The sequence below is a fragment of the Pezoporus flaviventris genome, unplaced genomic scaffold, assembly GCF_033815535.1.
Source record: "Pezoporus flaviventris isolate CSIRO_AGI_PZ_B2104156 unplaced genomic scaffold, CSIRO_AGI_Pfla_v1 ptg000090l, whole genome shotgun sequence".
NCBI classification, from domain to species: domain Eukaryota; kingdom Metazoa; phylum Chordata; class Aves; order Psittaciformes; family Psittacidae; genus Pezoporus; species Pezoporus flaviventris.
The window spans coordinates 822,395-966,573 of NW_026892638.1; the positions used below are offsets into that span (position 1 = coordinate 822,395).

At 38.8% G+C, this 144,179-nt stretch overlaps 3 protein-coding genes across 6 annotated transcripts; all 3 read left to right on the forward strand.

Annotated features, from left to right (window-relative positions):
- The first annotated feature begins 3,784 nt into the window (after positions 1 to 3,784).
- FCHO2 (FCH and mu domain containing endocytic adaptor 2) lies at positions 3,785 to 89,355 on the forward strand. The gene is made up of 26 exons (XM_061475866.1): positions 3,785 to 3,976; positions 13,731 to 13,822; positions 18,120 to 18,194; positions 19,068 to 19,209; positions 19,293 to 19,445; positions 22,612 to 22,716; positions 28,610 to 28,708; positions 29,734 to 29,830; positions 47,375 to 47,419; positions 49,207 to 49,279; positions 53,091 to 53,115; positions 59,153 to 59,207; positions 62,316 to 62,494; positions 63,069 to 63,080; positions 63,488 to 63,512; positions 64,432 to 64,474; positions 65,143 to 65,237; positions 69,519 to 69,622; positions 71,752 to 71,881; positions 76,416 to 76,527; positions 77,144 to 77,299; positions 79,439 to 79,571; positions 82,541 to 82,740; positions 84,850 to 84,914; positions 86,713 to 86,877; positions 87,110 to 89,355. The coding sequence occupies exons 1-26, from the start codon at positions 3,947 to 3,949 to the stop codon at positions 87,130 to 87,132; spliced, it is 2,433 nt and encodes an 810-aa protein (XP_061331850.1). The 5' UTR covers positions 3,785 to 3,946; the 3' UTR covers positions 87,133 to 89,355.
- A 13,295-nt stretch (positions 89,356 to 102,650) lies between these two features.
- TMEM171 (transmembrane protein 171) lies at positions 102,651 to 116,374 on the forward strand. Of its 4 annotated transcripts, none has more exons than XM_061475760.1 (5): positions 102,651 to 102,766; positions 108,635 to 108,757; positions 109,230 to 109,951; positions 111,572 to 111,713; positions 116,061 to 116,374. In XM_061475760.1, the coding sequence occupies exons 3-5, from the start codon at positions 109,321 to 109,323 to the stop codon at positions 116,275 to 116,277; spliced, it is 990 nt and encodes a 329-aa protein (XP_061331744.1). In that variant the 5' UTR covers positions 102,651 to 102,766; positions 108,635 to 108,757; positions 109,230 to 109,320; the 3' UTR covers positions 116,278 to 116,374. The 4 variants fall into 4 exon arrangements, with proteins under 4 accessions (XP_061331744.1, XP_061331743.1, XP_061331746.1 ...); XM_061475759.1 differs by lacking the exon at positions 102,651 to 102,766 and adding an exon at positions 103,937 to 104,197; XM_061475762.1 differs by lacking the exon at positions 102,651 to 102,766 and adding an exon at positions 103,946 to 104,197 and having other exon boundaries at positions 109,680 to 109,951.
- Positions 116,375 to 122,785: 6,411 nt separating this feature from the next.
- TMEM174 (transmembrane protein 174) lies at positions 122,786 to 125,418 on the forward strand. Its single transcript, XM_061475750.1, has 2 exons — positions 122,786 to 123,836; positions 124,820 to 125,418. The coding sequence occupies exons 1-2, from the start codon at positions 123,205 to 123,207 to the stop codon at positions 124,920 to 124,922; spliced, it is 735 nt and encodes a 244-aa protein (XP_061331734.1). The 5' UTR covers positions 122,786 to 123,204; the 3' UTR covers positions 124,923 to 125,418.
- The last annotated feature ends 18,761 nt before the right edge of the window (positions 125,419 to 144,179 follow it).

The following is a 144,179-nucleotide window of genomic DNA, read 5'->3' on the forward strand; positions in this document are numbered from 1 at the left end:
TTGTAAAAAACTCTGGATTTTTTAATTTCCTTTTGGTGCTCATAATCTTCAGAACATACCTCAACTGGCAGTAAAAATTCCTGTTTACCAATCAAGCTTCTTTGGGTAGTTAGTTTAACAAGGACAGTAAAGAAAGAAAATGCATTTTCCACGACATCCTCAATCCGATATATGAAATACATATATGGTGTATAAAATGGCCCCACCTCCATTTGCTTCTTTAGGTTCTCTTTAAAAATAAAGTGCAATGTTAAATTATCTATCTTACTTGAATCAGTTTCTTACTCAAGTTTAATTAATTAAGAGCTTTAAATATCAACTGGCTTTTTGGCAGTTCATTATAACATTAAGTAATGTCATTATCTAAATTCTTTTTGGCAATTATTTGGATTCTTTATTCTTTTGTTCACCTTAAAATATTTAGTGTATTGAGTTGTAGGCTCATGTATCAAGTGCTTTACTAATAACTAAATTCAGTTCTTTTACCTAGAGTTCATAATAGATTTTTGAATGTCTAAGACAGAAGGAAAATTGACTTAGCTACTACAAGTAAAAATAAAATATACAATCTTTATTTGTCAATCATATTAATGCCTGTAGTCTAGACGCAATGTAGACTACATATATTTCATAGCATAAGCATCATATTTGTCAGTGTACATATAGCCTCATATTTGTCACACAACAACTTAGTGTACATATAGCCTCATATTTGTCAAGTTAACAACTTAGTGTATATAACACCACATCTCAGATGATCTACACTCTTTAAAAGAACTTAACTTTTAAAGAACACCCTTTTGAAGACTGCTGAAAATAAGTTAATATTAACACTTATAAAACCAGAAGCTGGAAACATGGGAGGATGGATACATTGAGGAATAAGGAACGCTTTTCTGAAAGGGAAACCCTGAACTGAATAACTCCTTTCACATGTATGCAACCCACACTAATGACAATTGGCATAATTTTTCAAAAATTAGGATAGTATTTGTGAAATATAACTGTTAACCTGAATGGCCAAAAAGTCTCTTAAGTTCTTCAAACCCTTCTGGTGAGGTTTGTTGTTGTGATTCTTCATCTACAGCCATGTAGATGACGAAAACAGGAGAGGAATTGCTTTTTCTTAACTCTCCACTAAAAAAAAATCAGTAATCCAGAAACTACATGGGTCTTCCATGAACACTGCAGAAAATATTCAATGGTAATGCTTGTTCTATTATACAGGATTAAATGTGAGGTTATGGCTATCAAAATACTGTTCCTTTCTGTTCACCCCCATTGCACCAGGAGAACAATGGAACAATTGTACTAAGACAAACAGTCTACCTAACCCAGTGTCCTGTCCTTGGCAGCCAATACCCAAGAAAGAGGATAAGCTTAAAGTATATAAATGATACTATTGCAAAGTATTCTCACAGGCTTCACTAACTTGCAGACCAAGGGGCTTCCAGAATGAGTGCTATTCCATTGATTTTGTATTTAGTGATCCTTTAACAATTTCTAGGGAAGCCTAGAAAATTTGTCCAGTTTCCCCTTTGTTCTAGCTTGACTGAATTCTCAGCTTGGGCTTTCGCTAGGAGGTATTTTTCATTTTTAACTCACCTCTTCTAGTCTTACTTGTGAGCTCGCTACCTCATATTCTTTCTCAGTCATCTTTCCAGGCTGAAGAATTCTGGTTTACTTGGAGGCTGTTAGTTCCTACATCTTGGATTCTTTTTTGTGGCTTTTATCTCAGTCTTCTGAGGGGCTTGGTTTTTATTGGTGGTGTTGAGCCTTTTTTGTGCTGTTGGGGTTTTGTTTGGTTTGTGGTTTTGGTTTGGTTTGGGGTGCTGGATTTGGTTTGGTTTTTTTTTTTTGGTGGGGGGATGTTGGGGATTTTGGGGGGTTTGTTTGGGGTTCTTGTTTGTGTGTTTGTTTTAGATAAGGGGTACCAGCACTGTGCGCAGCATTCATGGTACAGATGCCCATACACACAGGTTTACACACTGGATGCAGTTCTCTCTTCCTTTCCTAATATGTGTAACAATTTGTTTTGAATATGACTGAGCTTCAATCCCTGCCTTTAATTACTGTATATAGCTGGTCCCATAACCTCAAGACCTCATGTGAATGTTGCTTAGAGTATGTCAGCTTCTAGAATAAACTGGCTCAATATTGACACAGCATACAAAATCACCTCCTCATCACAACTCCATGTACTTACACTGAATTTTAAATTAAAACGTGAGATGCTGTGTGCTGGTATCTGCTAAAAGCTGCTGCTGGGTATTATGCAAGAAACATGACTAAAAATCTGTGGAAACACTGACTTGATGTTGCCATGGCACTGGCAAAGTGCATGGACTGATTCATTCTTCATTCATGCTCATTACATAATATCCAGCAGCACAAGATGATCAGTAATCTAGGATTTTCTTACCAAGGCCAGTTTCCAAAGAAGAATGGGTTAACAGAGCTGCCCTTGGTAAGGATTTTGCAGTATATGCTACTTTGGTGGGTAAGAGACAAGATTGCCATGAAGCAGGATAGGAAAGTTTAAAAACAGTCCTTCGGTGCTGGTAGTGCTCATTTTATGACAGCATGTGGAGTTAAAGTTCACTCCTTAGAAGTTAATTCTGTTGTGGGGAATTCCAGTGTGCCTTAAGAACACAGCTACTGATCCTGATCATCATCCTTATCAAAGTGGATTTCTATATAACTGTACCTATGCTGCACGATGCCGTGTTCTGCTCTATGCCTTCCCAGTGTCTTAGAGAATGAAGGCCAAAGGACATTGGTATTAAGGCAGGCAAGATTTTTCAAATCAGAAATGATAGGGTTTCAATGAGTGGGAAGGGAAGACCTTGAACATCCAGAACAGAACATCAGCTTCTTACTTTTTGTATCTTGGATAAAGCTTTGTGCTGACAAAGCCATGATAAAGTGCTTACCACATGTTTGCAAAGGATGACAAGCTGCAGTCCTTCACATCACTGCTGAAACCTGGCCCTCTGGTTTTAGTCCATTATGAAAACCTAACTACTGTGCTGTGTTGGCCAACAAATCATCCCACCAAGGTAGAACAGGAACTCTTGGGGAGCCCAGAAAGAGCCCAGTGGTGCCAACTCTGCCATGAGGAGTATATGGAGATCCTGTCACTGAAAAGCAGCACGTCAGGTACAAACTGGCCATAGACGGCACTTGAGCAGCTCTGTGTTCTGGTCCAGCCATCAGAATCATCCCAAAGGCTAATACATCAAGCAAATGAGGGTCTGGAAACTGAACTTCAACTGAAGAGGAACGCTTGAAGCAAAGAGTTTCTCCAGGCTCTCTGGCTTCAGGTGAAGAGCATCGTTTTTTTAGGAGCACGCCACAGGGACTGTAAAGCCCTGTGAGAGGAGGCAGCTGGGAGGATACGATGCAGTTTATCCACAAGGCTCCCAGCAGGACTGTTCTGAAGGACTACCTGCTCTGAACGACCCTGGCTGGAACGGCGCTTGGCCCCTTCCAAAAGCACGAATCTCTCCCCTGTGCTCTGCTGCACCCCGGGTCACCGAACACGATTTTACTACAGGTCCTTGGCCCAACGACGGCCGTGCTCCTGCAAGAGCGCGGGGTCCCCCCCTCAGCGGGTCACACCCCGCCCTTCGCAGCGGGCCGGCGGCGCCGGACACCACCCGCCGCCCGCGCCGCCACCACAGCGCCTCAATGCGCATGCGCTTGTGTGTGTTTGGGCGCTCACACACGCGTTCACACGCGCACACACACGCCGTGCGCCTGCGCAGGCGGCTGGGGCCCGGCGGCGGTTGTGCGCAGGCGCGAGCCGCGGGTGGCGGTCCCGTGTAGAAGGCGGTGGCTGCCCCGTCACGGGAAGGGCGGCGCGCCGCGGAGGCGCCCCTTTCCTCCGTCGCGTTTCCGCGCCTGCGGCGGCCGGGGCTGGACCGGGCTCACCGGCTGCGGGCTGATGATGGCGTACTTCGTGGAGAGCTTCTGGGTAGGGAAGCGCTGCGGGATGTTCCGCCGCGGGTGGAACGGGCAGGGCACTGCTCGGTTTGGTGCAGCTGGGGTGTCCGCCTGCGGGAGCAGCCTCGGCTCTTACGCCACCCCCGGGCCTGGGCCGGGGCCTTGCCGCGGGGCGTGCGGCGGGGAGCGGTGGCCGCCAGGGCTCGCTTCGGGCGGGTTGACCCGTGGGTGAAGCGGGGTACCTGTCTGCGCCGGCGCTGACCTCCCCCGAGTAGCTCGCGCGGGGGGACCGCCGCCCCCTGGCCCTGGCCGGGCCCAGCTCCGGTGCTCGGTGTGCGCGGGGGAGGGCCGGCGGGGGCCGCGAGGAGCCGGGCAGGGGATGCTCGGGGTCTCGCCCTCGCAGCAGCGCGGTGCGCAGATGTGGCTTGGGCTGCGGTCCGGTCTCTCCCCGTTAAGCCTCCCGAACAATGCGGTTGTCTAGGGGAACAGCATCGACTGTAGCAACTTAACAGTGGTATCACGCAAACTCCAAGCTGCGGCTCGGAGCTCTGTGCTTTTGTACCGGTGGGCTTGTCTGTATGTCAGAAGGTACAGCCTGAACTGGAGCCAGCTAGGGAAACAACAGGCGTTACAGTCTGCTTTAGAAACACAGTCTGTCAATCATTTCTGCACACAGAGATGTTTTTCCAGTGGGCAGAGATATATGGAGAAAATAGAAAATACGGATTTGGATTATTATTAACACTGACGTGGAATGGCAACTTGTTTTCATTGTTACTGTAGCTTGTCTGACACGTTAAAGTAAGCGTTCTTGTAATCATCGGGCTGTTTACAGTGTTGCTATTTCTTTGCGTATTTAAGCTTCAGCGTGCATCTCTACCAATAGGTGAAACACCAACATGGGTATTTGTTGAGCCTGAAACAAAATGGAAGCAACAGTTGTCCTTAATGCTTCAGGAAAACTAATTTCGTGAATACAGCGTACTATTCTTGACTTTAAAGCATAGCTCAAGCCGGGTTTCATGTTCTGTTTGCAGCGTTGTGTTTAATTTTGACTGAGTTTTGCTTTCAACAATATTAAAAGCTAATGAAACAAGATATTAGATTTGCTCTTTTGGCATAGAGATCCACTTAATTTGAAGCCCCAGGGTGGGAGATCACTATTAAATTAATATATGGAATTTTTTTATCTTTCATAAAAATAAAATGGAAATTAATCCTAAAGATTAAAGCAGAACTGAAGGTTTTTATTCAACTGCCACAACTGAATTCAAAGACTTTTCTGAGAAAAAGTTAATATGGAAGTCAGAAGATTGCTGTTAAAACGTATTGAATGCATAATAACTAAAAATAATGAAAAGAAGTCCATAAGGAGAAAGAAAGGCAATATTGTGTGAAACTTTGGAATAATTATCTTCTATTTCTTGATTTTTGCCTTGCCCTTCTACATAACATCAGTCATAATATATTTATCACCTGTGGGATGGGATGCTCATACTTTCTATGATGTGAAAATTATTCCAAAGCATAACTAATAGTGAATAATTTGAGGTACGTGCTTCCACCAATTTGCCTCTGAAATTGTGCATTGGAAATGGAAGTCTGTATCTTTAGCTCTAAGATGCTCCCTTGGTTTGATTATTTGCTGTAATTGATAAGACATCCAAAACTTGAAAGACTTAACTGATTTCTTTAGAAGAGGGGAGTGACATGTGAATGTGTATCAATTTCTTGCACACTATTGGGGCTTAAGGACTTCACAAAAGTGTGTAAACAAGACAAATCTTAGCTTCTTTGTTGTAATAGTCTTCAAGCTTATACTTCAAGCTTACAATGAGACCTTCATCTTTTACTGCTTTTAGAAGTGTATTAGTAGTTGCAGTTTGTTGTCGTTGTTGTTAGATGTAAGGAATCTAGATGCTTTATGGACCTGCCATTTGTTGGCTGCTTGTAAGAGGTCACAAACAAGACTGATTTCAGGATTTGTAAATTTGAAGTACAGAGACCTGTCACTCAAAATTTTTTTTCTGTTGCTTTAAAACGGTAGAGGCCTGCTAATAGAGCACAGCAATCTAGAGCGGTAATTTGCAAAGTTGGTAGAATACAGTTAATTTTTTGTGGTATCAAAAATTGTGAATTAGTAGCACAGCCTATAAATGGCTTTGATTCTTGTGGCTGAGTTTTAGGCTGTCAAGTCAGGTGGCCAAACATTCCTAACTCCTACTTAGGATGTTGTCATAAAACATTGGGTGCTTGCTGCTATGTATGTGCTACATCAAAACAGTGATGCAATTGAAAGGGAGCACTGACTGGTGCAGGTAATACATTTGTTCATTGCAAGTCTGTTAAAACTATGTCAAGTGAACAAAAAATAGCCCCTTCTAAGCCAGTCAGCATTAACTCATTGAGTGTTTTAAATTAATTTGATTAAACTATTGGAAATTTCATGTCTAGCTGGAGCTGGTCTCTCTGTAATCCTGTGCTTGGTAACTCTGGTAGTCCTGGCGTATAAAAATATGTGTTTAAATTTGCTTGGTGAATTCCTCTTATTTTATCTTTTTAATTGCTTGTGTTACAGCTTTTGAGATAGGAATCCTCCTCACAGCCAGTCTTTTCATGAGCTTTTGTAACATGTAAAGGCTGGTGATATCTAGGATTAATAATATTAGTTTTGTGAAAGGCTTTCTCTAGTAAGTGTAAGACGTATTGTGTTATGCACTTACATGGTATGAGTGACACTGAGACTTGTCAAGCATCCATCTGGAGTTCCATTCATGTTTACAAAGTGCTATTTTTCTGCTTGGCATAGAGGTGGATGTTCAGTTTCTGGGAGCTGTTGTGCAGTATTTATTTAATCTCCTCCCTGTGCCTGTGTGCATCTAGCATGAGTTGGCGACTTTCCATCTTTATGTTCAAAAAATATTTTTAATTATCTAGACATAGAGGAAAATATGTGCCCTTCATATATGTACAGCTTTCCTGGAGCTGATATTTGTTTAATTTATTGAAGCTGGAAGAAGGAAATTGAAATTGCTGCATTCTTTTGTGTTCAAAAATTGCAAAACTTCCAGTACTGAAGAAGATACTGTGTAAACATTAGGTGACTGTATTTTCCCATGTTTCAATACTCTCAATATTCAGTAGCTCTTTCAGACACACGGAAATTGAAATTTAGTAATAGCTAGCTTTCAAAAATATAACAATATAATATTAATCACAGAAGTACTTTCATGGGTATGGGCCCATAAAATTAAATAATTGCCTAAGTGGAATGGATGAAGCACATGCTGTTTATTTGAAACTGCATTACAGAACAGCAGTACAAAGAATGTTTTTCAGAGCATTGAAAATGAGTTTATACATCTGTCTTGGTTTCACCTGTAACCGTAATTTTTCTCCTTCCTAGTAGCTGGTGCAGTGCTGTGTTTCAGCTTTAGTCTGAGAACAGTGCTGGTAACACACCAATATTTTAGTTGTTGCTAGGCAATGCTTACCCTGATCAAGAACTTTTCAGTCTCTCATGCTCTGCCAGTAAGGAGGGACATGTTAAGCCAGGAGGCAGCAGACACAGGACACCTGACCCAAACTAGCCAAAGGAGTGTTCCATACCACAGCACATCATGCCCAGTATATAAATGGGAGTGTCACCCGGAAGGCCCAGTTCGCTGCTGGTATCAGTTGATAGGTGGGGAAATTGTATTGTGCTTGTGTTTATTGATTTTTTTATTCCTTTCACCTTTTAGTTTTATATCTCTCCCCTTGTTATTTCCCTTATCATTATTATTAATAGTAGTGGGTTTATATTATACTTCAGTTACTGGGCTGTTCTTATCTCAACCCATGGGGTTTACATTCTTTCGATTCTCCTCCTCATCCTGCCTGGAGGTGGGAGGTGGGAAGGTTGAAGGGAAGAAAGGGGTGAGCAAGTGGTTGTGTGGTGCTAAGTTAGCAGCTGGGCTTAAACGATGACCAGCATCCCTGGATTTAGGAGAATTCCTAGTGCTTCATTTCTTTAAAGTGCTGTTCTCTTGAGTGAATGAAAAGATGTTGACAGTACAGATGGACAAGCCATAACGAAGAGTGCACATCTTCCTAAGTTTGTGAGGATTTGTTTTGGTTAATATTTGGAACTTACATTTTTAGAGTTGCAGGAATGAACAGTCTCTTCTTGTTCTGTTGCACTAATATCTGTGCATTAATTGTTAAAATAGGGTATCTTTCAAGCTGCATAAATCTTGCAGTTGCTGAACAGTTATACCTAGTTTCAGCAAATACTGAATCTTACCTGTATGAGGAAATTGTGCTCCCCTGGCTCACCTTGATGGATTGTCTACAGTTATTACCTGGCATATTGCTGCAACAGTAATTAAAGGGTAAAACTAGCTATAGGACAACTTCTCTGGACCTGACCAAAACAAGAGGCAAAGGATACAGTTTTTTTCTATTCTTATGCAAAAAATTTAAGCAATTTGATCTCCCACATTTATTATTTTCTAGGCTTTTCTATTTAGCATTTATCTAACCAGATGGGAGGGGTGTTGGTCATATTTCATTGATACATCATGTTTGCCAAAGGTAGTTCTGAGGTTTAACTAGGATTTGGAAATTTAATTTGGAGATTTTCCAGTTTTCATTTTATGACAATTTGAAGTAAATTAGGAACCTAAATTTTCTTATAATTAAAAAGAAACCCTGTGATTAAGTTGCAGTACCACTTCCAAATACTTCAGTTTGAATATACGTCTGCCTGTTTCCTGGAGAAAAAGTTGTGGTTTGGTAGGTGATATGGTCATGTTTAAAGGGTTGAAGGAATGCTTGTGCATGCTTAACCACTGCTAATACGTATTCTAAAAGCATAGTTTGAAATGCCAGTAATTCACTTATTGTCAATGTTTCTTTACTTGCTGAATTTAGACAACATCAAACTTCTTTCATCAAACTTAAACATTTGACCAAAACAAGAATGTATTAAGATCTGCGTGTGCCTTTTATTGTGTCATATACTTAATTTTGCTGTGAAAACAGTATTTGCAGCTGTCCTTTTCTTGCTTCTAATGCTCTTGAAACAAGTAGTACATATCTGACCAATAATGGGAACTTTAGAATCACTTTAAAATTGAGAAACATTTGTTTATACTGGGTAAAAAGGCACTGCTATAATAGAGGCTATTCACTTTTTACACTGTTAGACACAAATTTTGAATGGTTTTAGTTCAAAGTGACAGAGCTGGCACTCATACATTTTGGCAGAAACATAGGAAGTACGTACTCCTTCTGATTGCCTGGAAGTTGCTACTTTACCAAATGTAGCCTTTAAATTCAGAATCATCTCTATATACAACACACAAATTTATTTTTAAGATTTTTCAAGGTCTGTTAAGTAGCTCAATGAAACAGGGTTCCTGTAATCTGCTTCCTGTTATGCACAAGTCATGGAAATGCTGAATTCTGACTTCACATTTGCTGACATTGTTACTTTCATTTCCATGAGGAGATCATTGCAGTTAGTTCTTATGAAGGGAAATGGACTGTCTGCCCATGCTTTCTGTGATTTTATTTTGTATTCAAGGTTGGCCAGTAATGCCTCACTATAGAGTTATTTAGTGAAGTGTTTACTTGTATTTGAAGTCCTGTTTCCTCTTATGACTTGCTGTCAGGGTCATAGACAAAATATCTCTCTTATGGCAGTACAAAATGGGAAAACTCAGCAAGAACACCAGCTTCTGAAGAGAGAGTTTTGTTAGCTTTAGGGCAAAAGGAGAAAACTGCTAATGAGCTTAAGTAATTAAATTGAGCCTATCTGGAGACGTGACCACTTATGTTTCGCGTTCTCCTGCACAGTTTTACAGGTTTTTTTCTGTGGAGTGGTAACAGGATCATCCTTAACAGTGTTTTACCTGCAAAATGACATTCATAATAGCCTTTCAAGCTTACCTGGAAGTCTTTTGCATAGAACCTGATGTTACGCATCACAACAGAGGTTCCACTTTCTCAAAGATGCAACTTCTAGAAGAATCTGCATCTGACTTCACTATCTGTCATAGCAGTGCTTCTGAATTGGAGTGGAAGGTCTTATCAATTCCCTCTGCCACATGCAGCATTTATTTGTTTTTGAGTGGGCTGGTACTGGGCTTTTAGTGATCCCAGTTGTTACTGTTGCCACCAGGAAGGAGCAGGTAAAAACACTTCATGAAGAAAAATTGGCTTGACACACAATTTCCATGTATAGAATTTTATACAATGTGTGGGGGAGGGGCAGTGTAGAGGAAAAGCAATCAAAACACAAATAAAATAGTGTTGATGGCCTATGTGTATATAAGAGAATACATACTTATTTTGTAAATTGAGCTACTTTTTCTCTTAGCCGCAGCATACATTTCTGTGTTTATCCTAAATACAGAGCCTTAACTTTGGAGCTTATTACATGAACTTTTTGAGCTACTCTTCAGGAACGTAACTATTGAATGAAGGGGTTGTGGACAGAACATACAGCTTTCCTAAGAAGAAAAACGTCTGCTCTCTGCACTGAGATTTCGTACTTAATTTGACATGAATATGCATACGTATCCAAACACAAGTAGAAAATAACATAATTTATAGAATTCAAATCAGGTTAATCATCAGAACTCTTGATCATGTAAATTATTGAACGGTTTTGAAGTCTAGATATTTGTTCTTATAGGTAGAGCCTGATATTGGTAAGAGAAGCTACATTTGACAATATATTCACAAGTGAAAAAATGCCTTTTACTTCTGCCAGGCTTAAACCATATAGGCCCTCCAATCTCAGAGCCTGCTTTGGACTTGCTGTTTTGCTTAAACCTAAATATTTTTCTTACATGGCCTCTTAGCCTCTGATAACTACTGAAAATGTATAAAAGATGTGGCTTTCAGGGGACTTTTTTTTAATTGAGAAAAGTATTTGTTCTGTTTTTCTGTTGTGCTTTCTGCTTTTCAGTGTGAAGTCAGGAAGAAGAGTAGGGCTGATTAATTTTTCCACTTAATTTAAGTTTTCTAGTTCATTTTCAGTAACCTTCAGTTACAGATAGGGAACAAGGTCACAATGGGAATTCGTTGTTCTGGCTCATTTCATTCTCCAAAGGTCTGCAAAGTTACATTTCTGACAGATTATCAGCTATCAGGAAGGCAGCAGCCAGAGGCTGGGTCATGCTATGCTGCTCTTCCTGTGTTTCTAAAGTGACAGGAAATTTATGGAGCTCTGGTATAGAAAAGTCCTCATTAAAGCTCCCATTATGAAAAGTTCAGAAGCAATCTGTGTTCAGCACATTTTGATAGATGTGTTGATTTAGCTAGAAGAAGCACCTGAAGGGAAAGAACATTTCTTAAAGGAGAGTTCTATTAGTTATCTGGAAGAAGAACCTAATACTTGTAAATGTTTATCTCCAAATTTCGGTCCTGTAAGAACTTTGGAGTAGTTAAATAGGAACTTTTTTTTTATTCAGTATTCTTATTGAAAATATTAGTGAAGTCTTAATTACAGATTATCCTGGTGTTTTTGTAATGTGGTGGCATTCAGGTTTTATACGGAATAAATACAGGAAGATAATAAGCTACTTATTAGTGCACCAATGGGTAAAATTATTGTGGGTTTCAGACTACAAGGAAAAATAGATGGGAATTAAACTGTTTAAACTGGTTCTTGAAAGTGTAAGACAACATTAAAAAAAATTACATTTCTTACTGATTGGTGTTCTTATCCTTCTATTTTTCTAATTTATAAAAGATTTGTTCAGTAGGCGGTCCTCTTAGTTTGCTGTACTTTCATGTATTCAATTTAGTTCTGCTTGTAGTTTTAGGAGACCTTTCTGTAATTGCATTTATGCCAAACTGATCTGCATTTTGATGAACTTTTTCAGGTTAGAATTTGCTGCAGCCTTAGGAACTGTGATTTTATAGGTGTTTTTTCTTTTTGCTTGTTTGGGTTTGTGTTCCCTGATGCTTGAAAGAAGTAAAACGATTAATCTTGGCTAGTAATGTGAATCAGATTGCCTTCCATTATCTGTTATTTGTAAATTCATGTGTCTGTGCATGGTGCCTTTTAAGGCAACTTGCTGTATTATTGGCTGTTGTATTATCTAGTGCTGTTAACACTTCAAAGAAGTGTGCCTGCTACTGTGGCTCCTACGAAGTTCTTCTGTCCACCCATGGCTGCTTCCACTTAAATAAACTGGCATATCACTGCCTGCCGCCTGCTCTTTGCTCCCACCTCTTCTGCTAAGCAATGCAGCTGTTTGTGTCCTCATAGTGATCTGGATCACCGATCTTTGTTCTTATTTGCCTTTCTTATACAGCTTTATTTTTCAGCTGTATAATTTCTCTAATCAGGTACACCTCATGGCTGCACAAATTTTTCTGGAAAAGAAAGGACAGAAATACTTCGAGGGGTGTGTGAGCAAATTCTCAGGCTTCTCTCACTGGAGGTGTAGAACTGCTCCTGTGAGAAGTCCAGGATTTTAAGAAGTATGTGAAGGTCCTTGCGTGCATCCAGAGGAAGGCAACAAAGCTGGTGAAAGGGCTGGAAGATATGTTCTGTGAGGAATGGCTGAGGGCTCTGATCTTGTCTAGTTTGGAGAAGGGAGGCTGAGGGGTAACCTCATTGATCTTTGCAGTTTCCTGCGGAGGGCAAGTGGAGAGAGGTGCTGAGCTCTTCTCCTGAGATCCAGTGGCAGGAGGAAGTTTAGGCTGCACATTAGGGAGCATTTGTTTACCAGGAAGATGATCAAACACTGGAACAGGCTTCCTAGAGAGGTGGTTGATGCCTAAAGCCTGTCAAGCGTTTAATGGGCATTTGGACAATGCCCTTAACAACATGCTTTAACTTTTGGTCTGCCCTGAGGTGGTCAGGCAGTCGGACTAGATGACCATTGTAGGTTCCTTCCACTGAACTATTCTATCCTATTCCCTCTTCTTTCCCTTGTACTCTGAACATGCATGCAGTTTTCCTGAGGGCATGCTTCTGTGTTTTTTGTAGCAGCTAGGTGGAGGGAAATGGATAGCTTGACAGGAAGACTTTTCTAGGAGCAGTGCTGTGTGCTGTGCCATGCCTTGCTTTCCTTTAATTTCTATTGTTGGTTTCTTATGCCTGGAAGAAGTTCACCACAGTGCCAGAGGTGATAAGATGGCTGAATTTATCAGTGATGAGGGCAATGTCTCCGTTTTAATGGTGAGGCACACCTTACTGAAAAATACTTGTTTTAAAACTGGCCTCAAGAATGCACAAAGGGAAGATACTTGTGAGAAGGATGAGATTATTTTGGGGGGTTTTTGTTGTTGGGTTTTCTGTTTTGTTTTTTTTTTTGACCAATTTTCGAAAAACAGAAGATGATACATGAAGTGTGAGGAACTGGGGAAGTGGGATATCCAGTGATCTCAAAGTATGAATACTAATTGATGGAAAATAATGAAAGATATGACAGAATGAAGAGAGAGTACAATATTTAGTATGTGTTAAATAACATGGGAAGTTGAAGAATACAAGAACTGTAGAAATCTAAAAAAGAAATGGGTTTGAATATAGCCTAGAAATATGTAGTAGAAGAGTTGTCACTGAAAGGGTAGTGGTAGCTGCTGAGATGGTTTTATTTTGTTTTACATATAGAGGATTGAAGTGAACTAATGGCATCTGGTAAAGTGGTGAAGCATTAGAAATCACTCAGGTCATATAAGTTGATCAATTATTGAAGTGCATAGCTTCTATATTTTGTTTTGTAATTGCTTTGGCATGTTGTGTTTCTTAGTTATACTTCCTTTTTATTTATCTTTAGGGGGAAAGGAACAATGGCTTTGATGTCCTCTATCACAACATGAAACATGGACATTTGTCAACAAAAGACTTAGCAGACTTTATAAGAGAAAGGTGAGCATTCATCCTTGGTAATCTTGGCTCTTTAATATGCTGGTTTTGTTTTTTATCTAAGTTTATTATCATATTTAGCAGTAACATGCAAAATACATAAAAATCAATGAGCATTTTAAAATATGTCTTACATCCTATAAGAATATGTAGGTTTATTACATTCACTTTGAACTGAACAGTGACTCTTACGGATCAATTAATAACAAACTTCTGATTTTTCAGGTTTGAATTAAAAACCAAGTAAAAGCCTAGAATTGTCACATAGGTGTCCAACACTTTATTTAAATGAATCCCAAGTTTTCTTCATGTTTGGAAGAAAAGCTGTAATTCAAAGAGGCAGACTTTAGCAGGCTTTTTAGCAGTTTCTGTCTGTAGATGTAAAATAAAGGTGTTAGCAAGTGCTAGTATGATCTTAAAAATTATACTGTAAGATGATGAGAAACTACGTTTTTGAAAGAAAAAGGAGTGATACACAGGGACAAGAAAATAATATGCAGAAAATAATACAAGTTCTTCTCTATGGGATTGAAAAGACAGAACCAAAATCTGCAAATGTCACAACTTCCAAAACAGATGACTTAGTGCTGGGTTTAGTTGTTTTGTGGAAGAAGACTGCTCTTGCTGCTACATTGAACAAAACAATTTTCATTCTGGACAAAATCAGTTGTATGTCTGCTTCAGAATTTTGTCTTAATTCAGTTACTCTCACCAGATGACACAAGGAGAGGTCTTGCAAGAGACTGATTGAAGACCTATTTCAGTGAAGGTTTCTTGCAGTAAAAGCTGTCCCACAAACCAGCTTTTTTTTCCTGGAATTTTTCATCAAATTTTAGTTTTGGTCTCAAATAGATCTTAAGAGAGTTTATTTTAAGTTTCCACAAAATTTAACAACCACAACAGGTACTCTGTTGCACTGACATTTGCACAGTTTCAAAGTGAATTGGAGAAAATGACAAATCTTTCAACTAAGCCAGAAACAGGTGAGTTCGAGTGCATGTGTGATGGACAGTCTTCTGTTAGAAGGACTACACAACACAAGGAATTTTGTGTTTCAAGAATTCCTGATTCCAGAGAGCACATTATGATGCTATATCTGGCTTGGATTCTTTGCTTGATTATAGTGAATAAATAAAACTTAACAGTTAATTCTACACAAAATTCCTAGCAAAAAATAATGTGGTATTCTAGGTTTTTTTCACTCTGTAATTTTTTCCAAATGAAATTTTAAATGAGATGTGCCTTTGCAATCAATATATAAAATATTTAGACCTTTCCCCACATATTAAAAGTGTTTTAGCTGAAGTTTCTGCTAAGTAATTCTAGTGGTTTGTAAATGAGACCTTTATTTTTCACCAGCTAAACAAGTTTAAATAACATTTAAGACGAAAGATACTCAAGACTAAAGACATGAGGATCCATATGGGCACGTTATCCTCAGTGAGAGATCAAGAAATTTCTTTTCTGTTCTTGTGCACGAATAGGATGTGCCAAAGATAGATGCAGCCTTTTAACAGCATTTTTGGTAAAATATGTGGAAAATTTCATTTCTCATTAACAGACTGAAATTCACTAGACTCTTGGTGCTAAATTTTAATTTATTTGACAAGGCTTCAGTGTTGTTCCTTAAAAGTGGCTTGCCCTGAGTGAAAACTGAAAACTGCTGGATAGGTAGAGACAGGTCTGAGTGGGTGATAATACTTTCAACAAGTTAGAGTGCTCAATCTTTTATGTACTGTTTGACAGTAGTCACCTGGTTGGTCAGGATTGCTGGATCTCCAGACAAGGCACAGAATCTGGTTTTTTTTTTTGTGGAGCAATCTGAGAGAGAAAGGGAAGGTGGTGGAGTGTATCTGGATGTGCAGATTGCATAGGGCACAAAAGACACATGTCTGTATGAAGCCAGTCTCTGTCACTTGCAGTGTTGAGAGTAGTGTTTTGGTTGTGTGCAGCCTATTTGGGGAAAAGTCTATTGTTCTCTTTTCTCCAGCCTTAGAAATAGTAATGAAAACAGAAAAACTGCATAGAATGTGGGAAAACTTTATTATAGTCAGCCTGAGAATTTTTTTAAATATTTTTCTTTCAAATCTTCTGTAAGAACCGTCTGAAATTGCAGAATTTTCCATCTAAAAAAAAAAAGTTTGAAATGTGTTTGTAATAATATATTATTTCTATAGTATATCTGCGGTTCCAACTGGATATCCTTAGAAGGAGCAGAAGTTTTCCTTCTTGGCTGTGTCCATTTAGTTGATACCAATTCAATTTTCAACAGTGTTGTTTCACTTTTCATTTTGAGTATCTCTTAATGGTCAAGTACTAAAAGAACTGAGACGGTTGCGTCTGTGGTTCAGAAATATGTTGTCTGAAAGAGTGAATTTTGTGGCAGACAATCTGCTCAGTATTGGTAAGTCTTGAATGGAGCATGTTATCTGCTGTAAGATAGGTATCTTTGTTATGTTCTTGATAAAGCATGTAGGTTTGTTTTTTTTAACAGCTATAGAAAATATAAGAAGTCTGGGCTGCCCCCTTTTATTGTTATATTTATTTAAATACTGGGAAGTTAGTGTCTTAATACTGTCAACTACTTTGAGGTGTTAAATACACGCAAACAATTCTTTACGTGTAAGAAACCACTCTTCACAGGTGGGAAGTTAATAGGTATTGTGTTGGCTTTTCTCCACAGGTTTTTCAAATGTTTTTCCGCACCACTCATCTGAAAGTGTCATAGAAAGAATGTCCTTGATCAGAAGAAACTGTCAATGCATATATAGTGCCATTTAACTAAATGGGGGATGGCGAAGCACAGACCTTTGAAATGTAGAACACATTGATAGAAGTTACTGATAATTAACCAAAATACATTTTTCATCATAATAATTAAAAAAAATCACTGTGTCTTCTGGGTGTCTGTGCATATATGTGAGTTCCTATGTAGTGAGCAAGAATTCCAAATCTTGGAAACTTGAACTTATTATTAAAATATATACAAATATAGAAGGAGGATAAAGTTAATTGACTTTTTTGTGGCAAATAACTTCACAGTTATTTGTAGATGACCTTTAAAATGTAATTCAGTTGCTGCATTTTACAGTTTAATCTCCAAGTTGATTGTCCAACTGACTGGATAGTTATTTTCAAATTTCAGTAGGTTTAAATACATCTCCTTCTGCTTCAGGTGACTACTGCTGCTTTGTTTCATATTTTCATGAGAAAACTCTTTTTGGTTGCAAAATGTTGCTGTGAAGGAAAAATAAAAACTCCTGCCTTAGCCATAAGTGGTCAAGTTAGAACTTGAGAAAGGCATGAATTCTTAATCTCCCTTTCTTTTCCTCTCTCTTTTTCCCTCAAATAGAGTAATTGCATAGCAGGAAAGAAACTGCTGCAAGCTTTTGCATTTTCAGGAAAAAGCAATTACAGTATTCGTTCAAATCCAGGATGCTTCTAAATCTAAGTTGACACTACATATTGAATGTTGATTAAGGATAGAAAATTAAAAAAGTGTGTGTCTTTACTTCAGCAATAGCAGAATAAGCAAGATTGATGGGGGAAGAACTTGCAGGGAGTCACTCCTGTAGCACTTTGTGTGTGACTGCTATTCCGTGGTGCTTGCCCCAGCAGAGGTTCTAAGGAAGACATATATGCTGATCTTTGGATTTTGAATCTGCAAAGAGACAAGTAAAATTGTGGGTTTGAGTGCAGGAAAATATCATAAAACTTTATGGAGGAAGAGGTTTTCCAGAATAGATTGGAATGTATTGAGACAACCCTCTTTAAAAATTAATATAAACAGTAGAACACAGTATTTTATACTGCATGTTAATTTCAGTTTTACAGACTCAAATACCTTTATGCAAAGAACTTTAGTAAACAAAAAACCATTCAGTTTGTTTATTTAAATTGTTTGTTTATGTAAATGTTTTAGTTACAAATGTATTTGATTTTGTTGTTCTGTGTATCTCTGGTGTTTAAACAGTGCTAGGCAGTTAATTGTTATGTCACTTTATTCTGACTGTTACTAAATAGTGTTAAAGGCAGAGAGGAAGAGCAAAGAGTATAGGAAGGAAGGAATCATCTTTTTCAAGTCTTGAGTTCCTGGGTTTTACTTGTTTCTGTTCCCTGCAATATTTTATCACTGGGTTCTTAGATTTCTTTTTATTTTAATATACTTCTGATTTTGTATATAGTTTTTGAGGGGTCATTAAGTAAAAAGTCCTTTGTTTTGCACCTTTATGATACATATTTATCTGTCTTCAAATATCTTCAAAATTTTGATTATGCTTTTAATGTTTTTCTTTGACAGAGCTACAATAGAAGAGGCATATTCAAGGTCAATGGCAAAACTAGCCAAATCAGCAAGCAATTACACACAGCTTGGGTGAGTAGGTGTACATAAGAGATAAATAAATAACTGCATACATGTTATCAATCAAGTTTGATTCTGAGTATTTTATTAATGAAGTTGAAGGTAGTACAACCTTACCACCTTTAACAATATTTGTTAGTTCTTCAGTAACCATGCAAGTATTGTATAACTATATACACAACAAAGAGTGCAGTTCTTTATTCAGAGTTCAAAACAAAAACCAACAAAGCCCAAACATGGAGGAACTGTTTCTCTGTCAAAGGTTGAGTTCCTTTCAGCATAATAAAGGACATGACTTTCTGTTCTATCCTTCCAAGCCTATGATAGAGAGAACGTATGGTCTGCAAATGTGGCAGTAAATTTATTTATTTCTATTATTTCTGCTTTCTGGAGAGTTATTTCTGTCCTCAAAGATACTGAGAATGAGACTTCTCAATAGATTTATTCCACAGTTTAATGAAAGTCTTACCCATGGGGTCATGTTTTTAAAAACTGGAATGATTAGTGAGTGTTTTTTCATTAGAAAGATTATACCAATAAGAACTCGGACTTCTTAGATAAGATTTTTTTATTTGTAGCCATAGCAGCTAGAATTGTGGGCAGCTTTTGTCAGTGGATAATTTGATACCAGTTGTTGCTGCTCTTCAGAGGTTATCTATCAGTATCACTGATGTTAGTTTGAACATCAGTGCTTTAAAGTTTTAAACATGGAAAAAATCAGTAGGTAAGATTCTAAGTACATCTGAAACATGAAATAAGGTTTTATAGCAGTTGTTAGGGGTTTTGTTTGTTTCTGGTTTAGGAGCAGACGTGAACTTGTGGAAACTTATCAATTATACTTTACCACTATTAAAAAAAAATATATTTCATATTTTTTCAATCTAGGACATTTGCACCGGTTTGGGATGTTTTCAAAACTTCAACAGAAAAACTAGCAAGCTGCCACTTGGATCTTGTGCGGAGATTACAAGAGCTAATAAAAGAAGTTCACAAATATGGTGATGAACAAATCAAAGCTTATAAAAAGGTTATTAGTTTTTTCTTATGCATGTCCAATGACTTGTTAACGTTAAAATGGTTTGATTTTGACAACCATGTGATATTTGGCAGACTAAAGAAGACGTTTCAGGAACACTGGAAGCAGTGCAAAATATTCAAAGTATCACTCAGGCCTTACAGAAATCAAAGGAGAACTACAATGCCAAGTGTGTTGAACATGAACGTTTGAAAAAGGAAGGAGCAACACAGAGAGAAGTTGATAAGGTAGTGCTGTGGCATCTTAATTTAATTCATTGTGTTGTCAATCAGTAACACATTCACTACCTCATATTAGCTCACAGAGGGCTGAAAATAGTTAAAAGTAGTAGTTGTGGCTATTTTATAATGTGCATGATGTTTCGTTTTTTTCACAGTTCCTTATCTGTTCAAACTGCTCTGCAGTTTTAATTATTTTGTATATAACTGCATCATATGGTAATTTTGTTTATTGGCTTTTACAGAAGTTGTGTGTAATTGTTTCAGCATCTGTTATGGTTTTGGATAAATTTCCTTGGGTAAATATGGAAGTACTCAGTCCTCTTCTTATTGAATTAAAGAGTAGAGGGATGTTCTCCCTTCAGTGAGACATAGTAGCTAATTATACAGTATCTGAAGTCTGTCCCATTAAGAAGAAAACCAAATTAACATTGCTTCCGGTGCTAATTTAAAAGATTCCAATTTCATGGGCTAGAAACCTAAGGATGAGTATCTTACTGTTGTATTTAGTGCTGTGCTGGCTTATCAGGGAATTTGATCTATTCACAGAATCACAAAATTGTTCGAGGTTGGAAGGCACCTCTGGTCCAACCCTGCTGCTCAAGCAGGGCCACCTACAGCCAGTTGCCCACATCCAGATGACTTTTGAGTATCTTCAAGAATGGAGAGTTTACCACCCCTCTGGGCAACCTATTCCATTGCTCACTCACCCTCACAGGAAAAAAATGTTTCCTGATGTTCAGAGGGAACCTTCTGTGTTTCTGTTTGTGCCCATTGCCTCTGGTCCTGTCACTGAAAAAAGCCAGTCTCTGTCTTCTATGTACCCTCGGTTCTTTGTTCTACTGATAAGATCCCCTGTGAGCCTTCCCTTCTCCAGCCTGAACAGTTCCAGCTGTCTCAGCCTTCTTCATAGGAGGGGTGCTCTAGCCTCTTTATCATCTTAGCGGCCTTTTACTGAACATTCTCAAGTATGTCCATGCCTTTCTTGCAATGGACCACCCAGAACTGGACACAGTACTCCAGGTGTGGCCTCACCAGTGCAGAGTAGAAGGGAAGGATCACTTCCCTTGACCTTTCCTATTTCCAGGAGACTAGTAGAGGAAATAGGTCATGTTTCCCTGTCTCTGTGTCTTCTCATTTTAAATCTTGGTGCCTCTGCCTGTTCCCATTTCAATTACATGATTTTTGTAGGACTCTGTTCATGTGAGAATGATCGTGGTGCCTTTTATAATCCTATCTTGAAGGACCAGATAGAGCTGTTTATTGTCTTCACTGATAAAAAAAGTGATCTTGTTGACCATGTTCCGATTGTTTTATTTTTGATGTAAAGCTAGATTATTTTTTTTCTAGCTTCTGTCTCCAGTGACAGTCAATGTTGGATTCTAGACATGAATCAGAAATATGTGGGTTGGCAGAAGTTTTCCTGCCAGTATGTTCGAAGTATAATTTTTCTGAATTCTTGTAAATAGAATGAAAGTTTTCAGTAGGAAAAGTTGACTTGATGGCAGGCATGTTATTAAGATCTAACATTATCCTTATTCAGCTGGATAAAAAAAAAGTTTCAGTCTGATGTCTGTGTGAGAAGGGAGAAAGAGGAAGCACTGGTGGGTGAAGGCCATTTTTTTCTATATTATGTCTTCCCTAGTGTGAACGATTAGTCCATATTTGAATGTTCTGAAAGTACTTGACCAATGTTTCCAGCGGGAGCAAGTAACCATGACCGTCACCTCTTTCAATCTGAATCTTTCAATTCAGATTTACACTTGTAATTTCAGAAATGTGGTGGCAAAGTTTGTATTCATTTATTGTAACTTTGGCAGAGAATAGATTTGTTAATTTTTTTATCAAAATAACAGAATAATTATCAAAAAGCAGGGAATCTGCACCGATATGCTAAGAGCTGATCATAAGGCGAAATATGTAGTGAAATACTTCATTGAAGAATCTGAGGAGGTATCTGAGTCCTTGCAATTTTCATTGCAACGGAAAGGTAGTGTTAACCTGTAATAATTTCCTGTTGTTCTTTTACATGTGAACTTCTCTATTTATAGTGACTTGACAAAAAATTGTTGACTGATCCTTATGTTCTCTTACAGTAAATTGCTAGAGTTCTAGCAATTGCTGCATCCAATTGAGAATAAACACATCCTGCTTTCAGAAGAGATTAGTAGTTAATCATACAATGTTCATGTGTTTCATCATTTTGTCTGGTCTGCTGTGTAGTTGTTTTTTGTAGATGCTCTTCAGCACATAACACTCACATTTTGCTTATCTTAAACATCATAAGAGACAGAATTTTTTTTTGGTTTTTTTTTTTTTTCAAAATCCATGCATTTGGGGTTAAGTAATGGTTTATGAAGAAACTTACTTTTGAAGTCTTTTAACTGGTCATTTCCTTCCTTTTTAATGTTTAAGGTTGGAATCATTTTATTGTAAAACAGATTCAATTATTTTAATTATTTTTTAAAAACAGGTGTTCAGAGAACGCCTTGTAATTTCAGCATACTAAATGGCATTTGGGAAACTAATTATGACTGTTTTCTTCTCAGTAATTCCCTTGTGTGAATGCGCAAGAGTGAGAATCATGAAGTAAAATTCAGGAAAAGTAACTGATGGGAGTAATACAACCTGTCATGCTCTCCTTTTTTAATGCCTGAAGGATCCATATTCTTCAAACAGTGAAGCACTTTCAGGCTCTGTTATTCTGGGTGTATTTTTAAGAGAACTGTGCCTTCCTGATTTTTTATTTATTTATTTTTTTTAACCACTGACTCTCTCAGAATTCCACAAATAACTCTGCTCTGTATTCTGGTCTGGCTTTCTTCCTGTTTTCTGTTGCAGATCTAAATACTTGAAAAGAACTAGTTAGTTAACGTCAGCAGTACAGTTTTGATTTCAAAATAAGTATACTATAAATTCATTATTTCTGATAAGGGGAGGTGATTTAAATCAGGTAGTTGCCTTGTTACCGTTTTATGTGGTTTATGTATAGCTTGAATAGAAATCTATAATGGCTTGAATCTGAGTTATTTGGTGGTGAAATTTTGTTACAACATTTCACTGTTTTGATATGCCCCTTGTAGATCACCCTAGGCTTTCTTTTAATGGTGTCTTTAAAAACCTTGGATCAGATTATATGTGTGACATTTGACACTTTTTTTGCACTGATCTGCAGGCAGCAGTTAAATCAAAAAAAGCTACAGATACCTATAAACTGTATGTGGAGAAATATGCTGCATTTAAATCTGATTTTGAACAAAAAATGACAGAAACTGCACAGGTAAGTGCTATGTTAAATGAGTTACTTTTAAAATAACAGATGCTATTTTATGTCTGACCCCTTGATATCAAAGCTTTTGAAAAATTGATTCAAGATAGAATGATCTCCTTTGGAAACCAATATGAACAATAACATTAGAAGTAATACATTTGAAGGTAGACATTGACTGTGTATGTTGTGATGGCACTCTCCTTGAATGACACAATTGAATACTTAGATTTTAATTATTTTTTTTTTTAAGAAATTTTTGGGAAGACAACAAAGTGAACTTCTGGAAGTGTTGTAGGTGCATTGATGCACCTGCATACTTGATTATGTGGGAAGTCTTGTATCACTTAAGTGTTCTAATATTGGGATCCATCATGGATTTCTTAGTGTCCTTCCAGCAAAACACTTCAGTTACAGCTTGTTAGAATGTCTTCCTTGGGTTTACTTGAGATTGTGAAAAGCACTTGCATCTGTTCAAATTTCTGGGGTTTGTTTGGCTTTTTGAAGACTTTTAGTCTGTGTTCCAGAGGATACCAAGTTCTCTGTATCATTGCATATGCTGCTTCTTGTTATGTTGTAAAGTTTCTTTTTCAAATCTGTTGATAACAGACTTTTTACCACTGCTCCAGATTTCAAAAAGGAAACTTTATCATTTCTGTTTTTAGTAGTAATAGTTGAGAACTGTTTGGCATATTTATTTTTAGTTCTTGGTTTAGTAAAGCTTTTACAAGGTAGGAACTTTCTTTTTGTCTGAAAATTCTTTTGATCTTTCCATTAGTGTCAAAGATTAATTTTCAGGTGGAGATGGAATTATTGGGGAGATTCATTCATACTCATGTTTTTAACATTTAAGTGGGAAAGTGTTAGGGTTTTCAGTAACTCCTTAGAAACTGAGATTTCACAGCTTGGAGATGTGTAGGCTGACATGTAAAAAGCTTGCCTGTCCTCCACTGTAAACTACTTTATTACTTTGAGACCTTCATTAGAATTTGATCTAGTTAATCTCCAAATAGATACTCAACACAGCTGTTAGAGAAAGGATACCACATATATCACATACCAGAACTTTTCCCTCCCACTGCCCAGTCCAGGCATTTGCAACAAAGAAGTGCTCTACTGCAAAATTCTGATTGTAACACAACTGTTACTTTAGGAATCTTGACAACCTTTCCATGAACAGTTGCAAAAAGCATGTTTTTGTGCACATCCTGACTTGGTTCTCATTGAAGAAGCTGTGCTCCCTATGCTTTATACTGAGTTAAATTTGATTATGTACATTATGTTTCTCTCCTTTCTTTCAACAAGAAAATTCATGGGTACTGGTCTGTACCCATGCCCTGTTGTACTTCTCAGCTGAACCCAGGACACGTGGAAATAGGACAACTGATAATTTTGGCAGCAAGCTAACTTGAAACATATGTTGAAAACACAGCTTCACACATCAGAGATGGAGAAGTACATGCTTCTTCCTTTGTCAAGTAATTGTGCAAGGAGTACGTTGTAGAACTAATCCAGCTAAAACTTTAAACCAGAAGAGACCTACAGGCTGGTTTGTTAAGAGATCACATAAGCATTTTTGCTGGCACAAAGGCAGTCAGTGTGGTACCAAGCTAGTTTAAACTGGTTTAACATGCGACACTGGCCTGGGCTCACTTGCATGTATGTCCACCATACACATTTACATCTGTTGCCTTAGCATTGTATGTCCCTTACTGTAACTTAAAATATTTGCATATCAGTTATCCCCAGGCAATTTGAGTGGGATAAGGATCGGAATTGGTATGCGTGATTACAATCGTTTGAGAATTTTGGGACTAGGCAACCTTTTTAAACTTTAAACTAGTATGTATCTTAATACAGTTCTTGGAAACAAGTATAATAAAAGGGTAACAAAAGAATCATTGAAGTGTACCATTACTCCTGGGGAGACAGGCATGGGACACATACTGCTGCTACTCAAAATGGTAACTTTTTTATACTGTTCCTGTTAATGTAATTATTATATTTCCTTAGTAAGCATTCCAGTAACTCCATTTTTGTGTGGTTTTGTATAAATTGCAATGCTCCCTGACTTTTTGCTGTAGACCTCACCTTCTGCTACAAAACAATCAAGTAATACCGGAAAAAAATACCGAACTGTTCCATTTATTTGTCTCAAATCGTATGCAAATGTGGCTTTTCTGGATCAAGAAGTTCATACCCTGTTTGTTATTTAGCTTGCTTTGGAAGTTACTGAACCCCCCACCAAAACAGATCTTGTGAATGCTTTTAATCCACTGCACAGCAAGTTCGGGCAGGTTCATTTAAATCTTTATTTAGTCTCACAAAAACTTCATGCTGCCCATTCCTTACCTTACAAGAAAGAGACTATGTTTATAGTAATTGTCTTGTTACTCTCTGAAACAATAAGAAAAAGCTTAAGTATGACTTCAATAAGCCAGCTTTGCTAAACTGCTTTAAAAACTTGTCCCCAGTGAGTAAAAATGTTGTGAATAATGAAAACGAGTTCTTTAAAATTGACAGAAGGTAAACATGAAATGGATTTTATCATCAGTGAATTAGTGAAGAAAAATGTAAGGGCTTTCAGCAAGCAATTTTGTTGGGCTTTTCATCATGTACTAAAAAAATTCCATTTAAATAATCCACTACAACAAAAGAATGAGAAAACTGACAGCTTATTTTTGTATTTAGAGACAGAATATGAAGATGCTCTTTGTTAATCTTTATTTGTATTATTGGGTAGGTATTGCATGTCTAAACCAGGCTGAGATGTAGAGAGGTGGGGGAACAAAAAAACCTTCCACCACACATTTTTGCGATAAGGGATGTTACAGCTGGGAAAATCTCACCATGATTTTGGGCTGCTTTGTATTTCTGTGTTTGGGGGTGGGAGGGCTGGAGATTTAGGATCATTTGGTTCATTCAGTTTTTTTTCCCCAATACAAAAATGGTACAAAGTTACCTCTCACCACAAACCACACTTGTTTAAATGTCCTTGGTTTCTTAATAGCAACTACCTTTTTGATTAATATTTAAATTTTTACTTTATGTGATAATAGACACCTGGAAATTCTCCTTTATGTGATATTCTCACTTTATGTGATAATAGACACCTGGACACATGACCACTCTAGAAATACTGGCATTCTGCCAGTATGTCATATTTTGGAAATTTGTTTTTAGTGTAGTAGTGTAGCTGCATCTACAATTTGGGTGCAGAAGACCTACTTTAAAGATGACCTGATAGGAAAAATAACATGTACGAATATGTGGAAGCCTACTTTTATATGAAGCACACCCTGTATTATCTTAATTTAGAGTACATTTCACTTGAAATATATTCATTTGGAAAACAGTCAATGGGGAGTGTAAGCATTCTCAACTGTTTCAGTGCAAAATCAGTTGTCTTAGCTTAAATATATTTTATACTGTTTGCATACTATTTTTCTGAGGATAAACATTTTTAATTGCTGTGGTATTCAAGGTACTAATGTAATAATGTAATTACCTACATTACTAATGTAGTAACGTGAGTAACGTACTCACTTAGCTGTACTTTTTTCTTAGTCAGACTCCACTGAGGTTTTTTTACCTGTTTTTCCTCTTTTGTCATTTTACCTGCAGTTATCAAAGTGACTTGTGATACGTGATTTTGAGAGGCTGAATTTTAAAACATAGAGTCTTTCTAATCTTGAATTGCAAGTTACGGTTTTTGCTGTGATAAACACGGAAGGTTTCATTTTGATTAAAGAAGCAGGAAAATACAGTTCACTGTTGTTTAGAAATGGGATTTAATAGAAATTCCTCATTGATTTTTCTGAGTAAAGCTGGTTTTTTAGCAATTGCATAGCGATTTCATAGTACAACATGATGTCTTATTTGCCAGATTTTTACCTTGTGAGAAGCTTTTTTTTTTATTATTATTTTTGACTGCACAGCACAGTTAATTATTGGAACCCATGAAATAGCTGAAAGTGCTAAATTATTATTTCAAAGTTAGAACTGAGTAGAGTTGCGTTGATTTTGCGTTTGAGCAGCCTGCATATAAATAATGTTCAGGAATGAATAATAGTTCATTTTAAAAAAAAAATTAAAACTTACAGGAAAATACATGTTTATAAAAAGGAGTAATGTTTTTCTTAAACTCTGTATACCAAGTTGGACAGCTAATGATCCTGTCTAGTGATTTTTCATCATTATTTTAGCTTAAAATGCTAAAAAGTGGCTTGCAATTGTTGGGTCATTAACATTACAGATTCATTTCAGTAAATCTTTTAAAAATGGACTGATCTTTCAAAACGGAAAGTAAACAAGTTGGTTAATGATTATGTCTGTGATATGAACTATGTGGTTGTATCATAGTACCTAGCTTTATTCTTTGATCAGAACCTCTTTGTATTATGTACTGTACAAGGCCAAGAGAGCTCTACTTCAAAGGCTTCACATCTTATGTATAAAACAATAAAAAAACAAGGAAACAATTGGAGGAGGGGAATGCTTTCCACTGAGTTAAAAAAAAAAAAAAAGTCTCTAAATGGCAAACTTTTTGATAGTCATTGTAGAGCAGAGTTTAAAGGAGACTGGTACCTTTGTTTTGCGGAGTTTTACGGGGATCTCAAACCAAACATGAGGGAAACATTGGCATAATTTCAAAAGTTGACTTTGTGTTTAGGTTAAAATTAGGTAGTGGAAAAAGGCACGCATTGGAAGGACACATTGTGCACGTGTGTTGACACCCTGATAGCAAGTGACTGTAGAGATGGGACATAGATAGTTTTGAAAGCAGATAATGTAGTTTATATAATAAGGCAACGAATACAAGAAGTAATGTCATAGAGTACGCTACAGAGGATGACCATATCCTTTGTAATTAAAGAGTAAGGCTGCTGGAAAAAAAAAAGTAAAATCTGATTGATGGCTGCAGAGTTATATCAGTATGGCAAAAGAAAAACTGAGATTTTTAGAAGTTAGATACTTGTCTGTATGGAGATGTTTTTGGGAATCAGAGTAGCAGGAGGTGTGAAATGTGAAGGTATGATCTTCAGAGAACCTTGTACAAATTGAAGAGAGGATTAAGTGGTGCTCTAAAGTTTGGACGCACTTGAAAGGACAGTTACAGAAATAGGAAGAGACGTAAGAGCAGGAGTGAACAAATATTTCAAGACAATTATGGTTGATTGTTGGGGAGGGTGGAACATTCTGATCTCTGGCTAGGGAAGGGTCATTAAAAACATTGGAAGTGCTTTTAAAATGGCTGTTACCTGGAAGTGTAAAGTGGAGCAAACCTGAAAGATTATAATGCAGTGAGTTTAAAGATCAAAGAAATTAATCATGATTGAAGAATCAAAGGATATAGGTTTAGCTAGAAAAAGAGAAAGCATGTGTATATTTTGACCAGAAGGAGAGAGTGCTAAGAAGGAAGTGCAAAACAGATTAAGAAATAAGATTTCTGGGTTTAGATGGAAAAACGAAGCTTCAGTAATGGAGAAAAGAGGGTTTGGGTTTGTTTTTTTTTAACACTTTCTAACACTATTTGGTAGAAATACTGAAGATACATGAAAATTTAAAGAGCAAGTAAAAAAATTTGTAGTGATTCTAAAAGAATATATTGTAATTTAATGTACATTATTTCATAACTGAATTCTGCACCTTTCTTTCATTAACATTGTAATTACCCAAATCAAAACCAAGCAAGCAAGCAAACAAGAAAATAAATGGGTGGGTTTTTTGGGGGTGGGAGGGTATTTTTGCTTGTTTTGAGGTTTTTTAGTTTGGTTGGTTTGGTTTTGTTTTTTTCCTTAATTATGTAATTCTTAATTATGTGTACTTATTAAAATTTAAGGTTTAGTCTTTCAAGAAATCTTTTCAGTATGATTTCATTACAGTTTCTTGTATTTGTTTACAGAAATTTCAAGACATTGAGGAAACACATCTTCTTCGTATGAAAGAGATTATAGAATCATTGTCAAACACCATAAAAGAAGTTCATTTACAAATAGGAGAGGTAAAATGTTTTTGGGGTTTTTTTTATGCTATATATTTTTTTTAACTATTAAGTGGAAGATTTCTTACTGTGTTTATGGTAATTACAAGATCACAGCTTTCAAATGATGGTAAATTGAACATAAGGTCAAATCTGTATGGCTTCCCATTGCATTTATAAGTTTAGCATCACAGAATTTACAGAATAAGCCTAAAAAAATTTAGTCTCAACAGAACAAAATATTTTGACAATATGAAGAATTTTTAGGATCTTTCAAAGTTCTGTTCTCTAGGTATTATATTAGCACTCATTTCACACATAATTGTGCTATTCTTTGTTTAAAACTTGAAACTATCAGTCTGAAGTTTCCAGGTTTTTGTCAGTAATAGAAGATTTTGTTATTTCTTTAGTTGGTTTAATTAATAATCCTTAGAAATAGTTCTTAATTTTTGGATGTTTTGAAATGGAGTTTTTATTTGCATGCTGTTAGAGTCATTATATTTGTCAGTTTAGAGGTTTTCTGCTAGTGAATAGTGGTCACAAGGGTCATACTATTTATTTCTAAAGCATATACATATAGTGTTGTTGGAAAAGCTTCTTAAGAGTAGGTGGTTGTTCCTTTGTCATACCAAAAACGTTACAACAGTAACGCTTTCACTCAAGCAGGTGGGAGTTGTGATAATACAGTAGTAGGAGTTCACGCCCTTAACTTGTACTGGCTTAGGAGACTACTTGTCTTGCTGACATTGTAATGGGTCATGTTGCTGACAAATTCAGAAAGTTATGCACACAAGTCATTTTAGATGGAGGAAACTGAAGTAAATTCTAGACCCTTCATCAAACTCTATTCTTTCATTCTTAATTTGTATCTGCATTGTACAAACACTTGCTAATACTGAAATGCCTCTTCATTTCTCGAAGCTCTGTAATATATTTTAGAGGCAAGTATTTTGAACTCCAGCTCTAGAGAAAACTACTTCTTACTTACATTTCTTCAATTACTGTTTTTTTTAATTCCTTTTGTGTGTGGTGTGGTTTTTCTGAAGGTGCATGAAGAGTTTATCATTAACATGACAAATACTACAGTTGAGAGTTTGATCCAGAAATTTGCTGAGTCAAAAGGAACTGGCAAGGAAAGACCTGGTAAGAGATTAAAAATAACAGAGTAGGAAATGTTAATTTTAAAACTTTAGGTTTCCACTCTTAATAAAAGGTCAAACCCCTGTTTGTTAGTGTGCTGTATTTTTAAGGTACTTAGACAAAATCATGTGTTATCAAGTTCTATGAATAATTTTATATCAAAACTAGTGAATTCTGAGAAATTGAAATTGTATGTGTAGTATTTGTGTTCATAAAGCATGGCATTTTTTTTAGGTCCGAGTTCCTCTATGTTGATCTTCAAGGAAACTTTTCAACTATGTTGTTCCTTAGTACATCAGTGAAATTTGTCAAGAAACGAAGTTCCTTGCACAAACTATTGTTGTTTTCTGTGTGTTTCTGCATAAATTATATTTCAGAACTCAAATATAGATTTATAAAAAAATTTATATTCAGAACAGATGTCTATAAAGCTGCTTATCAAATTTTTGTAAGAGTTGCATCAGTTTATTTGATTAGTTTACAAAACTGTCCAGTTGAATAAATTGTATATAGATTGTTTCTTCACTAAGCAGCAAACTGACTAGTGCTTGCTGAATTTACTGTTTGTTGGGTGTGGTGTATAGGAGTTCCTTAAAAAAAACCATCTCACAGTACTGTTTTTCTACCATTATAGGAAGAATGTTTAGTATTTGGGCATGAATACGCAGTCGCTAGGTGTATGAATACAGGAATTCGGTAGTATTGTTTTCTGTTTTCTTCAGCACTGAGAGTCCTGACTAGCATCTCTCTCCTCCAGTATAGAAACACAAATGTCTTTTTGAGACCAAGCATGTGCATAACACAGTAGATCTTAAGAATTTGTATTGAATTATAAAATATTACTATTAGGTATCTGTTAGGTGTTTTTAATATAACATTGTTTCATATTCTCTCTGTGATTCCCCCAGATCAGACGGTATATGGAACAATTTTCAAATCTTTCCTGCGTATTTTGCAATTTTTCAATAAACGAAGAAAAAGTATGAACTTAACAGATTGAAGTTACATGAGTCTGAAATCTGGAAATTTAGTGGGTTTGCCTGTGTTTAGACTAGCTATCGTGAGCTGTCAGTCACTAGGGATCTCCATCTTGCATTTACGATTCTGATTACCTGGGTTACAAAGACACTTCTTAATGTATGCTAGAGCACTCTGTACTTCAAGTCATCCATGTTGTGACGGTAGGTTTTTTTGCTAGAAAACCCAATAATAGCACGAAAGGTTAATACTTCACTTTTTAATGGGAGAAGTTATACATGGTCTGTACCCACTTGCTGCTTTAAGGAGTTCTTCGAAAGGCATTTGTATTCTCTGGGGCCAAATAAAAGTTTTGGCAAATTACATTTCTTCCTTTTATAAGCAAAGTATTCTAAGGAAAGATAGCATGTTTAGTCTGGAGATGTATGCATTCTGAATTTTCAGTGTTAAATTATTTTATTGATACCAACTTTCTAAAGCAGTCACAGTGCAGAGGGAAAGCACATGCAAATTCAGCAGTATAAGAATACAAATTCACAAGAAGTTGTGAAGTGTCAAAGACTAGAAACACCAACTGCCCAACTGCCAGTGATGTTAATTATGGTTACTGTTTCTATTATATTTGTGTATCAAGTTATAATCATGCAGCTTTGACAGTTACAAAGATTTGGAAGTCAAAGTGAGGTATCAGCCATCGAAGAATGAAGTGGAAGCATTCAGTGTCATAAGGTCTGCTTTTTCTTGATTAAAAATATTCTGCCTTTGAGGATTGTTCTTAATGGAAAGGTACCTTGTGCACCAAATGTTGGAAGTTCTTGTGCATGATATATTTGTTAATTAGACTGGAGAAAGAGATGCCTTCTCAGATAAATCTAAATATTCAATGTAAAAATTCTACTGACTTGGCATACAAAACAAATGTAAAAAAGATGTCTTACATACTTAACTGTTGCTTAAGATTCCAGTCCTAAATCTGTTTGAGGAAAATGCATAAAAACCCCTTAGGACTATGTAGGCCTTCTCCCATACTGTTTATGGGCTACTATACCAAGATAGATGATGAGCTGCTTTCTGAAATACTGAATTTTGAGAACAAAGTAAACTAAAAAGGTAATGCATAACAAAGTATGTTGATTTACTTCAGTATATTCTAGCTTTAGTTGCAGTTCTTCATAGTAGAGTTCACTTGCTTTTCCTTATATCTATAAAAATAAGAATTAATCTGAAATGAAGTACTGAAGAGGACTGTTTTATTGCGTGTACTATAAAAAGTTTCAGTAAAGTTTTCTAGATATAGGCAATTATTTTCTTAAACTTTGACCTGCCTATCTAAATTTTCCCTTTGTACATTGGTGTCTTTTGGACTAGATTACGTGGGCTCCCTCTGGCGGCTAATTTCTGTCACCTGTAATCATAACATATAGGGACTTCTAGAGTTATAATGCCGGTTTGGCTAATACAGGCAACATTTCTTTCAAGCTATAATGCTTTGTGAGACTTTTAAATTGACCTGTGGATTTCTTTTAAATGGCTGTTCGTTAACTGCTACCTAAATAACTTACCTGGTCAGCTGTATCACCTGCTTCTTACTGAATTTATTTTAAATATTTATTTAAATTTTAGTTTAGCTTTTAGTTTATAATTTTTAGTAATACAGTATTTGAAGAAATTGTATTCATTATTTGTTTCTTCCATTCAGTGTAATTAATACAGCCATGTCCACTTGCAGGTATTTTAACTGATCTAAAAAAAAACAAATAATAAAAAAAAAAAATCACTATAAAATAATGAAAAACAGAAAGAGAGCTGGCAGGACTTGCAATAAGCAATGAAGCTTCAGGTCAGAATTTAGTGTGCTCTGAACAGTTTCTAAAACCCAGAGGGACCTGAACAAGCTTGAGAAGTGGGCCTCTGCAAACCTTATGAGGTTCAGCAAGACCAAGTGCACCTGGGTTGGTGAACATGAGCCAGCAGTGTGTGATTCTAGCCCAGAAAACCACATCCTCACTCCAAAGACAGAGTGACCAGCAGGTCGAAGGAGGTGATTCTGCCCCTCTGCTGTGCTCTGGTGAGAGCCCACTTGGAGTGCTGCATTTAGCTGTGGGGCCCCAGCATAGGAAGGACATGGACCTGTTGGAGCAGGTCCAGAGGAGGTCATGAAGGATGATCAGAGGGCTGGAGCACTTCTCCTATGAAGGCAGGCTGAGAGAGCTGGGGTTGTTCCACCTGGAGAAGGCTCCAGGAAGACCTTATTATGTCTTTTCAGTACTTAGAGATAAAAGTATAAAATATGTATGATAAAAATATAAGAAAGATGGGGACAGACTTTTTATCAGGGCTTATAGTGACAGAACAAGGGTCAATGGTTTTAACTGAAAGCAGATAGTTTTAGGTTAGGTGTTAGTAAGAAATACGTTACAATGAGGGTAGTGAAACACTGGATGGAAGAGGTTCCCAGAGAACTTATGGGTGCCCATCTCTGGAAACATCCAAGATAGGCTGGACAGGGCTCTCAGCAGCCTGATCTACTTGAACATGGCCTTGCTTATTGTAGGAGGGATTGGAACTAGGTGACTTTTAAAAATCCCTTCCAACTCAAGCTGTTATATCATTCTATGATATGTTCCTGCTGTTAGGTCTAATAGCAGGTTTGATACCATCAGTGGAAGATGCTTTTATGATTCACATGATCCTGCAGTGTTCATCAAAACTTGTTGGCCACTTCTGATGAATCAGTTTTCTGTTTGTGATAGGCTATTGCTCCTTGTTCCTCAGAAAATTAATTTACTGCATGGCAGAAAATGTCCTTTTCTTCCACGTAAAGCATAGGTTAAATCAATAACTGAAATGATGTCTATTCAAGGTTAATGACTTATCAATAAGTTCTAGCTATATTTACTTAATCTTCTAATAATCTATTAAAAATTAGTTTGTTCCAGTATGTGTTTGCCCACTACACAGTTTACCAAGAAGGTACCTTGAAGGCCAAATAAGACTCAGCTGTGATGCATTGTCCAAAAAAAGAAAAAGCAACCCAGTAACAAAATCAAATCTAGATGATTTGGTTTCATTAATTTGCTCTGGTATCAGTGTTAGTGGTTGTTGGTAATTAAGTTCTTCCTCTTGTTTTTGCATGTTTTTCTTAAAAATCTAGTGAAGAAAAAAACAAAACTTTTTGTAATGCAGACAAAAAAATGAAAAGACGTAATCTTTGCTGGCTCCTCGGGCATCCAATAAAACAGTGATCTGCAGATGGCTATTATTATATATCCTGTGCCATTAATCAGTGTGAGAGAGGCACTGGGTCATCTATTCACTATAATTAAAAATAATTCATTGGTTTGTGGAAGATGGATCAAGCAAGCACAAATCTGAATAAGCCAGAACATGATTTGAAGTTGCAACACACTAGTAGGCAGTGGAAAGAATAGACACGTACAACTTGTGTGTACCAGTAAAAACGTCTAGAATTTGAGCTGTGGAAAACACAAGCCTGTAAAAATACTTCTTGTCTCCTGTCATTAACTGTCCAACAAATCTGAACTTTATGGAGGGACTAGAAGTAGTTTGCATATTTTAAAATGTTGTAAAATTAGTTACTGCAATACATCAGCTCTTTGGATTAAATATTAACATTACTTTACAGTATTTATTGTCCATGATTGCTGTCAATCAGCCATCAGTGGCTCTTGCACGTATAGTAAGGTGTTTGACTGCTGTTCCTTTTATCCTTTTAGATATTAGGAATAATAGTGTAAGTCTTTTTAAGCAAATGGTGTGTCCACAGATAACAAGATTCAGAACAGGGCAGATGTAAGATTCCTACTCTGTTTCTTCTTTCACCAAATCCAGAAATTAGTAATTTTGTCACTAATTAAGCAGTAATGCTGGTTAAAAAACGGTTTGGCCTGTTGCTTTTGGAACTGCTGAAACCTATTTCTTTGCCCCTACCGAAAAAATTATCTCGAGGCTCCTGGTAACTCCAGCCATCAGAAAGTTTAAGGTCATGGTTGTCAAATGGAGACATTAATTCAGGACTTTTGTTTTCTTTAATCATTCTGAAATTCTTTCTGGCGAGACTATCAAACAGTCTAGAGTTAGTAGGTATATCAGTGGCTTAGGACAGCTATAATCATAGAAACAACTCAGTTGGAAAAGACCTTTAAGATCATCAAAGTCCAACCTCTACCCCAGGAGTGCCAAGACCACCACTAAACCATGTCACTGAGGGCCTCATCTACACAGTTTTTGAACACTTCCAGGGACGGTGGCTCCACCACTTCCCTGGGCTGCCTGTTCCTATGTCTGAGCACCCTCTCTGTGAAGAAATTCTTCCTAATATCCAGTCTAAACCTCCTGTGGTGCAGCTTGAGGCTGTTACCTCTTGTCCTGTCACTTGTTACTTGAGAGAAGAGACTGACCCACATCTCACTCCATCTTCTTTTCAGGTAGTTGTAGAGAGCAGTATGGTTTCCCCTGAGCCTTCTCTTCTATAGACTAAACAAACCCAGTTCCCTCAGCAGTTCCTCATCACACTTGTGCTCCAGACCCTTCACCACCTTTATTGCTCTCTCTGAACCTGCTCCAGTGACTGAATATCACTGTAGTTAGGGACCCAGAACTGAACACAGTATTTGAGGTGCAGCCTTACCTGTGCCCAGTACAGGGGGGTGATCACTTCCCTGTCCCTGCTGGACACATTATTTCTGATACAGGCCAGGATGCCATTGGCCTGGTTGGCTGCCAGTTTTTAATTCAGAGAAGTACATGCCTTTCCAGGCCATGACCAGCCAGTTTCTCCAGGAGTATGCTGTGGGAGATAGTTACAATTGCATTATAAGGTTCAGATAGACAATGTCCACAGCCTTTCATCAACCAGGTGGGTCACCTTGTCATATAGAATGAGATCAGATTGTTCGAGCCCTTCATGAACCCATGCTGACTGGTCCTGATATCTCTTTTTTTCCCCGCACTTGCTGTGTGATCTCATTCAGGATGATCTGCTCCATGACTTTCCCAAGCACTGAGATCATGCTGACAGGCCTGTAGTTTCTGGGGTCAAGATGTCCACTACCTCACAAAGTAGCATGTAACAAAAAAATACCCTGGCATCCTTGTCAGTGTGCTAGTGATCCTTGTCTGTTCTGAGTGAACACATTTAAGAGCTCAGTTCCTGAGAAGCAAACACATGTATTTTGAAGTCTTAAAAAATAACGGTTATTTAGCAATGTGGACTTTTCACAGGCTTCAGAACTGACCGTGATGTTTACTATTTGAATGGCAAGCAAAGCAGTTTAATCTGGATTATTTACAAATTCATTAATGCTGCTGACATTGAGTATTACCAGAATCGTAAATCATGAAAGCTTCAATTTAGTAAATATTTTAAAAATTAGCTTTACATAGGCTTTAATTCAACTGATTTCTGATTCTGTGAATTCAACTGAGTTATTATTCGATTAGAATAATGTTTCATGTTGCTGTTTGGCAGTGGTGGGGGCTTAGTGCAAAGTTTGGTGTGAATTTATGACTTACTATCCGGTCTTTTCTAATTGTTTATGTGGGCATTTTAGTCCTAAAGCATACTGCTTATGTTTTTTCCAAAGTGAATACAAAGGCATTAAAGTGAACTGCACCACAGTTGGGAAGCTAATGCAAATACTGTAAGTGCACAGTCTTATTCCATGTTAATATTCCTATTTAGTTAGTGTGTTGTGTTAAACTACATGTTTTCTATCTAATGCAGAAATACACAAGATGAACAGGATAAATTAAAAAAATAATAATTAAAAAAGGTTTTAGATAACTGTATTAATAACTCCTAAGAAATTTTAGAAACAAATTAGTCCTTTGCAGAGATTGAGATGCCAAACAAGGGCCATAGAGTATTGAAGCTTGCTTTGATTCAAGCTACTAGCTTTTTATGTGCGTAAATAATGAACTCTGGTTTGAAAGAAAAGATTTGAAACAGTGCTGGGTGTGGCATTTATTTTTTTGAAGGGTTTGGAAACCTATTTATGAGCATCTGTACATGTAGTTTATTTGTCGTAGACTGCAGTGTTAGAGAAGAGCAATGGCCTGAGTCCTGTAACCCAAGCTTTTTGAGGAAAACTGTACCTTAGAAAGGCAAACACAGGAAGCTAAAGTTGAACTTAAAAGAAAACCCGAAACCACCTATCTTACCTACTTTTCTAATAAAATTGAAATAAATCCTAAACTGTACTTATAATAGTCTATCTAGTATTAGTGGTCACTAAGTTGTGTTGCACAGCATCCCGCTTCTAATTCATTCATAATTTAGTAAACAATGATAGCAACATGATATTACACTATACCACCACAAGCTACCACTGGAAAATTCTGTGTCAGATTGACTGTCTGGTCAACTAGGTCTCTACGCCATACTCTCTTGAACACAAATATTTATTCTGGCATTTAAAAGCGACTTCTCACTTGGCTTGTATTTGACCTTGTGTGTTCATAGTGGTTCACAGGAAGTTGAAAATCTCTTCTGCTTTGTCTTCATTATCATTTTTATTATTGTCCTAATTGTTACAGATCACCTGGGTGGCCTTCTGTGTCAGTAATTCATTTTTAGATTATGGATATTGATTTGTCTTCATTTTGACAGTGTAAGATACAGTGGGGTACCCTTTGACCTGTTGTCTGAGTAGTATGAGGGTAGGAAAAAGGAAGGTGTCCAAGCACTAGCTAATCCAGCTAGCTGTGCAGACCTAAGCCCAGGTTTAGCCATAACAATGAAATTTCAAGTTTGTATCTTTTTTAATAGTGTCTATAATTTTAATTATTTATTTAATAATGAAATTTTGTTTTGAAGATTTGCTCTCTCAGGGGAAAGGGGATATCTAGATAAACAGTATAAGGAATGCTGTTACTGTCATTAAACTTCTTCCTCAGCCTTGGATATTTAGCTTCAGGAAGTCCCTCTCTGTTTCACTATCATAGTGGATACAATCCTTCAGAGGATTGTGTAGTTCTGCATAATTTTGGATAGCCTGGTTCAGGAAGAACAGACAGGAGTAGAAAGTTGGGGTCTTGTCACATGCGTTTCTCCTCTTTGCAAGCAGTGATTTGCAAATTATCCATATTTTATGGACAATATTGGATAATAGTATGCATATTTTGTGTCTTTAAATGCTGAGATATATTTCAAGGTCAGAGCTACCCTGTTTTGGGCTCCAAGTAGCTCTTTGGGCATAACTAGGAAAGGTAGATTTTTATAGTAATCTTTAATAACACGTGTCTCAATGTTTTCCTGTAGTTTCAGTTTTTTTCCCCCACAAAGAAGTGTCTCAAACTCACCATAAGCTGCAGAAAAAGCTCACCATGAAGAAGTTCACATTGACTTTATTTGCTTATTGATGGTACCTGTGTGGAAACTGTTACAAGCTGATTAATACTTCCCATTTTACAGCTGGGGTGAAGAGATGGTTGAGCATGTATACTTTTTCTTTCTTTCCCCACAGAATATATTTTCTGTACAAATAAGTAGGAAAGTCACTTTAAAAGCACTACTAAGCAGGAAAATGTTCCCATGGAAAGGATTTTATCTTACTGAAAAAGACTTTTCTATCTGAAAAAAAAAAGAAAAGAAGTCCGAATATTGAAAAATGCATTATCCACTTCTTTCTCTTTAGGAAACAGTCCCATTAAATGCCTTAACCTCTGATGATTTCATGGGCTTAAGTTTAGTAAGAATCCATACCCATCTTGGATTACAGGGACAGTAGGTGATTTACAGAGATGTGATTCTTTGAAGCAATCGTTAAAGATGAGGCCTAGAATTTAATAGGTTCATGATATCTCGTAGTGATAGACTTGATAAAAATGAGGAGTCAGAGAAGGACCCAACCTAGTCATGCTATATAAGGAAAAAGCTGTCTTAACAATTATAAATTTGGAGAGTCAGCAGAGAGCTGTGTGTATTTGTATCTATGTGTTATCCAGTCAGTTAACCTGTGTATAGTTCAAAGCTAGCCGCAGCTCACATCCTGTTGTTTATGCAGCCAGAGAGGAAATATGGGGTGAATATATATATTTTTATAAATATATATAATGTGAAAAGCAGGAGAAGAGTAGAAAAGGATAAAAAAATGTGGATGACAAGAGTTGGGGAATGTAGTGTTCTGCAGATTGATGTCTTAGCTGACATTAATTTTGCTGCTCACAGATACCATGCTTTCATAAATTGTGGCTGAAACTTCCAGCATTTATTTTCATATTTCGGTGCCTGTAAGCTAGTTGGATTTCTAAGTTGAAATGTTGCCTTGGGTATGTGTTCAGTGTGTCTTGCTGAAAATTTTGTGTTGTCTGAGCAATAAGCATTACTTTCTTTTGTAATTAAAGATGTTTGCCAACTTTTTGCTTAGAAAAAAAAAATCTCTCCTGATAAACATAGTAATTGATAGTAACTATTTTAAAGCTACTCAGATAACGATCCTCTTCTGCTTTGATTTTGCTCTGTAAGCCACGTAGGAAATCTTGCCTCTTGAGAGTAGTGCTTGCTGTATTCATGAGCTTGTACCCATAGAACCAGAAGAGCCTGAGATGAATGTTTCCTTTGATCCCGTGAACTGACTGCAGGGCTGGAAGCCTAGTAGCAGAATGAGGGTTAGAACTGATTGCTTGTTTAGTAGATACTCTCCTTGTATGTAACATCTTCATCTAAAAAAGAGACTTTGCTTGGCAGATCTACACATGTTACTAGCTAAGCTGATATATATGCTCTGTATTTGTAGAAGTAGATTAAAGCATACAGTTTTACCAGGATTGTTTCAGTATTTTCCCTCAGATTGTTAATAGGCCAGTTATGTTTTCTGCCCTTTAGCCTCTTTTTGGCAAAGTAGGCCTGACCAAATACACAAACTGACATTTGCTGTGACAGTCTGGTACTAGCATGATAAATATATCACAAATATGTTTTTTACCTCAAAGATGGTAACAGCCATTCATCTTTAGTCTTTATTCCTACAAATAAGATACACCAGAATAAGAAGTACTTTTGCAGGGAAAAATGAAATTCTCCTTACTTTTTATAAAATCAGTTCTCTGCTTTGGACAGGCAATAAAAAGAAGTTAGTGTTAAAAAAAAGTAGTGTTCAGAAAATGTATTTTGTCTTCCTGGCTTCTAAATCTGAAAGCCTGAAATCTTTTGATAAACGTGTCACAGGATAAGTTGATAGCAAGAAAGATTGCTTATATGTTTGTGTACATATAAAATTGACCTTTGTGATGCAGCTTGACATCTAAACACTAAAAGCAGTCATTTGTTTTGACAGCAGAATTAATTGAGGCTAAAATATCGAAATTCCACTTGTATCAAGCTGTTCATTAGGAGTTGCTGTCTGGCTTTAGCGCTGTCAGAAAAATAACCTATTCTGCTATGATTAAATAGCAGAATGATGGTCGGTCCACTGAATTTGAGAGAGAGGTTGAATAAACTTTCTACTGCGGAAACAATTCAGAAGTGACACGCTGCAAGGGGGGTCAGAATGTGCATTGATATCCAGCTGAGCTGTCAGCTGGCACTGAGCCAGGCACGCAAAGCTTTACCATTTGAACCAGCATGTGAAGCATATGCGGTTAAAAAAAATTGTCCTCCTTTCATGCATGATTTACTCTGAGACAAACTTTTGTTTTTATCAAAACCAAGAATATGTTTTGTTATCATATTTGTGACTACAAGTACAGATTTACAGAGTCCTTTTTGAAAGCTTTTGCTTGGAACAGATATGTTAATGTTTCCAGTTACTTGGGAATTAAGTGTAGCTAATAAAAATTTATGTTTGGGAGGGATAAAGTTTCTTTCTGTCATGCATATTCCCCTTAAACTAGAAAGGAGACAGTCTGCAAAAGCAGATGCATTCTTAGTTGATTTGTTGACTTCTTGATTTGTTTACCTTTTTAGCTCTGCAGGACTTTCCAATTAATTGACACACTTACTGGGGACTCTTTTACAGCTTGTGATATATTATTATGTTGTTTTCCTTCCTAGTAATAGTAGTTGGCTTTTGTATTTGCCTCGTTTGTTTAAGAATACAAACAGAAAAATTCTGGTCCCCCTCCAGCACACACACACACACACACACACACACATTGAGGAAAGTGTGAATTATTTTATTATTTTTACCTTAGCAAAAGTTTCTCCCAACGTCTTCCTCACAGAGATTTTGTGTAAGAGATACACAGATAGCTTAGAAAACGTAGCTCTAGGATTTTGTGGAGGTAGGTTTTATAACTCTTTTCAAGGCTGTTGACAACATGCTTAACTGTCTTCAAGATAATTAGTGTCACTGTAGATGAATTAAGTAGCAGGTGTAAGATTGCCATTTATAAACTCTTTTTCTGTAGTTGCTTTGTGTATGCTCTGAAAATGCTGTTCCGATAGATGTGAGCCAAATATGTAGTGGATACTACTATAGCAGTAGATAAATATGTAGTAACATAATTTACAGTGTAATTACATTTTCTTCATTTCATATTTCATCTTTAGAGAAGATCAGTATCTCCTTAGCCATCCACTTTACCTCTTAGTGTATGAAAGCCCACATATTCACATGCATCTTGTATCAAGCAAAACAGTACTTGAGTTTTCCGAACAGCCTGGGAGGTGCATCCCAAGCTGCAGACTTGCTGGTGCTTAATTTATGCCTGTGCCACTTATTGTAAGTTATTAAATTAATTAAAATATTTCCATTTATTCAAATTATTTGAATAACTTGGCTTTTCTGTTCTAGCAAACCAAAACTTTCTCATTTTCAAGAGTAAGAACTTACCTGTTCTTGATTTATTTGCTTAAGTCTCATGTCAAATACCAGATACCTGCTTGCATGTGTCTGTAAAACCACCATCCATTTGCTTTTCTTCATGTTCGTATCTGTCCTGACTGGTAGAATTCTGTGAGCTGCAGCAGCTTGCCTTGGAAAATGCTTTAGGATGATGCTTGGTGGGAATGTTTACATACAATTAGAGGAGCTTACCGATTTTTGCAGAATGCTAAGTTCTCATTATGTATGTATCCTTAAGTGACTGAAACACCACTTGATATTCATATCTTTTTCTGCTATAAAGGCTAACTTCTATAAAGGTCATTTCATTTATGCACTGTATTATTTTTGTCTGTTCTGTGTGTGTACAGTAACAAATACTTTCAAGTCAATGTATGGCTATTTGTGATGCCTAAGCCACAGTTACCATTCTGTGGATCAATGTAGTAATAGGCAGACAAGACTGTAAAAATGCTATCTTGAGCCTGAAGCTATCCGTGCTTAAACCAACAGAACACTAATTCAGAGAGTTTCGCAAGGGTTGAACTAGATCTCAGCTATAGCTTTTCACTTACTCTGGCAGGTGTCTTAAAATGCCTTTTTTTTTTTCTTATATGATGCTGCTTTAGTTCTAATATTTTATTTTGTATCCATATGAATGCTTGAGAATAGGCTTCCTTCTTGGTTCGCATTGTTGTCTTGTCATAAGAGCAAAGGAAACCTTGATGCTTTGACTGTAATACTGCAGACTATCATTATGATCATCATTACTGCAGTATGGCAACATCTAGATGGTCCTTTTCAGTGCTTTGGGCTACCATTTGGCGGGGCTCTGGAGACTGCTTCAAGGATTACTTCCGTCCCCAACATTCACAACATTTCTTAAATGTGAAACAGCTGCTTTTCTCACCTTGGATGTTGCAACAAACAGTGAATCTGTGTGTACTTGCTTCAGAAATTTTGGCCATGATAATCTTCCAGATTTTGAGCTGAAATCCTTGTTGGTATTAAGCCTTTGTCTATAATTCAATTATTGGGCACAAGTCTGTTAGAAAAAACTTTCCTGCCTTGCACAGGCCTGTTTAAAAAGCTTTTCTGTCTCATAGAGAAGAGGTAATGCATTCACCTTAAAATCTTTGTGTAGCTATTACAAAAGTGATACCCGAACATGAACATGAGTTAGTATTCTTTGACTGCATGTCTATATTAATACCTGCCTGGCAGTCTCCATTAACACCAACACACTGGGAGTTTGGGAATTGGAAAGATAGCTGTTAATGGTAGTTCAGAGAAGAAACATTTTGAGGATTTTTTTGCAGTGATAGTGCGGATGCTTTTGTTTCCATATACAGAAATACAACGGACAATGCAGGGGAACTAGTTCAGAAAGCATCCAAATTCCATATAGATGCTGTGCTTCCACAGCAGTATGTGGTCACAGTACACACTTCTGGCTTGAATAGAGTAGTATTACCTCTTGGGCACAGACATCTGCCCACAGGAGACTCCAGCTGTTACGTAGGCTACCAAAAGCTCGTCACAGCTATCCTATTTTCTAAATTGGTTCACCACACAATGCCACAAAAAATGTCTATTTCTGTAATGTTATTTTTATTTTAAAATACTACTCCCCAGGCAAAACATGGTATTCTTTAGAGCAAGCATGTAGAGAACATATGTCACAAAACAAAAGTGTAAGAAAATTAAAAACTGCTACAAATGTCAATGTACTTCCACTCAAAAAGGCAAAATGTATGAATTTGCCTTTGCTGCAAGCAAATAATGCAACATGTGTTATATTGGTGGGGGTGAGTTATGTGCAAATTTTACAAAACCAGCAAACATCTTCAGGCTTTGGAGGAAAATGCTGAACTTGATTTTTTTTTTCTTTTTTTTTTTAATGTTTCCAGATTCATTAGGGACAGCCACTGGTGTCTTGAACTTCTGAGATTCCAAACGGTGAAGGGCCTTATAGAAATATGAGCTAAGTTAGGAAAAAACAAGATAGGATCAAGTGATGCTTTTAAACTACAACAGATTCGCAAAATTTATTGTAAGAAAATGCTGTTTTCATGATTGTAGTTTATCTTTCTTGCTGTAAAGCAGCTAATAGATGTTGGGGGAGAAAAAGGTGTATTGTGGGAGGAGAAAGTACTCCAATGATAACTGCTCTTTTTGGTGAAGGATAAAATAAGCTACTAGGTATCATTAAGAAGAAAGTGTATTTAACATTTCCAAGTCAACTTCATATACCTTAGTGAAAAGTGGAACCTGGCTTACTGAAATTTTTGCATGGCTTCCACCACATTACTATCTCAGGTAATTCTTGAGTAACTGAGATTTTTCAGATTGCATTTTATAGTCTTCCCTATGAAAAAGAATAGATTGTTGCCACAGTGAAGTAAACCCTTTTGGAGGCAAACAAGCCTTTGTTAAACCTAATTGATAATGCTAATCTGATCTTCATGTCTCTGTATCTCTTTCCTAAGCATGAATGTTTGTATCTTCAAATAGAAAGCTTACCAAGCTGTTTAAAAAAAAAAAAAAAAGGACCTTCAAAGACAAGTTAGAGTGTTAGAGAAACTTGGATGTGGTGTTAAAATCTCTGCTTTCTGATTGTGTTAGACTTGAAAGTTGAAGATACTGATCTGAAATGAGGAGGAATATTTATTTTAATCATTAATATAAAAGTTTTAAAAGTCTGAGGATCAGTCTTAGTAGCTGGAAAGGGTAAAAAACCCATTGTATTCTGCAAAAGCTTGAGTGTTGTTTTTCTCTAAAAATATGTTTAAGTCTCTTGTTTATAATTTTTTCCTCCTGTTTTTGTTTTGGAGATGACTACTTGTGGTTGGTTTGGCTTTTGTGTTTTTTTCTTGCCCAAATGGGAATATGTATAGAAGCAAGAAACAGAAGTAGTTGAATCCTCAGCAAAGTGATGAAAAATGTATTGTCCTGAAGTGTAGTGATGAAGAGGTAATGGATTTGTTCTTCAGCTTCTGTGTTTTATGGTGATTTTCTTGCTCAATGTATTTTGAACAATAGACTTTAAATTCCTAAAACATTGAGGAAATCAGTGTGGGGATATAGACATACACAGTTCTCTAAATCCATTTTTCTGGATTCTTTGTGCTGGTTTGTGTTTCGTGAGTTAGCAAAATTTGCTGATCTTTTTTGGACCATCCTGACTTTATTTTACTGTGAATTTAGTGGAGAGCAAAGAAGAAAGGATTTTAAGACCAGCTTAAAACACCCATGTATTGACAGTATTTAGTAGCGTGCGTAACTTGTTAGGAATTTGTATTTCGTCTTTTTATAGTGAATAATTAGACTTGGTTTTGGAAAGCAGTTTTTACTAGCAGGTGTGTTTGGGTGCATGAATGAAAGCAATTTCTGCATTTGAGGTTTGCACAATTGCTTTGCTTCCAGTTTATTTTAATTGAAGTTTTCAAGATTTTAAACTCTCACCTGAAGTAGCTGCATAAGGGGCGGAAGGACAGATTTTGGCTGCCTTGGAGTATTTTTTTTCCCGCTATCTGTAATGTGCTTATATATAACTCCCTAAAAATGATTATGGAAACCATGCTAAGACACATGAAAAACAATGAGGTGGCTGATGGCAGCCAGCATGGCTTCACTAAGGGCAAACCATGCCTGATGAATTTGGTGGCCTTCGATGATGGGGCTACAGAATCGATGGACAGGGGCAGAGCAGTTGACATCATTACCTGGCCTTGTGCAAAGCCTTTGACACTGTCCCACACAACATTCTTGTCTCTAAATTGGAGAGACATCAATTTGATGGATGGACCACTCAGTGGATAAAGAATTGGCTGGATGGCCACACGCAAAGAGTCGTAGTCAATGGCTCAGTGTCCAACTGGAGATCAGTAACGAGTGGTGTCTCTTAGGGCTCAGTGTTGGGGTCGACCCTGTTCAGCATCTTCATTGGTGACATTGACGGTGGGATTGATGTGCCCTCAGCAAGTTTGCTGATGACACCAAGCTGTGTGATTTGGTTGATACGCTGGAGGGAAAGAATGCCATCCAGAGGGACCTTGACATGCTTGTGAGGTGGGCTGATGCCAACCTTATGAAGTTTAACCATGCCAAGTGCAAGGTCCTACACCTGGGTCAGAGCAATCCCAGGCACAGCTGCAGGTTGGGCAGAAGTGATTCAGAGCAGCCCTGCGGAGAAGAACTTGGGGTGTCAGTCAATGAGAAACTTAACATGAGCCAATTTCAGTGTGCGCTCGCAGCCAAGAAAACCAACCATATCCTGGGCTGCATCAAAAGGAGCATGACCAGCAGGTCAAAGGAGGTGATCCTGCCCTTCTACTCTGCTCTCATGACACCCCACTTGGAGTGCCATGTATAGAGTTCTGGTGTCCTTAATGTAACGACATGGAGCAAGTCCAGAGGAGCGCCGTGAGGATGATCAGGGGTCTGGAGCACCTTCCGTATGAAGACAGGCTGAGGAAGTTGGGGCTGTTCAGCCTGGAGAAGAGATGCTGTGTGGAGACCTTCCAGTATCTGAAGGGGGCCTATAGGGATGCTGGAGAGGGACTCTTCATTAGGGACTATAGCAACAGGACAAGGGGTAATGGGTTTACATTTAAACAGGGGAAGTTTAGGTGAGATACAAGGAAGAAGTTCTTTTCTGTGAGACTGGTGAAACACTGGAACAGGTTGCCCAAAGTGGTAAATGCCCCACCCCTGGCAGTGTTCAAGGCCAGATTGGACAGAGCCTTGGGTGACATGGACTAGTGTGAGGTGTCCCTGCCGATGGCAGGGGGGTTGGAGCTAGATGATCTTCAGGTCCTTTCCGATGCTAAGCATTCCATGAATCTATGAGTAATAAGTGCTGTGTCACAGTGGTGGCATGCTAAACTTTGGTTTTTGTTCTGTGGATACTGTTGCAAGCAAACAGGGCAAAATGGTTATTCTTTTAGTGTGGGCTGAAGTAATGGCACCTGCATGCATGTGCTCTCAGTTTTCTTTGTATTTGCACAAGTGCTGGTCTGATTCTGCCATTGCCTGAACAAGGTTGTACAGAAAATAATTGTTTTCTGCAAGTTTGCTCCTTAAAATGGCTCATAATGGCTTAAACAAATTCTAGGCCTGGGCAGATTGAAGAAAGATTAGAACTTCACTTTGCAATGACCATTGACTGTCATCTTCTGTAAACTGTAGTGGGAAGCTGTAATAATGCATTTATTTAGATACAGTACTTAACTATTGTTCTCTGTTTGTTTGTTCTGTTTAGTCTTAATGATTTCTTAAGATTTTTTTCTTTTAACCTTCATATTGCTGTGTTAAAGATTCTGCATGCCACTTTTAAATGGCTCTGAAGAAGAAACAGAAGAACTGACAATAAAGTTAGCGAAAGTGCGGATCTGAAAGTTAGGGCCATAGCTGTGCTTTTTTCCTTTTTTATTTTTTCTTTATATAGCTCTTGTTCATAAAAAGATAAGTTGAAAGCTTTAATTTAAAGATACTATACAATGTTTGCAATTTTGAATGAGGACACCAATTAGGTGTTTCGTGTGGTTACAGTAACATAGGTAACTGAGTAGTATTTGGACAGTGTGCACTAGTACTTTGTTTTTTCAGTATGAAAGAATGAAAATATTTAATGATTTGTTGTACATGTATGATTTTGCAATCTGTTTTACCATTGGCAGGGTTAATTGTGCCGTTCAGATACCACCTAAAGATTTATAATTACGTTATCTAGTATTTTCAAGAAATATTGATAGCTTATCTTCATTGTAATTTCTTTAAGGCCCTATTGAATTTGAAGAATGTGACACATCCAGTGCTGTTGAAGGTGAGTTGTTGTAGCATAGTTATTTATGTAAGAATGCTGTGGGTAAGGACCTAAAACTGTGGAATGAGGGGCATTGAGTGTTTTTTAAAGTAGAACTTTAAAGTACTCCAGTAGACTAAAAAAGCAGTTTTCCTTTTGAGAAACTTCAACAAAAATAAGACTTTATGCTCAATAAGCCTAATGGAAAAGGTCAGGAAATTTCAATGTTTCTTACAGAATATACTTTGGCTAGGACCCTGTCTTTGCAGAGGTTTGGATTTGATTCACTTACGACTGTACTGTAACTTAATTTACAAGTGTCTAAACATGGCCTAGTCTCTTTCCATTGTTACCATGTTTTTATACCAAGTTTAATGCAGTGTTATGGTCACAGAGCCTTTCTTTCCTGGCATAGCTTATTTTGCTTAGGGATTGTTTTAAGTGGTTAAGAACTGCTCTATATGCATAAGCTATGTATTTACTTTTAGGACAGAGGAGCTGACAATATAGCTATAGCAGCCGACAACTGTTGTCAACATTGCATCTTAGACGTAAAATTTTCTTTGACTGAAGCAGAGAGGATCCATTTTCAGAAACTATTTTTGTACTCCATTTGTCATTGTTTTGGGCTACATAAGTCCCAGAAAGAAAATAAATCCCAGACTAGCATTTAAAAATAATTTTAGAATATTATTTAGACAATATAATATATGGATGAGTTTAAAAATACCTGTTTTGAAAAGTTTTCAGTTATTTAATATGTAAGAGTGTGCTGCATAATGTATTTCTGTAAAGGGGAATATAATTATTTTTATTTTTTAATGATGTGCTTGAATTGTCAACTTCAGGTTGTTAAATTTTTGAAACCAAATTATTTCCACTATTTTGCTTGAAAGCATGCTGTCAGGAGTATCATGCATCAAAATGAAATTGTAGACTAGTTGGATCAGTCACTTGCACTTAGTCATTTTAGTCTGGCAGTCTACTTTGCTTCAGCAAAAAGATAGGGATAGAAGCAGACGTGAGTGCAACTCTGATACAATCGTTAAATGTATTTTAACTTTAGTACATTAAACGGGTATAAGAGCAACATTTTTCTTTCTTTTTTCTGCACTATAGTTATGTGTCCGGTGCTAAAAATGGGGAAGCAATAATAGAGTTGAGGCATGGTTCCAAACTCAGTAAGAGGAGCTAGCCTGCAAGCTGGCTAGAGCGCTGAGAAATCATAAACTTTGTATCAGCTGGAAAGCAAAGAGACATTCTCTTTCTTTACATGACCAAGACCCTGCTTCTTAAGAAAGACAGGAGCTTGCAACTGCCATAAACATGCAGGGAAATAACAGGGTGTTGAACTGTAGTAGCTGTGGGAGACAGGGTTCAGCTTCTGGTCCAAGTACATAGGCTATTCAGAATTAGCTGGAGCAATAGCTCCTGTTAAGTTTCTGTGAGCAGAGTACCTGTCCTCAAAATTGGTAGTACAGCATTTTTTTTTTTTTTTTTTTTTTTTTTTTTGTAGGGGTGAAGTGACAGTCTGCATACCCAACTTGGAGAGTTGGATGTAAAGTGCAAATTAGTTTTATAAGGAGTTGTTAATGTGTTGAACCATACTTTAATTTACTTTTTGATGGGTGCTACTTAACAAATTGAAATAATTCCCTTAGTTTGGCTCCATATGTGTATGCACTGTTAGATTTTTCTATCGCTTGTGGCAGCATTTGAAATGTATGCTCTTTGGTATGTACCCATGTTTGACACTGCTAAATACACACATATCTCTGATATTTAAATGAAAGCTCTTTGTTCCATAGGGGTAAAACCACGGAAGAGGAAGCCTTTTGGTTTATCAGGAATAATGAAAAAAGAAAAAGATACTGAATCTGTGTAAGTATATTTCCATCCTGAAGCCTTATCCTGTACTTTACTGTACTGGTAAAAGTATAGGTATAAACATTAGTTGTTGCTTAAAAAAAAAAAAAAAAGGGTTTATAGTAGAAGTTTACAATGCTATAAATGTGAAAACATCAGTTATTAAGACTTCTGTAACTAAGGATTTTAAAGAAATAACATAAATGTATTCTCAGTAGTCTGCTAATGTTTCATCCTTTCCTGAGCATAGATTAGTAGTTCTGCCTTGTATTACAGATGTACAGTATAGATGTGCAGATGAACAGTGTGGATAATGTGATCCTCATGTGTGCTCCTAATAAAATAATAACTCCATACATGGAAAAAGTGCTGGGTGCCTGTGTTTGCAGAATTGAAACTTCAGTTATTCTTTTATTAGAAAAAACTTTTGTGTACAGTTTTGAAGGACAGAAAAATACTTCAATGTTTTTTCAGTACATCATGTGCACACTCATTTTTGAAAGTCCATCTCTCTAAGTGATGTTTCAGCTATACCCTTTGCCATATTCATTGCATGTGGTCAGCCTCCCATGAGTTAAAACTCTCCAAAAAGTGACTTTGAATCAAAGTTCTTATAAGATGGACTTATTGCTGTCTGTGTATTAGTAGTTGTGACCACTATGTTCCAGTGTATTTTTTTCGCAATTTCTAGATGTATTATCTCAATAGAAGCATTTGATTTAACATAAAAATAGCCTACAATTTCACAAAGTTAGCAGTACAGAAATATTCTGAGAGGCAATATCTGTTTACATACTTTTAAAAATTACTTTAAAAAAATCTGTTACCAGTTTTATTTTCTAATATAATGCTGAAAAAATAATGACCTAAGAACTGCAGGTGCTAATTATTTGCACATATAAAGTGCCTCGTAACTATTTTTTCTTTTAATGTTTAATTTTGAGAGTGATGCACTTCTAAACCGTGCTTTTTCTTCTCCGTTATGATGCCTTTAGGGCTCTAAACTGTTGGTTTTTAAGTCATTCCTCTCTGTTTCTGCCCTTTCTGTGATTTAGTCTTTCCCCCACCCTCTCTTCCGTACGTTATTAAGCTGGAGTAATTGGTGAGAGAAGAGTTGTATATAGTGTGATTTTGATCAGCAGTAATATGAGAATACTATTTTGTTACAAAGAATTGTTTTTTCTGATGAATGTTTAATTTAAAATAATAAAATACTATAAATATTTTAAGACATCCATGTTTTAAACAGCTTTAGTGCTCTTTCTTAAAGTAATTAATTCTCTCTGGAAAGTTATTTACTATACTTTTTCTGTGATGCTAAACAGCTGTAGTATCAAACAGCAGCAAAAACATACCTTTGATTATTTACCTTTTGTGTATTTTATTTAGTAAATTGCAAAGGAGTGATTTTGATAGTACTGAGTACTATTATATGATTGAACTCTGTAGCTGTCAGCTTCTCTTCAACGAAATAATTGAGTTGCCACCATATGGGTTATTACTTAGGATAATCTCATGTTATGTATGCTATAAGTCTTTTTACAAACCAGGCATCTCTTTCATCCCAGGTCTGTGACTCAATATATCCTTACTCAGAGATCATGTTTTTCTTTGACTTACAACACAAAGAAAATTTTGTTATGCACTGAGGGTGAAAACTGGCTTGTACACAATGTGAAATAGTTTCAGTCTTTATATGCTTACCTATCGTAGGACCTGAATGCTTTTCTTAAATACATTTACAGTTCTAAAATACATTTACAAATACATCTTATTTAACGTTGAAAGGTGGTATTACTGTTTCTCCTCCAAAAATTTGGTTTTCATGGCACAGTGATGTCATGAGAAAATATAAATCAGCTCAGATACTCTGAAATAGAAAAAAAAAATTGCCTTGCTTTCAACCAGTTGGACTGAAATTTGATTTATACTGTTTTGTTTATATATATACAAACAATACAAAAATTAGTAGGTTCTTAGGTCAGAAAGAAAGAAGTATGACAGCATGATATTGACCTGAGATATTGGTCATTTGTGGTGAGACATTTGAACAGATTGCCCAGAGGGAAAATGACATCTTAAGTAACACATGCCACAGGCTTTTATAAAGATTCTTGCATTAATCCATAACTTGTGAATGAACTAAAATATCACAAAGAAACAACAGAGGATTCATTATGTTGCTGGAATGTTACTGTGTCCTAAAATGCATGACCTATTTTTTCAGTCTTAAAAGAAAGATCATACATCTAGTGATGTAAAAGCACATCTGTCTAATACCTGATGTCCTCATTCTCCATTTCACCAGCATCTGCAGTCTATTGAGTTTTCCTTTGTATCTCAAGGATGGATTCTGGGAGGTTCTGTTGGTGCTCTTCTGTATGATACTAGATCTGCCATTACTTTTTGAGATCGATTAGCTCACTAATGTTGAAAATCTTCATTATGGGTTAAATTACTTCCATTGTGGTTTGCCTCACATCTTTCAAATTTCTTTACCTTTATGGACTTCAGACTGTCTTGTCTGCATACACTTTTTTAAACCACATGTCAAGAAATCAGTTTGTTATCTTTTGCGAGAAGTCTAATACTTTCTCTTGGAGCTGTAAAATAGCTTTTAAAGTAGCTTTTTCTGTTGCTGTGAGTTCAGTTTAGCCAGCAGAGGGAGGTAAGATGTAAGTCAGTTATAAACTTGGTTACGTATATTTTCTTTAGTGTGAGGCCTTTTAGAGGATATGGGATCCTTCACCTCACTGTCAATTCCTTAACAGGCAATACTGAATTTCGTATTAATGCTGCCATGGTAGCAAATTTTTGTATATTTTTTTAAATGACGCTGGAGTTTTTATATTTAATATGCTTAGGCTTTCAGAGAAGATGAATTAGATTTAAATACATTTTGGGGGAGAGGTGTCCTCTCTTCTCTATAAGTGCAGGTTTTAGTATATAAAGTCTCTGTTGTTCAGTTACACTGGCATTTCTGACTTTGTCAGGTTGCAAATTAGAGGACTTGTATGCCACTCAAGATTCCCACATTCTGTAAGTGTAATTGCTTCTGCTTTTTGCAGACATCGGGGAGAATCAGTGTTGTTTGTTTGGGTTTTTGTGTTGTTTTTTTTTTAAATACTGCTGCTAAAATCAAAGTTATAGTGGAAAAATATAGTACTTCTGAGTAATGTGCTTGTAATCGCTGCCTTTAAGCTGATGAGGTTTTTGTTTGTTTTAAAAAGTGCTTATTAGGAGGGTACTATTACTGTTTTTTTCATCATCTTCTAGTGCTTAACTGCAACTGTGCTTGACAAACATGGACTAAGAATGAAATTCAAAAAAAGGGAAGCTCCAAATTCCTCTAAGAATAGTCGTAATTTCTTTGGAAACCGGCTATTGCCCAGAATGTTTTGCAGTTGCATGTGGACCATTTCATTAGGATTGGTGACTTCTACTTAATGTGCTCATCTGCCACAGTGTTAATATATATTGATTTAGAATACAGTGGGGCACTCCTGGCTTTGCTTGGTTGGAGTCTTTTAGGTTGGGTTTGGGTTTTTTTCACTGTGACATGAGCTTGAGTTTTTCACCATTTCTTTTGAGTTTTTCTTCTGCAGTGTTTTGAGCATAAACTTTCAGCTTTTATTTAAATCTCACTCAGTTGAATGTGGATTATTTATAGTGAAAATATTAACGGACTCTGACAAGCAAAACAGTCAATTGCAATGTTTCAGATTAATTGAAAATACTAAAGGAAGTACCAGAACTGTATGAATAAAATAATTTGTGCATTTTATAATTGTATATTTTCCTTTTTGTTTGTTTGTTTGTTTCCTAGGGAGTGTCCAGATGCAGACTCAGTTGTAAGTAGACTTCTTTCCAAAACAAATGCGTATGCTAATATTATCAAGCATGGCAATCTGATTAAACTTATGTACTGTCCCTGCAATGCATTATTTATCTGATAGAGGATTTATTGTTTTGATAACATAGCTGAAGTGTTCATTTTGCTCAGTACATAATCTTTAGCAATATATACAAATGTGTCAGTAATACACCTATCCTTCCTAACATTTTAGGTTTTAAACAAGGTGTTTTTACTGCAAGTACTTGCTACTTCATTTTCCAAGTTAATGGTTGGCTAATAGGTTCTAAAAAAAAAAAAGCTTCAGTTTAATGTGCACCCAAATTTGCATTATGATATTCATTTGCTTACTACTGTTTCCTTTGAGAAATCCTTCTAATATCAATGGAGTTCTGCTTTATCACTGGAAATAAGAGTATAGGAATATACTTTTTAAAATATGGCCTTAAATGCAGTATTTCTAGATGCACTTCATTAATGGCCTGGTTTTCCTTGCTGTCAATTTGACCTGTGATACATCTTACAATTTTATTTATTAAATTCAAATAAGTGACAGCTGCAAATTAAATTGGAATGTTAATACTTTACTTTCTCAACTGGGCCTTTTCTTTTTATTTAAACCTGTATGTTGTCTTAAATTAAACCTATCTATAGGAAGATTGCATCTACCTATAGCTATATTAGCTAGTGATTTGTAGAATAATTTCATTGACTTTCTGTAGACTGTTTTTCAGTTCACTTATTTAGATGCCAATTATATTAAACAATATAAGTTTTCATGTTCACCTATTGTGGGGATTTTCTTCTTTACATTTAATACCTGGGAGTTTCGGTACCTAATATTAAATTTTCTTTTAAGAAGTATGGTTTGAATAATCTAGTAGAACCATTTTTCTAAATAAGGAAAATTAAGTTTGGCACAAAATAGAACTACGTGTGTAAGAACAGCCTGTAAGCATCATCAGGAGAGTTATTTTGTCTTGTGCAGAGTCATCTTGACTTGGAGCAAATTTCATTTCTTGGGTGTATTTAAGGTAAAGTAACTTTAGAAATAGGCCTGTAATTATCAGGCTTTTCATGGAAACAGTGTCTTTTGATAGTTCAAGTTGAATCACTGGAGTGAACCACAACTGAGATTGGCTTGCAATGTTTATTTTCCTCTTTGCTTATTTTGGTTTCTACATTTTGTAAAAATAATTAGTTCAAAAAATTTGACTGTAAATGTATTTGACATTCTTTCTGGCCGCATGGGGCAGACCGTATGATCTTCTAAGTTAATTGTTCTGCCTAGATGTAATTTATATTTTGTTAAAAAAAAAAATCAACTTGCATAGTGTTCAGCAACAAAATTAATACTTTTATTGTATTTTTTTTATGCCAAATTTTTTATGACTGCATTTGAATTTAAAATTAGGTCTATCATTTCTTCTTGCTTTTTACAAGTAACAGTATTATTCTGAATGGTACAGTGCTTTTAATAGCAGAAGCCATTAGTTATTCTTGTGAAAAAAACTATGTAGCATGCCATAAATAAGATTCATTTCAAAACTTACAAACAAGCACCCCAGAGTGCTTTATATTTTAAATTTGGTGTCCTCTTTTGGAAGATCCTCTTTCAGATGCTTTTCATTTGGGTCTTATTTTGAGATTCCCTTTCTCTTTAGTTTTCCAAACTTTGTCTAAATAGTTATAGACATCGATATTGTTATTTCTGAGAATTTGGTTTTTATGAATCTTTGCAATAAATTACAAATTTCAGGAAATTAAACTTAGAAAATTGTTACTGAAAAAAAAAATTGAAAGAAGTTATCATTTGTGGTTGATTGATAGAAAGTTATGAGGACCAGTCCTTAGAAAATTCAGGTTGTTTAAAGTTGCTATGATTTTCGCGAGCTTTGGTCACTCACAGAAAAAGTGTCTGGCTTTTGTATTATTAACATGATCTTTTTTTTTAAAGGTGGCTTTTGTTTATTTGTCAAGAATTCTAATTGTGTGAAAGGAATGTAAAAGATAACCACTCTAGAATTATTTATAATGATAAGCACTGATGTAAATATTGAAATTTTAGAATTTAAGGATCCGATAAGAACTGAGTTCAATACTTTTATCTACCAGTTCTACATAATATTATGGATCTTTGAACATGCCGTGTGTAGTCAGTATTATTAGGGCCTTCTCACTAGTCCAAAATGTATAATGCAGTGTGTTCAAACTTGTATTCTCTGTTTCCAGAAGACAAAACAGTGAGATGGCCCTTAAAAATGTCTTTTGTAACAAAATGGATGTTCTCAAATTGATTTGTGGCAAGCCATCTGCTTACGCTCATCCTTTCTGTAACTGCCAGATTGTATACATTGAAAAATGTAATGCATTTGAATCAGTTGTTAATATCTGTCAAATTCTGTAACTGCTGTAAGAGGTTTTTATGTGTAGGAATGCAGCTGTGAACTGAGAACTGGTATTTGTTAAAAAGGTTAACCACTTCAGTAAGCAGTCTCTGTTTAAATATAGATGACAGTATGTGTCTTTAAGTTTTAAAATTCCTGTGTTGCTGTATGTCAGTCTACACATGTAATGTCGATTAAATGAAGCCTTCATAATTAAGAAAAGTAGAAAGTTAACTGTGTGTACACTAGAAAAAAATAGCAACTGAAGTCTAGCTTAGTGTGTTTATTACCTAGAAAGCTTTTCTAAAGGCAGAACCCACTGTCGTTTCCCGCGGGTGTGCCCTGTCTCTATGGCCCATAGGAACATACGAGCCCTATAGAAACTTTTCCTCTAAGGAAGCATTTACAAGGTTCCTCTTATGTCCAGTAAGATCTGAATTTGGATTGCAGCCCTGACCTTGGCTGGGATACTTTTAGATCTGCTTACTTAAAAGATGCACTGCTATACACAACATAGTATATAATTTGGTAACTAGGAGTTTGGAGAAGGGAATAAGAATTAGTCAAATAAATGTAAATGCCTTCGTTAACAACAGATTCATGAATATGTCTGTCTCTCAAAATGATATGTCCTCTATCGTTGTTATAAAGTGTAAATTAGTAAATAAAATTCTGATGTTTCAGAAAACTGAACCATTAATCAGTTCAACTGTTCAAAATATTGAAAACATTATTCTAAAATTACTACTTAACCTGTAACATTTTGGGATACCTTTTTGCTTGCCTTTGACACAATCTATCTTTGTAGATACAAAGGTAAATTCAATATCTCTTCCAGACTATTCTTCTATTGGTTTACACAAAAATATAAATTGATGAAAGCAGAAGGTGTTTTAAGAATTATTATAAATTGATACAAAATTAATCTGAATCATTGACAAAAGTGGAAATACAAAGAGGATGATTTCCGACTCTGTATACACTGTGTAGTCAGGTGTTTTAAATAACACCTATTTAAACTTTAGAAGTGGGGGGAAGTATAAATTTAGTATAAATTAGTATACATTTCTGCACCTTGTTAGAAAAAAAGCCTGCTGAAAAAAAAGGCAAGGAATTTTTCAGTTTCTGTGTTCATAACTTCAGCTGTAAAGCATCCATCTCTGTTAACATGTACATAACTTTGACTTTTAGTCTGAGTTTATGAATACAGGCTACATGGTAAATTGCTATTTCTGTAGAATAGATGAGCCAAATATTTTTTTCAAGATCAGAAATAATTAACATGAAAATATTAAGAAATAAACTTAGTATTTTAAGAACTTTAAGATTTTAGTACTTTCTAAGTATTTACTTTATCCAAGAGATTAGTTAGTAAATTAAAATAATGCAATGAAAATAACTTCTGCAAAGTTCTTTCACAATTTTATGTCAAAATAGTCAAATTTTCCATCTATGTTGTGCATGCTATGTGTGCCCAGTAATAATATCCTTTACGTATATGGCTCAGCTGGAGGAAAAACTAAATGTTGTATATTTAAAGATTTTTGTTGGTTTTCAATTCATCTTAACCATGAATGATCCTGATCTATTTAAAATTGCCCAGTATGACAATTAAAATAATTTCAGAATTCAGAAGTTACAGTATTGTAGGAAAATGTACCTACCCTCTAGCTATGTTTTTGTTCTGTTTACTTTGATGTCAAGTTTCATTAGTGTTTTTTGGTATATAAACAAGGTCAGCCTGAGGTCAAGCATAGCTAAAAACTCTGATTTGAGCAAGTAGAGCTACGATACTGGACCTACTCTTATGATTTTTTCTTTTTTTTTTTAAATTAAAAAACCAAATCAAATAACTGTGCAGTCCGGATCTTACAGCTATTTCAGGAAATTGCATCTGTATGTTCCGTATTTTAAGGTTTGTGCTAAAAAATCAGATCTGGCCTTAGTTTGATGTGCTATTTAGTAGCGTACAGTATTACATCTCCTGTACGGGATTGTATTTCTTACTCTTTTTACTAAAAATATTTGTTTAAATTCATTCTGTTTAATTCAGTAAAATATCAGACGTCTCATTTATGATATTTGCAAAGGAAATAGAGGGAAAAATACCTTTTTTGTTTGTATTTTCTTCTGTAATTCAAAAGCTCTTCAAAGTGACTATCTCTTTAAATTTAATTTCATATTTCAGCTGAAGTGGTTCCTTTCTAGTCCACTTGAAGTTTCAAGTGGAAGTTATTGTATCTTGTGTCCCTAGCACAAGAGGGATGTATACCTGCTCAAGTGGGTCCAGAGGAGGGCCATGAGGGTGCTCATGGCTGTGGGAGTTGGACTTGTTCAGCCTGGAGAAGAGAAGGATTTGGGGAGACCTTAGAGCAGTCTTTCAGTACCTAAAGGGGGCCTACAAGGAATCTGGAGAGGGACTTTTTTCAAGCGCATATAGTAACAGGACAATAGGGAATGGCTTTAAACTGCAAGGGGGTAGATCTAGATTAGACATTGGGAAAAAATTCTTTACTATGAGGTGAGGCACTGACACAGGTTGCCCAGAGAAGTTGTGGCTGCCCCGTTCCTGAAAGTGGTTAAAACCAGGTTGGATGGATCTTTGCGCAACCAGGTCTAGAGAAAGGTGTCCTTGCCTGTGGCAGGGATTAGAACTGCATGATCTTTAAAGTCCCTTTCAACCCAAACCATTCTATGATCTTGTGCCTTATAACAGCAAAGTATACTTTGGTCCTACTGTATATATAATCTCTATTAGCTAAACTACTTCCCAGTACCCAAATTCTAGAACAATAACCTGATTGGTACACTAAAACAAATCACTTTTTTATATGAATCTTGTAACTTTTATGAGAAACTTATAACTGGTGAAATCACTGCATCTTTCAGCCACTTGAGTTGTGAATTTTTGTAATAAACTTACACGGCGTCTGAGCAGTCCCTATGGACTAACTCTGGATACACAGTAATGTGTGGATTTTTCTGTCCTTATTAGCTTAGAAAATCCAGGATGGGTGTAGGAGATATGTAAAAGAAGCTTTAGAATCCAATTTTGAGCACTTGCCATGTAAGTTTCAACCATGCCTTTTAATTATTGTGGATATTCTTTGCTAAAGCAACAGTGCTTACTGTCTTTTCAAGAGGAGAGGAAGTTGCAACTTGTATAATCTAGAATGCTTTTACTCGCGTATTAAAGTGTTGACTAGTACTTAGAAGAGGTTTTGCTCCTGCATTATCAGAGACTAAAGTAACTTAGCTGAGAGAATTAAAAGTAGAAACTGGGAAAATATTTGGTGCAAGAGAATTGTAGGCTTATTTAACACTCGGCGGTAAAGCTAAAATGTTGCTGTTGGTTCCTTTTCATGGAATACCAGTATAAGCAGATGCATTCAAACTTGCCAGTTCTTATGGTAAATTTGGAGGTTGTTTTGTTCTATTCTATTCCTGAAGTATCTTGTGACACTAATTTTGAACTACTTATCATAACTTGAGATAACTATAATAATGAATGGTTAAGAACAATTACTTTAATGAGCTGTTGTAATCAAATTTTAGTTTATCAATCATGTAAATCCAGTCTGATGTAAGAACAACTTGAAGGGTTTTTTCGTTATTTGTCATGATAATATTTTCTGTTCTTGTTTTTAGAACATTCCTGATGTAGATGATGAAGGATACAGCATTAAACCAGAAGCAACCCACGATATCCTTTTTACTGTTATTGTGCTAAGTTATTTGTTATTGCAATTTTTTGGAGACAGGAAACACTGACTAAAGTATTAAGTAAAGGAAGATGAATGACACTTACGCTTATATTCCAACATAAGAAATTTTCATAGTTTTTTCAAAATGTGCAGTTTTCTTAGATTTTGTATGTATGCAGATGTTAAATATTAGATCAGCTGCCTTGAGAACTTTAAGAGAATGGCTTTTGTATGATAGTAGAAAAAAAAATGAACAAAAGCTTTAATGTGAAAATCTTTCTCCCTGAAAAGTTCTGTGACAGTTTATAAAGTAAAGATTGTAAACTTTTTTTAAGTAGAGTGGTTATCTGTTCTATACCTGCACCTTCCCACTTCTTTATAGCACCATTAAAAAGACTGGGAGCTCCAGCAGTCAACAAATAAAATTTCTTTTCCTTAATAAAGTAATTACACCACATGCTGTTTCTAATTGGTGCTTCTAGCTTTTACTGTGTTTTTATTAATGGCTTTGATATGCTGAATAGATTTTTCTCACGAGTTATTATTTATGGAGGCTCATGATTCTTCTTTGCTCTTCCTTCGAAGGAAAAAATTCTTTATATTCTTCTTTTTTCCTCCCATCAGAAACAGAGAGAAGCCCTACCTAAGAGCTGGGAATAATTTCTGTAGATCTAAGCAAGCCTAATATATCAGTAAGATAGCTCATCTTTGAAAATCTGTTCACTGAATTCTGTGGGTACTGCAAATAAAAGGTAAACTTACGCTTTGCAATTACCATAAATTTTGAAAACTTTTAAGCAGTAAACAGCACCTTAAAGTGAACAAGTCCATCATCATAGCTTCTCTGTTTTCATCAGCTTTGCAGAATATGCATCTATTGCCCCCAGTAAAGATACCTGTACCAATAAAAGCAGCTCCTTTTTACAAAATTGATATAAAAGTGACAGAGAAAATGAACAAGAGCCAGCTGCAGTGTGCTCTTGCAGCCCAGGAAGCCAACCGGGCTGCATCAGAAGGAGCGTGACCAGCAGGTCGAAGGAGGTGATCCTGCCCCTCTACTCTGCTCTTGTGAGACCTCACTTGGAGTATTGTGTGCAGTTCTGGTGTCCTCAACATAAAAAGGACATGGAACTGTTGGAACAAGTCCAGAGAAGGGCCACGAGGATGATCGGGGGACTGGAGCACCTCCCGTATGAAGATAGGCTGAGGAAGTTGGGGCTGTTCAGCCTGGAGAAGAGAAGGCTGCGTGGAGACCTCATAGCAGCCTTCCAGAATCTGAAAGGAGCCTATAGGGATGCTGGGGTGGGACTCTTCATCAGGGACTGTAGTGATAGGACAAGGGATAACGGGTTAGAACTTAAAACAGAGGAAGTTTGGATTGGATATAAGGAGGAAATTCTTTCCTGTTAGGGTGGTGAGGCACTGGAATAGGTTGCCAAGGGGTGTTGTGAGTGCTCCATCCCTGGCAGTGTTCAGGACCAGGTTGGATGAAGCCTTGGGTGAGATGGTTTAGTGTGAAGTGTCCCTGCCCATGGCAGGGGGGGTTGGAACTTGATGATCTTAAGGTCCTTTCCAACCCTAACTATTCTACGATTCTATGACTTTTATCTGGTTCTGAGAGGGACATTATTTCATGCTTTGCATATATTTAGGAGAGGGAGAGAGGAGTGAATAAAATTCATGCTTTGTAAGTTATTGATCTGGGCATCCTTTTCTACATTATGCTTTCTGTTGTGAAACAGTAGGAAAAGCGATACACTCGGTGAAAAAGCTTAGTGATTTGCAATCCCTGTCAGCCAGGTACTTCAGCTTCTGAAAATCTTTACCAGATTCAGGAATTCATCAATTCTCTTCCTATTTTTTTCCCTCAGCTTCCAAGAGTGAATATTTGTTCTATTGATTGGAATTCTTCAGATGATTTATTGGAGGAAATTATTTAACCATAATGGAAGTTAGTCTTAATAAGTCCAGTCTTAAGTGTTGGAAGAGCATTTTACAAGAGCTGTCTGATTCATAGGAAATAAATCTTGAAACTTGGTGATAATTTCCAAGACCAGAAATGTTTTGATGAAATGAAAAGTGACTTGTCTTTGAAGCTTACTTTTCTAGGTATGATCCATTTTGGGAGACAGATAAGCTGTAAGATGAAGACATTTGACTTTAGGGTTTCTTTCAGCTGAAATGGATTTGGAATGTCTTTAGGGTTCAGGTTTAATTTTTGTCAGGCAATAGTTTGAAGATATTTAATACAAATGGCTGGTATATTTCCAAGTGAAAATAGCAGAAGCAAGTTTTGGAATGTGTGTGCTTCTCCTAGGTGATACAAGACTTTTAAGTAAAGGAACATTTTCAAATTCTTTTTTGTCAAAACAACTGTATCTTTTAAGACTCAGCATAGGTCTTTCAGAACTTTTCTTCAGTGCAGCTCTTGTGCATATAAAGAACTAAGGCTAAATTCATCTGCATATTTTGATTGAGGGCTGAGTTATCTCAGGTTTGTTTTTTTTTTTTTTTTCAAAGATGATAGTTTTAAGGAACTGACATTCAGTTTGCTGTGCAGCCTTCTGTGTAACTTGCATCCTTTCTTGCAGAAATTTTAGTGTCAGTTTACAGAAGAGGCGAGTAAGCGAGTAATGCTGGCTGCCATTTCCTCTGTTGTTAATGCTTTGTACAGGTACTGTGGGCATTTCACTGCTAACTGAAAAGGCTAGGACTTTCCTTCACATGGTTTAAAAGGATTATTGCATTTTTAGTATGTGTGTTAGAGTCCCTGGTTTTGTCTTAAAAGTCATAAATTTAACATGAAGAACCGTTGCTACTGTAGTTATCTAATTTATACTGATGCCTTCAAATATGCTGATAATTCAGTTTTGAACATAGTTACCTTTTAGAACAGAATACCATTATGAAGATGAATGAAAATTTTAACTCTTGAGTTACGAATTTTGGACATTGGGTGTATTTGAAGTGTCTGTATAACCACAGAAAGAGGTTAGGCAGCATCATTTATCTGTGGTGTTGACATAATATGAGCATTTTGTTGAGTGTAATTATGAAGTGGATTAAGCAGATGAACTTGAAGTATTTCTACCTTAACTGAGAAAAACATTCCAAAGAGAACCATTTCTATTCAAGCAGTGATTCTGATTCTGAAGATGATGAACCCAGAAGGTTCCATGTAGAAATAAAACCTGTCCAGCCAAATAATAGCTCTCAATATACTGTGCCTTCTTTGGATGAATTAAAAGTATCTATAGGGAACATCACTCTTTCTCCAGCAATATCTGTAAGTGGCTTTGTTCCTGGTATTTTTAATGTGCAGAACAGTGGTAAAGAGTCTGTACTATAAACGTATGTCTTACTGTTCAAAATTTATTCTAGGTTAAAGTTCAGTGATTCTGTTTTTTCTTGTGTACTAGGTCATCTTTGGTACACTTTATTGCAGTGTAACATTGAGTAATTCTCCCTTCTGAGATTTTAACTTTCCTTTGAGTCTTGGGTGTGCTCAGTCCTTGTCTTTTTGCTGTTGCCACCCCAAGACATTTGACTACATTGTGGAGTTAGCTGAGCATACTTTTAACATAGTCTACTTATTAGTATTCAGTAATATACAGAACTTTAAAACAGAACATATAATAGAGATACATGTAACATTTACAGTGCAGTTTTATTGATGTATTCTGCCAGTCTACAGAATGATTACCCTTTATATCATGAGATGGTATTACAAATAAATAGTAGTAAAGTATGGTAGTGCAATGTTCAGATCAAGGTAAGAATGGTTCTGATATTAAGAAAATATTGTGCATAATATATATAAATAATAATGATTTTTTTTTTTCCTCACATTTTGAAAGCAGAGACACAGTCCTGTAAGTACAGTATGACTCTTTATTCACGTTTTTAAATTAAACCCAAGTAGGTGTAATATGTGAGGGGAGTCACTGGGAGAACGTTAGGAATGTTTCTTTTCATATATACCATGTGATATATAAGCTGTTTAATTTTACTGTCCCAGCCTGTAAAGGGATTTAGTAATACAGCTCCCTTTGGCAGCTCCCCAGTGTTAATTCCTGGCTTGCCTTACTGGTGTGGCAGGTGTGCACTGGTTGCTCTGTCTTGACTTATGTTCTGGTCCTCTGCAAGCTGAGAATGTTTTGCCTGGCACTGAAAGCAAAGTGTCTCATAGAAAGTTAGTGGAAATAAGAACCCTGGGACAATAGACTATTTGATTTGACAGTAAAAGAATTTATTCCTAATTTTTTTTTTCCTGTTTCAGGCACAAATGAATCAAAATTTATCCAGTAAGTATGAATCTTTAACTTTTAGTCTATTTATGTTAGTTTTTTAACATAACATCAAAATAGATTTTTTAATTGTTGAAGAAATAAACTTCTTAAATATCTGTGTATTAAATAAAAAGAAGTCTCATGTCAGTTCTAGATACCTGTTCTTTTCCAATATACTTGGGTGTTCCCTATTCTGATAAACAGGTGAGTTTGGCTGTGACAGTGATAGGGGACATATCCAAGAGCCAAAGGGAGGACTCTGTGGAAAAGGCTACTGTGGAAGTTCTTAAAACCCTTCTACCCACTCAAGTTTAGTATGATCCAAAAACTAGCAAAGCACTCTCTCTCTGTTTTATAGTCAAACACATAAAAGGTGGCTCTGGAGACAGAGGACAGAGCATTAGTCTCTATGCTGTAGGGTTTCTTCCAGTGGGAAATCAAGCCAGATTTGCTGAAGAATTATATTGAAGTAAGCGGTATAATTCAAGAAAGACATTTCAAGTGAAAAACACTTCCTCCAGAAATGCATTGCTTTGTGTAGTCCTCTCTTATTGGAATGTATTTCAGGACTACCTGAATTTGTATTATGAAAAAAAAACGCATTTTCTCTTTGTCACTTTAAAAATTCATAATTAGTTTTGAACTGCAACTGTTAATTATAGAATTAACTAGGTTGTAAAAGACATTTAAGATCAAGTCCAACTGTTACACCAGGACTTCCAAGTCCACAACTAAGCCATGTCACTGAGGGCATCTACACTGTTTTTGAACATTTCCAGAGATTCCACCACTTCCCTGGGAGGCCTGTTCCAATGCCTTACCACCCTTCCAGTGAAGAAGTCTTTTTAATGGTTATATTCTCTATCTTCTTACCATGAAACTGTTTGTTTTAGATTGTCACAGCTTTGGCAATAATACTGTGTCTTTTGTTTAGGTGAAGAATTAACAAAATCAAAGCTTTCTGCTCCAACTAATGAGTAAGTTCACATTTAAAATTCTGTCAGAAACAGTTTCATGAGAATTTGGTCTTATTTTGATACAATACTCAGAAATTCATTGGAAATATCCTCTGACTGCTGTTTTAATTCAGGCATCTGTTGCATCAGAAGGAGTAAATTATGTAACAGTGGAGGTTTCTATTAATTTGTTTCCCCTTTCTAATGTACTTGCTTCATTGTCATCCGTCTGAATTGTTACTTATAATGACATGATTGCAAAATACTGGGTTTTATTAAAATCTTAGGTTTTAAATAAGACAGCTTTAGTTTTTATCCTATAGTATTCCATGGTAAAGTGTTTAAGATTACAAGCCCCATATTTGGACAGGTCTGTATACATTGTTTATAAATGTATATACAGAAATACTTGAATGTCTCTTTAAAAATTATAATCCTTTAACGGACATTATTAAGTACGTCCACACACAAAATTGCATCAAGGTGTCAGTTCAGTTAGTCTCCTTATCAGTTCCTCGACCTGCCGTTTGTAAGTACGTCTTATTTTTGTATGCAAAGACTAACTGATGATGAAGAATTTGTCACATTTATCATGTTTATTATATTATCAAACTACTAGCAAAGTTGTATTTGATATTTATTAATATCTACATCTTTCATTTATATTCCAATTGTAACTCCTAATATAGAAAGATGAACAGTGACCTCCTGGCATGGGACCCACTTTTCAGCAGTTCTCTTGAATCTTCCTCTTCAGCTTCCTTGGCATCCTCATCCTCCTCAGGTAAAATATTTTATAGTAGAAAACATTTTGTCTATATACATCAAGGTGTTCTGTTGTTGCTTTTTTAGTTATTGCAAGGGGACATGCTTAGACTATTGAAAGAATTTTGTAAAGCAGTATACTTTTATTTTCAGTCTACCTTCTGTGTGTCTGTTTTCCAGCCTTTCCTGTCTTAATGTAGAGACTCCTCCCACATGCCTGAGAAAGGAATTGTTCACTGTTTCTTTTAACTGTGTGTTTATATACCAAAAATTATAATAGACCTCCCTTTGTTCACAGTCATGGCTTTCTAGCTGTTTTCCTCTATACATGTATCAATAGGGGAATTCTGCAAAACTAAAGTTAATTCTTCTCAGCCTTAGTAATGTCCTTTTAGCAGCAAACAGTATTGCTGTGTAACCCTTCAGATTTTAAGTAGAACTTACTCGTTCATTATAAATTTGTGTTCCTTTAAATTTTTATTTTTAACAAATCTAGCTTTTGAAAATCATCAGATTTAGGTAACCAGTCATTTCCAATCTATAGCATATTTAAGGATAAATTATACAGAAACTTGTATTACTTGAATATGCTGAAAAGAAGTTGTACTTTCCCAAAAGCTGTTTTACTAGCTTTTGGTCTCATGTTAAGAGTCTGCAGAACAAGGCCAATGACACAATTTGGCCTTGTGTCATTGGCCAAATTGTGGTTGTTACTGTATCCAGTTGTTCGTGGCCGGAAATTCAAAGCAGGAAAAAATTAGGAGATGCTGGTACAGTCCTTCCTCTGCACAGTTCTGCTGCCTTCCTACCAGCAGAACTGTGGAGAAAGTGGTCTCTAGTTTATGAGTAATGACAGGTAATTGGGATCTGTAACACTCTGAAGCCACATCTTGGGGGAGTCACCTACCCAAGCCATCATATGTGAAAAAGGCTTATGCACAGACCCCTACATTTACTTGAAATTGGTGGAATATATCCTGTGAGAAAGCTGGTATCAGGCATCTGTGCTTTGGCAAACTTTATCTGCTAAATAATTATTTAAAGGATTGTTGTTCTAGGAGTTAACTAAGATATTTACACTTGTGAAATGATCCATGGAGTTAAGTAGAAAGTAAGTGTCCAAACGTATAACAAATTACTAATATGTTCTGGGGGGAAAAAAATACTGGATTGATGTAGTTTATATTGTTGTTTAAATCAAGTTCTGATGCTCACTAACCTGCACCTTATTTCTAAAAAATTGAAAAAAAATGCTTTGATCTGATTGTATTTTCTAGAAATCAGTGTTTTATCTTCAACTTGAAGGTTAATATAGATAAATTGATGCTTAAAGCTTTGAAAAATCTCCATCAAAATTTTAAATTACATGAATTAGTTGTTCTGTATGCAGCCTATCTGTGTATCCTGGTGTAGCATGTCTCACAGATTATTGTTCTCTTTTTACTGTTGAAACATTTCTTTAGCTATTCTTTTGTAACTCTGTGTTAATCATTGAACACTTAAACTGCCCCATGGTATTTGAGCAGACAGTGGTTTATGCAGCGCAGAAGTAAACTTTGGTCATCCATGAATAGTCCTGCTTTATTAGAAGTTTAAGCTAACTTTGTTATCTTGAACAAACAAAACAGACATTTTTTTAGCCAGCTATTGATATGGTAAGATTGGTTCTTTTTATTTATCTTCCTCATTTTCATCCATATGTATTTTTAAAATAGTTTTGAACATTTTCACATTGGTTTTGGAATAGGTTTTTTAGTAGTACTTTAAAGCCCTTGAGTAATATTTAAAATATTTATTAGAAGAGGAAAGCCGTGTTTATGTTGGCTTAGATTATGCACTTGTTCATAGCAAAAGGGCCACTGTAAAGAGGACACCTATACTTTTTATCTGAACTTCTAAACATGTTGCTGGTTTTTGATTCTGTATGTCACTCTGCCATTGCTCCTAGCTTTGCCAATCTGCAAGATGTTGAGAACTGACTAACCTTTGCTTTTTATGCTTCTTTTGTCATCTACTGCGACAGGCAACAGCCAAATGCAGGGAATACTTGTGGAAAACTCCTGTTTTCCAACAGCCTGAAGACTATAGGATGAGAGAGGAAATAAACTGGTGTGGATCATGCCTTATACATATAGTAACTCACTAGATACAGGTTGATACAGATAGAATATCAAACAGGATCTCATGACTGCATTGTCTGCACTCATTCACTGGACAGCCATTTATGTTGGGCCTTCACATTACAAATATTAAGGGTAAGAAGATAATGTTTTGAAGGAACAGGATAAAATAGTTTTGATTAAATAACTTTGAAATAAATGAAAAGAAGAAAGCTAGAGTAGGACACCAGAACAAAAACACAAAGATGAGTGGAAGTTAAAGCATGACAGGGATGAAGTTGGAGGAATAAGGAAAGTAGGGACTTAAGTGCAGAGAAACACATATTACTTTTTGGCTCACTTAAAAAATGGGAAGTGACGTGGTTGGCAGTATGAATGAAGTACATGTGGTATGTGGCTGGGGTTTTTTTCTTTTATTTGTTAAGTGGGATTTTTAGCCTAGTAGAGCAGTTATTTTTTGTGCTGGCTAGTCTCATGCAGTGGATGTTGAATACTTTTTTGAATATTGACATTTTTATCTTTTCAATGTTGGTCCTAGTTTCAATTCTTCCCTTTTCCTTCAGCTACACTAAGAGAGCACAGTAGGAGCTCCTCCTCATCTACCACTGATTTGCCTGGGTGTAGAGTATGTCAGTCTTTGCTTGGACACCAGACAGATTCTGGGTCTGCAACCCCATCCTCACCAGACTTTAGCATTGGCATTTTGTGCAAATCTGGTGTTACAGCAGCGCCATCAGAGAGTACCAGTACTTCATGGTCTCAGAGTCAGTGGATTTCCTTTGCTGATGAACTTCTTACAATTAGACACACAAATGCAGACAAGAAGGAACCCCAAAGATTGCATTTTAAAACTGAAAGTGCCTGCGTTGCCTCTTCTGCTTTGCTTGGGACTTCTTCCAACAGCTGTGCTTCTGAGGATCAAAGTGACCTTTTCAATAATGCTCTATGCCGTGAACAATTATTCATTGAAGAAACTGTCACTGCTGCTGAAATTTCTTCCACATCATCTTCAGCACTACTGGACTGTAGTTTAGTGTCTTCTTGTGGTCATACAAATAAGGGTATGGCAAGCATGCATCGTGTACTGCTCTTTGCTAATAACTGACTCCAGAAAGCAAGCTTTGGACTCATTTTTCTTTTTGTTATTATTGTTAACCTGACGTTAAAATTAACTCATCTTCTTACTTAGAATGTACTAAACTGCTTGTTAGCACCAGCATCTGTGATAGTTAGAACAATGAAGTAAATATTCAGCTTGAAATAAGAAGATTTCAAATTATTCAATTAAAGGCATTGCTTTCTCTTAACTATGCAGAGCTTTACTTTTCTAGAAATAGGAATGTATTTTTGTGGGATGTCAGACAGCAGATCTCAAAGATTAAGTGATTGATTTTGCAAAAACAATTCCATTCCTAAGTAGCTTTGTATAGATTAGATTTCAGATTAAATAAGTTGAATTTAAAACTGTTCCTTTTCAACACCCCATATTTTGAAGTGTGGATGGTATCATGGTAATGCTACGTACTAAGAGGGCAAAGGAAAAGCGCATATGGGCAAGTGTGCCATGACTCACTGAATACACCTGTAGTAATGCAGCAGACTACTTAGTGTTTAGCATGCACTGTCATCTTGGAGCATAATAAGAATTTTAAAGGAATTATGGGTATTTTAGAAATTACTTATTTTGGGAACATTTGAGTTTGCAACGCTTAAGATGAATGAGATCAGTATTAGCCTAAGTTCTTTCTTCCCAAGTAAGTGATGAAACTCCCATATTTAAGTGAAAAACCTCCATATTTAAAGTTGTATTTTAAATATCATTAACTGATTTAATTAAGTGTCATCCAGAATAATCTGAGGAAGATAGTAGAATGTGCTGCAACAGCATAGTTGTACATACATTAACATTTCAGTCTATTTTGAAGTTAATTTTACATCTGGCATATTTATTGGATGGCATCTAACATTTTGAAATATAATTCTATTCAGAAAAGTGACTTTGTAAAAGTGGCATCTTTGTACTGCTGCCACCATCTGTGAGTTGTTTCTGTTAGGTTTAGAAGAACATGGGACAGCTTCTACTAGAAACATAACTTCCAGTTATTCAATTCAAATGAGTACATATTAATGTTCAGTGTGATCTTTCTAATATTTATTTCCTTAAATTTGCTTTCTTTCAGCAAGGCCCACAACTCCTCTTTCTATAGGCACCATTGTACCCCCTCCAAGGCCAGCTTCAAGACCAAAGCTGTCTACCGGGAAACTTAGTGGGATTAATGAAATAGTATGTATTAATTGGGATTTTTTAACTTTCCATTGTAACTTGATGTCAGAGATACCATTCATTTATGCCGTTACAGTGGAGCTGTTTTGCGGCTAATGTTCAAGTATTCAAGCAGATTTTCAGCATTGCCAGACAGGCATGGATGTTGTTTGTCATAATAACGTTACTGTAACAAAATAATTCTTAAAAGAACTACAGAGGTCTAAAACATAATTTTTGCATCAGCTGAATGTTTTTAATTGAATAAATCAGTAATTTAATGAAAGGCTAGCGTGCGTGTAAAATGGAAGTTCTCAAAATGTTAAATACTATTGAAGTTATTAACAATGCTCCATTGATTTAGGGATATACCCAAAGCTTTGGGGAATGAATGGTATTAAATGGATCTTTATCAAGTCATGTGTTGACACAAGTAACCCTGCTGTGACTTCTCCCTACCCTTTGTGTTGGTTGGTAGAGAAGGTAGGTGCAGCAGCTGCCCATCAGGGATAGCGAGAGGTTGCACACTGCTCACTGCCTGCAGTGTGGGTCCACCTGCTGATAAGGAACGTGGCAAAGACTGCAAACAACCAGACAACGTATCACACTAAGCCACACTTAATCTTCTCTGTGGATTCTTTAAGTTTCATTTGACTTCAAGACCAGGTTGGATGAGGGCTTGGGTGATACGGTTTAGTGTGAGGTGTCCCTGCCCATGGCAGGGGGGTTGGAACTAGATGATCTTAAGGTCCTTTCCAACCCTAACTGTTCTATGATTCTATGACTTACTGACTTGGAAAAAGGTTACCGTGGTTAAGATCCTCTTACTGTCTTTCAAAGTAGCAAGTATTTTCATCATACTCTTGTTATGGGCAAAATTATGGTCTTATGCTTTGACAAAACTAAGATATTTTTGAACTGTTTTGCATTTCTGTAAAGTCAGAATAGGATTAATTTTGACATTCTTATACCAATATAAAACTGTAGTAATTGCTCTTAGACTGAGTACTCTGTTCTTTATGTTGTAATTAAATAGAAGAATTCAGCTACTACTGTTCTACTATGAAGTATGATTCTGCACAAAGCTACATTCTTTTTATATTGCTGTTTTAGAAATTGGCATTATCTGGATACAGGTGGAAGATTGTCAGTTCTTTTCATTATATATAAACTCCTTTTACAATTTCCATAATCTGCATAAAAGTCACATAACCAGCAACAACTGTGATAGAACTAAAAAATAAACAGCCAAAATAGATGCTTCAAGGGTTCCAGTACCTTCTAGATAGGTTAATCCCAAAATAATCATTAATTAGCTTAATACCTTAACAGTTAACCAAGTCATAAAAACTTCTACAGATTAAGGATGGAAGGAACGTTTTAAGATCTCTAGGCCAGCCTCCTGCATAAAAAAGGGCTGACTTCAAAATTGCATCATGTTGCTCAGGGACATGCTGAGTTTTGAAAATCTCTGGAAAGGAAAATTTTACAATCTCTTTGGGCAAGCCTGTCCCAGGGTTTAACCATGAGGGTACAAGAAGAAATGTTTTTGCCAAGTTCAGCTGAAATTTCCTTTGCTGTAGCTCTTGCATCTCTGAGAAGAACCTGATGCCGCCTTCTTTGTAAACCCTTTTAGCAAGTGAAAGACTGCTTCTAGATCTCTCCTTAGGCTTCTGTGCTCCAGGCTGAACAAACCCAGGTTCTTCAGCTTATCTCCCTCTCATGTACTTCAGTTCCAGCTATTTTATTTGGCTTCTGCTGGACTCACTTCCAGTATGTTAGTAGCTCTCCTTCAGCTCTATAAATCCACATTTGCTGCACACATACACAAGGCTGTAGGTTTAGGTTCTGCTACTGTGTTACTGCACAATTATTGACAGGCTTCTACATAATCAAATGTATTAGGTTTAACTACCCAGGCAAAAACTTCATAATGGTAATCTATGAAATAATGGAATTGATTATAATGGGAAATGTGGTTTCTCGGATTTACACAAAATATTAGGGTAGATAAAGCATTAAAGAAGCTATGCTGTGAAACACTGTGAAACTGATTGGGGAATGAAATGAAGACCTCTTCTATTTACAGTCTTTTCTTTCATCATTTTAGAATCACTTTGTGTAATGCTCTTGTAATCTCTTTTCTTCAGCCTAGGCCATTCAGCCCTCCACTGACCTCTAACTCCAGTCCACCTCCTGCAGCTCCCTTGGCACGTGCTGAAAGCATTTCCTCCATATCCTCTTCTGCTTCTCTCAGTGCAGCAAACACACCTACAGTTGGTAAGTTAAATTAACGATTTTAACTTATTTTAGAAATAGCATAATTCTGCCACTAGGTTCCATCTGTTAGGAAAGCCACTCATTGGAGTTAGGTGTTCCGTATGTGAGTCCAGTCCAGGTACTTCAAGCATCCTTGCAATGCCTGCATCTAAATGGCACTGACAGGGGATTTAATTGGATTAGACCATACATCCAATTACGGCATGTTCTTTAAGGAAATATTTTTCAAAATTAATATTCTGAGTTCTTATTTTGTATGCTTATACATTCATTCATCCAGCACAACATGTTATCATATATTTGTTCAGAAGATTATATGTAAGTTATGTAAGTACATAAGAAGATGATTATATAAGTGCAGACATATTTTGGGAACTGAAAAGTTTGAATGAACATAAATGTTTACAAAATTTAGTTATGTTCTTTTGTTGTTGTTATCCTGTAATTGCATTTTCCAAATAATGAAAGTAATGCGTCTTTTTCTTCAAGTTAGTGAAGTATGTAAGCTAAAGAGGTGTTTAGTAAAAGCAAAAAATCCAGAAAAAGATGACGATGAAAAGCAAATTAGTTTTCATGTGTTGCCACTAATTTCAGAAGGTTTTCTCATATTTTTAAATGAAAGTCCTTTAGATTTGATATTTGGGTATAACAAATGAAACGGAGGCTTATTAGGGGATAGTTTTTGTGTGGTCGGTTTCGCTTTTTTAAAGACATTTGTTTCTGTAGCAGAATTGAAATGTTTTAGTCCTGATTATATTACCACTTCAGTCCCAAGCCAAATCAGATTTTTGAGTTAGCAGTTATCTGTGAATGTTACTGGTGCCAAGGATTCCTCACCCCCAGGCTCAGCAGCTCAGGAGAGCACCTCACAGCTTCTAGTGGGAGTCGTGCCAGTTCTGCGCTGAAAATAGTGCAACTGTTTCCAACTGTGCAAGGCAAAAGCTAATAAGGTTTGCTTAGCCTTAGCTGCTACAATTTAGTGTCCACCAGTTTCCCAAATGCTGAGAAGCATCATAGAAACATAGGTTGCCAAAGTTCATCCAGGCTCACATCCTTAGGCCTCAGCACCAAGGAACCCAAAGTTGGTGGCAGCAGCATCAATAGCCCCAGCTGTGAGTGTGTGTGTTATTGGAGACAGTGACAGAGTGACCTTCATGAGGTGAAGGAGAAGGTAAGGAGGTGTGTGCTGACACTGAGGTTTGACAGGTTTATTCACTGGGCCTAGAAAAAGTAAACAAGGACAGTTCTGTCTGCATTGACTGTAATAACTAGTCCTGAAGAGCTGGGAAGGACAGTGCAGATAGCTGAAAGACTATGGGCATGAGAATATACTCTGCACTAGTGTCTATATTCTTTTGACTTTTGCACAATACAGTGTTTCTGTTACCCCATTTCTTCAAAATAATAGAGCTGACTCTAATGATCTTTTTCCAAGTTAACTTTAAGGCATGCATAATGGAATGTTTCTTTTATGCTTTAGCCTTAATTTGCAAATTATTTATGTATATATTAATTTTTAACATTATTTTTGCTTGAAATACTTTGTTTTCTTGCAATGTTTTGTTTTATTTAAATGTAATAGAGGATGATCTTTTGATTGGAAATCTTCCTACAATTGAAAAGCTTTGTGAGACACCACCAGGTATTGTATTCAAAGCAGATTTACATGTTAACTAATCATCCTAATATACTGCACCTAATAAAGTTGTACTTTTGAAACAAGTTTGTCCAGCTATAGTATCTGGCAGATACAAGTAGCCTGAAAGCTCAACTACATAGCAAGTTATATGTTGCTGAAATCACCAAAACTTGATGTAACTGCTTTTATATAACATAATCTTCTGTCTATCCCTTCTTCTCTGTCCCAAACAAACTGGAACTTGCTCTTGCTTCTTTGGTTTGTCAATACTACTTTCTTTCAAGTAGAGTGAATACTTTCATACTTTGACAATCATAAGACAAGTAGTAAAAATGTTTCTATACATACATGTAATACAGTTCTTTGAAAATACAGATGACAAAGGTAACTGTTGTAAAATATCTTTTTTTCATGACAGCCTTTTAGCCAGTATTAAAATTGTCTGAGTCATTGCTCCTAAACTGAACTAAAACTATTTGATGAGGTTTGTTTTCCCTTTTTATGACCAACAATGCAGTCTTTTATTCTACAGCTTGGCAACCTCCCTGAGTGTGTCACTGCAACTGTTTACATGTTCGTGTCAGTAGGTCTTGTGTCAGCACAGCTCAGGGGCTGTTAATGGTGGCTGGGGCAGAGACAGGTGGCAGGGTGTAGAAGTCAGCTTTGCTGTCACTGCTGAAGGTGCTATAACTGGAGCCTTGGGCTGAGCTGCAGCCTGAGATGCAGCAAGGCTCCCTTGACACAGCCTCCCTCTTGAGATCTCACAGCAGATGTGGAAGGCCCTGAAGCTGGATATTACTGCATTGCTTTGTCTCTTCAGCAGCAAGGCAACAAAACAATGGCTTACAGAATTAGGCAGTTATGTTTGTTTCAGTTTACTAGGTTTTACAGAAACACATAGATTTTGATGAATCAATGGGTGATAAACAGTGAGGGCAGAGCAAATTTGGGAGAAAAGCTGTCTTATTTGTAGTCCCTCAAATACATCTCAGAGAAATTTATATACTTATATTTGTTTGCTTTGGTGTTTCCAAAAAAAACCCTGAAAATAGTGTTGTTAATAAAATTCACTCTTCAGTCAAGAAATCAGTATTTGTCTTTTATGCATAAGAGTATCATTTATATATTTGCATAACTCTGCACTGCAGTTATCAATATAAACATATACACAAAGACATGATAAGTAAAAGATTTTAAAATATGCATCTGTAAACAATCTGACATAACACACGGTAATCACCTCCTGTCTGCTTGCAACTGTTTGTTCGTCCTTCGTAAATTGGGAGAAAAAGAAGGTAAAACACCCAGGCAACCATAGTGCCAAAACCATTGAGTGCATATTTTCACTTTAGGTGGAAAATACTTCTGGAATTCAATATTTCACCAAACAATTTCTGGCTACTGTTAACTCATTATTTTATTGCACATTTACTTCTTGAAATCGTGATTTCTAGATTCCTGAGATTATTGAGAATCACAACTTTTATTGGTAGGCTTCAGGGAGAAAAGGAAAACTTTGGAATCATGACCTGTGTATTGTCTGAAAGAATAAATAAACCCAACCTACTGTTCATACTGAGAAAATAAATACAGCAGTGTTTTGGAGTGAGCATCATAATATTTCATTCAGCTAAGAATTTCTGAACACCTGTGACTAGAGTATCACTTTCAATCTAAGGAGGACTCAGTGTTGCACTAAATGTTTTTCTTTCATGATGCTGAGAGTATTTAGAGCATTTTACTACCTTAGGCAAGAAACCACGATGAAGAGTAAGGTATAAGGTAGCAGAGTAAGACCAACTCCTGTCTTTCACTCTCTTGTTGTTACTACTTCTTTCACTTATCTCTGGATTTTAAGGTCTAGTATCTCATATTAGTCGCTGTGACTAACAGGACCTGAAGAACAAGGTCCTAGCTTCATTTTTGCTTCTGAAAGAGCTCACAAGGCACAGCCACTGTTTTAGAGTAAACAGAATTAGTTTGCTATGAGAAATATTATATTGAAGTATTTTGTTTCTGCCTTTTGGTATAAGAGAAAAATTCTCATTTTGCTCATGAAAAAGAAAGATTGTGCTTCCTTTGTGATAGTTAATATTATGTGATACAGGACATTTCAGCAGTGATATAAGCAGTGTAAGATGCCCTACACTGCTGTACTAATAAAAATATAGAACTTCCAGTATTGTCTTTTATATTTGGTACACATATAGAGAATTGGTGAAATGTAAAATCCTATGACAGCGGTTTCATTATTTGTACACATGCATTTCAGAAAGTCTTACCATGAGATCTGAGTTCATTTTTCTAGCTTTGCATTGGAACTGTGTTGTGTTGGCCAAGCATCTGTAAAGGCTTCTCCAACAACTTCTGCTTGGGAACCTTTGTTGTCGGAAATAATTAGAAGAATGTTTAACAGATAACTTATAATGCATAATATTAATGTATCTGCATTTAAGCTCATGCATACAGTAAGTGAATTCTTTGCATTTCCATAACCATTTTATCATACATTTTTCCATACAGTAAGCATACAGTAGGGATTTTTTTAAGTATTCTAGTCAATGTCTGATTCCCTTTGGATCTGTTTATTTCACTTTCACCAATAGCTATTCTAATGATGTGTTCCTTTGTCTCACGTATTTTCTTGTGTCTGTCCATTTACATAATGTCATACTGATAGTCCTGTTTCCTTAGGCTGCGAAGCAGTGTTTTGATGGTATGATTGTATTGTACTATGTCTGTATTTTTTTCTACACACTTTTCAAGTAATACTTCAGATGCTACTGTAACCTTGATAGCAAAAACCTCTTGTGAAAATTACAGATGTAGTCAACTGTTCTGAAATCTATTGTTAAGCTTTTTGAAAATTAAACCTATACACTGTATGTATTCTAGGTGTTTCAGGTGGTCCCAGCCCTGTCAGCCTTGGAAACCAGGACACCTTGCCTGTTGCAGTAGCCCTTACTGAATCTGTAAACGCCTACTTTAAAGGAGCAGATCCCACAAAGTTAGTTAAATAGTGAATTGTTTTGAATAATAAGTGACAGTAAGAAAACACACTGGGTTTACTTGTAATATTTTGGGAAAAACTTTTAGAAGGGGAATTCAGACGGTTAGTTGTTGGGTTTGGTTTTGGTTTTTTTTTCCCTGATATAAGTGACAGTAGTGACTTACTGCTCTGTATTGGCTGGCATCCCACTAGGAGTTCGTATATCCTTGCTTTACAAAACTGTGTTCAATGAGAAAACTGAAAATGAGAAGGGTTTTTATCATAGTCAGGTAGGCGCTAGAAGTAAATTTGGCCAGCTGAAAGCCTCTCATTCCATCACATCCCTTGCTATGCTACTTAGGCCTTGCCTAAGCATAGCAGTGCCATGTTTACAAAGCCTAAAAAACATCTGCAAAGACTACTGTATGCTTTAACCAGCTAAAGTTTTTTCTTATTTCATCTAACTTTCAAGCTGAAAGTGACGCTATGCTGTCACATTACCCTCATTTGAAATTGATTTTCTGTTTTTAGTTTAGATCATCAGATTTTGAAAGTACAGTGATTGCTTTAAAATTAGTATTAAAGCTAGGCAGAACTGAGTTGCAATGAAACTGATGTTTTCATTGTTTTCTAGATGTATTGTGAAGATTACTGGTGATATGACGGTATCATTCCCAAGTGGGATTGTTAAGGTATTCACCAGCAACCCATCTCCAGCTGTGCTCTGCTTCAGGATGAAGAACACAAGCAAACTAGAGCAGATACTTCCAAATGCACAACTTGTATACAGGTTTTGTATACTTTTAATAAAAAAGTAAACTACATGATTTGTAAAATGTCAGTTATCTATGTAAATTGGAATTCTCTACAGTCTTGTTGATTTGCTTATACATGGTTTCATTTCCTGAATTAATCGTATTCACCTCAGTTCTCTCCAATGCCACCATTAAAAAAATCTTAGTGAGTATTTGACTTGAAACTTGTGCTGAGTGTAACAGGAGCTGTAAAAAAAATAGTTTGTAAATGCTGCTGGGTTTACATGCATTTTATAAATTTTTCTTTACACAGTAGTAACAGTGGTAGGATTAAATGATGAAACAGTAGCCTTACATGGAAGACAAGTAGTAAGAGCTACACCTAATCTCAGTCATCATCTACTTGCGTATTTTTAGAGATGTATAATTTCTACACTAGATTGGATGCATTATATAGCTGTATTTCTCAAGTGTTTAGCAGCACACTTGGGAGAATTCTTAAGAAAAAAGGGTGCTGATTGTATAGGATAATTGTTGAAATCACAGCACTCAGAGCTCTTAAAAAATTATAAAAGTTCAAATTATTTAGCAGAGATCTGTTTCAGCTAAGCAGTATCTAATTTATTGAAGAAAATATTTGAAAAAGTTAAATGCTTTTTGATGTTACATTTTTTAAATTACTAAAAGAATCAAACTGTACGCTTCCATTCTTTTGCATTTAATTTCATTTTTATCATTCATATGTAATGAATGATCCATACAAAATTAATCACTCTTTGACATGCTAGTTTATAACTGAAATGGTAGCACAGCTGTATCAGACAGAGTGAGATATACAGGAAAAGTAGATTTTAAAAAAAGTGAAAGTGTCTAGTATTATTTAAGTGCTGTAACACTTCGCCTCTAATTAGAAAGGATACATATAATGGATATTTACAAAGTTAAACTCATATAGTAATATTTTGACTTTTTATCGTATACTGCAAAGGATTTAATTTGCTTGGTATTTATGGAGATTAAAGTTTTTAATGAGAGTGATATTTCTATTTCTAGTGATGTCAGAATTTCTCGTTTGAATTGCACTTGTTTGTGGAGCAACAGAAACGTTTTACTACTAGTTTCATTTATTTAAATGTGGAAGGCCTCTTTAGTGATAAGTGTTCATATTTTTTACTGAAAATGGAAATTTCATTAATCGCAGTAGTGTATCAAGAAGCAATATCTGAGTAAATTGGACAGACTACTGGTACGTAAGTCACAGTTCTAAGACATTCAACCCACTGCAGTCATATTTACTATGTTGTAGATACTCATTGTCAGCTATCACTCTGCAGACACACTGCATTCCTTAGGAATGGATGCAGTTCTTCACTGTATCCACAGACAATCAGAAGAGGTCTTTGGTTCTTAAGTGATTTAAATCTGGGGTTTTGAATCAGTTTTCTTAAATGCTTCATCCTTATTCAAAATCAAACTGATGCAACCAGAGCTGAAAATATTCTTGATCTGCAGAACACCATGTTCCAGTAGCTTCCAAACAGCTTCTGCAATCATGTGCACTCTTACCTACATATAGAAATGATACAATAAAATATTAGTAAGATTGAATGCAGCTATAATTATCTAAGAAACAACTGATTATAAGAATTTGAAAATCACTTTTAATTAAAAAAAAACTTTGAAAGCTTACATTCTCTAGAAATATATGAAAGTATGGTAAGAGACACGGCACAAATCTTAATTCGGTACATTAGTGAAGCTATGTCATATCCCAGACCAGTTATAATTTTAGGATTTATTCCAAATTGGATAACATTCCTTTTCAAATATCACTTTCACCCCCACGCCCCACACATCCTCACAGCACCTAGTTGTATTAAAATCGTGGTTTATTAGAAGTAAAATCCAAATTCAGCATGAGCTCCATCTTGTGATGTCGATCATCAGTGGAGAAAACTCACACTGCACCACACACTTAAAGGAGAATTTTTCTATAACAAGCAGTTAATTTGTCTTAATATTTAGAAAGATACAGTTATGTATTAGAAAGCATTAGAGCAAATTCTTGCTTAAATAACAAAGAAAGGGAAGGATCTAATCTCCCATTTTTTTAGACGTACAAATAATAAAACTCAGTGTTGCCTTCTGACTCCTACCTTTCTTTTTCATTGTAGTGATCAGTCACAAAGTGACTCCAGTACTATGGATTTCTGGATGAACATGCAAGCTATAACTTTCTACCTCAAGAAATTATCAGATCAGAATCCATCTGCATCCTATTACAATGTGGATGTTTTAAAGTATCAGGTAAACGCTTTTTTTCCTTGGGAATTTTTTAAGGAATTCTGGTAGATTTGATAATACACAGGAATTAAAAGAATCATTCTTTGCCTGCTAGCATGCTGATGAACTGTCATCCTTCATCTAGACAAATTCTGAGTATACCACTGTGTAGAGTGCATAGGCTCTGTCCAGTCTTAGTGCATTCCTTCCTGCTTTGTGTCATTCCCTTGGATTTGTGAGCTGTTTCAGCTTGCTCTCACATCACTCTCAATTCATGTGTGCAAGGGTCTAAGACTGCTTTTGTATATATTTGTTGGCAAAGTCAAATTCTCCTTGAATTTAGGGTTTTGATGGGGAGTTATCTGAGTTTGTAGTTGTACTGCCTTTGATTTTTGTAATTTCATAAGTTTTGGGTGCTATAGTTGATGAATCGTAATATATGAGAACATACAACTTTCCGATCTCTCACAATATAATGGAACATTTCATCCTGGAAAGCATTTACAGGCACACAAAGGACAAGAAGGACTTCAGGGGTATTCAGCATGAATTTAGCAAGGGAAAGTCATGCTTGACCAGCTTGATAAACTTCTATGATGACATGACTGTGATGAGGGGAGGGCGGTTGATACTGTCTGCTTCAGGAAGGTGTTTGACAATGTCTCCCATAGCATCCTCATAGAAAAGTTGGTGAAGTGTGCACTGAATGAGCAGATGTTGAGGTGGATTGAAAACTGGCTGAACAGCCAGGCCCAGGGAGTGACTGTCACTGTTGTGAAGTCCATCTGGAGACCAGTAACTAGCAGTATGCCCCGGGGGTCAGTACTGAATTTACAATCCTGCTTAACAGCTTCATTGATAATCTGGATGGTAGAGCAGAGTATACCCTCAGCAAGGCTTCTGATGACACAGAACTGGGAGGATGACCTGGATACTCTGGAGGTCATTCTGCCCTCCAGAGGGACATCAGCTGGCTGGAGAAATGAACTGACAGGAACCTGATGAAGTTCAACAAGAAGTACACCTGGGGAGGAGCAACCCCATGCACTGATATATGCTGGGGCCCACCCAGCTGGAAATCAGCTTGGAAGTAAAAAGACCTGTGGGATACCATATTGAACATGAGCTAACAATGTGCCCTTGCTGTAAAGGTGGCAAATGGTCTCTTGGGCTGCATTAGGCAAAGTACTGCTAGTAGGTCAAGGGAGGTGATCCTTCCCCTGTACTGAGCACTGATAAGGTCACACCTGGATTACTGTGTCCAGTTTGGGTTGTCCATTGCAAGAAAGGCATGGACATACTGGAGAGAGTTCAGTAAAGGGCCACTAAGATGATGAAGGGTGTGGAGCACCCCTCCTATGAGAAAAGGCTGAGAAAGCTGGGACTGTTCAGCCTGGAGAAGGCTCACAGGGGATCTTATCAGTAGTACAAAGAACTGACATGAGGGTACATAGAAAACAGACACGCGCTTTTCACTGGTGCCCAGTGACAGGACCAGAGGCAACAGGCACAAAGAGAAACACAGGAGGTTCCCTCTGAACATCAGGAAATATTTTTTTCCTGTGAGGGTGACTGAGCAATGGAATGGGTTGCCAGAGGGGTGGTGGAGTCTCCATCCTTGGAGATACTTAAAGGCATTTGGACATGGTCCTGGGCAGCTGGCTGTAGGTTGCCCTGCTTCAGCAGGAGGGTTGGACCAGATGACCTTTCGAACCTCAGCTGTTCTGAATCTGTGAGATGTTCTGGCTGTCAGTAAAAAATCTTTGTGAAAATTCAAAATAGACACCTCAAAGGAAGAGAGATTTGCTAGGCCTGCACTAAAATGGTTGAACATCTGGGGCAACTGTCCACATCAAAAACCAAAATAACCTGTCAGTCCAGCTATTAATACCATTATGGTTTCCAAATTCTCCCAATATAGTTTAAAATCTTGGCATACTGAATCTATAAAAAGCATGTTAGACACACAGAATTCCTGAGAAGAAAAATGGAAGGAACAAAACTTTTCTTCAGATAGCAGAAATGAGTACTGTGGAAGAATACTATGACTTTAAGATCTTTACTGTCAGGGGAATATGATGCATTGGCATGCGGAAGCCGTGGCAGATAGAAAAGTTTCTGGGCTGCCAAGGAAAGGTGAGAGGGGACACCAGGACAGAGAAAGGTCCTCATGTAGATTAGGGAGATGATGGAGATGCAGCAGGGGAGTAGCACAAGCTCAGCTAAAGAAGCAGCATCCAACCCTTCTACTGCAGGAAAATAATGCTTTCAATACTTAAGAACTGTTTTGCTGGCTCCCTATCCCATAATGACAGGTATTGATAGCCCTGTGCTGCTGGCTGCTTGGACATTGAATTGGTATGGCACACAAGTGCTAAGGATGAAGTCATTTTGCCACAAGCATGCTTCACATGTGAGGCAGAACACAAGACTAAAACAAAACTATTTTGACTTAGAATAGCCAGGAAGGAGCCTCACAGACCAGAAAGCATTTAAACCTTTTCTTTAAATATTCATAGGATCATAGAATGGTTTGGGTTGGAAAGGACCTTAAGATCATCAAGTTGCAACCCCCACTGTCATGGGCAGGGATGCCTCACCCTAGACTGTGTCACCCAAGGCTCTGTCCAACCTGGCCTTTAACACCGACAGGGATGGAGCATTTAACACTTCTTTAGGCAACCTGTTCCAGCACCTCACCCCCTTCACAGTAAAGAACTTCTTTCATATGTCTTACCTGAAATTCCTCTTCAAGCTTAAACCCATCACCCCTTGTCATACCACTACAGTCCTCTTTGAAGAGTCTCTTCTCATTTTAATTTAAAAGAACAAGAATTAACTTTAGGCTGCAAGTCTTAAGAATTGTGCAATTAAGGACTCAGAGATCAGTTGTTCTCTTGATCTTTTGCCGGATTTATTACTATCATTCCTTAATTATGCCAAAGAGGAGAATTCCTTAATTAAGCTACTTTCAATGGTTTATTCTTTCACAGGTATCTTCAAATGGCATCCAGTCCACTCCCTTGAATCTTGCAACTTACTGGAAATGTAATGCTAGCACTACTGATGTTAGAGTTGACTATAAATACAATCCAGAGTCCATGAATATGCCTAGCATGCTGTCTAACGTCCAGGTTGTGGTACCAGTAGATGGAGGAGTAACAAACATGCAATCACTTCCACCTGCAAAATGGTAATATTAACACTTTTCAGTATTACTTCAGATTCATTTCAGTGTATTCATTAATGTCAGTCTGAAAATTTTCATTGAAACAGCTATTTTTTTTTCTCTTGATAAAATGTGTAATATCAGATGCTTACAGATCATGTGCAGCCAATTCACATAAACTGAGCCAATATGCACCTGTTCTAACCATGTAATACAAGCCTTTATGAAATCTCCAATGTTTGCTTTCTTTTGGCTAATAGAACAGACATTTTTAATACAGTAATTTGAAACCAAAATATCTTAATGCTTAAAAAGCATTGTGTGTGTGTATAAATATATCCATATATTTGGATTATATAAGGAGATTAGGAAAAAAAAAGCATTTCTTAAAAAGATTACTTGATTGTTCTGGCTTAAAAATCAGCTTTTAATTGAAATGGTTTTAAAACAAACCTCAGTAACTGAGGAGCAATTCATAAGCCAGGTAGCATTCTCTTTCAGTTCAAGCAGCATACAGATTATTGTCTGACTAGCAACTATCTGCCATTGCCTTCTAAGCCTGCATACACAGTAGCCCCTGAAAGTGAGACACAGATCTCAGGTAATTATGCTTCTACAAGTCTGTGAAAAGAAGAGGGTGGGACTAGGCAGGGCAGTACAGCTGTGGAGCAAAAGATGAGCAGAATTCAAGCACTGCACCTGCAGCTTAGCAGCATATAGGTACTTGCCCAGCTGTAATGTAATTCCTGGGCTGTGTATTTCCAAGAGGGTCTTTTTAACATGAAGAAGGTAAAGAATACCAGGTTGAAGGCATTTCACTTTGACTGCAAGGCCTTGTTAACCTTGTTACTTACAGATCAGTTTACCTTATAAAGCAAGGTTCAGAAGGAAAATAAACCTGATCCATTTGTTAAATGGGTTATGATACTTCTGGAGGCAATACATTTAAATGTATTAATTGAACAAAGCAGTAATCCAATATCACTTTAAGTCAAAAATATCCTGGCCAGACTGAATCTTTCTTGACTTGGTATTTTAAGGGAGCAATACTTTAAATCAAATCACTGTTAAAGATTATTCTGAGTAAGGGCAGGTTCAGTATCCTGCCTGAACAACATGACTAGAACATCTGGTGAAGCCAATCTCCCTGCCCAGGCTTCTTCCACAAAACCTTCTGTAAGGAAGCCTGAGTGAGAGCAGGAGCACCCACCTAGAACACCTAGCGTTAGCTAGGAAGACTCAATGACAGTTTCATTACAGATTCATCAGATGAAGGCACATGAACTCAGATTCTCTGTTTTGCACAGGCAACTCCCCAAGGGTAGAATTTTGAGCCTGGCAAGCTGACCAGGAAAAAAATTAGTTATGTCCCAGCAGCTCCAGTGTTGTGTTGGGCTGCGTGTTTGAGGGAGTGAATTGGTAAGGTTTGCGGGGGGGGGTGTTATAACTGGAGCATGTGCAAGTAACCACTATAATCTGTGCTACTTGCGTGAGCATTTCATTCCTGCTGCACCAATGCCAAAAGCAATTTCAAGCCTATCAGCACTTCATGCTGCTTGCAGTTTTAAGTTGTTGACTTTTTCTTTGGCGGAACTGCAGCAAAATGCACCAGGAATTAAAATGCTGTGTGCTTGGTGCCCTTTTCTGCCCCTTTACAGCATCAGGAGTTAGCTTAAACCCTGTTACACCAACCAGTTTTACTAGAATGGAAATGGTATAAAATTAATGCTGCCAGGAGTCTTACATAGAGAAAGGCAACCAGCATGGCTTCCCCTCATAGCGTCATCATGAAGCATAAAGACATAGCTTTCAAATTACTTCAGTGGGTTTTGGCCTGTCCTTACCCTTTGAGGTTACAGAGGGTTTTGAGTTGTCAAGCCATAGATGGGGCACTAGGCAGTCTTAACTATGTAAAAAAGTGGTGTGTACTTCTGAGTGCTGCTGCTCTGGGGTAGTAGAAACACACCTTTCTTTTTTCCTGATTGCATTATATAGTTTTCCACAAACTTATCTAAAAATTATTAAGCATTTTTGTAAATATCCATTTAATGATATCTGTAAGATACCAGTGTAAATCTAGAGAAATAACTTACTAAAACTGGTGCTTATAACTAACATACTGTTCTTCTACAGGAATGCAGACCAGATGAAAGCATATTGGAAAATATCTAGCATTTCAGAGAAGTCTGAGAACGGAGGCAAGTAGAACTCTTGTTTTGCTTTCTTGTACGGGAAAGTTACAACAGGAAAAAGTTGATCAGCTTTAGCTTCTACACCCTCATGCCTGTTCACACATCTTTTCATGCTGTATGCTGTTTACCAGTTCACCTTCTCAATCAATCTAACAGTGAGATATCAAAATGTGAATTTATTAATTAGTTGTAAAGGAAAACAAAAAGATACAAAAGTCCTGTCCTGAGATAACAACAGATGATTCTTGATCAGCATTTTGAGGGTCTTTGTTTTGACCATATATGACTCCAAGAAAAAAAATGAATCTATGCACATCTGCTCAGAGTGGTAATTTATGTAGCATTTTGTAAGGTATCAAGAGTTGTCCTCTGCCCAGCTGCCTTTCCCTGAGGTCCAGTTGATGTTACAGCCCTTGCAGCCTCTTCAGATGCATTTTTTTTCTGAATCAGAAAAACAGGAGCTAAAAGGAGGTATCTCATCCCCAAGGCCTCTGTGGAGAAACGAATTCAGGGTGTAAAGGAAAGGCTTTCAGCCCTGTTAAGAATTTAATGAAGGCCATTATGAAATCATAGATTTGCTTTTAAGTATGACTGGTTTCATACAGAAATCATCACAAACCTGGAAAGGGAGGACTTCTATGCCTGCAAAGGCTGCAAAGTTGTGGTCAATGATTCAAACTAAATCAAGAGAGAATTATTGCTGTAGCCTGGTGTCTTTTGTCCTTCAGTGACCTTGCAGTTCTGTCTTCCACTATGGTTACACATGGGTAGTCCTCTTTTTCTCCCTTTTCCAAACTGTGGAGCTTCTTTTAAAATAAGTCATACTAAAACACAAATGCAGCCCGAGGAAGAGCTATTGTGCACCTGCAGAGCAACATAGAATGTGCCGCTTAGCGATGCGGATTGCACCTTGCATATGTTCAGTAGATCTGCACCCCAGTGCTCCTGCTATATTCCCTTCTCTTGACACCATCTTTCTTTTCCTTTTCCTTGAATATAAACACATAGTACTCACAATTCAGAGTTGAAGAGGAAGTAATACTGTGCTGGTCTTAGAGAAACAAAGGGAGAAGTTGCACAAACATTTTTAATATTAGGGCAAATATCTTGAAGTCATCTTTATTCTGGTATACAGGGTGGTATGATGTTTTGGGATTTTTTTATGGTCCAACACATTATGTGAGCTCTCAAGTGGAGATGGAGATAAAAACAAACTTTCAAATCACTTGAATATATCAGTTTCTATACTTCAAGTGGAAAGATGAGCCAATTTATCCAAACTATGACCTACTGAAAAAATAAAGTGGACCTTAAGCCAAATTTATCAACAAGTCATGGCATAAAACAATTCCATTCATTAATTCCCACTTTTAAACCAGTAATACCTCAGTTACTAACTTTACTCATCATTTAGCAGTTTCTGTTGCCTGCAAATAGCAAGTTGTTTTAAAGAAGCAAAAATAGTTTATTTTTGTTATTCCATTGTTAATTATTTAAATAAATATAATTTTTGCCCAGCAGATATTTCAAGTAATAAGTGATTAGCAGGCTGATACACACATCATATATATATAATCTTGCAGATGTGTGTCATTTCTCTGTAAATTATTCACTAGTCATTGTCTTCAGTATTGCTTAGGAAAAAACATATTTGCTCTCTCATCGCTTTTGAACATTTATGTAGGACTGCCATTAGGAATAGATTTCAGTGGTCATCACTTTAGTTTCACTTCTAATACTAAAAATTTTGAGAGATCATCTTGTTCTTGCACAACAGCAGCTTTTCAGTTTTGGTATTTTATAGGTTCTGGATCCCTCAGGGCAAAATTTGAAGTTTCAGAAGGACCCAGTAAACCAGCAACACTTGCAGTGCAATTCATTAGTGAAGGAAGCACCCTTTCAGGAGTAGATGTAGAGCTCGTAGGCACTGGCTATCGGCTGTCCCTCCTCAAGAAGAGATTTGCCACTGGTAAGGCGCTGACATGCTTATATATTCATAATGGATGTTATATATTCTGTAGTGTTAAATTACAAAATATGAAACTGTTAAGTGGTACATAGTTACTCATCGTTAAAACATGGCTGAAAACTGTCTCACAGGTATTTTGTTTTTCCATAGTTGCTCAGACTGCTCCCCAGGAAAATACTGACAAAATCTGTTTTATCTACTGACAGCAAAAAAACCTACGTTTATTTTTCAGGACGTTACATGGCAGACTGCTGATGTACCTGTGAAAGTCTTTGGATCAAAGGAGTGCAAGAAGCTCACTCTGCCTCTACCTGTTAAACACTATTTTAGCACGCATTACTTTTTTCAAAATGTTGACCTGCTTTGAAGCTGAACTACGGAACAGAAAATGCACTTTTAAAAGTCATTTTGCAAACTTTTTTTACTTTAAAATAGCACTGAAGTTAACTTCAACACTGTCTGTAAATGATCAACTGCAATATTTGGGAAAATTTGTTGAAATTTTAGTAAATTTATACAGATGAAGTCAAAATAGTAATCCATAGTTGTAATATGAAATCGTATGTTATACTGTAAACATTAAGCCTAAAAATGTAGGAGAGGGAGTAAGAAATATTTGAGCTTTCCATAAGTAATATTAATTTTTCAGATTCTTAGTTGCCAGTTTTTTGAAGAAAGAAGAGGCAAAGTCTCTTATAGTTCTTTTATCTACACATGCCACAAAACCAGCTGAGTTTGAGATGTATAAATGTAACTTGATGCCCACGTATCATATATTATTAACATGTAAGTCATTTTATATAGTTTTTTTTTCCTAAGTGCAATGTGTTACAAAATTGCAAAAGAAAGCAGAGATTTACTTCTGCAGTTAGTAAATTTTGTGGGTGTTGTGATTGTTTGAATTAATGCTGTAGATTTAATTTATTTTTCTATGAACTGCATAACATTTGTGCCTTTTAAAAAAAGCCGGTGCCTATCCAATTTGTTATTCATGTGCCTCACTTCCTTTTACAAAGTTCGGCTCTTCATCAAGAAAGCACAGAGTTGCTATAATACAGACAACTTTATAAAAATTCTTTTGACTGGGATTTATTTAGAAGGCAGATTTGCAAAAACTGGAGATTATTTTAAAAGAGGCTTAAAATACTGGATTACTTCCTCATGGGGTAATTGCAATAAATGTGACTGTAGTAAAGGGAGATGCACCAAGCAGGACTTTGAAACTTTGAGATAGTAACTTTAATGTTACCAAAGACAAGAATACTGAAAAATCACTGAAGATGGTAAAAGCAAACAGCATTTCTCTTCACTTTGACTGCAAGTCTTTGTACTTTGAGTGCTTTTGGGGATGTGATTGTAACATAGTACTTTAGGAGGAATAGCATTTTAGAATTGTATTTCTTGGCAGCAGGATAACAAGTACTGCTATTTGTATTAGGTAATTTTTTTTCTATAACCACCAATTTTAATATGTGTATTGTCATCTAGTCTTGACATTCCCACAGCCTAAGCACAGGGAAGTGACATAGTAGTCACTACTTCATAAAATCTTTTATGTATTTGTATTATTAAGAGTTTTTTGAGTGCTGAAATCAAAAGTATTGGGGCAAAATAATTCAGTAACCTGCACGTGGGAATTTTACATTACCATTTTGAATACCAGTATCTATTTCAAATTCTCTATTAAAACAATAAAATGTGTTTGAATTAATTTATGCAAAACCAGTAATGAATTGGATTGCTGAGGCAATCTTTACAAGAAATTAAGCTTTGTAGAGGCTACATAAATGCTAATGTATACTACACACTTGCAGATGAGAGTTCCATTGCTAACATGAAGTACATACTGTACTGTAGAATTGATTGGAAGAGTGTATTTGGCTCTTAATTTGCTAATCTTACTGAAAGGTAAATTTCTAACTCATAAAATGGTACAGTCTTTTTACTGGAATCTTAACTGTAATCTGCTTTGCAGTCAAACCATAGATAACATGACTGTTTCATTAACGAAAACCCAAAACTGTATTGCTATCCTTAATCAAGTATTACTTTCATTTCTAAGTTAAATGAAGTAGTTATATTTCAGCACTTTTAAACTAGCCTTCATTCAGGTGATTATACGTACATTTACATTGGGTGCAGGTTACAATTTTGAAGCCATACAAATTTGTTTAAACATTTTGTAAAGACATTCAAAACCAATGTAAAAAGTACATGTAGCTATCTGATGAAAAGAAACATATGTAGCAAGCTGGTTCTTGCTTATGTATACAGCAATATCCATTGTAGCTGCCTCCTAAGAAAATTAGTTTGTAAACACAACTCTAAAGGATCTGAATTTTTATGAATTGTTACTTCGTCAGACTGTAAATTAGAGCATACAAGCTTGTCTTACAAAAATTGTAAATACTTCTGACTTTTCATAAAATGTAAATTAAAAAAATGCACCCATAATAAACATGTAATATATAACTTAAATGCTTTATATTGCCTATACTTTTGCAGTTAGTCCCGCACAGCTACTAAGAAGTAAGATAACAGAACAAAACTATGCCTGTATTGAACATTCTGAAAGTGTTGATTTGACTCTTCAAAAGGGACTGTAGTGACAGGACAAGGGGTCATGGTTTTAAACTTAAGGAGGTGAAGTTCAGGTTAGATATAAGGAAGAAGTTCTTTACTGTGAGAGTGGTGAGGCACTGGAACAGGTTGCACAAGGAAGTGGTAAATGCCCCATCCCTGGCAGTGTCCAAGGCCAGGTTGGACAGCGCCTTAGGCAACATGGTCTAGTGTGAGGTGTCCCTGCCCGTGGCAGGGGGGATGGAACTGAATGATCTTAAGGTCCTTTCCAACCCAACCCATTCTGTGATACAATTTTTAGATGATATGGGGTAGAGATAATATATGACTTCTTTTATATACATAAATCAGAAAAGGTGGGTGGAAAGATGACTTCCACAGAGTTGCATTTTTACTAAACTGGAATGCCCAAGTCATTTGCAATGGCTAATGGCTCTACTGAGTTGATATGCTTAAACTAATAACTTAGATTAGGCAAAACTGCAGATATGTTTATCAGAAAAATCTCAACTTTGTAGACATGAGCTGCTCTCCTTAAATAATATTATCAAATGCTGTACATTCCCTAATTTCCTTAATAAGCCTATGTTTTGTTGAATGCACAGGAAAAAAATCAGTGGCAAGATAGAAGTAGTTCTTTCTGATTTCTTATTTTCCACCAGTCTGAAAAAGTAGATCATTTAAGTACTACTTGATCAGTCTCAGAACACTCCTTCTAAGCTGCAACCACAGAAACAGAAGTTGAAACTGAGCAAATGTGTCTGAATTGGTTTCCTTCCTCCTAACCCCACAGCCTGTGTAAGTTTAGTCAGCAATGACTTATTAAATTGACTTTCTCAGATGGCTGGATATCACTGCAATAAGTACCATTCCTGTCATACTGGAAATTAATAGTCCAAGAGCTTGATTCTTATCTTCTGCTGGAAGGCAAGAGTGAAGAATACAAGTGCTTTACAGTCACACAAAATCATAGAATGGGTGGGTTGGAAGGGACATTAAAGATCATCTGGTTCTAACTCCCTATCACAGGTAGGGACACCTCCCACTAGACCAGGTTGCTCAAAGCCCCGAACAACCTGACCCTCATGCTTCCAGGGATGGGGTAGCAGTAAGTGCTCTGGGCAGCCTGTTCCAGTGCTTCATCATCCTTGCAGTAAAGAATTTCTTCTTTATATCTAAACTAAACCTACCCTCTGTCAGTTAAAAGCCATTCCCCCTTGTTCTGTCACTACATGGCCTTGTACCTCTCCAGATTTCTTTAGGTAGAGGAAGCTCCTTTAAAGTCTCTCCAGAGCCTTCTCTTATCCAGACTGAACAAACCCAGCTCTCTCAGCCTGTCTCCATAGCAGAGGTGCTCCAGCCCTCTGATCATCTTCATGGCCTCCTCTGGACTCACTCAAGCAGGTCCACGTCTTGGAGCCCCAGGGCTGGATGCAGTACTGCAGGTGGGGGTTTCATGAGAGCAGAGTAGAAGGGGAGAACCTGTTAGTCATGCTCCTTTTGATACAGCCCAGGATATTTATGGTTGGTTTGGAATGATCCATCTAGCCCATGTGTCTTCACCAATGACCAGAGAACAGGCTATGCTATGGAGAGTTCACGCTCCATTTCCTTTCCATCTATCTCCCCAGCATCCTCAGTTATCAATTAGGGATGTAAAAGGCTATAAGGCTGCTCAGTTCTTCTAGTGTTCATTGAACCTAAAGTGTCAGAGATCACTTACTCTGGCACTTCTGTTAACATTTGACTTTTGTTACTGTATACCAGTGCCCATGTACTATTCACAACTACTATAAACTGGATTATACTGCCCAAGCAGGTTTGTGATTATCTAAGTACATGATCAGGTAGTTTTTCAGGGATAACTGACTACCTCTACCACTGCCAATTAATATTTATGTAGGGTATTTGAAGGAGCTAAGTTATTTGATTATCAACTGGAACAGCATGGGAGTTAAAACAATGGTAGATTTTGCTAAGTAGAAGGGAAGGTCTTGCAGCATGCCAAAAAAGATTACATTTCAAGTGTTGTGTGTTTGAGAAGCTTAAGATAGGTATCTTAATATCTGTGTACGCTTTGTTTTCTTGGAATTGCTAGATAATTGTTTCCATTTCAGTTGTCATGAAAGGGCAGTTTTACTTTAGAGCATGCAAGAAAAAACTCAGGAATTCCTCCAAGGATAGAGTAAGCTAAAAACAGTTCAAGGTACTAAAGCAGCAGATAACATATTTGCAAAATGTATTTTGTGGTGCCCTTGACTGGACCAATTACCAGGCCTCTTAATTGAAAAATTAATGTTTATCTTCAACTCTGCATATTATTACATGACTGAGTATTCCTTCTCAACTCAGTTTGACGTTACTGTTTGCTGACATGTTGATTTTTACATATGTTCGTCCTTAGTTCATTCAGTAACCAATAGAAAGTATACAGTCTTTAAAATATTCTTAAAAACACAAGAGGCCTCTTCTGGATTACTTATTAAACATATAATACTCAAATTCTGCATTTTCTGGAGCTGCTTTCACTTCCTTTGGAATTAATTCCTTCTGTTTTTAAATCTGGGATGTCTATTTAATTATTATAACTGAAAGTATGATTTTTGTTTGCCATTGTCCCAGATGTATTTCTTTTAAAAAGCCTTGTTCCTTAACTTGCCTTTTTTTTTTATTTTAGAACTGAGCTGTTTATTTTTTAAAAGTTAGGTTAATAATCAAAGCCATAAATCATGCCGACTTCACCATTCTGATTATGATTAAACTTTTCCTCTTACCATCACCCAACCTACCTTCTTGAAGTTCTCATTTCCTAAGTCATGTTTTCTGCTCCAGGAAGTTAACAGTGGTAATTGTGATGGCTCAAAATTCAGTGATGAGTCAACTCTTTCTTCATCGTGGTTAAATGAAGCAGCCCATTTTTAAAACAACTGCTGATTCTCCCCTCCAGATGTCCCCCCCATTGTAATGAGATAAACTCCTTATATAATACCCACAGCATTCCTTTCCACTTCCCACTCCTGTGACTGGCAGGTTATACGAATAGCCATCACCAATACAGAAGTAGTAAAGCTGCCCCAGTGTTAGTACTGATACGACACTGGATCCAGGCATGATGCACCAATAAAACTTGGGAGGGAAAAAAATCAAACCACACTAACCGAAGCTCAAAAACTCACCTTCCACTTGCTTTGCACCCTATTTTTCTGGAGTCTTACGGGATTGTGGATTTTGACAGAGAACCAAAGTCTGAACAGACACAACTTTTGACCTCTGACTGAGCACATCAGAATCCCTCGGCCTCTGTGTGTGAGTCCCTTTTTGTTTCTGAGCAGTTCCCAGATTGACAACACAGCCTAAGTACTTGAGCATGTGAGCACAGGAGAAGTGTTACAGTCTGTGATCTGCCACCTCTGGTGCTGACATCTCTCCGGTCTCACCAGTCTATTCCCTGCTCCTGCTGCAGCTTTTCTCCTGCTGCAATCAGAATTCCATGTTCTGGTAACAAGCAGTAGGCTGGCTGTCCACTTCTAGTCAGAAGATAGGATGATTTAATTTTATTGAAGGTCTAAAATGCAGGCAGTTGCTTAAGAATTGCATCTTGTATATCTAGGACAAGACACTTAACCTAAAACATTCTGTTACTCTGGCATAACTTCAGTATAAACTTCAAGGTAATATAACGCAAACACTACACTCACAGGAGGCAGAACAAGGAAATTACATGGGAAATTGGATGTGGGCTCCAGTGTTCCCATATTAAGGGGGAGAATATGTATTTTGCACAACTCTCAACTGAAGGAGTTCAAACTGAAAAACAAAAAAAGGGGATGGGCCATTACATCTATTCTCTTGGCATTTTGCAAGCTATTTGAGGAGATCCTAAACCATCTCAACTTGTGTTTCTCTGTTGTGTCTTTAATTCTATGGGAGGACACTCAGGACGTCTTCCCATTCAAGAAGTGCTGTCTTCATGTAGCTAAGAGCTACGTCTTGGCACTGCTGTACTCAGTGCTTACTGAACGTGGGTCGCACATGTCACTTAAGCATCTGCCCTTGCTTCCAGGCAACAGTAACTCCCCTAGAGGGAGAAGCAGGGAACCTATACCCTCATTTCGTGAGCTATGACTTCTCCAGATTGCTTAAGGTGGCAGCACTTTTTCCAGCTGAACCCTAAGAGATGCCACAAAAACACACATTAGAATTCAGAGGTTTTTTGGGAAATACCATTTAGCCTTTCCTGCAAGGGATCATCCAGCTTAAAACAGTCCTACAAGAACCTGGTTTTGGTCAAAGAGTAAAACTATAACCTGTGTTTCAGGAAGCAGTTTGTCCCCTGTGTTATACGCAGCAGCAGTGCAGTCTCCTGCTTCTCTTGCCACTGACAGTGAAAAGCAGCTCTCTTTGGCCTGCCACTTTCCTGAGTTAAGAATTACTCTGCTCTGATAATCTGCAGTACAGCAGCTGCTTTCCTCTAGGAGGGTCCTTAACTCTCCAGAAAGTCCCATGCTTGCTGACTGTGATCAGATTATGTGCAATTAATTTGCAGTGCCCTGTACTGAGCTCAGGACTGGAGGTCGGAGCATAGAGATTGTGGACAGAAATAAACTAAACACTCTCTGATGTAGTTGCCAAACAAAGAATCTTAAATTACACTTCATTTTAAGATGTCTGCCTGGACTGCACAACCAAATATTAGTGACAACTTAGTCACTCACCATTACTTGACTGCATTTGTTGTTTAGAACCAGGTTCAAACAGAATGGGCATGTGGTACCCAGAAAGCCAACCGTATCCTGGGCTGCATCAAAAGGAGTGTGATAAGCAGGTCGAAGGAGGTGATCCTGTCCCTTTACTCTGCTCTTGTGAGACCTCACCTGAAGTATTGTGTGTAGTTCTGGTGTCCTCAACATAAAAGCGACATGGAACTCTTGGAAAAAGTCCAGAGAAGGGCCACGAGGATGCTCAGGGGACTGCAGCACCTCCTGTATGAAGACAGGCTGAGAAAGTTGAGGCTGTTCAGCCTGGGGAAGAGAAGGCTGCGTGGAGACCTCATAGCAGCCTTCCAGTATCTGAAGGAGGCCTATAGGGATGCTGGGGAGGGACTCTTCATTAGGGACTGTAGTGATAGGACAAGGGGTAATGGGTTAAAAAAACAGGGGAAGTTTAGATTGGATATAAGGAGGAAATTCTTTCCTGTTAGGGTGGTGAGGCACTGGAATGGGTTGCTCAGGGAGGTTGTGAATGCTCCATCCCTGGCAGTGTTCAAGACCAGGTTGGACGAAACCTTGGATGATATGGTGTAGTGTGAGGTGTCCCTGCCCATGGCAGGGGGGTTGGAACCTGATGATCTTAAGGTCCTTTCCAACCCTAACTATTCTATGATTCTACTTCAAAAGGTCAACTTTTAGATTTTCTAGGTGCTCATAAAGCGATAATTCCATGATTGAGATGCCTACACTAATAAAAAGCAACCAAACTGGCTTAGGATACAGCTTCATGATAAACCAGTAGAACAGTTCAATATTGCCAAAAGACATAGACCATGCTCTCCATCTTCACCCACCACACCTTGTACCATCTCTGGCATGCATCATTATCTGCTTCAGTCAGCTCACCAACCACATACGCATCAAATGCAGCGTGGGACTCAGGAGAGGAGAAGAAAATATTTATGGTAAATTAAGCCAACTGAACCAGTGTGCAGCAGAGCCTGGCAAAAACCGAGCACAGGAATCCCCAGCCTAACTGCAGGGAAGGGGGCAGGGGATGAGATCTCCCCCTTTTGGCAGCAACAAAACAAACAGCTCAGCTGTTCATTAAACCATAGCCAGAGAGGGAAACTAAAAGCAGCTGGCTCCAGTGACATAACAGGAGACTTCTCTTAATAGTTGCTACAAACCCTGAAGTCATAAACTGCAAGAGGCTGATAAGTAAAGTAAATAAACACAGGGGGTAGGAAAGTCTATGTAGAATGTTTAACTGAGAGTGATAAAAAGGAGTTTGCTCTAAAAAGCAACAACAAAAATGTTTCACTTCCACTGTGTTACTGGACCCATACTGGCTGGAAATGCCAGAACGAGTAAGAACACAAAATAGGGAGAAAGCAAAGTGATCAATAAACATTTTGCCACATTTCTTAAAGGATATCTAGATTATGTAGTCACATGGTAAAACTACTTTGCAATCCAACAGTATCTAAAGAGAGATGTTAACACATGATCCAGTAAAGCTAAATATTTTTAAACCAGCAGATCAGATAACAACATCCAAGAATTTAGGAAGTTGAATAAGGCATACTATGGATCATTAATTTTTATTTCAGTGAGTCTTAAAATGCTGGAAAGTATTTGAAGATTAAGAAAAAGCTAACACTGAACCATTAAGAAAAAAAAAAAAAGGTGATAATCCAAATAACTAATATAGAACTTGGTAAGAAAATTAAAATACAGTTAATTAGTATCAGTCATGGATGTACTGAATAGAGGTCTTAAAATAATTTAGGATTAGGTTGAAAATCTGGATCATAAGAATAATAGGGTCAAAGGAAAAAAGATTTATGTAAGATACCTGGTTTAGTAATACACAACATTTTGGTTTATAACTAGAGCAATGCAAGAACATAATAGACTGAAAAACTGATCTTTAGACGTAACTAAGCAGGGAATCAAATTTAAGCACACTTCTTGTAGATTCCTGCAGAATTAATATTTTTCCAGTTACCTCATGTTAAAAATCCTGAAGTTTTGCAGATTAAAAAGACTGGAGGAAAATAAATAGGGTAGATTTCATCATCACACGAAATGGCAAGAACAGACTTATGATCAAATAAATAAGGACAAAAATATTTCTATCATTTTAGGATAACTAAGGACTTTTCTGAACTATTCCTAAGATACATCCAGGGGTAGAACCGCTGACAACAAATCTGCAGATCTTCACAAGATCAGAGAACTGAGGCTAGAAGGAACTCTGGAGATCATTTAACCATTTCCCCTGCTCAAAGCAGGGATAAAGACCTGACATCTTACCAATCTAATGAACTCTTCAGAGCTTAAAATGTGGATTTTAACATAAAAAGGTCAAAAAAAGAGTGACTTCTTTAGAACCCATCAGTCCCTATTTACTAGTACAATCTTCTCTACGCTATTCTGGCTTTCTGGACCTTCCATTAGTTCACTGAAGATCTATTTAACTATCATCTCACCTTATTCTTTTCCTCCTTTGATTTACACGCACTTGATTGAAGTTCCATTCTCAACATCTTTCTATTGAAGACAGAAGTTTTCTGAATAAAGCTCGATTTCACTTGACCTCAGTGGAACAGTGAGGTAAACCTTTGTTTTTATTTACTATTTTCCACCTCAACAAAATTTATTATCTGGCATCTTTTACTTCAGCTAGAATGACTGGAAAAGACATAGGGCAGTGTGACAGATCTGCTTACAGAAGAGTTCTGGAGGCAAGGTTCACTTCAGACTGACCTAAAGTTCCTACCAAAAGGTAGTTTCTGAGCTTCACCTTGTCCAAACTACCCCTCTCTATAACCCATTCGAAATCTTGTTCATCCACAACAGAAGCAACACTCTCCATCCTTCACACTGACATGCTTAAATTTTCTTTATTTAGACAGAATATTGTAACTTTCTGTCCAAGGATTTTCCTGGGTCTCCACCTTTTCCCTTTAAGATGATCAAATTCAACCATTAAGCTAACACTGCCAAGCCCACCACTAAACCATGTCTAAGCACCACATCTACACATCTTGTAAATATCTCCAGGAATGGCCACTCAACCACTTCCCTGGGCTGCCTGTTCCAGTGCTTGATAACCCTTTTAACAAAGAAATTTTTTCTAATATCCAATCTAAACTTCCCCTGGCATAACTTCCAGGTAGTTGTAGAGAGCGATAAGGTCTCCCCTGAGGCTCTGTTTCTCCAGGCTAAACCACCCCAGTTCCCTCAGCCATTCCTCATCACACTTGTGCTCCAGACCCTTCACCAGCTTTGCTGCCCTTCTCTGGACCTGCTCCAGCACCTCAATGTCTTTCTTGCAGTGAGGGGTTTCTCCTGGAAAGTGTAACACCACAGTGTTTCTCACTGTACTTAGTCCTTCCTCCCAGACTGGGGCCACTTACTCTTTTACCTTCAAAACTTACTTGAAGTCAGCAATGACACACCATCAAGATACATTTTCTCCTGTTTAAGTGTATATTGGCCATGTGCTCCTTTTAAGTAACAGCACTGATGATGAACTCTTGAAGCAGAAAATTACCCTATACTGATAGATGCAGCACGCAGAAGCATTCACAGGGCTTACCTTCGTTTTCTGACCCCCGTGCCATCACAGAGCTTAAGTTTCTGTCATGCCTCTTAAAAATAAAATGCATGTGTGATAAGCAAACCCAGTAAAAGATTCAGATGTGAGATTTGGCTCTATCTCTCCTAGCAAAAAAAAAAAACTATTTCATTTTTATTAGGGTTAATGCTTAACCTGTTTGAATGCTATTAATTTTTAGTCACTTCTCTTTAAATATCTTTATTTCCTTTCAAGACTTAAAGAGGACTTACAAGAAAGATGGGGAAAAGTAGAGCTGTTGCAACTAAAAAAGGGTAGAGTCAGACTAGATATAAGGAAGGAATTTTTTACAGTAAGGGTGGTGAAACACTGGAACAGAGGGGAAACAGATGCCCCACACCTATAAATATTCAAGGTCACACTGGGTGGGACTCTGAGCAACCTGCTCTGGTTGAAAATCCCTGCTCATTGCAGAGGCGTTAGACTAGATGGCCTTCAAAGGTCTAAACCCCAACCATTCCACAGTTCCACAATTTAGTGCCAGAAATACTGAGCAAGACTTGCATTTACACACTTTTTAGAGGAGAGTGAGAGGGGAAGGTGGGAAAGATTTATGAAGAGGAGGAAGTGACCGCCAGCCAAGCTGTGAACACTCCTGCCCTGCCCAGGCCCTGAAAAGAACAGTCATCTTGGTTTTGTTATTGCGTCTCTCCCAGTTCCTCCTGAAGGAATGATCTTTACAGGTCACTAGAGTATACTGCATGAGCACAACACCACAGGCGCAGTTGGCTGCTGGTTTGGAGGAGGGTTTCAATGCCTAGTCCACCCTCCCTGCCAGTACATCCAGCATGAAACTTTTTTCTGTGGCTCTTTTGTAGCCATCTGCCAAACTGCAAAGAACTATTTCAGGGTTAATTAAGTTTGGTTCAAAAGCTTACTGAATGTTGGCAGCAATGCTTCTGTCATTTTTGAGCCTATAAATTCACAATTCTAATAAAACAAAAATTTTTATATCCTATTTCTAAGTATAGCTCTTTTGAGTCTACCAGAACATAAAAAAACAAAACATACAGTTGTTAGCCATTCAGCTGAGCTTTACAGTTTCTATGCACACAAAGCTCTTGCTGTGAACTGGCTGTACACAACTTAATGAGAGCTGGAGAACTGTATCACTGTTGACTTCTGAACCATCACCTCACCTGGCCCCCAACATCACAGAAAGCAAGTTGCACTTTATAAAGTAAAATTTACTATTTACCTCTATGTGTTTTTCAGCAGCTCTTGTTTCAAAGTATACTAATGAAAGGTCTGCTCTGACTAAAACAAAGCAAACAGCACCAGCCTAGACTCAAAGATCTTGTACGATTTCAGAAAAACGTTAACAGGAAGAAAGTCCTAACTGCTACGAATGATAAACACTAAGTATTTCTCCAATGGTTACATTCTCATCAGGACAGTTTAGGACAGGCTGAATTCTCTCACTGTGTTTTGAAACATCTGCACAAGTTCTGCAAATCACATTTTGCGTTTTGAACTGAAGCACAATCCCAGCACATCCAGTATTTCACGTCTAATCTCAAAAGAGAAAAATTAGTCTAACAACTGTGATTTTATTGGCCAGCCTCATATTGGCATAACGGATAAACATATCTTCCGCAACGTGGAATTTTATTCTAGAAATGACGGGCATTTAGTATTACGGCACTTGCAACCTCATTTCTAGAAGCCATCATTAGGCAAACAATCCAAGCCACATAAATGAGTTTGCCATTTATAAGCATGTTTGCTCATTAAAATAATAAAATAATAAAAAGGAATATGAAATGAGAAATTTTCATTCATATTTAATCCGTTTATTGCCCTAAGTAGTGGCTTCCATCAAAGCAGCCTTGACCAATTCCCAACCAATAAATTACAAATAACCGTATTTCTCTGCTCCTGGTCCTAAAATCTTATTGGCAGTGTCTCCACAAGTGTTACTGATTTTGACCACAGAAATAATTTCAAAAGCAGTAACATTCTGGTATTTCTGGGTTCCCCACCATAGTCCAGGTGCAAATGTACTGTAGCTTTCCATAGTTCCAGGACTGCTTTCCATGCCATTCCAAAATACTTTACTTTTTCTATTAACATCAACGTCTAAAACACACTATCACACAATGATATCCAGACTTAGCACAAACAACTCTCTTGGTACCTTCTTGTATGGCAAAAACATTTTACCTCTATTATTGACAAATATTACCACTTACAATCTGGAATTAAAGTATGCATTTCTCACAGTTAAACAGTTACTATATCAAAAGTTAAAAAAGTAGTTAAGAAAATAATTTTTCTCTTAAATCACAAGATACATTTCGAGATTATAGTTTTATGACTGTAGCCATGACAGGAACCAGTATCTACTTAATCTGCTGAAAAAGCACACCAGGCTGAGTCAGAATCTCACTAACTGAAGAATGATATTCCTGAAATCCCTTCTTTCATCACTGGTGTCAAATCCTGAAGCCCAACACTACAAGAAACCCAAGTGGTGGATGGAGGGGAAAAGCTTGTGACAAGCTTTGGAGAGAGAACTCATTAATCATTTGCATGTAGATGCTAGCCAGCAAACACGACAACTTTTGTCAAGCCTGACTTTTTTTTTTTAAAGTGAAATCCTTAGGACATGTTAGGTTTGGCATGAGAAATATTTACATAAAAGGAATTAAGTATTTACATAACAGGAAAAGAGAGCACAGTAGTGGTTGAATCATTTAATGGTATCAGACAACTGAAAAAAGCTTAGCCTGATGAAATACTTCATATAGAAATGAGCACCACATAAATATTTTTTATTGTTATTATTACATCTTCATGTTGGAAGAAAAACAGAACCAGAATCAGGTATTAGAAAACTGCTACATAAACATAATTAAATCTCTTGTCACTGTTGTCACATATCATAAAATAGCCTGACTATACATTTTTTACACTCTTCCACTCTTTGCAAGACTTAAGCTTCAACGTGTATTCATAACAATCAGTGCTCACCTTTTGTTCTCTTCAGGCATTTTTTTTATTCCCTGCTTTTATACTTCACTAAAATATTTCACTCTTCACAGAATACAGGAATTATTACTTCGAAGTCTCTCCTTACCCTAAGACTCTTCACAACAGCATACAAGTGTTTAACAACTGAAGCCCACCTTGCAGTCGGTGGGAGCTGGAATGGGACATAAAACAGTCAAGACAGCAATGGGCCAATAAAATCCAGGAATCTTCCAAGTTCTGGAAAGCTTGGAGCCTTATAGCCCATCACAAGCTCCTTCCTACACCCCACATATATTTTCATACACTCTTTGGTTCTTCATCGAATTCCAAGTTTTCCCTACTTCTCTACCTGAATCTAGATCCCCTCCAAAACCCCATTATCCCATTTCCCCCCAGTCTCACCATATAACCAAACTATCATCCTGTCAACCAAAACTTTGATACACTCTCTTTCCTCCTGCCATCTATTTTCTGGGCATCACTCCACCTTTCATCCCTGTTCTGTCTCCCCTTGTTTTGACTCACATAACTCCAAGTGGCTTTCCTCACACTTCACCAGCTACCAGGCTGTGATTAACCAGTAGAGCAGCTTTAGTCCCACTGTCATTCAGGTCCTACCACTGCTACACCCGCTTACATGTGGCACAACCTAGCCCATCTCCCCTGGCTCCTTGTCGTCTCACACAGCCGCTCCTTGCACTTCACAGCTCTTGTCTCTGCTACCAAAGCCAGCTTCTTCCTCCACACTGCGGGCACCTAGCAAGTAAGAGAGAAACCAACTTCCCCCATGTCCAGTGGCTAAACTGGCCATCACTGAAAGAAATTCTGAATTTCATAGAAATTCATCACAATTTGAGAGAGCTGCGATTGTTCAGCCTGGAGAAGAGAAGGCTCTGGGGAGACCTTAGAGCAGCTTCCAGTACTTGAAGGGGGTACATGAAATCTGTAAAGGGATTTTTTACACAGGCATGTAGAGACAGGACAAAGGAAAGTGGCTTTAAGCTGAGAGAAGGTAGACCTAGATTAGACATCAGGAAGGAATTCTTTAAGGGCGGTGAGACGCTGGCACAGGTTCCCCAGAGAAGCTGTGGCTGCCCGATCCCTGGAAGTATTCAAGGCCAGGTTGGACTCTGAGCAACCTGCTCTAGTGAAAGACATCCCTGCCCATGACAGGGGCAGTGGAACCAGATGATCTTTAAGGTCCCTTCCAAACCATTCTATGACTCTATGAAATCAGTCACATCTAAGCTTGGCCTGCATCTAATACCGGTCAAGTTCCCAAGTGTGCAGAAGGCTAAGGTTGGCAAGCATAAAGTGACCAAAGGGCTCCTGAAACGGGAGATGTGGCACAACCTCCCCAAGAGGGCTGCTCACCTGCCTCACCTCGAAGCCACCGGTACTTCAGAGGCACGCCAGACCACGGCCACCTACACATGACTCCAGGGACACATGCAACGGCCCTGCCCAAAGTGCTGAGCGTCCATTCCATGAGCTGAGAAACCTCCCAGCCGCGCAGCAACCTCCCGCACCGCCGCAGGACGCTGGTACCTCAGCGCCGGCCTGGAGCGCGGTGACCAAGACAGGGCCGCCTCGCACCCGCACCTTCTCCTCCTCACCCGTCAAGGGCGCGGGCAAAGCCCAACGCGGACCCGTCCGCTGGCACAGCCCCGCGGCGGGGCTGCCCTGTGGGCAAAGGACGGCGGAGCCGCCCCCCACCCTGCGGGCCGCGGGAAGCGCCCAGTCTGCGACCGGACGAGCCGGCTCGGCGGAGACGTGACGCCGGGCCACCGAGGCCACAGCCGGGCGGGGCGCTCGGCTCCAGGGGAGGCGGTGCCGCAGCAGCCACGGCAGCCGCACGGTCCCCAGGGGCGGTGCGGCCCGGCCCGGCCGTGCCCTGCCCCGCCCAGGTGCGCGCTGCCTGGCGAAGGTGCTTAAATAGCGTCGGCAGCCGCGCCACCCTAGTCCCTCGCACCGCGGCCAGGTAAGGCAGGATGCTCGGAGGCCTTCGCCGGCGACCCTTTCCCGCTCCGCGCTGCCTACCGCGGGGGGCCGAGGCCGTGGGGAGGCGCTTCTCTGGCTGCCAGGGCAGTCACAGCTTCCGCCGCGAGTTGAAAGCAGCGACCAGGCGGGCGCGAAAGCAGGGAGTGTCCCCCGGCCGGTCCTCCGGGGCACGGGGAGCCTGGGAGTGCTGGTGCGAGGGGAGGCAGGCGCGGTGCGGAGAGGGGCACCCTGGCAGGCACGCTTTGTGTCGGAAGGCGGGCGCTGCTGGAGGGCGGCTCGTCCCCCGGCTGACCCCGGGAGGGGCCGCGGCTGGGCGGGTGGGCTTGTGCCGTGTCTTCCCGCTGCTGCTGCTGTTGCTGTGTTTTTCACTCCCTCAAGCGTGGAGGCTAGGGCATTGGCTCTGCGTCTCGCTTATCCGGGGTATAAACATCCTGCGGTAAGGAAAGCCTTATCTCCCTGGAGAGCCCACCGCTCCCCACACCGCTTCCCCCCAGTGTGACCTTGACGCCATTAGAGTGAGAGGATGAGATGTCTCTGACGGGGCCTTTATAAATTATTCTGCTGATATACCGTGGTACAGTTACTGCTGGTGGCACACACCTGGGAAGGCACTGGTAAGAAGGCGCTTGCTGGGGTGATGGGCTGGCCCCACACCGGCCAAGTGCTGCTCCCTCACAGGAGTGGGTAAACGGGCAGCCCGGTGGCACCCCTTGCTCCAGCGTGGGAGCTGTGTTCTCCGGGCATGATCTGCCCTGCTGAAGACCTTAACGTGACTTAAAAGAGTTAGTGTCTAGCAGAGAGCATGCCGGATGGGCTGATGCATGAGGAGGGTTATCCCATGGGATGCTGTATTCACCAGATGGAGTAACAGCTTAATTGCTTGTCTGTGAGTTGGCTGTGATTTAATGCTCCAAGCCAACCTCAAGAAACCAGGACAGGAAGGCTTTGAGTAGCTTTTGGAGACTTGCATCTTCCTGATGGTCACTGACCTACCCTCTGGAAGATCTTCCTGTGGCTTTTGCAACTCTGAGGTACATCAGACTCATGGGACAGACTTTCCCTGAACTTGCCAGCAATTGGTCTGTCTTGTGTTACCTGTTTGAAGAAATTCAGCTCTGGCTTTACCTGTGTCTGTCTACCTTCTCTCCAGCCTTCCTGGAGGTACTGCAGAAAGTAGGAGCTGCTTTGTCCCAGCTCTTGGGTCCACCAGTGGGTCCTGTAAAAAGCATCCCACCTACATGCATGGGAACCTTCAGAGCATGTTATTGAATCTAGGTGCCGTCCTAGTTACGTGCAAGGCATCTAATCAGTGGGTTACCAAATCGTGCTTTGCAAGCTCCTCTGTGTCCAGACACATCCATTTGGGGTCCTCACATCCAACTGTGTCATCAGGGTTTTCTTGCCTGCCAGAGTGATTGGGGAACATTTGTGAACCAGCTTTTACTCCAGCTGTTTTTCTCTTGTGGCCCACAGGGGTAGTAGCTAGCAGCTTCTTCATGGAGCACATTTCTGCCTGGTAGAGGTCAGAATCTCTGACTGCCAGTTTGTGGTGAGAAGGATCGTTGGCACACGTGTCTGGAGACTGTCAGGATTCATCCCATCTTCTGGAAATTCCTGCTGCAGCTGCTTTCCTTCACTTCTCCAGACATTGACTTCTGCCCCACCTTCAGTGGTCGTAAATAACAGCATTACTCTTCTTACAGTGTGAGCTAACACAATCATTTTGTCAGTCCATATGGGCAGGTTTTTTTCTGTGGCATCCACTCCCTGTTTAGAGAAATCCTCCTGGGATATCGGAGTTGTATGCTCCATGAGATGAGAGCACTGTTAGGCACTGATCCAAGAGTGTGTAAGCAAGAGATCAAATCGGTTGTGTTTGGCATCTCAGAACCTGTTAGTCCTTGTGGCGTTAATGTTGCTTGAAAGTAGAAAACTGGAAGTTCAACCTGTCAAGCATTTCCCCCTAGCTCTTAATACAAATGATTAAAAACACCATGGGGAGGGAATACTGTGGGAATGAAGGCAGTGGACTCCAGTTTAGTGCGGTTTAACCATCTGTACTTATGGATGGGTGCTCTGCTGAATGTCAAGTTCAGAGTGCAATCTGGAGGAAAATTGTGATATGATAAAGAACAGGAAATGGCATGGGTACAGAGGGAGTTAAGAATGGAGGAGGGAACTGGATACAGAGAGTGAGAGGAAGTGGAGAGCTGTTCATGTTTTGATATGGAAGTTAAACTGAATGAAGTTGACAGGACTTTTCCTTCCAGGCAGCTTGTCCTGTCAGAAGTCATGGTTTTACTTGAAATCTGTGAAGAAAACAAAAAACCACCACCAAACCAAACAAAGCCAAGCAAACAAACAAAAACACCACAAAACACACACACACACACCCCCCCCCAAGAAAAAAAACAACAAAAACCCACCCAGCCACAGTGGCAGTGGCAACCTCCCAGTAGCTGCTCAAGAATTGAAAGTATGGGTTAAAACACTTAAATAGAAAAATCTTGAAAAGGGTGGCTTGTGACTTCTAATGGGTTTCCATTGTGGACTACAACTGACAGGGTATTGTAATTTTTGAAATAAAAAACACAGGATAGATCTCATCCTTCTGCATGAAATCATTTGGGTGCTTTTGCAAGCAAAAGAGCAGGAATGGGGCCTTCTCTGGGAAACATAAAACAGAGGGACAGCAGCATTTTAATTCTTCCAATGCTTTTTTCTTTTAATCCTCAGTTCCTGAATTCATGTAATTGCACCTGGCTGTCAAATTTCATATGGGTAAGGGGGAGTAAATTTATAGCCTGGTGTTTGCAGTGGAAACCTTGGACAATATGAACTCTGAAGGTTCAGGCAAAAAGTCCCTGTTCCGTCATTAAAACGTGTATTTTAAAATTCTTGGAGTTGTGCATAATGTGAATTTTGTAATGCAAGTATTATACAGAAAATTGATGAGATGATTGTGATGTTATTTCGTGTTGAATATACCTGGCTTGGACTAGACTTACAAAAGGATAACGCAGTATATCATTTAAGCTCATAACCAGACTTCCTTTACAAGCTATGTTTCAGTTCCCTCTTTCCTCATCCTTAGCTGCCTCCACACTAACAGATCTTCTAGCAGTTTCTGACCTAGTATTTCCATGTCTGCTCTCAGACTTTGGGTCAGTATAAAAGGAAAATTCTCTTATGTCTGTGCCTCTGCATATATCGGATTTAATGGAAGTATTTCAAGCACATAGTCAATATAAGGCTTACTTCTTTCTTAAAATACTACTTCTTGAAACACAAGAAATAAAGCTTAATCTTGCATTGTTTTTTTTAGTTGAAATTTGGTGGTAGCATAAATGAAAATTAGTCCTCCTTTCAATTTCGCAGCATTAAATCTGTGGCTTTCATCTTCCAAGCCACAACAGACTGTTCTGAATGTTCCTTCTTTTGTGGCCTGAAAGAATGAAGAAAATATGCACGTGCTTCATTTCTAATGTGTGTTTTAATCTCATAACAAGATTGGTGGAAGAAAAGCAGACGCTGTGCTGGTGTAATGAGAACAAATTTACAGATACTTCTTTTTAGGGGCTAAATGTTTGGATTTTGTTTTTAGAATCGTAGAATAGAATCGTAGAATAGTTAGGGTTGGAAAGGACCTTAAGATCATCTAGTTCAACCCCCCTGCCATGGGCAGGGACACCTCACACTAAACCATCTCACCCAAGGCTTTGTTCAACCTGGTCCCTTCATTATTTCCTTTTGTCCCAATTCACTTGTACTTGTTCATGTTTTCTTCCCTGGAGTGAAATGCAAAAGAAGGATTCGGAGTTATCTCTAATTATAGTGTATTATTGCTGTTATAATGATTAATGTGCCTCAGCAAAAAGTATCTCAAGACAGTTGAGTCTGAAACTGGGCTTTGATGGGATTTTTTCTTTTTTGTACTTCAGAAGCCCTTTATTCAGTTTTGTGCATTTGTAGAACAGTAAATCTGAGCCACTTCAGATCAGTTATAAAAACGGGGAAATTCCTAGATGTGAAGGATTATGAGAAATGATGTGCAGCTATGAGAAACAGTTGTATTAATTTCAGAAAGACCAGTGAAATCAAGGAAGGAGGAGTGACTAAACTAATCCAATTTCTCTGCTCAGAAGGAAAGCCTTCAAACTGACTCCAGCTCATGCAGTTTTGAAAGTGTGCTTGGCTAATGGTATTCAGGTTGAAATCAATCATAATTTCTTTAATTTCTTTTTGTTGATATACTGTCCTATCTTTAGTATTCTTTACAAACATTTTTTTTTCCAGACTGAAACTGTGACTCTTCTACCAGGGGAACCTCAGCTAGCAGGTTTTCGAATCGTAGCAGGTACATAGACTGAATCCAGAACAGTGAAGAAACACTTAGCAGGCGCAGTTTACAAATTAATTGACCACAGTGATGGGATGCATTAAGGGAGGTCTCTCAGTTTTGGTATTCAAGATAGCCAGCTGGGAGACTTTGTTTCTTCCTGCAGTGTGGCCTTCTTGCTGCTGCTGGTATAGCCTGTTTGCTTGCCTGTTGAGCTTAGCACTTCTTGTGCCTTTTACCTGCATGCTACTCTCTGCCTTATCCCATGCTGCTGGCAGTCTAGTTTGACGTTGAGCAGTAATACATCTAAGAAATTCACCATTCATGTGTCTGCTCAGCCAGTTCTTTAAGTGGGTCCTGCTCTTACAAGTGGCTAAGTAAAATGACTTGATAGATTGCTTTGCATTGCAAACAGATAATTACATGTTTGACTGATGCATGGGTTTTTATGGTTGCGTTTTGTTTTCATCCCAGTGGGGCACTGCAGTTACTAGGGAGTGATGGGAAGCTTGTTGTGGCTGACATATGTTCAACAGTTTGTTTACAAAAATCACATAATACTTTGTTTTTCTTGTGGAATAACTGTTACGAAGCACATGTAAGGAGGAGTCAATCTAACATGACTTCTAGCTTCTGGTCATCTGAATGAGTAGCAGGCCAGTGGAAGCTGGTAGAGGAAAGTCTGCATGTTAACTAACTAATAACAGTAACTAAGTAGAGTCCCTGCTTCTATCTGTAACAAACTCCTCCAGTCCATATTTATCCTTTCTGATACATCCAGTATATCCTGATATTACCCACCAAGTAATAGATGAGGTTGTCTGTCATGGGAGGTTGTGGGTGAAGGGAAGAGGGCAGTGTTGAAACGCTGCAATATGAGCGCACATAAGTAACTCCTATACTTGTTAGGGAACAGCTTTCTTGTGGTTTATCCAGATTTTATTTTCCATAGTCTGAAATTCCCCTGGGTTTCAGGTTGACTTTTGATGGATGTAGCCACTTGGACCTGAGATCTCATGGTTGCTAGTCACTGTAGTATAGAGTACAGATGTCCTTATGACCCCTGTAGTCCAAAGTGTCAGAGCAGCACAAACTTCCTTGTGCATAATGTCAGAAATAATTTTTGATCTTGTTTTCCTTAGAGCTCACTGAATGGCACTAGGTCCTAACTTTGTCAGGCTTTGCCTGTCCCGGTTTATCCACATCCAGCAGATTTGTCATCCATACTACCATATGGACTAGCCTCAGCACTAGTTTATATTTTCTTCTCTTTTACTGCTGAATTTTTTCTCCTGTGGGCTCGGAAGCCTTCTGGGAGTCACTTTTGTTATATTTCTTTTTAAAGCTTTCTTGTAGCAGAGACAAAGAATTCAGGAGTATGGGAAGTTTAAAGAAAGTGTGGGAGCAGTATGCTTACCAACTCTAACTATTGAATCGGTGAGAGATGAAGTACACAGTCTTTAGTATAGCTTTTTAAATTGTCTTTTTTTTTTTCTTAAATCTTTTCAGAACAGAACCAAAATCTTCTGTATGCTTGCTCTTGAAGCTGTATAGGACCAGAAGCTGATTTAAGAAACAGAAAAGCTTTTATTGCCTGTGGAAGGAGAAGCAAGATTTATATGCTTTGAAAAGGTATGCATTAGAAGTTTTAAAGTCCAATAATCATCAGTGTTCATTTGCATGAAGTTTCTCTCAAGAGCTCTCATTTTCTGCCATTCACTGCAGAAATTTCCTGTAGCTTTCTGCTTTCAAGAGGAAAGGTAGCCTGTCCTTGTTCCCCAGATTCAGCCTTTGAAAATAATGTCCCCTTATTTGTAAGACCGTGTATCTAAAGAAACAATTCATTTAGATGTGCAGCAGCAATTGCAGGGTTTTTTTTCAGTCTACCTGTAAAGCAGGTTCTGTCTTTTCATCAGCATTCAATGGCAGCAGACTGAAATAGGCCCTTTAATCCATAATGGAGGTACTACAAAACAGAAAATAGACCAAGTATATACAATATAGGCCAAGTAGCAAATGCAGAAATAAATATTGTAATGTAGCTAGTCCCACTGTTGGGTTTTTTTTTCTTCTTATTTTTATTAATGTATTTTCCTGTTCACAGATCTACTGTAGTTTTCTGCCACTTAATGCTAACAGGAAAAACAGTCAAACAAAAAAACCCCAACTCATCTGCTTAAGAAGATTGTGTTGTAATGTATCCAGTGGCTGTTCCTGCACCAGGGGGTGAAGGAAATAATGAACAACATGGGAAACTTATTTTTTTCCTTTTTGTTTGTGGAGCTGTGTTGCTATGCGCTGGATTCCTGCTTTCAGTCTTTATTCTGCAGTCGTGCCCATCTGGAACATTCAGTGACTGTAACGAGGTCCTTAAGGCTGCTGGGCCTGTGTTGGCTGTAAGTGGACTGGTTTGTATTTTACTGGCAAGATCAAGGGCCAGGTTGTATATAAGACAAAGACAGTTGCAGAATGAGCAGGTGTACAGTCTTGTTTTTTGTCGTGGGAACTGTCAGTTTGCCCAGTTTCTCATATTTGGATTCCTGTTTTTAACTAGTGGAATGCTAATTAGCATCTTGGGCATTTGGGTTCCTGGCTGCAGCCCCAGCTGGCACACCATACAGCTCAACCACACTGGCAGTTCTGATGTGGACCTCCAGGGCTGTGGATTCCTGTCTCTTCAAATCATGGGACCTTTGATTGTGCTCACTGGGTTGTGTTTCTTCGTGATAGCTCATGTTAAAAAGAAACAAAACTTAAATCTCAGCCAAGAATCTTGTGAAAGTGAAGAACAACCTCAGAGGCCTGAACCTTTTCAGGTTACAGTAGGTGGGTAAATAGTGTGTGAACTTTACATTTGAGAGTTAGTAATAAGGGGGGGGTTCCCACTAATTATTTACCTCTGAATATTACTTATTTGAGGTCTAAGCATGTCAGTTCTGATATGTCAAACCAGCCAAAACAGAAAAATGTTACTTTGTCTCTTACATTTTTTTGTAAGATCAGTTCAGTTACCTTTCTCTAAAAGGCAAAACCTTTGAGAGAGCAAAGGGTCTTACTGCCTGTGCAAAAGAAGCCATGTAATCCAACACAAATGAGTCCAATCCAATTTCCTTTCCCAGAGGGTGTAGCTGACACTGCAAATCACAGGTGTGTTGACTTCTATGACTTTATTTAAGATTTATTTTAGCCTTAAGCTCTGACCCCCAAACCCAGAAAAATCTGTTTTGTAAGAAGTGTGCTGTATTTCTTCTAATCATGGCCAGAGATGTACTTGCAAAATGCTTCTGTAATTGCACAGTATTTGAGTAGATGTGGTATGATGGCAGGGAATGCTCCCTTGCATATACCACTGCTTTTAATAGCCCATGAACATATTCTATACATAGGTTATTCTGGTAACCTTCTACCTCTCAAAAATGATTAGTCAATCATAATATTGCTTGACTGTCATCTGACTCACTATACTTGAAATTCGTTATGCAAAACCTTTTTCCTTCTGCCTGTCAAACTGGTGTACAGACCTCTAACCTGGTGACCCTTAGAAGATGTGAAGGTATAAAGTCAGTTTTCCAGACACCAGGACAAATGAAAGGGTCATAAAAAGAAATTCACATTGTTTTTAAAGGCAAGGAAGCAAAATTAGTGGATTCCTTTTATATTTCCATGAGGAATAGGAAAACTGGCAGGCTGAAGGCTGAGGTCTGGTTGACATTGTGGCATTCTGGAACAATAGTGACACAGCTAGAAAATACCGCCACCTTACTCAATATATTTGATGCTCCTTGACCTGTCCCTGCAGACAAATTACCAAGGAAGAAAGGTGCCAGGCAGCTGTGAATGTCAGTATAAATCACGTAGTGAATGATAGATACAAACTTTCTATTTAAATTAAAAATTAAATAATTGAATATCTTTGATTATGAAGTTAAAATTGGCAGATATGCTGCTCAGTACACTTAATTATGTATCAATAGCATTGTGGTGTTGATATGACTCGAATACTTTTGTTATAACTCTGCAGTACTGTGGAAAAACTTAAGATGCACTATTTTAGATATGTGAGGAAAACTAAATACTTGCCTATCCTTAAAGTGAGCCAACAGTAACTGTGCCTTGCACTTCCAGTTTCTGAGTTCAGCCAACAGTGAAGGGGTTTGTGTCTGCTAGCTAGATGGAGCACTTCTGCTCCCCACCTGTATTTTCTAAATTAAATCTTCCATTTGTCAGTGTGCCACATCTTTATTCTGGATAATTTTAATGTTGAATGTACCTCCAATGTACTTTAACAGCCCAGAATATAACTGTTCTGTATGTGTGATCATTGCACTTTATCTTAAAAGGTAGACAAAGTAATTCCAAAGATGGGAAATATTTTTGGATACAGTTATAATAAACAGTGGTGCTCAGTTTTTCAGAGGTAGTAATTGGTGTTTTTTTTTTCCCTAGGTGATGCTGTAATGATATTCCCACCTCCACCACCTCCTTATTTTGCTGATCCTGTGTCACAAACTGTAACACATTGTCTTATGTCAAGTGGTTTGCCTACAGGTGAAAATCCCCCACCATACCATTCTATCTTCAGTGATGGGTAAGACTGTTTTCTTCTCTGTCTTTGGAAATATGGGCTGCTTCTCAAGGTATCCAAGACCACATTCTAAAATAATCACTGTGAATTAACTCTCTGCTAGGCACTGCAAAGTTTTCTAGTGTATCATTATGGGAGTTAAATTCTTGCCAGTTCATTGTGACTGAAAAGAGCTTTGATGAAGTAAAAACAAAGCCTTAAATAAGTGGTCTTATATAGTCAGATTAGGTTTCTTCCACAGATTGTCCAAGAGAAGGTGTCCCTGACAGCAGTGCCTCAGTGTCATGTTACCTGCACTGAAAGATTTTTCTCTGTAGAACCAGTGCAGTGAGCCCTTAATGACACCTATCCCCAGGTCCTGTGACCCTGGCAACTCCACTTAAGTGGCTTCTGTTCCCTCTGTGACCATTAGCTTACTGCCTTGGGGAAGTGAGACCTGTTGTGCTGGTCTGCCTTGTTCCAGCTGTGGCAGTGTGTCAAGATAAAAGGATACCTTGATATGGCAGCAGAAGAGCAGGAGGAGCTCTAAAAGGAAGGTTGCAATGCCAGCTTCATCTCAAGGTGTTGTACCTTACCCATGCAGCCAATCTTCCATAGGTTGAGAACAGCTGATTTGCTAGATGCTGCCACTACCAAGCTGTGGGAAGGAGAGCTGCCAAGTGACTGAAGACTTCCAGTCTACAGTGGAAGAACTTCTAGCCTTATTTATCCCCTGTGGGTTACCACCAATGGGCTGCTAACTTGGAAGTGAAAGAGGTACTGCAAGGACCACATACTAGGAGCCAGAGCTACATCTGGCCAGGAGAGCTAGATGCCACATGCCTAGAGCCCCCAACTCATTTTCAGGGCTTTCGTGATCCAGAATTGACTTTGCCTTTAGGGAGGTCCTATGTCAGCTTATTTTTGATCTGTGAGTCAGTGGGTAGTGTGGTACTTCATTGGATGACTTTAGTTTACAACCCGCAGCATCTTCAGCACCATCATTGCGGAAAAACTCCAGCCTGCCCAGCTGTGTCCAGTAGTCGTAGTTGTTGGTCCGTTGCTTTAATGGCTTTCCACTATATTCCAGGTTTCTCTGCTCACACGAGGAAGTGTATTCCATGACCAGCTGTGTGCCTGATGTCGGCACACTTTAAAACTTGTGCTAATCTTCCTTTTGAAGTGAGCAAGCACGAACCTTCTTCCAACCCAAAGTCCTAAATGCCACAGGAGGAGGATACTTGTGTTAGCAATGGTGCTTATCCTTGTTACCACACTGTGTGCTGCCATGTCTGTGGTTTTTCAGTCATCCTTTGAAGTGCACCTGATGGATTCTTGAGGCTCAGCCCCACTGTGCAAGGCACTGTTCTCTAGTCAGTCATTGTCAACAGCTCCTCATATTGTCTTTAACTTCCTATTGCCCTCCTCCAAACATTTCCTCTCCATCTTTGCTGGAGACAGCAGATGCCTTCTTCTGTTGCTATTATTACAAGCCAGGCTGTTTTTCTGCTTTTTCTCAAAATCACTGTGTTGCATTTTTTTAACATAGAATAAACACCTCTATCAAAACCCCTACTCAGTCTTCTTGATGACTGGTATAGCACTCTCTCTAGTGCACAGTGGGACTAGCCCCCAAACAAAATAAAATGGTCATGTACATACCACCTAGGGAAGGAAGATGCTCGGTGTTTGGTTCCCACTGACTGAGGTCCAGCTTGAGATTGATGACGTATGCTGAGGGATACAGAGCCTAATAAATCCTAGCTATGCACACAGTTAATGGTCTGAGGGTTTTCCACTTAAATTGTTTCAGAGAAAGTGCTTTTTGTACAGAGTTGATGACAGCCTGTTGATTACTCAGGGCTATAAACACGTGCCAATTCAGGATGGCAAGGGCGGATGTAGGTATGAGAAGATATCAGGTTGATCAAGTGAAAGTACTTTCCAGAGAGCGGTGACTCTCATGGCCAGGGATAAATTGTTGTGCAAAAAAACATTTTATTTCATTAAGTATAAAAGTTTTTGCCTGCTCTCAGATTGCAAGTGTAATGTATCAGCTGTCAGAGCTATATTAGTGCAATTAAAGGATGGCCAGAGCAAGCAGGAGAGAAAATAAACTGCTGCTGCTAGAAAGAATTTACGTGAAGTATCTGTGTCCTGATTGGGCTGGGTGAAGGTGTCCACAGCTGGAAGGTGTTTCATGCCAGCTGCTGCTAGTCCTAGAGTTAGGCATCAGACATGAGCATGTCTGTGTCCAGCATGTGCTGTAACTCCCTTCTGGCATGTACGTTCCAGATGTACGCACAAAGCAAATGGATCTATGTGGAGAAATTATTTGCCCTGAGTGTGAACCTGAACCTCCAATAGCTCTGAGACAGCCGATTCAAATATGGTCCAAGAGCACTCTCAAAAAACATTATTTAAATACATTTAGAAGACCAGGCTGGAGTGGATAACTGGGAGGAATACAGGAACACCCATGTTCTGCTGTAGCCTTGTAAGCATGTGGGAGAGAGAGTATGACTCTTGTATCACCTGTCTATAAGTACCGTGCACTAAACTGAGGGGCACAAGTGCTCTTTACCCTTGATTTCAGGCCTTGAGTTCAGATGTGGGCTGCCTGCCCATGTGTTTGGTAAAATATGTAGATTACCAAAGGCTGTGAAGGAATGCAAGCAGTGCATCCTTCACTGAGAAACAAAAAACAAAGGGTGGCAGGGGAATGTCAAAACCAATAGTTCCTCACACTTCTTGTTGGCTCTCCCTGCTGATGCACATACAGGTTACCCGTCTCTTTCATCCATTCTCCTACAAAATCGCCTGCAGCTGGATCAGCTGCCTCAATCCATGAATGTCCAGTTCTTGTGCTCTGAACTTTATATGTGATCACATCAACTCAATCCTTGTTGCTTGCCTGTCTGGACTTCTTCATCTTGTGAACATGTGCACGCAAAATGGCAGTTTGTAGCCTAGCTTGTTTTAGTGGAGTGGACAAAAGACCTCAACCTTGGATGCTGAAACCTTGACTTCTTGCTTCAATGTTCTGTGGCTGCGGGTGATCAAACTGTTGTCCTTCAGTGCTTCCCAGGGTCTTCACAGAGACCCTGTGAGCTGATACCACCCACCTCTGAGCATTTCACTCAGTCATGCTCTCCCATGGTGCAGTGCTTGCTCACGGCCACGGCATCTTGACTACTGCAAATTGCCTTCCTACCCCTTTTCATGGAAGAGCATCAGAGGTCTTGTTCCTCCTAACATAGTGCCATGGTTGAAGATCCCAAAGCTGGAAGGGAATGCGCATTTTGTATGTGAGTGGTTACTAGGCAAATGTGATTTCATTTTTGAGTCCATTGCTGCATGCTCTGTCAGCAAGTGCTGTGCCAGAGGCTGTGCTGGATGAGAGAGCTTGTAGGAAGCTGAGTCATGGTCTGATCCCAGACATGGTTGGTTTTGTACTGCAGTCTGTTATATAGCATTTCAGCATTCGTCTTTTAGTATGCTCACTCTGCTTTAAGCACACACCTTTGCACACCAGTAGCACCATGAAAGATAAGATGCTCTGTATTCCTGCTCCTCACAGTATTGGTGGGTGACCAGATGTATGCACAAAGGCAAGTGCCAGTTCTTGGAGTGATTCACAAGGAATGAGTTCTTCCCTTCCCTTGGGAAGCAGATGAAACAACATGCCCAGGGCCAACCAGCTCCAGGTTGAGATGAGCAGGTACCAGAGCCATGTGGTTACAACTGATGGGGATCTAGTTATGATGGTCAGAGGAGGGTAATGAATATTTGGCTGCCCTCCTTGACTGTCACTGGGAACTTGTCAGTCTGGTCGTGTCCAATTACTTCTGTTTCTCCAGCTCTGAGCAGGAATGCTACTCCATATGTCTGTCATGGGTTGCTGGAAAGCTTAATAAAAGTTTCAAGTTGCCTTTCATGTAAGATCTCAAATGGCTAAGGATTGTGATTTTTTTCAATGCAATTCTAGGTCTTTTAATTTCATAAGGGAAGGGAACAGCATATATGTGATAGACTACAAAAGGGAAGGTACATCAGGAGCCAAGGATCAGAAGAAGATTTAGTAAGATTATGATATAGCTCTGCTAGAAGGCCCTAATACCCGTAAGCCAGGCTGTGACTGGTGATGTGCAAAGCTAGAAAGCAGCTTGCTTCCCCTTCCCTTCTGAAGTAATAGAATTTTCATATGAATCATAATGTAGCCTAGAGAATGAAATCCTAATGCTTATGCAAGTTATTTGCTCCATGGATTTTTAGGGAGCATGTGCATATGTATGTTTATGTAAGTCAAGTAGAATTTCACTCACTGTAGAGAAATTAATTATGCTAATATGCAGTTTTGTGTTTTTGTAGAGCACAGCTTGCAGTCGATGAAAGAACAGTTGCTGTTAGAGACTATGAAACCATATATACAATTTCTGGAAGCAGCTCACCTTCAGATATTTTACCAGTGCTATACCTCTCCTCTGAATCACCTCCAAAATATGAAGAAAAAGCATCCATAACAAATAATGAATATTCTTCATCTTCTTCGTCTATTTCCTTAGCTCTGTCTGACACCAGCTCATAAAGGACTGTCAGTTAGACTTAATTTTTAAGTTGAATTGTACATTCAGATTTACAATTTTTGAATTAATTTACATTTTATAATAAAAAAAATAATGTTGTCTGTGTCTAATTTTTCATCAAAAAGCATAAATGGGGTCATAAAATGAATTTGGGTTTCAGGGAATATTAGGTAATGCTGGGCTTGTTGAGCAAGTAGTCTGAAGGGATTCAGTTCGCTGTAAGTGTTAAATGTTCATCTTGTTCTGTTACAGCTTCAATTTCTGTTTTTAGTCATTTATATAGTAGAGGCACTAAGTAGAAACCAACTTTTTCCTTATTTTAATTAAATCTGGAGCTTCAAAACAAAATAAATAGGAAGTGGTTTTATTTCTATTTTTGTATGACTTTTGTGGAAAATACTGGTTTGCACAGTTACTGACTTTATATACTCTCTGAGAACATCACAAAAAGGGGTGTTTAAGATTGGGACCAAGTATGTTATGGAGAGTTTAAATGGTTAGTTTTTGGTCTGCCTGGTAATAAACATTCCATAGCTTAATTTAGACCCTCTCTAGCACTTATGTAAGTATAATCCCTAGGAAGATCACTTTTAACAAGCAGCCAAGAGCTCTAAAGCAGCGCTGAGGATAGTTAATAGGCTAACAGTTTAACTGTAATAATGACTAATTTCAGGGGGATTATACAGCTGTTATATGTATCATCATTCATGGTGTATACGAGGAATGCTTTTTTTGTGAGAGTGAGCACCACTCAGCCCGCTATGTTCCAGATGCAGATGTTACTTATCAGCAAATGCAAGAGAGGCACTTTAATGGAAAAGTATGCAGTGGATGTTTTTAACTGACATAGCACTTGACAGACCCTTCAGAAAACAGCTCTCTTAGCTCCTGTGTGCCTGTGCAGCCCTAAGCAGTAGCTGCCTGCCTTCAGGGTGGAGTGACAACAGGTTCTAGTTCTATTATGCCATTGTTTGCACCTATTCCTGAACTGGGGGATTTGTTTGTAGTAGGTAAGGGTAATTATCAGGAATTGAGTTGCTGCTAACACTTCACAACTTATTCTGAACCCCATTTGAGAAAAATAGACCTCATTCTATGCCCAGAAGCAGAAGGTGGCAGAGCTACTGTTCTGACTTGGTTCAGCATGGTGAACTTAACCAGAATTAAAACATCTTGCAAGAGTGATCTCTTGTTCAGCTGGCACTAGCACCTGCCTGCTCTGGGGCCTCAGCTACGCCTCAGCTTGTCTTCTGCCTTGCTGACTTTCAGGGAGCATGGCTGTAACAGAATGCAAACTTGAAGTACTGGAGTTCCTTCCTGTGCCCAGGGAAAGGTGATTGCTTCCTGTCATCTTTCTGTGAATATGCCTCTCACCTGCAGGGTTCTTTGGAGACGTTCAGGAGCTCCTGGGTGTGGACATTTATTTCTGCTCCTGTGTTGTTCCCTCAGTTGTGCTAGGGCTGCTCTGTGTGGAGCTACACAAAAACAAACCATCCAGTGAGGGAGGTATATTTAGCCAGCAATAGAGCTGAGGGGCTTATGCATGCGAAGTAATGAGAGAATGCAGCACAGAGAGGGATTTGGTATGTGGGAGCTGATTAAACTGGCATAACTCAGCCATGGGAAATGTCTATATGACGAAAGGGGATCCACAAAAGCCGGCAAGAGTTTCGTCATCTCTTCTCTGAAGTGTTTTTTACCTAGTGAGTTTTTCAAGGATGCTGTTCCTTGAATGCCTTCTGTAATCCAAGCTATGGTTCACCATAGTTCTGATTTTTTTTTTCTTTTAAGCTTTTGTTTCTAACCTGATATTTAACAGTGGTGCCCACTGGCATGCTTCATTCATGAATACAAAGCCTTGCATATGTTGAAGGAGCTTGTCTCTCTGGATTTGTTGTGCTATTACATAGCAAGTAAGGAAGCTGGGGTATTTTACCTAAAAGATCCTAAGCAAACAAAGACCCACATTGGCTTTGTTCTGTTGTTTGAATTACAAATGAACGCTCATTTCACTCATCAAAAAGTATTTAAACAAATCTTGAAATATGTCACCATCTTAAAAAAATAGTCACATCTAATTGCTAACTCTACAGGTACTAAACTTTTGTGCTGCCTGCAATTTGCTCCATCAATCGTTCCCAAGATGTACCTGAGAGACCAGACAAATCAAGTAGAATATGTTGAGACTGAGCTGAGACCCCTGGAACTGAAACATGATCTTGTTTTATTTCAAGGTTATTGTGTTTTGATCTTGCACTCAAGTCTCCGGTATGGATCCCTTTATTTCTAAAAAAAGCAGTCTTCAAGGAAAGCATGCTTTAGAAAGCTGCTGACCTGACTCTTTGAAGTCAGGACCTGAACTTTCCTGGAAGGGTAGGTGTTACTTATCTCTGAAAATCAGGACTGAAGACAAGTGTTTCTCTGTGTACTGTTTTGAGAAGGTGCTTAGGAGATAGCTTGGTGTACAGCTGTATTAGCTTATTATTAGCTGTATTATTTTTGACTTGGAGAATCAGGGGGCCTATAGGGATGCTGCGGAGGGACTCGTGTTCAAAACCAGGTTGGACAAGGCCTTGGGTGATATGGTTTAGTGTGACGTGTCCCTGCCCATGGCAGGGGGGGTGGAACTTTGTGATCTTAAGGTCCTTTCCAACCCTAACTGTTCAATGGTTCTATGAATCACTCCTTGAAAACTCAGCGGATGTGCTGCATCTTCATAAGCTGCTCAGCACTGTGAGAGGTAACATAGCCAGGCCAGCAGTATTTGCTTACTGCGTTGTCAAAATCTGTTTCAGCAAGGTCAGAAAATGTGGGTAAGAGGCTAGCAGATCTGCCTCCGACACTGAGGGCTACCACTGGGTGAACAGTGTTAGTGGGAGGAATTTCTGATGTGGGGAGTAGGGGTGAAATGCCTGTATTAGAAAGGAAGCAACACCTTGTAAAACTATAAAAGTAGCTTAAAATAATACGGAATAGCGTTTTTATTGAGGAAGTGAGATACTTTACTGTCACACTAATGGTGCTATAACCCTCTTTCTGCCCAAAGGTTAGCTTAAGTGCTTGACATACAAATGCTAGGGAGCAAATCAAGTTGGTTACTGATTCACACTTACTTAAACAGGCAAAGTGGGAGGTAAGGATTGCTTATCCTCTTTAAGTGAAGTTAAGGTCTCTCTTCCTTGCTGCCTGCACCAACATTGTTCTGCTTCTAACTGCAACAGTACAATCCTTTGGATATGAGAAGGATTCATGAAAATATAAATGGATGCCTCTTCTCTAGAGGAAATCTTTCTGCATCAGCAGCAGCTAAAAAGAGGAAGCTAACTCATCTGAAAAATTGAGATATCATAGATGTCTGTAATTATGCTATGTTTTTAGGATAGCAACAGTCACTTGATTGCACCCACCCCATTGTTGCCCTTTGTGGTCGGTAGTGCTGTATCCATCCATCTGTTTTCCATCCTGCCTTTTCAGAGTAATGGCTCCCAGGGCATTTCTGTGCCCAGGCAGACGTTTTTGTTAATGCCTCCATGTTTCTGCCTCAAATGTGTCAGCCTTCATCTAGAACTGTGCTCTTTCATCTATCACACATGTATGTATCTGGATAATAAGGCATGAAAATAGCTTCAATTTGGTGTGCCTGTTAACAAGAAGACACTCCCCAGGAGCACATAAAACTGCCTTGCAGGTAGATGTGGTTGTGGGCAGCTGGCTGAGCCTGCTCCTCGCAGCTTATTTACGCTTTGAGGGTGGCAGTGCAGTAATACAGGGACCAAGTGTGCAAGGCTCATTTGTGATGGTTCTTCAGGTACTGCTCTTACACACATGATTTGTGTTGTTTCACTAAAAATGCTTCTGTCCCTAGGAAGAAATCTCTCTCAGACAAATCATTGGCTTCTTTATCTCCCTACAATTGAATGTTCCGTTACGGAGTGATGATTTGTACCTACTCTTTTTAAAGTCACTCAGTGTGCAATACCATGGTATAATATTCTTTTATACGACATCTTTTGCATGGTCTGTGACTAAGTCCCTGACTATATTACAGGCACATAAGAAAATAAAACCTCACTACAATGGGCTGATTAATGTGAACAACTATGTAAAACTAAATAGCAGAAGAAGAAAAGGATCAAGTGAAGGCCTGACAGTGTTTACTAGGATGACTCGAAACAAGTTAGGGAACTTAGGAGGTGCGGAGCATCACAGAAAATCTACTTCCAGCAGCAAGCAGGGGGATGTTCTGCATTGGTAATAGAAAATTATATAGAGGAACAAAAAGCAAAGCAGTGCTTGTGTTTAGGGTTAAGGTCCCTGAAGCAGCTGGGAAGAAAACTGTAGAGAGATCTGGAAACACCACTCATTCTGAAAATCTCAGTCTGACTAATTTGTTAGGTTTTACAGATCATTTGTTGATGAGTTATTCCAGGTAACAGGGGATGTATTTGATAAATGAGCATATTTAAGTGAATCCCCAGAATATACACATACTTGACAAAGGAAAGTACTGGCCTTAAAAAATCAATGTGATCTGGTAATCTCTTAAAACCTTTATATCTGCCCAAATGCAGCATTGCCACTGTCTGGGGAAATAATGAGAGAAATTTGGAGAGGCTTAGAGGAAACTCTATCTTAAAGGGAGGCGATAGTTTATAGGAAAAGGTGTCATTTTAATTTAGATCCCACCACACCATACAGAAAGTGTTTTCTACCCAATTTTCTAAGTTCAAGTGACAAGTAGTCTTGGAAGAAACCACCTGTATTCTCCAGCTCTGCTGTTTACTTACTCAACAACCATGAATTCCTATCCTAGGCCAGAGGCAAAGAGCATCAACCATGGGATGGTGTAACATTCAGCTTGGAAAACTCTGACGCCAGCCAGCATCTAAGGACTATTGCGTAGGATTGAGGAAGTGCTCCAGCACAATCCTGTTGCCAGCAGCAGCTGCTGAATTCTTGAATGAGTGGGAGGAAGGAGGTGGCACTACATCTGTATATATCGTTACTTAGGCAGCTATTATGATATAATGCTTGCTTTTAAAAGGATGTTGGAAAGGCTGGAAGATTCAGCAAGCAGTGACAAGAATGATTCATGGTATGGAAAAACCTGACTTGCAGAGAGCAGTAACAGAAGTTCATTCCATTAAGTTTACCAAATATAAGGTTAAAGGTGACTTAGGTTTTGGCTATAATTGCCAATACAAGGACAGCTTAGCTAGTATTTCAGCACTTTCTGATTTAGTTGTCATCATATGAAACCACTGCATTGCAAGCCCTAACTCTTTGCTCAAGTGATGCAGAGCCCTGACTAGACCCGATGCTGTGGGAAAGGCTGATGTTGAGTGTATTTGCCAGAAAATTTTTTGGCACCCTTGGTAATAGAAGAGACATTATACTGACTTTGGAAACTTCCCAGACATTTTCTAAAGGAATTCAGTGCTAATATTCCTCAAGGTCTATCTGCTAACAAATGAGAATTTCCCATCTGCAATTGCATTCAGTTCCGAAGGTGCCAAATTCAGTGAGCAGCCCTTTCAGAAGTGAGCTGCTGTCACACTGTGATATGAAGGCACAATAGACTAAAGGATTTAGTCCTTACTAAATTTTTTTTACTGGTTTTGAAGAAGCAGTCTGAAAGGTGAGTTTTCTAGTTCTAGAGCTATTTTTACCTGATAAATAATCAGGATAAGCCTGCTTCCCCAGAGCTGCTGGTAGCAGAAAATAGCACTGTATGTTCTACCACATGAGTAGTAATCTCTGTCCTGTGTGTACTCCCCTAACAAGCAAGTCAAAACAGATTTGAGTAGTTGGAGATTTTTCCTCCTTAATGAATTATACATTCTACCAGAACCCTCCGACAGCAAATACTTTGGTCTGAAACTGTTAGGAAATGGAAAATCTCAATATTCAATTGAGCTATCTGTTTAATATATGGGACATATGTTCAACAGAACAGTTCATTGTGATGTAAAAAAAAATGTTCTAGACGCTTCTAGGTACAGGATAAGGTCCCTCACTTTACCAGGTTAAACATTGCAGGAGATGCTTTCTCATTCCTGCAGCGGTGTGCTATTCAGGGTATGTGAGCTTTATTCAGTGTAAACTTTGAGAAAGGGGTGGAGATCCCACAACAAAAAACGTCCACAGTTAAGGGGAAATTACAGAACAATTAATGCTACCTTCAAACAGCTGGAAAGCTTTGGCTGGCTTGAAATAACCTTTCTCCCACAACAGCAGCTCTCTCAAGGCTGTTCAGTGCTCAGCACCCTGTTGCTGGTTATCCTCCCACCACTGCCCCTTGGCAAACTATCGGAAAGCCTACTTTGGTATTTTTTAAACCACAGAGGGTCTGGACTGCAGAGCAAGCTGCAAAAGAGGTGCAGGTGTGGCTGTAAATGTCACGCTTCAGAGCACTGCAAAGTACTGCCAGCAATGCCCACGCGTATTCCTGCAGAAAATGGAGCTGGAAGTGGTGGCCCACAGAGAGCAAGAGTTGCCACACTGTTGTTGATTAAGCACATGGACAGTGTGTTGTCCATATGTTGGCTGCATCAGCTGGCAGGGGGCCTAGGAAAAGCTGCAGTGGCTGCAGCTTCCTTTCTCTCCCATCTGACGTGGGCACAGCGAGGAAGTATCAGCAGGTGCCAAATTAAAGAAAAGGATAAACAAAGAGATAAGCAACCATACAAGGGTGAAGCCATTTCGGAAGTGATGGTGGTAATTCAAGGAGTCTTTAGTGACTGCTTCAGGCTTCGCTTCCCAGACCTTTATTCTTCTAAGCAAAGTTTATTCTTTCACATGATGGACTCTGTTAACCATATACACGCAAAGTTCTTGTATAACTAACCTGAACCTTCAACTTTAAAAGCTCTGCCAAGTTTCTTACAAGCCCCTTTTCCCTTGAGGCAGAAGATACATTATACTCAGAAATGGAGCCAAACAGCAACAGTGTAGAAGATTTCTCCTTGAATGTCTTTTCTGTCACTCCTTGTCAGTCAAACATATCCGATGCCCTGGTGTCAGATGGGGATAAAGCTGGTGCCACTTTGCTCTTTTCAGGTGTGTTTTTGGGACTGGTGGGGATCACTTTCACCGTGATGGGATGGATAAAATACGATGGCATTACTCACCTGGAGTGGACTCAGTTACTAGGGCCTATTCTGCTGTCTGTTGGGGTAACTTTTATTCTGATTGCTGTTTGTAAATTTAACATGCTTACATGTAAGACCTGCAAAGAAAGAGAGGAAAATACGTCAGACCTCGACCAGACTGCAAGCGGACAGTCCTTCGTCTTCACTGGCATTAACCAGCCGATAACTTTTCATGGTGCCACAGTGGTACAGTACATCCCTCCACCTTACCCAGCTCAGGAGGGCATTGCTATGAGCCCTGGATACCTTCACCCAGTGCTCAGCTGCTGTGGTGCTGTTTCCCCCAGTGCCTCATCAATTCCCAGCCCAGGGTCTGCTCACTTCTGCCCTGCCTACCCCCTGGATAACCTGGCTTTTACCGGAGATGAGAACTACGCTGCTTATCCTGCAGAGAATACCAGGGATCAGAGGTACTTCTTCTGAAATGCCTTAGTGTGTTAAGACACAAGCTTATGACAATTTCAAGTGCTATGTATGGTTTCAAAGGAAAAAAACAGTAGACCAGGGTGTTATCCTTCTTCAAACAGTTGGGTTTTTGTTCTTTGTTAGAAGTATTTCTTGGGTAAAGGCTACGGAGACATACTCTTTCTGGAAAGCATTATTATCGAAATTAAATTCAGTTATGAACCACTTTCAATTTTCAGTCTACTAAATCTGTTGTTTTTGAAGATACTAGAATATATGCTCCTGTTTGGAGGGGGGGCGGGGAGGGGCTGGGGGTAAGCAGTTATGCTTATCTCACTACCTTTAGACTGTTGACCAGAAGATTATTTTATCTACAACCAGAGGCTTCCGCTCAATCACAACACAAGTCAGTGCACAAACAGCATTTGTAGAACAGTGCAAGAATAATTTTGGTACCAGATGTTCTCGTTCTTATTACCCTTGGTTACAACATGCTCCTTTCCCACTGTAGCAACCCTCCAGCCCTTACCTTTTTCCTAGTTCTGGGGCATATACAAGACCACTGATACTACAGAGCAGTACGAAACTGCTTTAATCAGACACTAAATAATTTTATATAGTTCATTTCTCTAAGGAAAAATATTCTTATAATAGGAATTACTCTAGAATTATATCCTATCTATATTCCTAGAACACAAGTCACTTTTAGTTCATTTATCAAAGTCTCTTTGAAAAACTGCTGACTGACCCATTGTTCTCACCACTATGTGTGACAAACATGGGCAGCATGAAAACAAAGGTCACCTCCTGACACAAAAAGAACAAAACAAACAGTTCAATCCCAGTAAAACTTCATCTCACAGCATTTTCTCAAGAAGTCGGGAGATGCTTTGCTCAGATAAGGCAGGCAGAATGCAGCACTGAGGTTACTTGCATGCTCCATGTTTACTAAATTCTTTTTTTGCCTTGCTTCCCTTCCCATTTTTAGGTCAGAGAACCATTCCGATGAGCCAGAGGAACTGCTAGAAGACTACGCCTGTGGTGACTTGTCACCTCCACGTTATGAGGAAATATACCCATTCTCTTCATAAAATGACCATGGACAGCAGACAGTGATTCTAAGACACACCAGCTTTTTAATCCCCAAGAATCTTTTCTTTAAACACTTGCATGATAAGCAAGTATGAGCAAAATCTTGTTACTGATACACAGTTCAGTGTCACTGAAGATTATTTAACCAATTCCTTATTTTTCTCAGAATTCATTAGCCCTTTGCTATGCAATTGAATAGCAGAGCTATTAATTATTTAATAGCAAAATTATTAATAACAAAGCTATTAAACTCAGGGATCTAAATACATATTAGGATTCCCCATCAAGAAGCCTGATTTTCAGATTTGCTGACCGGTGTGAGCTGTGAATGCACAAGATGTTTGTGGAAAGTCATGACTGCTCCTGCACATTCGTCATCATTATAAAACACTTGATTTATTCTTGGTTCATTTTCCCTCTTGATTGCTTGGGAAACTTCAAAATGCTCAAGGATCTGATCCATGAAATTGCCTATAAAGTCTTAATTCTGTCTGATTCCATAGACCAGTTCATTCATTAATAAGTGCAGTCTACAGATTAGACTTCCTCTGCTTGTTCCACCTGTACAGTCCAGTCCTACGGCATTTTTTGAGCACTCTGCTTGAACCAGAACAGAGAAAATATAAACAGTGACCTCAGTTGCCTTCCTCACCTTGATGGGATGCAAAGCACTGTCTCTCACTAGGAGTCCTAACAACTACTAGGTTAATGTCCCTAAAGCAAATAGGACCTTTCTGAAGCCTTGACAGAGGGGTATGGTACTACCAGTTTTAAAGACTTTGGAAACTGCAGCTTCTCACTGCTGCACTCTCACTTTATGGGAGTGGTGGTACCCCTCCTGAGGTCCCTTCTTATTTGAATGTGGGTCCTAGCACACAGCTCAGGCTGTAGGTTCCCCAGAGCATGCAGGTAACCCCAGGGCTGCAGCGAACTTTCTTACTCAGCTTCAACTTTCAGGATAACATGGTTCCAGGCATTGTACCCACAAATGGATTTACAGCCATATAAAACTAAGGATGAGAGGCATAAGATCTGGTATCTTGCAATCCAGAATGAAGGTCCCAAAACCCTTTTCTCAGGAGATGTCTGAACACCAGAGTAATGAGAATGCCATGAGTCCTTTCATTTTTATCTTGTATTTCAACATATGCTTCAAATTCTGCTTTTGAGCATGCCTAGAAGTGCCCTGGCATAACTGTGTCAGTATCTCCCTATGCAAGATCCCCTCAGTTCTGCCTGTTTTCCTCAAATGGCTCAAACCAACGTGCTCTCATTGCCCACATCTGCTGGAACAGGCAACATGCAAATTGATCTGGAGGGAAATGGTCGTCATCCAAAGTAACTGAGTGGTGTGCTGCTGGTGTGCCTGCTTGTTAGTCTCGTGGCCTGGAATAGCATGGCTAAAAGCAGGTGTCAGTTGCCAAAAGCATGAACTTTCTCTTACCAACACAGCTGTCTCAGCTCCTGCCATTTGTCATTGATCTGTGTCTGATCTCATTCCTGGGGGCTGGAGGATCCTGGTGTTGAGCACGGGGAGATTATTTGGGATGTACTTGGCAGCTGGAAGCCACTGAGTATTCTTGTAGGCTCACTAGCAATCAGAAGACATAGCTTCAGTTGGAGAGGTGAATTCATAGCATTGTCCACTTGCATGGAGCTTCAGGTGCGCACCGAGCTCCCTGTCCTGTATATTTAGAAGGTGCCAAGAAATAAAGCACTTTTGAGGAGCACTTGACAAACACAGTGATGGATATAACACTGACAGAGCTTGTATTTGGGACACAACATTTAACCAACTCAAAGCTGTATTAGTAACTGCAGTAGCAACCACCGGACAGTTACTATGTGTGAGGTTTTTCCCTTTAGGGAAATAGGGGGCACACTGATTTTCAGCAGCAATGGCCTGGTGTTAGCAGGTAGATGTGTAGTTGGAGAAAGGCAGGCAATCTGTGTTCAGCTTGATCTCTACAGGACTGAAAGAAAAGAAGATCTAAAAATACATTCATGTTTCTCTTATGGAAATCTCTTGCTCTGCTTCCAATATTTACACGAAGGTGAACTTATCCTCTCTCCACAGCAGGAAACTGGAACGTCCCAAATCCCCAGTTAGTTCCACATGGACACATCCCCACACTTAGCACACAGTTCTGCTGACTCCAGCAGGGACTGCAGGAGCACAGAGGTCAGGCTTGATGGATCCAATTGCAGGACCAGGGTCAAGATTTCTACCCAATCACCCTCCCCCAACAACAAGAAAACTCCTTCAGTCAGAAACCAGACTTTTGCTGCTGACCTTTTCTTCCCATATTCATAGCAGAAGCATGTTTCATGGGGTAATCATAGCTTCGTTTTTATGACATCAAAATGTACTGTCAGAGTAAATATGAGAAATCCAGAAGGTTGCACTGCAAATCTCATATTTGTTTTAAAGTTTGCTTCTGTAGACACTAAGTTCATTGAAAGAGCCCTGGGTTTATTTTTAGATAAAAGGTTGAACAAATAAATTTAAGTAGCGATGTATTAAAATCTTGACCCATCAGATGCATTCTGCCTGAATTCTGTAGGAGCTTTTTCATGTTGCACAGATATTTGAGAAGCTCCAGTCTGACAACATTTCCTTGATGTACCGAGTGCTAGTTGCTATTTTTAAGAACAGAAATATATTCTGGGAAGGCTTTCTTCCTCCTCTTCCTTCCACCTTCTACTCTCATACTTTTTTCTATTTAGACACCCTTTTTATTTTTAGGGGGTTTTTGCTTTTCTTACTGTATCCTCAGTGGTATAACCATCACATGAATTCAACAGTCACCATTATGTTCTTTTTCTGTTCTGCTGAGTGAAAGAACAAACCTATTTGGCCAGACCTTCAGCCAAGGTGAACTGACACAGCTCTGTTAGATTGCACTGATTCAACTCCTCAAAGCACCCAGAAGACTGTGTTTGAAATTTTGTTCAATCCAATTTTCATTCAAACCAGTGCTCTTTAAGCAAAATTGCCTTCCCCCACATTGCCTGCCATACTACTGCAAACCTGCAAAAGAACGCTTTATTATAGTTAGATGTGTCTCAGATTCTAGCCATAGTGACAGAATGTTGTATGTGATTTCACAAGAGGCACCTGTTTCTGTCACTGGTGCTCCTATGCAAGTCCCTGCAGCACATGCCTGAGCAGAAAGCCCGCACAAGCCAGCGTTCAAAAGTAGCAGTGCTCAGATCCTGCAAAGAGTTATTTTTAAACTGAATCGGGATTTAGAAAAATGGGGTCTTGGGAAAAAAATAAATCTGTAAGTAGGGCTTGTTCCTTTCCAGAGCCCTACTTGTGCACAGGGCAGGCCTGCAGCACCGGGGCCCCGTGGGATGCTCAGGGATACAGTGCCCTGGATTCTGTGGTGACCCCAAGCCTCCTGTGGTGACCCGAGGGGGCCAGGCCGCCCCTCCTGCCCCGGCCGGTGTTCGGGTGGTGGAAGGGTCATCGGGTATTGAAACAGGTTTCCCAGGGAAGTGGTGGAGTCACTGTCCCTGGAAGTGCTCAAAAACCCTATGGATGAGACCTTCAGTGATGTGGTGTAGTGGAGGTCTTAGCAGTGCTGGGGTAATGGTTACACTTGGTGATCTTAAAAGTCGTTTCCAAGCGAACTGATTCTAGGATTCTACAATTCCAGGTTCAGCCCGAGAGCAGTCGGAGCCCGGAGCCGTTCGCCCATACACCTCCTCCCGACCAGCGCCCCCAGCCCTGCCGGTGCCTCCCGCCGCCGCCAGGGGGCGCCAAAGCGCCCGAAGCGGCAGCGCCCTGGCCGGAGCGGCTGCGGCGGGACCCGACCGGGGCGGCGGGGCCGGGGCCGCCGGGTACAGCCGCAGAGCGCGCTGCTGCTGTGCCGGGAGCTGCGTCCTCTTCGCGGCTCGGAGGCGCAGCGGGCCCGCCCTTCTGCTCACCCGTCCAAGCTGAAACTGGAAGGGTTTGAAAAGACCGTGTGTCCGCACTGACTCGGGCTGCGGCAAGGATGCGGAGCCAGTACGTTCTAACCTGCTGCCTTGTCGTAAACCACCTGGCTTTTGAGCCGCGACAGCTGAAGGCTTTGTCCCTTAATACAAGTGCTAAAGATGCCATTAAAAAGTATCCTGAGCTCCCACACCACTGAGAGTTTGAGGGAAAATAATACCTGGGGTGAAAGACCCAGAAAAATCACTGAAGAACTGAGTACCCCCACTCTCACCAGGAGGAGTGGAAATCTGGAAGGACTTCAGCATAAGGAGGTACGCTGAACAGTGCACTTGCATCCACCCTTCTCCTCTTCATCCCTGTGTCTGATCGGACAGACTTCCTTCTGCACGAAGGAGCAGGAAGAGTCCAAGGGTCATTTGCGAAGAACTAGGGCATGCCGTTTGTATACAGCATATAAGGTAATCTGTGGCTGCTGCAAGTATCATTATTTGCACCACTTTAGCTGTCAAAGTGAATAGACGTCAGCAGGACATGCTGAGCATTGCTATATTGCTGACCCATCCCCAAGTGTGAACCAGTGTGTCTGGCAAAGGAGCATACAGCACAGGCAGGTGGGATCTCACAGACTGTGCTTACATTAGCTGAGCAGCACTACTCAGCAGGAGTGGGGCAGCAGGTGTGGAGAGCCCAGTGGCCTCATTCACTGCATGTTTCAGAGGTTTGTATCAGACTTTGTCCTGTGCACTGAATGGCAATCAGCAGCTGAAATACACAGGTTGCTCTTCTAGGGTGTATTTTCTGGTTCAGCTTCATCCAATACACATCATTCAGCTCACATCTGTGACATGATGCAAAGCCTCACAGGGTAAGTGCGGACCTCAGGGAGAGTCCCTTCCAAAGCATGTGATTTAGAAACATTCCTTGCCCTGCAGGCATGGGGTGACTTGCAGCAGCTGCAAGAGTTGCATGTGGTGCACATGTCCACAAGGAGCAAACCCTTGTGGACCTACATGTATGAGAGGCTTGCCTCAGCTTACTCACAGTAGTGAGATCATGGGGGACCCTTTACAAGTACTGATGGAGGTTACTTTGAGAGTTCTCAGGGCACAATATTACCACCTCCAAAGTTACAGGGAGTCTAATTCTGAGATGTATCAGGGCCGGTGTCTGTTTTCCTAAGATACATTTACAAAGTGATGAAGAAGTTCTTCTGTAGGAAACAAGCAAAAATGTCTCTAGCTCATGTGGTCAGTCACCAAATACCCTCCTGAACCTCACTCATAGTGATAACAGCACAGGGTTATATATGTGCCATGTGTGGCAACTTGAACTAGCAATTAAATGCAGCTGCACATGCTACATTCTATTTAGCAAACACCATGGGACATGCCGCAGCAGAGTAACTGCTGTACATCTTATATAAAATCCTAGGATGAGGTTATTGCTCTCCTATTTGGGTTATATTGTCTCAGATTTTTTTTGAAAGATAGTGGATGCTTTTTGTTTATTTTTGCATTAGTCTGTAGGACAGACACTGTGCTAGATACTTAGGGAACAGGGAATGCTATTTAACAGCCCTTGGTAGATAAAACCATAGAATCAAATAGGTTGGAAAAGACCTTTAATATCATCAAGTCCATCACTAAACCGTATCACTGAGGGCCTCTTCTACAGTGTTTCTGAACACTTTCAGGGACAGTGACTCCACCACTTCCTTGGGTGGCCTGTTCCAATGCCTGACTACACTTCAGAGAAGAAACAGGCAGACAAGGGTTAATGAGCAACACAGTCACAGGGGGTTTTGCCACCCTTTCACCCCATGAGGTTTACAAGTGCTTAGAAGGCACAGTTGCTGAAGTGCTGCAGCGCCACTGGACCTGCCTCTCTTGGATGCCTTTACGCTGTAATGTGTTCCTATCCCTCTTTCCTGCATGCACTGCCAGCTGCAGAAAAGAGAGATGGCCCTGTATTTTCATGTTTCACGTTGCTGCAGCTTCTTCTTTACTTATGGTTCAGTGGATCAAGAGCTTAGCTTGAAGGTAAAGCTTCAGACTTTGTCAGTCTGAAGACATACCTAAAGAATTACTGAACAATAGTGCAATCCAAGTAGGTGACTGCCAAAAAAGAAATAGTTTAAAACTTCTAACCATGAACCTGGTGGTAGCTTCCATACTAACAGACACCACTTTTGGGGTTCCCTGCTTGCTTCTCTGCTGCTCTGCAACCCAAACCCAGCCAGCAACATACTAAACCATTGTTTGGAGCAGCATTGGCTTGTCGCAGCCTCCTGTTCCCAGGTACCTTCCACACAGCGCTGTGGTTAGCTCACACAGCATGGCCTCACTCAGAGGCCTGGCAAAACTGTCAGCTTGACAATGCTGCAGTTTGCACTTCTTGGGTGGTTTTGTTTGTCAGCATTTTGGTTTTCGCCAGTTAACACAGCACCTTCCGCATTTATGCAGAGCAGGACAGCAGTCACCATGCACCACTGTAACAGGTCTGTTACCTTTTTCAATAAAACACATTCTTTGAATAAACAGTTGGCTTAGCTCTGCTTATACCACCCTAAGGGAGGGAAGAAAGAAAACCAAGATGGCTTCAGCAGAAATTAATCTCTTCAGAACTGTGAAAGTGCAGTAGGATTTTTGCCACAAAACAACAGTTCCCTACAAAATCTTCCCAGGAAAGGAAGAAGAAGAAAAAAAAAACGGGGGGGGGGGAGAAAATTAGACATAGTGTAATCACATAGCTTCAAATTTGTACATATGTAATCCATTAACATCGTGGTTTTACTAATCCTGATAAAACATTAAGGGAAGATAAATATTATTTTTACCGTATTTGCTTAAATAAGGCTTATATATTCCACTTCCCCAGATTTTGCCCTCAAAATCAGATGTACTTGAGTGTTATATAGTGTGCCAACAGTCAAGAGTCTTCTATGTCTTTTTGGTCTTCTGCTTGTTCTTCCTGCCCTCCAAGCTGGTTCGACAGAGGCTGATCAGAACACCCATAAACCATCCTGACACAGGAGCACAGAGCACCTTAGCATCAGTGTTCAGTTTTGACCAGATGCCTTTTTCACAGACAGAATAAGCACAGTTGTGCCTGTAAAAGCTGTGCAAATATGCACATGATTCATCTTTACAAATCAATCACATCCGATACAGGCTTTATTCTTGTATTTTAAGACCCTCAAATGAGGCCTCTATTTGTATCTAACTCTTCCAAGTAAACACATTTGAGTTTTCCTCCTAGAACTGCATTTCAGAATAAAATCCAGTACATTTGAAAAAGCTGCAATATGTATGTGCACAGCATAAGAATACACAAACATAGATACACATGAGCCTCAGCACGCCTATTTGAAGAATAGAATGATTTGCTTAAAATCTCCTGCTTTGGGGCTGTGTCAGTGTGAACTGGACTAATGCAACAATTGATGAGAGATTGCAGCAATAGCAGCATCAAAGTGAAAAAGATTTGCATGGCTCCTGCTGTGCTAGGCAACTGAAGAAGCCCTCTCTTAAATTGTTCGAGCTCAGTGTTAATATTAGTTAGGATTTGGCCTTGCCTTTAGTGTAAGGTAGGAAAAAGTCAAGTGAGAGTAAGATCCAATATGGCTGAAAAGAGACAGCCAGGTAATGGCAGGAGTAGGGGGATTAACTGCTACCTGCTTTAAATGCCTTTACCATCTCAGCCTACACTCTGTGTGTTGCACTTAATATTGATGGTTAATCAAAACCAAGCAACAAATGTGTTAATCTTTAATGTTTACTTAGCCATACAGACCAGGAGGTGGTGACCCCCAAGGCAGCACTACTAAGATGTTTAAGTTTTATGTTGCATGTTCAAGTATTTTATGCTACCTTCCTGTTATTTTCACAGAAAACAAGCTCTCCTCCATCTGTTTAGTAGCAGAAAAAGAAATCAAAATGAGTTGCTAAACTGTGCCCTTGCTTCCAAGTAATGAAACCTGAATGTGTATAAGCATGCCTTCATAATTAAACCTGGGCTTGTGATCTAACTGGATAATAATTCACTTGTAGTATCATTAGCTCAGAATGAGTATCAGCCTGAGTATTGTTGGTGCAGGTGTAACTTAACAAATTCAGGCTCATTTTATCTGGCACTTAGTTGCTCATATAGGTGTTGGGAGCATTATGTTCTTAATTTTTTCATAACAAGCAACACCATTAAACTGCCACAGACCAGTATAAATCAGGGATTTTTCTCAGACCCCATAAAACAACCAACAAAAATGTTATGGTTGCCAGATTCACCATGTGCTTTTATACATCCAGCAAACAGAACTGACTATAACTGTTTTACATTTTGCTCGTATTTTTTGCAAGTGTTTCAAAAGTGTATGAAAAGCAATGTGGAAATGTAAGAGAAATAGCCTAGTCTGAAGAACTCACTGTCAAAGATGTAGAAATGATAACAGGATCCTGAACATAGAACAGGTTCTCTGCTTGTGTGCTTCTCTGCTGCACTGAAACACGTATTTTAGCCAAGATACATGGACAGTATGAGCAATGAGGACAGAAAACTGTGTGTGGTTGAAGAGTTAAGTCATATGCCCACTTAGAGCACTTTGGAGTGCAAGAGTGTATGTAGTTGATATGCACATAGAATCATAGAATAGTTAGGGTTGGAAAGGACCTTAAGATCATCAAGTTCCAACCCACCTGCCACGGGCAGCGACACCTCACACATGTGAGCATGCTCAAAATACATCTTGCTTTAACCTGTACTAAGTTTCTGAAGACTGACAAATAAGAACGGAAATATTAGGAAAAAAGTATCCATCAGTATTTTTCAGCAGTTGATGTTATTGTTCATTGTTTATCAGAGCATAAATTAATCGTTCCATTTAATAGGAGTTACAATACATTGTATAATAACAAAAATATGTCATAATTTGTATCTCCAAGATAAATTTTCCATCTTCCATTTACTAAAGAGCCATCTAATCCTAATTTGATGTCCCTCAACAGCAGAATCGAGCAGCTTTCTTTCTTCTCACCAGTGTGACTAACTTTGCCCAGCCAGAAGCAGAACTAAGAGAAATCCATCTGCTTCAAAAGTGGAAAAGTGCACACTGCCTTGCGTGTTTCATATCTGAACATGTTTTTCAGCCCCCTGTGAAAACTTCTAAAATGCTCATTATCTGCAATATTGGAATAAATTCAACCATGGTTCCCCAGGCATAACCATTTAAAATAATGTCACTTGCCCCCAGGTATGCCATATTAGCCCAATACATCTGAAAAATAATTATCTTCATATCAGATATTTGCTACCATTTACCAAACAGCTATTGAAACAAAAGAATGTGATGAACTCTTCAAACCAGTTTTAGTCAACTAGGTGCCAGATAATGCCCAAAACAGAAATCTTTGCTGCTATTCTAAACAATTTGTAACTAACATATGAATAAACAGCATATTTGAATTTTCACCAACACAGCTGTTTTCCCCAGGAAATCACAGCTAAAAGCTGAAGTGAATGTTCCTTTAGAAAGTGGACTTTGTTTATAGAAATAGTCTTAGCAGTTATTGTCTGGCAACGTTTCAAACTCAGAATTATATTCCATTGGTAGTTTTAACTTTATCATCTTAAATAGATAGAGTTCGGTTGTATGAATGCAAGCAAACCAGGACAGCCCTCAATGCACTGCCTTTAAGCAGGCTTTATTCTATCCCATGAAGCTTTGTAATTCCTTCTGTTATTATTAATAGCTGTTAAGTGCTGACAGCATGCTTGGCACTGAATGAAACGCAGGAGTAGACATGGTTCTCGTTAAGGGTGGCCCTAGGGAGGCCATTTACTGTGGGTAACAACAACAACAACTTTATTGGAGTAGTAACCCCCTAACACAGCTGCAGCTCTGGTATCAGGAGATGTCGCTGTTTAGACAAAATAGTGATTCACACATGCAGATATAACTCTTTTATGCATTAATTTTATCACAGCTAACAAGTCTCTCAGATGAGCAGATAGTATTTTCTAAGAAAAGCTGTAGCCCAGAATACCATTTTTGCAGGGTTTTCTCACTCAGCACTGGGAGTACAGAGCACTGGGACAGACAGGAACGTCATAGGTCCTGGCCAGAGTGGGATGGAAGTAGGATCTCCAAGGGCAAACCTCTCCTGCTAGAGGTTATGGCAGGTTCAGACACAGGATTAAAGGAAATAACAGAAGAGGACATGCAAGAATTTCAGGCGGGGGAGCCTTGAAGCTGTCTTACACAGATGGCTTCCTTTTGAACCAGGAGCTATGGAAGTGTTGAAAAAAAAGATTTAAAGGACTGAGGGGGTGATGGTGTGGGAGGCAATTGCAGATCCTGAACCCAAGACACTTGGAGAGAGCTGACTTAGTGCTCCAGAGTGGAAGATGGGGTCTCTGCTCTTCTGCTGCAGGGAGAGCTGGCGCTGGACACCATCTGTCTTCAGCCATGGGTAGCACATAGAGATGATGCATAATGCCTGACATTCAAGGTCCTATCAGATATCAGTTTAAACCTAACCAAGCTTAAAACTGGCATCACAGATGATGATGCTCAGCTGCATCATCACCTGTGGAGGGTAGAAGAGAGAGAGGAGAGGCAGGGACACCAAAACTCTGCCAACAAGTTCATGCTTTAACACATATGTTATTCAGGAGCTTTGCAGGAGACATTTACCCCCCAGCTCCTCATTAGGTGGCTGTGCAGTGCCCAAAGCAACAAAGATGACTGGCTCCTCTGTTCAGTGAGACTGATGCTCACATGCACTGGTGCACATCCACAAGAGCAAGGGTGGCTGTCCTCTGCTGTCTTCTCCATTGGGTCTGCCCTAATATTTCATCCCTGTGTCCAAGTACAGCTCTCAGTACTGTAGTCATATTTGTTTCTGCTTTTCCAGCGCTCTGCTTTGCTACTCCAGGCACAGCCACAATCAACCTCTTAAGCAAGTCTTATTGGGGGCTTCTGACTTGTAAGCATGAAGGCTAAAGCTCCACATAACTAGTTGCTGCATCATGTAGGCAGTAAGTTACCCCTGGGAGTACAGATGCTGGTCGGTGATAATGACAGGAGAAAGTACGTCCAAACAGGTCAAATAGTTCTCTTAAAACTGTTTATCTTAGTTTTGTTGTAATTGTCTGTCTGGCTTGTTTCCTGCTGCACAAAACCTTCCTTCCCCCTTGAACATCACCTACTCTCAAACAAATTCTAACAAGCCTCCTCCTCTCTTTGTTGTCTGCCTTCTAACAGTAATTTCAGATGCATCTGCTTTTTGAGTACCTTTGCCTAAAAGCAACCAGATTGTCAAAAACTGCTTATTAACACTGAAAACCACATTACTCTAAGAGGTAACAGCTGCATGCTCCAAAAATCATCAATTTAGAAGTCATTAGTCACTTGTGGCCATTCAGGCTATAGAGTATATGCATTAAATGGATTTTTTAACTTCTAGGGTTTAGCATTATTTCCTATACTCCCATATGCAGTGTTCCCAATGTTGTTAACTTCTGCTTTTCTGTAAAAGCATTGATTCTATATAGTGTATTGAACCTGCAAAGGCTGTTTCTCTGCACAGTGTCTAGAAGAGTTATACCCATTTGATCATGGTGTATTTTTAAAAGGAGCATTAGAGAGGGTGGCACTGGGGGGGGGGGGGAGGTCTGCAGGAACTGCATATTAAATGTGCAGAATGAGCTAATTTCATTATCATTCCTCAGCTGGGAATGTGCTCTCATACCTCACACAAAAGTGAAGCTGTGACAGCATTATTTGCAGACAGGCACCATAGGGTAGATGTTTTCCAACGCACCAAAGGGAGCTGAGGTCAAAGGCACCCTGCCCAGGTTGCTGGGATCTGCTGCACTGCTGTGGCTGCAATATGTGAGGCTAGAGCCAGTTGCCTCAGGTACTGGTAATCATGTAGCAGGACCAGCATGGAGGGCTGAACAAACTCTTAAACTCTTTGAAAAGCTGAGTAAATATTCGAACAGTTCACCCATGATGCTACAGCTGGACTACTACAAGTGTCAAAGTTGATTTTCAGCTTTGCTGCATCACATTGCAGTGGCTGTGGGGCAGGCGTCCTCCCTTCTTGCACCACTGTGGTGCTGATATAATCTTAGTGTAAGGGAAAATAAATGATACAACATGCTGGCCAATGTAGAAGTGGCTCATTTTCTAGAAGATTTTGACTGTGACAGCAAAAACAATGTATCTGTTACCAGAAAGTGAATATGAAGCACTTCACTGGAACAATTGTTGTCTACATTAAGATTAGTATTTATGTATCCTTGGTTTCTCCTTTCAAGGAGATATCTTCCCTCACACTCACTGCTTATTACTGCTTTCTGCATTCCAGATCACAGTTTCTCTTTAAGCCCCAGATCATTCCCAGTCCCCATCCTCAGCAACGCACTGATTTCATGTATCTCCTGTCACTGCTCCTTGTTTCCTTCTGCACTTCAGCACAGAGTATGCTTAACTGTTTTTTAAACACTAACTCCTCCATCACCAAACTAAGAGCAGCCTTCTGTCCCTGCCATAGAATTACCTTCTTTATTTTGCTGTTGTTCCACTTCTTCAGTATCACAGCAGATGAGATTGTCATAAAGGCATTTCCGAGCAGGCTTTGGGAAAAATTAAATGGAGAGCTGCAAAGCATCCTAATTAAGACACAAAATAGGCCTGGCAATCGTCATGGTACTTAGTGTGTCATCTTCTTCCTATCTCTTAAACCCAATAATCTGCAAGCCACCACTATATTGGGGCATTATATCTGCTATAATTTATGTCAACTTGGATCACACCCCCTTTTTCTTAAACAATGTTTGGCAGCCAACTGAGTGTGGAAACTAGACTGTTTTACATTAGTCAGCAGTATATTTAAATCATTCTTACCAAATGATTTACTGTGGATTATGAATTCTTATATGGTATTTTAAGCTAATGATTAGTCAAAGTAATACATCACTAAAATGATTGCGTGCATATGTATTTTGCTTCAATGATTCTAAATTTCTCTTTGGTTTGGAAGACTTCTCTACACTTACTTTCCCTAGTTGAAGAGAAAGAAAAGGTATTTTTAACAGAAAAATGTAGAAGGGTAGAAGACACCAATATTTCTGCTTGTCTTCTCCAACTATTGCTTAAGTCAAGAGGATTTTCCTTCCTGCAGGAGAGTCAGGTAATGAGGAGACACTGTTAAGTTGGTTACTGCTCTCCAGATTCTTATTGGCACATGTCAATGTTGCACAACATTTCCACACCTCACTGTGTTCCAACAACAGAAAGAAAAGCTAAAAAAAAAGGTAAAAGGTAAAAGGATTAAGATTTTTATCAAATAAAGATAACGGAAAGACAAATGTTACAGCAGAATATATAAAGTGGACTATCTCAGAGGAAATAAACAAAAAAAACCAAAACAAACCGCTGCACTCTTTGTCCATGCACACACATTTCTTCAGTCTTCTGAAAACTACAGGTGTCCTATGACAGTGGAAAAAAGGGATTTGCTGACTCTGTCAAGCAAGTGGACTTTGAAACCTGAGTGAAAGAAAGGTAGAGCACACTAATAAAACATGGGCTGTTGCCCATCCTCATAGATGACTAAAATCCTTAAAAAGAAATACTGACATAAAATAAATTATTTGTTTATTTTATTGCTGTGGGTTAGGATCCTGCAAGCACTAAAAGATAACAAGCAATTTTGCATTTACAACATAAATGAAATAAGGAAGACAATTATTTCTGCTTCAAAGGCAATAAAAATAAAGGAAACCATTCACCAGTGCAAAGTTGCATGTGTGTAAATGCATACAAATCAGGACTTCTGGCCCTAACCCTGTAGCCTGTTCCACGCAAACAGCTGCACAGTTGGTTTCACTGGGGATGTCTGTGACTGAAATGATATATTCACGTGAGCTTCGTGCTTGGCATAGCAAAAACAGGGAAAGTGCTTATTGCACACTCATTTTGGCAGCAGTCTTTAATCTGCAGTTTCAGATGGCTGACAAATAACAGACAGGATTACTGCAACATTTATTGTTTTTTTAATCACCTTGGGTCTTACTCAAAGCTTATTGTGACTAAAATTAAAAGAAAAAAAAAAATTAAAAAAGTGCCAGACATGAAAGAGTGATCTGATATTTATAATTAACTTCTGCTTGTACTTCACTATCCCCTTCCAGGTTTTGAACACATTCTGTAACAGATCAGACTCTATACACTCCTCCGAGATATCTACCCCAGATCATACCCAGGGGTACTCAAGTTCCACCATCATGACACTTTACTCAAAGGTTTTGAAGAAGCACCTTTCTCTCTCTTCCTGCACCAAAACCAAAGATGTTAGGTCTTCTTCTTCAATCAATGCCAGCACACAAGAGATGATAAGAGGAGAGAGGCATTTACTGGGACAAGATTTCACATCATCAGACAAAGCCAATGTTTTGTGTTGGTCCTAGGACAAAACTGAGAATCTCTGCCAATCATAAATCACAGGCACAATGTTCTCTGATAGAGAAGTAGATTGAAGGATGATTTTCAGGAGGAAAGATCAAGACAAGGGTTCAAGAGAAATCTAATCCTAAAGCGAAAAAGGCAGGGATAACTGTAGCAGTGTGAACCTACTTGGGGGAAAAAAAAAATCACATATTCTCACCACATAAAATCATGAGACTGCAAGATAATAAGGAATGAAAGCTATCACAAACTAGAGACAACACCAGTCAGTCTGGACTGAAATTCAGAATTCAGCCTAAAGTGCCCAGGTTTCCGATGCAGTGCATACACATAAGAAAAGGGCTCAGTTAAGAGCAAAAAGCTGTACAGAATGGGCTAACAAAGAATGCTAGGAATAGGGGAGCACATGAAATCCCATCCATCAGCTTCAGTTTAGGCACTTGATGCATATCTCTGTAGGAAGCTGTCTTCACCTTACATGAGTAATATGGCCCAGTACCTGCTTTGGATCATGTGGTCCACAGAACGCAGGGTTTATCTCAGGTGAAGCATTGGCTATATAGTCACATTGTCTTAGCCCACTGGCTGGTGGCTTATACACTTGCACCTGTCCTATTTATAAAAGCATAGACATTTCTCATTCTTCTTTTAGCTGTATGAGGTGAAGAATTTAGGTTAACCGCGAAAAGCTGTGTCTAGCCTCGTAATTGGCATCACTTGGGAGGCATGGGATTCTGTGGCTTTGAGACTTCTTCCAAGGAATTAAAAATAAAAGTTTTAGATGAGAATACTAACAGACCAGGAAGCAGGTACCAGAAGCATAACCAAATGCCTGAAAATCAAGGATCCAGAGTTTTGGGTTGATTTCTGCAGTGCAGTTCAGTTTAAGAGGGACAGTGGCTTAGGTACTCTCATGATGAAAGGGAAACATAGATTTCAACTAAAATTTTTCAGCCTCTGAGGCTGAGGAGGACATTTAACCCAAGTGCCTCATTTCTGCCTCAGTGTTGCTCGTATAGTGGGATCCATCTGTCTTTCAAGCTGGCATCTGGCAGCATATTTCATCCAAAATAAATTAGGTCCAAAGCCATATCTTCCTGGGTGTCTCCTAGATGTGATTAAAAGTCACTTGTTCAGACAGGTCATAAAGGGAAGGGCTGTTTAGGGAGAAAATAAGCAAAAAATTAAATTAATATTTAACTGGAATTTTGATAGCCATATTGCACCCATCAGCCCTTGGGGAGGGAAGGGGGTGAGAGAAAGACTGCATAGTAACCTTTATCAAAACTGTATGATGGTGCACATAAAGACTTCCAAGTTCTCCTACATGGCCAATGAAGGGCAGTATTGACTGAGACATCCAGGTTTCTGGATTTTGAACAGAATTAAGAGGGATGATCTTGCAGTTCAGAGTAGAATTATTCAAGATCGGGACTGTAAACATCTGGGGAGTTACACAGCAGCCTAGTTGGGATTTATGGGACCCAGTGGAAATCCAGTTCTTTCTCAATCTTCTCTAAACACCTACATATTTCATTGTATCCTACTCCAAGAGGTCGCATAAATTGTCCAGTGTTACACAACAGGATAGTGATGACAAGACAGCTGTAAGCGTTAGATTGTGTTGCTTCTGCTTTCAAAAATGTGAAATCTGGTATGTAGAGTTTTATATGTACTACTCTGTGAGCTAGAAGAAAGACAACTGTTGCCAAACAATCTCCTTCTAACGGCCCAAGACACAATTCTCATGGAATTTATTTTTTCTTCCAGTTAAGACAGCAGGATTGAGCCCTAAAGTATCTTTGTTAAACTAGTCAATAGATTATTGTCCAAAGTAAACATATTTCAGTAAGTGCAAGACTGTTTTTTCCCTCCCTCTTTCCGTCTTTTGTTCAACTTCAACTCAGCTATTTATGATTCATTTCATGAGCCACTAGGTTTTCTCTGAAGGCACTAAAAAGGACCAGAGCTATCAAACAGTTTTAGTGACTAGTGCCAACAAGGAACTGTTTTCCTCCATGCTATAAAACAGGCACTGTCAATAGACTACAACCGGCAATAAACTATTAAAAAAGGAATTTATGATGGCTACTTATTATCCTCCTGAAATAATGTTGTTACAAGGCTGCCCTTTCCAGTCCTCCACGCGGATCACATGGCAGATGTGTAACAAAGGGAAAGGCCTGGATCCACAGGGACCAGCTTCAAACAGCCCAGGAATTGCCCTGTGTTACATGGGCACACACGGCACCAGGGTTTCAAAGCTGCAGAGCGATTGTCCCACACTGGACTTAGGCTTGTTACACAGAAGCATTAGATTTAAGGTGGGATCTTAGTTAAATTAGGAATAGGACATGTTGAATAGTTTTAATAGCTAAATATTAAATTATGTAGCTATGTCTATTATTGTTTAGCGAGGAACTGGTGAACCACAAGGATAAAATAAGAAATGGAACAAACCTCAAATGGAATCAGATCTGCCTCCTTTTTTAGATTTTGAAAAAGTCACAGTTCTAGTTCTTGTCCCTTCCTCTCAAACACCGTAAGTGTTGCTGATGTGTCTGTTCGGTTGACATTTAACTGTGATATGGATCTGTAATTACTATAAATTTGGTATACCAGTGGTGCCAACAGAGCTATCCTGTCCTACTCCAGTTAATGAACTGTTGCCTTCAATCAATATTTTTTAAAGAAGGGGGAAATGATACAGCCCAAATTTTGGAGTCTTTTGGATTGTCTCATTTTGATCTGGGTCTTCATCCAGTATGCCTCTTGAATTCCCAGTATGTCAGACTGGAGAATGAGCGCAGGCTGCGGTCAGGGCTGAATGCACCGCCCTGAGGTGACGTCTCGTAATAACGACCGTCTTTCAGGAACGACATTTAAAAGGTCCTAAAGGTGTGTAGGGAAAAGACAGGAGTGGTTTAAAGAACTAAAGAGAAAAGAGACTTTTGGGTCTAGAGAAGGGAAAGCTCGGCTAGGCTGAGAAAAGGAGCGAAAAATGAGGTGTGAAGAAATGGAGTGGAAGGGGACCGTCACTGGGCTTCGGATAAAAAAAAAACAAAACGCAATTTCAGGGTCAAGATTTCTGAATGTCCTTATCACCCGCGGTAGCGTTATCAAGGGGGTTTCTCCTTTCCCCCGCATCGCTGCAAACAAAGGGTAGTTGCCTGATATCCTGTTCCCCAGACAGTTCATCTGAGGGAAAGAAGAACGGTATTTTTTAATAGCAGATATTAGCCCGAGAACACAAGCCTTATTCTCAGCAAGGGACTTTCCGGAGGTTTTTAAACCAGTTTTGTTAATTTTAAGAACTCCAAACAAAGAATGTGCACCACAGAAAAACGGGAAATGGCACGCATAGAGACCTCAATGAAAACGAACCATTTTACTATGGATTTTACTAATAGTGTCTCTATGGCAAGAACATTGGTGAGCGTGAGTTAAACTGCTGCTGAGGTTATAACGTTGGGTTTACAATGTGTTCGGTTATTATTTCTCAGGGAAGGAGACAGTCGTGCCTGTGATTGTCTCTTTCTGGCTTCTTCACAACTTAGCTGTGTCAAGACCACATCTCTACGGAGAGGGGAGCAACAATTAAAATACCAAGACCTTATGAGAATCCATATATCCCACCAAAGCACTGAAACTAGAAGTTGCCCACTTCCACATCCGAGTGCCTGTTTACATTATCGCTTCTCAGTAAGTTTAATAATAAGGCCACTTTTTATTTCCACCTTCTGCCCCTACAGCTCTCCCACGGCCTGTGAGCACCCACCCAGCCTGCGGCCAGCAAAACCTCCCCTTCCTTGAGACCTCCTGCAGTGAAACATTCTCGTTAATCGCTAGTTGGCTTTTCTTGCCAGAGTACGAATGGTCTAAAGTGAAACCGTCACCTTTCATTTAGTCCAGAGAGGACGGCAGTTAAAAAAAAAAGAAGTTAGAAAATCTAAAGATGTTACGGCAGTATTTTGTTTTAAGCAAGGGGCTTTGGAGTAAAGTAAAAGAAGAAAAATGTTTAAGTGCGCATGAACATAGAGAACTGTTTAATTCAAAGCATGAAACAGGATGAAAGACCACATTCGTTCCTGCTCTTCGGTAACATGCCTATCCTATAATTGCCTGTAAATAGCCACTGCAAGAGCAACTTAGATTAGTGGCTTTCGGGATGAGGGATGGAAACTCTGACAGCTCTAGCTGTCGAAAGCTTACATGAAATCGTGCTGTACCAGAAAGAAAAAAAAGGGCAAAAAAACCCAAAACCAACAAACCACCCTCCCCCCCAAATCCCTCCCCCCCACACACACATCCCCCACTCTGCAGGAACGCTGGCTTACAGGGATATTTTTCCAATTATCACCTTGGCAATATACAGTTCCGTACTTCAAAAGCCAAGCTCTCCCTCTCCAGCACGGGTTTTGCACTCTCCCAAATGCCCTCCGCTTCCCCTCTTCCCTCCCTCCTTCTCTTTCCCGAGCTTTCCACGGGCTTGTACAAATCACCCACAAAAATGCCCCTGCGTGTCTCTTCGCGAGCGGGGCTGTGCCAGAGGCTGTAGCTCCCACAGCACGGCCGCAGCCCCTCCGGGGTGCAGGCAGGGAAAGCCGCTCTCCTGGGCCAGCCCGTATCCTCCACACAGGCTCCAAAAACACCATCCTTTTTCTTTTCTCCTGGTGAGGGGTAGCCCTCTGACAACCACTTCGGTAAGACGCGGCACATTTTAGGACAGGGCTTGCAGAGCGGTCCTTGGGGAGAAAGGAGCGGGTCGGAGGAGGATGAAAAGTAGGGTTGTGCACATGGGGAGCCCTGCGGGTCCTCTCGCAAGCCCGCTCCCCCCAGAGCGAG

What these genes read in the sequence shown, in the direction of transcription:
- FCHO2 (XM_061475866.1), top strand. Translation starts at nt 3,947, where the DNA reads ATGATGGCGTACTTCGTGGAGAGCTTCTGG. An exon ending in AGCAATTACACACAGCTTGG is followed by an intron (nt 18,195 to 19,067) that starts GTGAGTAGGTGT and finishes TTTTCAATCTAG; the next exon opens with GACATTTGCACCGGTTTGGG. An exon ending in CAAGAAGAGATTTGCCACTG is followed by an intron (nt 86,878 to 87,109) that starts GTAAGGCGCTGA and finishes TTTATTTTTCAG; the next exon opens with GACGTTACATGGCAGACTGC.
- TMEM171 (XM_061475760.1), top strand. Translation starts at nt 109,321, where the DNA reads ATGTATCCAGTGGCTGTTCCTGCACCAGGGGGTGAAGGAAATAATGAA. An exon ending in ACCTTTTCAGGTTACAGTAG is followed by an intron (nt 109,952 to 111,571) that starts GTGGGTAAATAG and finishes TTTTTTCCCTAG; the next exon opens with GTGATGCTGTAATGATATTC. An exon ending in CATTCTATCTTCAGTGATGG is followed by an intron (nt 111,714 to 116,060) that starts GTAAGACTGTTT and finishes GTGTTTTTGTAG; the next exon opens with AGCACAGCTTGCAGTCGATG.
- TMEM174 (XM_061475750.1), top strand. Translation starts at nt 123,205, where the DNA reads ATGGAGCCAAACAGCAACAGTGTAGAAGATTTCTCCTTGAATGTCTTT. An exon ending in GAGAATACCAGGGATCAGAG is followed by an intron (nt 123,837 to 124,819) that starts GTACTTCTTCTG and finishes TCCCATTTTTAG; the next exon opens with GTCAGAGAACCATTCCGATG.